Source organism: Malaclemys terrapin, chromosome 9 (genome assembly GCF_027887155.1).
Source record: "Malaclemys terrapin pileata isolate rMalTer1 chromosome 9, rMalTer1.hap1, whole genome shotgun sequence".
Lineage (NCBI taxonomy): Eukaryota > Metazoa > Chordata > Testudines > Emydidae > Malaclemys > Malaclemys terrapin.
In genome coordinates, this window is record NC_071513.1 from 78,507,217 (window position 1) to 78,637,868 (window position 130,652).

At 43.9% G+C, this 130,652-nt stretch overlaps 1 protein-coding gene across 2 annotated transcripts; it reads left to right on the top strand.

Moving 5' to 3' along the window:
- The first annotated feature begins 733 nt into the window (after nt 1-733).
- Nucleotides 734-116,199, top strand: RNF13 (ring finger protein 13). 2 transcript variants are annotated; one of them, XM_054039694.1, is made up of 10 exons: nt 734-842; nt 13,489-13,616; nt 14,735-14,815; nt 28,711-28,836; nt 73,689-73,776; nt 78,556-78,646; nt 82,093-82,198; nt 92,698-92,791; nt 111,662-111,742; nt 114,507-116,199. In XM_054039694.1, the coding sequence occupies exons 2-10, from the start codon at nt 13,503-13,505 to the stop codon at nt 114,869-114,871; spliced, it is 1,146 nt and encodes a 381-aa protein (XP_053895669.1). In that variant the 5' UTR covers nt 734-842; nt 13,489-13,502; the 3' UTR covers nt 114,872-116,199. The 2 variants fall into 2 exon arrangements, with proteins under 2 accessions (XP_053895669.1, XP_053895670.1); XM_054039695.1 differs by lacking the exon at nt 14,735-14,815.
- The last annotated feature ends 14,453 nt before the right edge of the window (nt 116,200-130,652 follow it).

The following is a 130,652-nucleotide window of genomic DNA, read 5'->3' on the forward strand; positions in this document are numbered from 1 at the left end:
ATGTAGAGATAGCTAGCACCGCTAATTCACTGAAAGGCAGCAGCAGCACCGATGGAAATTGGAGGAAACAAGAGAACCCACCCCAACCGAAACTGACCACATTAAACGAGCTCAGCCTAGCCTATGGCAACTCTTGTTACTGTTGTCCTTTTAAAGGGGGCACTTTCAAGGTTGGGAGGTCAAACCCTTGTGTCCCCCCCCAGCCATGCTGTGCTCTGCCAGCACTGGCAAGGACCCCGCTCTCTGAGCTATGTGCGTTGTGCGCAGCGTGCCAGGCATTTCCACTGGCCGCCCACTACCCAGCCATGGCCCTGGGAGCCCGGACCCCGCGCGCAGGCGGGCAGCCAGAGGAGAGGGCTGGGCAGACACGACGTGGGTCAGGGTCCCGCGCCACACTGTGACGTCACTGCCATCAGCCCAACGAAACAAACGGCCGTCCCAGCCGGGTGGACCTGTTAGTCCCTCCACCGCCCTCCGCCCCGCCAGCCGCTCTCTTCAGCCATTCTCCCTCCGCCAGCGCCTCCCCCCGCCCTGTCTCTCGCTGCCCTCCTCACCGGCCTCTGCCCGCCCCCCGTCCCCACCCTGAGCCCGCAGCTCCCGCCTCGCCTCGCCAGGCCCCAGCATCACGTGCAGGCGCGCTACGGGCGGCCCTACCGGGGCGGAGCAGCCGGTGAGTGACGAGCCGAGCGAGCAATTCCCTGCGCCCGGGCTGGCCTCTCCGCCTATGCAGGGGCCCGGGGCGGGGTTTCCGCCGCGCTCTGGCTCCGCTTCTCTCAGCTGACGGGACAAACCCATTTGTCATGGAGTCGCTGTAGGCTGGTCCCCCTGCCCTCGGCCCCCAGGTAAGAGCTGCCGTCGGTGCGGCGGGGTTGGGGGCGGGCTCCGCTCGGCCCCCCCCGGCCAGCTCAGCCTGGGTCGCTGCTGTCACGCTGCCCCCCCACTTGCCCCCGGGGCTTGTGGGGGGCTAATGGATCAGTTGCCCCCGGCGAGCCGAGCTGCACCGGGTTGGGGGGGGGCAGGACTGCGAGCTGGTTTTGCGCATCGAGGCCGAGCTAAGAGCTGGGTCTCCCCAGAAGCAGAGTCGCTGGCAGCCCCAACGCTGGAGCTGTTGCTAACTTTCACTTCAGCTGAGTCTGGCATTTCCCTTCCCTCCCCCAGCCTGCAGCGAGCTCAGGGTAAGCAGAAGAGAGAAGAACGAGTGAGAAGAATAAAATGCTGACAAAGCACCACCGATTACAGCTGCAGCCCGGGCTGGGGTTTCACTTCTGTATTTCTTGTCTGTGGTTTTCTCCAGAGCTGCCTGGCCGGGGATGCTGACCATATTTATGATGATGTGATTATCTGTGCTCTTCCTGGCGACATTTGTCAGCTGTGTAAGGGGGAGCAGGTACTGGCTGGAGAGTGCAGCCTAGTGCCACCAAAACTTAATAAAGAGATACAAAAAATGTATTGGGTTATATAGACTCTGTTATTTACTGTCTAGCGCAATCCATGCTTTGGTTGACAAAATCCTGAAATAGTGAAATTTCAGTGCTGTCTGCCATTCTTCAGAGCTATTCACGGGTAATGCCCCTGGTGCTTTTTAGTTTTCACTCCCTGCGCAGCAACTACCCTTCCTTGTCCAGCCCCAGAGGTAAGGCCATCCTGGGATGATGCAGATTCAGATCTCGTGTGGTCTGATGAGAAGCAATGCACTGAAATGCTGTGGGGAGTATCTACAGAATATTATTAACATTAAGCAGCTAAGGTGGATTTGTCCTCTAATCATGAAATTGTGAAACTAACAAACCTCCCCTGCACTACCTGGAGCTTTTTAAGAGCAATTAGAGTGTAAATGAAATGAGTGATCCAGATATTAATGTTTCTAAGTGTTTTCTTTGCTAATGATGAATAGCAGCAGAGTTTACCAAAATGCAAACTGAATTACAAAACTATAGGCAATGGGACAAATTCAAGCCTGGCATAAGGTTTCTTCAGTTGAATTACATCAGGCATGAATTTGGTCAGATATTTGCCAGTTCACTTGATGATTTCACATGATGTGTGTGCACGTAAGTATCTTTATCTTTTCTGCAGTGGCAATATGAGGTAATAGGGCAAGGACTATCATTTGGATGGGGACGACTTATTCTGTGTCCCACACTTTTAACAGATAGTCTCATGGACCAACCTCTCCTCTCCACAGACAATTATTCAGCACCATCTCCCCTCCCATTAGTGCCTGTGCAGACTTTCCCTCCTGTCTTCAACCACATAAGTTCCCTGTTGCACCTATAGCAATTGCTTACATGGAAAATTAATATTAGGAAGATATTTAATATTTTGTAATTATCTATAATGTAACTTAGTAGGTTTGAATAAGAAAACCAGATAGCTCTCAGCAAGCCACAGCTGTGGCTCTCTGTGGAGCAACAGTGGCTTATGGACACTGATTTATATGAATATTCCTTGACAACAGTAAAGGGTGATGGGTCAGAGGTTCCATTCACCGTAGTGGCAAGCTGTTCGCCTAATTTCACTTTGTTTTCTATCCTTGGTTATAGGGAGCACTGACAGAAACATCTGGAGTTAGTCTAACATTTTCCCCCTTGAGACCCAATTTTCAGTAGCTTTGTATCTTTGCCAAACTAACTGTTCAAATTTAAAAAAAAAAAAAAAAGTTGATACAAGATCTCTGCCTCAGACTGATTTTTTTTTTTAAGAAGGTTACAGCAAAAGTGCTTTAGCCATTTCTGAGAACAAACTTAGAGAAAAATAGGTTGTTTTGTCAATGCTAAATTTGTAGCACCATAAAAAGAAATGGTTGTATCTCCATGCAGTGGAGCAGGACTTGACATTTGACAGGGGGTTGCTTGGGGGCAGGGAGGTGCTTTTTACTCTTTATCAAAATATATCCTGAAGAAGAGCTCTGTGTAGCTCAAGAGCTTGTCTTGCTCACCAACAGAAGTAGGTCCAGTGAGAGAGATTCTCAAGTTTCTATGGGTAGGTCTACACTTACCCGGTAGTTCGACGGCGAGCGATCGAATTTCCGGGTTCAACTTAACGCGTCTTGTCTGGATGCGATAAGTCGAACCCGGAAGTGCTCGCCGTCGACAGCGGTACTCCAGCTAGATGAGAGGAGTACCGCGGAGTCGACGGGGGAGCCTGCCTGCCGCGTGTGGACCGAGGTAAGTTCGAACTAAGGTACTTCGAACTTCAGCTACGTTATTCACGTAGCTGAAGTTGCGTACCTTAGTTTGAATTAGGGGGTTAGTGTAGACCTGGCCTAAGTGCAGTCTGCATTGAGCATTCTCTAGCTCTAGGGAATTCCTACATGTCGACTGCACTAATCATATACTGTTGCTATCAGTTGCTCCTTTTTAAAGTAGTAGAGATCTGTGCTTTGAATCTAGAACCCTGCAGATGATCCCTATCGGGGTGAATATGGTTCCAACATGATGGAATCCATTTGCTTTTTTTAAAAAAAACCCCAAAAGACACCACTACCCCTTAAGAAATTACATAAAAAGAACCTCTAAGGAATAAAGTTTGAAGTCCAGGAAATTCCAGAATTAGCATTGCTTGTGTAACCTTAATTTGGTCCCTTTGTGTATATGTATTGTGATGCAGTCTTTTGTTACGTGATCATATACACCTCTACCCCTATATAAAGTGACCCGATATAACACGAATTCGGATATAACGCGGTAAAGCAGCGCTCCGGGGGGGGCGGGGCTGCGCACTCCGGGGGATCAAAGCAAGTTCGATATAACACGGTTTCACTTATAACGTGGTAAGATTTATTGGCTCCCGAGGACAGTGTTATTTTGGACTAGAGGTGTACTATGTGTTCTACAACTCCCCAGCCTCATTCAGTGAACAGGGATCGACAATAAATGAGGCACAGAATTTTGAGAATTGAAAAGCTGTTCTTTTGTGTTTGAGGCACTGCACTGGGACCCATGAGAACTGGGTTCTGTTCATTGCTCTGCCATAGATTTGCTACATGATGTTAGGTAAGACAATCGTAATGTGTATGCACAGTGGGGCTGAATTAAGGTTGTCTGTACAACCTTAATTCTAGTATTTCTTAACTTTGAGTGCTTGACTTTTCAACCTTAATGTTATTTTATCATTATTTGTAATAGAATATCTGCTGAACTAACTGAAGTAGACATAATGTTGCATGTTCACAAATTTCCCTCCCTTTTGAAGAGCTATTATTCTTCAGGTGAATAGTCATACCCCCTGCATTTTCTGTACTTCAAAATATAGCTGAGAAATTGTGATAAGAGAAACTAACTAGTAACAATTCTATGTATTTATGTAAAAATAAAAGTTCATGGATTACAAAACAGGGTTTTTTTTGTTTTGTTTTTGAGACGGATTCATGTGACTTCAGTTTCCCCTATTGCTCTGTCAGTCAGTAGTATTACAAAGCTTCATGGGTCTAATTGCTATGCCAGAGTCACAAAATTACTTGCTTATAAAATGTCAGTTCTTCCTTAACTCCCATTAGTAATATTGAATTAAACCAAATGTATCCAGAAAAGACTCACCTTTCAATATTCACTAAAATGCAGATGGAAATCTCAAAAAACATGATGGGAAAACGCCTGCTCCACCGAACATGCAACTTTTGAAGCTTATGCAGGCAAAACTCACAGTGATTTTGATGCATGACTGCAGGTTATATAATGTAAAAATATAAACAAAAATGCAATTCTACAGCTAGTTAGTTAAAATTAAAATAAATCAAGAAATGCAATGTTAAAGTTTCAAAAGCATCATTAACTAAGTCCCCTCGTACATGCTATATGTTGTATGGATTTACATTGTACAATCTTTTTAGCAGGCCTGATGTAATTTGAAAAGAGGCTTCCAATAAGGAGGAAGCTAGTCTAATGTTTAGAGGATAGAACTGTGAGTCAGGAGTTTTCTACTCTGCTCTGGTAGTGATTCCGCAGCATTCTTGTCTGTGACTCTTGGTCAAGTCATCAAGGTCCCAATTTTCAATCCTGGGTACCTACAATTAGGCACATAAATCCTTGTGTAGTCACTCGAACAAGACTACTTATTCAGAGGAGCTGAGTACCCACATCTCAGTGGAATGCCTCTTTAACAGAATTTTACAGATCAATAATACTTTTTACTATCTCACAGGCATGTTATGAGGTTTAACTCAGTTTTTACTAAGTGCTTTGAGATCCTCTGATGAAAATTATAAGTGCAAATTATTAACAGTAAAATGAGGCACTCAAGTAAAAAAAAAACCACTTGTCTGATTTTTTTTAACCTATTGTTGTTATAACACCCAACACTAGTGTAACTGAAAGAGTTTGTGGGGAAATTACACTATATTATACCATTTTATGTATAGCTAGTTTCACTGCTTCCCCTATATAGTCAGTAAGTTTTCCCTCTGCTGTTTGTGCAAGCAATTGTAAAACCAGAGATATTGCTAGAGAGTCAGAGGCAGGTGTGGAACCTGCAACTTTCTTTAACTCAAATTGGCTAGATATGTTGGTTGTGTCCAATTAGTTACCCCACAGGTAGGTTGTAAGGTTCAGATCATGGTTCATAAAACACCTCAAGCTCCTCTTATAGAAGATGTTGTAGAAACACAATGTATCATAAACCATATATATTAGTATCAGAGGGGTAGCTGTGTTAGTCTGAATCTGTAAAAAGCAACAGAGGGTCCTGTGGCACCTTTAAGACTAACAGAAGTATTGGGAGCATGAGCTTGGGAGCATAAGCAAGTAATTATTTGCATCTGAAGAAGGGAGGTTCTTACCCACGAAAGCTTATGCTCCCAATACTTCTGTTAGTCTTAAAGGTGCCACAGGACCCTCTGTTGCTTTTTACATATATATTAGCTTAACACACAACTATAAATGACAGTAAATACATGCTCAGTGTCACCTAGTAATGCTGCTGTTGGGATCTTAACTTTTGCAGTTCTTGATATGTTTATATTCAGGCTTAGAAGGATTTGATTTTTAACAGATAAATGTTAGGAAACATCGATTTCACTGTACTCAAACAGGAAAAAATATTTTCATTGATAATCAAAATGTACAGATAGCAAAGAAGGAAAAATGCTGCTTGAGAACTTAGTGTTTGATTTAAGAATATTTATTTTGTCAACATAACATGTTGAAATATACAATTTGTGGTTTCAACAGTTAAAGCTTTCACTTTTTGAATCCCAATGTTTGTCATTAAATAATTCTCACCCCCCTCTTCTCTGCCTCCCTAATTTAAACTGTGAAAATTTAAAATTAAAGTTTTAAAGTGCTTTAAAAATACATTGATATGTCAAAATTATAAAAAATTGAATTATGCCAACCTTATTTATATTTAACTCTACTTACTTATAATTCCATTAATGTAGTTTCTTCTTCATTTAATTTCCTTGTACTAAAAGGAAAGAATAAAAGATTATCTGTGCTTAATATTGGTATTGATGCAAACTGGGCTTTGAAGTTAATGTCATAATGAAGTAAGCAGGGGAGTTACGCTTTGGTTAGAGGCAATTTTCTTAAAACTGAGTACAAGTGGCAACAGGAACACATTTAAATTGTGATGGGTGAGCCTTCAGTAAAAGAGAGAGGTCTAGATCCTAGGCTTCAGCCAAGGACCTTTTATTGCAGCTCAGGGTAGAAGGTGCAAAGATGGCTTTAAATTGTGAGCTGAGCTGGACCCCTGATACAAATTAGATTAGTGTAAGGGCTGCTCTAATTTATGGTGGCTATCAACATCTTCTGGGGCTATTCCAGGAGCCAGAGATCATCTGGGGATTAGTGACATTCTGGCCACACCTTCTTCTGGTCATGTCCTTAAACGGGCCACTGGGAAAGGGTTGCTATGGGAGCAGCATCCTCCAGCTCCAGGTCTGTTTCATGCTGGAGGAATGGCAGAGTTTGCCCAATGCTCTTATGTGATCATTATCTGCCATCCCAAACTTGAAGGGATTTTTGTTTTTCATATTCAAGAATGATCTTGTGTTTGATCACATGGTCTTGTCTAATGAAAAACAAGCAAGCATGTGTCTTAAGTATTAAAATGTATTTTCACACTCTTTTGGTAATTTAGTCTGGGATAAAGTTTCTCCAGAAAGGAGTAATTCTTTACTTTTGACCACATATAAAACCAATTCACTGTTCAATCTAATTAATCTATTAGCTGCTGAAATTAAAAAAAATAAGTCTAGGGTCCAGTTGAGTGCAAGTAAACCACACTTGGTATCCTTAAAAACAATGAGGCGGTCTTGTGTGGCCCATTCATGTTCTCTTTAACTAACTGAGCACAGGAACAGGCCAATGAACTGATTTGTAAATCAAATGCTAGGGGTATGCATAGTTTATTGTCCTTTAAAGTTCCTCCTCCTTCTACTCCATAAAACTTTTAGAGTGACATTAAGGGGAGTAGTCGGTAAAAATATTGTTATTATGTAAGTACTCAAAAATAGTCTTCAGTTAAAGACTTTGATAAATTAAAATTAGATGTTATTTTTGTGGAACACACAGTGTTAATATGGAGCTATATCACATCACCCTTTCTGAAGCAGAACTCCCTCTGATTTCAGTGGGGAATTCTGTTTTAAAAATATCCTTAATACAAGGAGTCATGGAGAGAAAAGCTAAATTAAATAAAAATTTTCTTTCAAGTCTATCATGAATATTCCAGAAGGAAAGGGATTCTAGATTTACATTAGCAGAACAGACTGTGAACACTTCCTATTTTATTTGGGTCTTCCAGAAGACATTCCATAATTACTACCTCTGTTTTCAACTCTTCTTCCCCTACCACCTCTGTTCTCATTTTTGTATTTTCCTCTTTTCCTCAGTGTTTACTTTCCATTTAGTTTTGTTTGTTTGTTTTTATTTATCTTCTTATTCAGTGGGACTGACAGATGCACATATTCTGTGTTTAAATAAATCACATAAGGAAAAGGGTACATAAACTAATGTGTTATTGTTTTTTGTATACCCACAGCCCGTCCCTTATTCTGGGGGCAGACATGGGGCAGTGTCCCCCCCCCCCTCCCCCATCTAGAAGAGGGAGGAGAGTCAGACCAGGTTCCCCACTCATCCCTTGGATCCAACCTTTGGCCCATTCCTCATCTCACCCCTTGCAGGGAGAACAGACTTCTGTAGCTCAAGTGGTAGGCTATGCTGCAGTACTGAAGGTTCAGTGTTCAAACCCTGGTGATGATATATGATTGGGGAGTGTTACAGTTGCATATAGTGAAATTTGTTCTTCCTTTCAAAAATAAACAAACCTCAAATTACATTAAATGTTAAAAGTCAAGCATTCAGAAGTTAGGAAATGTTAGATTTATGGTTACCTGTCCACTTTTAATTTGCCCTCCTTATGTGTATGCATTATGGTAGTTTTTAATTACATACAGGTTCCCTCCCCCCCAAGATACTGCCTATTAAGTGCATAGGGAAACAGACTTAATGTTTCATGGGCAACATAAATTTAGCATTTCCTGACTTTACAACCTAAATAATTCTTTTTATGTATGCAGTTATTCAGTATTTGTATAACGATAGCAACTCGAGGTCCCAACTCACATTGGGACCACATAGTATTAGATACTGTACCAGCACTAGTAAGAAATTATGTTTGCCCTGAAGAGTTTACAGTCTAAACAGGTAAGTCAGACAGAGGCTGAGAGAAAGGAAAGTAACACAAAGTGACTAGAGAGATGTTTGGCAAATGTCATGTTAGTTTCATTTAAAAGAAAATAAATATTTAACCAGAACTGATCATACATACTATGCAAGTACATAAAATTTTCCATCTCTATTATTTACAGTCATTAAAGATCTGTTAAATGAGTTTATGAAAGCCATAAATCTCATAACAGGTTTGAAATAGGTGGGTTAGTTATTCATTTCAAAGCCCCATTGGATTTATTGGAGGGGGGGGAAAGCGTGATTACCTAAGTGAGACTATCTATGCAAGTAAGGATTATTATTCATGTGAGGCTGGCAGGCCCCTAGTTTGTATTCTGAACATTTCTGAGAAGAAATTCCTAAAAACGATTGCCTAGCAAAACAAAAAAGCCCCCCAAAACAATGAATCAGGAATTTTAAAAGGCAGTTCCTTTTTGAAAAATGATTCAGCAGAGAAGACTTGGTCCCTCTCGTTATTCAGAGATAAAGTTGTTGATTTTAGTGGTTTTACAGGTTTTTAACATTGTAGAATGAACACAACTATGGAAGAGGGAGCTGAGATCAATTCTTTCTTGCACATCAACAGAATTGTTTAGGAAGGGCCAGATTCATAGCTTGTGTAAATTGGTGTAGCTTCATTAAAGACCATGATCTATGCATGTTTACGCCAGCTGAGGATCTAGCTCAGTGTTACAAATAATAGGTCCAATCAGTTACACCTGTGCAAACCTGAAGACAATAGGGCTGCACAGGTTAGCACAGCAATATGAATAATTATGCCCTATTCCTTATTTGTATTATAGTGGCACCCTTGGGCTCAGTCATGCATCAAGGCACCATTGTACAAACACATAACAAAGACAGTACCTGCTCCAAAGAGCTTACAGTGTGTGAGGGCAAAGATTTCAGGAGTGATTAGAGGTTTTGGGTGCACAACTTGATACCTTAAGGAGATCAGATTTTTATAGGACAGGTGCCCAGCACATTCTAAAAATCAAGTTCATGTAAGGTGTCAAGTTGGGCACCCCCCAAAAAAATAAAAAAAAATCACTAGTCACTTTTAAAAATCCTACTGTGGACTTTAAGGTCTTTGTTACCTAAGGCATGCTTTGTGCTAAAATGTTGGTGCTGAGCAAAAGAAACATAATAGTGTCTTTTATCCATAGATCTCGAAGTGCTTTACAAAGGTGGGTATCGTTATCCCCATTTTACAAATGGCAAAAATGAGTCTCAGGTCACTTCACAAGTCAGTGTTTGAGTTGGGAAGAGAAGCAAGATTCCCTGACTTTCAGTCATGTGCTCTAGCCACTGGAATATGTGCCCTAATGGCTAGAGAACTGGACAATGACTCAGGAAACCTGGCTCTACTACTTGGGCAAGCCACTTTCTCTCCTGGTGCCTCAGTTTCCATATGTGTAAATTGGGGATAATATTGACCTCCTTTGTAAAGCACTTTAAAATCTACTGATGAAAAATGCTATATTGAAATGTAGGACTGGCAAAGATCCCAATAGGTCATCTAGTCCATCCCCTGTCCCCCCAAGTTGAGGCAGGATTAAGTATACCTAAAAAATCCCCAACACCTGTTTGCTAAATCTGTTCTTAAAAGCCTCCAATGGCAGGGATTCCACACACCAGTTATTTCTGTGCTGCCTAAATAAATCAACACTTTGGTATTCACTTCTGTCTGTAGACCAACAATAACTGGTACCTGCAAAAAATTAATTAAAAATGAATGTGTGGATTTTGAGTTGTTTGTAATTGCTTATAGTTTCGCTATTAGCTTAATATTGTGGCACTCAGCCCATTAATTCAAAGATTAGCAGCTGACAGTGAAATTTGTGAAGTATTGTATGAAATATTATGCAGTGGTTAAATGCTATAATGATGGGGCTACAGAAAACTATGGGCATATATACACACAAAAGTTGTACCTCTTTAATTATACAGGTATAGTTACAGCAGTACAACACCCTTTGCGTTGACACTGTTGCACCAGTACAAAGGTGCTTTACGCGATTATAGGTATTTCTATACATGAAGGGGAATAAGCTTCACTGATGGCACCTTCGTACCTATGTAACTGCATCCACACAAGGGCTTGTATCATAATTATTTCAGTTAAAAAAAAAAAGCCACACCTCCTAGCTAAAATAGTTATACTGGTACAAAATCTGTGTGTAGACCAGGCCTAAATAGGAATCATTAATTTATTTTACCTTCTCAATCAATATATTTAAAACCAGGTAATAGCTAGTGACCTTAGAAACCTAAAAGTCAACTCAGAAAGGTAGTAACATGAGACCACCTTTTAATATCTTTCTACAGACTGTTTAAATTAATATTGATTGACAAAAATGAGTGTCAGACATTTAATGTCTGAGACTTTAAAACTGATTCGGTGGATTTTTGAAGAAAAGTTCTTTCTGAAAAGGTTAAATCTTTTAAGTTGTTAAAGTATCTCATTTCTGTTTCAAAACAAATCACTGTTTTCAAAATATGACAGTTCTGAAATTCTCTATATTGATTGCTTTGTAAATTATATTTTAGCTGGAAAGTTAAAAACAAAAGCTGAATTGATTTCCTTTGGAATCACTTGACGGGAGTGTTTGATTTCCTTTTAAAATACAGTAACTCCTCACTTAAAGCCATCCTGGTTAACATTGTTTCGTTGCTGATCAGTTAGAGAACATGCTCATTTAGAGTTGCGCAATGCTCCCTTATAACTTTGTTTGGCAGCCACTTGCTTTATCCAGCACTTGCAGAAAGAGCAGCCCATTGGAGCCAGCTGGTGGGGGCTTGAAACCAGGGTGGGCCGGCAGCCCCCCTATCAGCTCCTCTAAGTTCCCTGTGCGGCAGCCCCCAGCAGGCTATCAATTGTCGGGCAGCTCAGCTGTCCCTGCCTCTACTGCCATGTGCTGCTTCTGCCCAGGGCCGGTTCCAGGCACCAGGCAACCAAGCACATGCTTGGGGCGGCACCTGGTAAAGGGCGGCCAATCTTGGGGTAGCGGGGGGCAGCGCGGAGCGGCGTGGCATTCGGCGGGGGGGGCGCTCTGGCGCGCAGCACTCGGCGGCGGGGGGGGGGGGGGGGCACTCCGGCGCTTTTTTTTGCTGCTTGGGGTAGCAAAGAAGTTAGAGCCGGCCCTGCTTCTGCCTTGGAGCTGCTCCCCGAAGCCTCCTGCTTTCTGTGCAAGGAGGAGGGGGAAAGAGGGGTGCTAATGTCAGGGTGTCCTCCCCCCAAACTCCTTTACCCCTTCTCCACAAAGCAGGGGGGACACACAACAGGGCTCAGGACTGAGGGAGCTTGCTGGCAGCAGCTGCTATCTCAACTTGCTGATCTACTTAAAAAGGCAGTGTACTTAGAGTGGGGTCAGCATATTTAAAGGGGCAATGCGCATCTCTCATACACAGGGTGTGTGTGTCTCTGTCTCTCTCTGCCATGTTGTCTCCCCTCCCTCCATTCCTGCTGCCTTATAGAGTGTGAGGCTACATTAACAATGTGTTACCCTGGAGGGCTCAGCTGAGTGCTAGTTCATCATTTAACGATAAGGCATTCCATGGGAAATATCCCTCCCTCTTCCACCCTCTGACTTCACCACCTCAACCAATCTTCATAATCATCATTGCTATGTATAGTATTCAATTGCTTGTTTAAAACTTATAGTGTGTGTGTGTGTGTGTGTGTGTGTGTGTATATATATATATATCAAAAATAGTCTTTTGTCTGGCAAAAAAAATTTCCCTGGAACCTACCCCCCCCTTTACATTAATTCTTATGGGGAAATTGGATTCACTTAACATAGTTTTGCTTAAAGTCGCATTTTTAGGAACAAAACTACAACGTTAAGCGAGGAGTTACTATAAGAATATGCATTATATGCATGTCCACTGCTTAATACCAACAGTAAGTTGCTTGGATAGCTTGCATATTGTCTGTGTAAAATATTTTCATTGTTCCTGTCAATTAAGAATAACCATAAAATCTGTTAAAATATTCCTTTGAAAGACAACACTTTAGCTAATCTAAATAGATGTTGGTTAGCAGGGCCGACTCTAGCTTTTTTGCTGCCCCAAGCAGCAAAAAAAAGCGCCGCCCCCCAGGCCCCCCGCCGAGTGCCGGGCCGCGCCACCCCCCCCAACTGAGCGCTGCGCCGCCCCCCCCGCCGAGTGCCGCTGCCCCCCCGCCGCGCGCCGGAGCCCACCCCGCGCCGAGCGCCGCCGGAACCCCCCGCCGAGCATCGAGCCCCGCGACGCCCCCCCCGCCGCCGGAGCCTGCCCCCGCCCCTGCCGGAGCCCACCCTGGCCCCCTGCCGAGTGCCGCCGGAACCCCCTCAGGCGCCGTGCCCGCGCCGCCCCCTCGCCAAGCCCCGCGCAACCAGAGCCCGCCCTCCCAGCGCCGCGCCGCCAGAGCGCCCCCCCGCCGCAGAATGCCGCGCTCCCCCCACCGCCCCTTACCAGGTGCCGCCCCAAGCATGTGCTTGGGTGCCTGGTGCCTAGAGCCGGCCCTGTTGGTTAGTTTGCTCTGATCAATAGGAGACTAACAGATATTTTTAGGTTTCAGAGTAGCAGCCGTGTTAGTCTGTATCCGCAAAAAGAACAGGAGTACTTGTGGCACCTTAGAGACTAACAAATTTATTTGATCATAAGCTTTCATGGGCTACATCCAAAGAAGTGGGCTGTAGCCAACGAAAACTTATGCTCAAATAAATTTGTTAGTCTCTAAGATGCCACAAGTACTCCTGTTCTTTTTGCAGATATTTTTAGGAAAGAATATCTGCTACATGCCATGATTATTTATTTTGTTTTGTTTTATTTACAGATATTTAATCTAAAATGCTGTTGTCAATAGGAATGTTAATGTTGTCTGCCACTCAGATCTACACCATCCTGACAGTTCAGCTGTTTGCTTTCCTAAACCTTTTGCCTGTGGAGGCAGACATTTTAGCGGTAAGTGTAATAAATGTTTTTACATGCAAATGAATGGGAATTTCTTTCAGATTTTCCTACTTATACATCATATCATGCGATACATTTTAAAACATTATCAGTGCAAAGTTAATAGTACCTATAGATTTTACCAATTACATCAAGACTTTTCAGAGAAGGTTAGGGTTAGAAGTTAGGTGCTGATATCTCTTTGAAATTCAGTGTGAGTAAGACACCTAACTCCCTTCGGATCTCCTGCCATAGATCTTTAAAAAGAACTCCCCACTGATTTAATTTAATGGTCAAAATAAGATAGCTAGCAGACCATAATACATTCTACAATCAAGAGCTTTTACAAGTTTGGGGTTTTATGCAGAAAACTGAAAATCTGCCAAGAGCTGTTTTTGTCGTGTTTATTAGAGACTTGTATGGTACCCACCCACTAGGGCTATAGAAAAAAAAAAGGTCACGGGGAACAGGAAAGTGTGGCTTATGCAGTTTTAGAGCCGTTATGCAATATTGCATATGTTGACTCTCAGCTTCCACAAAAAGAAAACATTTTAGAACGTAACTGTTTAAACTGAGTATCTTTACTCACTTCCCTGTGAACTAAAATCTTTGTAGGGTGTTAAGGATTCCCTCCCTGGAGACATTTTAAAAAGCTGGTTCATTTCAAAGTGAAGAAAATCCTCTCTTCGGAAGCATGTTCATGAGGCATAGCAAGATGTACCCTTTGCTCAAAGTGCACTTTGGCTGCAGCCAGCTTTTTGCAAATCTGGGTTAGCAGTAGTGCTTGAATTGAAGGGGAGGTTTTCCCAACATTTAGTGGAATTCATCTTTCTTTCTTGTTATTGTTGAATCATTCCAAATAAAGGAAGACTCTAGAGATCTTTTGAGTTTATTACATGGAATAAAGCTCTTCCACCTGACATCTACATCAGATTGGGTTGGGTAATATGTAGATGAAAGAACACCAGAAAACCCCTAGGGACTGGAAGCAGCAGTGTTTATGATTCATTAGTATAGTGTTAGGAGGCACTATGTATAGTACATTTTTGCCCTAAAGAATGTGAGGTTTTTCTTGTGTTTTCAATTTGATACATGTTACAGATCTGATTTTCTTTTATAATGATGTTTAGTATAACTTTGAAAATGGAACTCAAACATTTGATGATCTACCAGCAAGGTTTGGCTACAGACTGCCAACTGAAGGCTTGAAGGTAAGAAGCAGCATCTCTGAATACACAAAGTATAAGCTAAAACAAAATTGTTAGAATGTATTTTGTGTGCTATGTTGAAAATAACTTTGTCAACACTAGCTTAAAGATAGATTTATAATTTTCACAGATATACTTTAATAGTGGACTAAAAGAGGATGTATGAGGGGTTACTATCGTCAAGCACACCCCCTTCTGTCCATGCAGGAACACAGCCCTTGCCTCCCTGTTGGTGCTTGCAATAATTTATTCTGACCTAGATACTGAGAACAAGTCCTTTGGTGGGTTCAATTTATTAACTTTTCTAGAGTACAAAGGATCCTTCTTTTAGCCCCTCAAGTCCAACCTTTCATTTAGCTCTAGGGCGAATGACAACAAGCATCCCACGAGTTCTTCTTCGAGTGATTGCTCATGTGTATTCCACAGTAGGTGTGCGTGCTCGCCACGTGCACCGGTGCCAGAAGTTTTTCCCTTAGCAGTACCCGTAGTGGGGGAGCCCCGCTGTGACCCCTGGAGTGGCGCCTCTATATCACGCTGCGCGCTCCCCCCACCCTCAGTTCCTTCTTGCCGCCAGTGAAGGTAGTCGGAATTTGTGCTCCAGCTTGCTGCAGCGTTTTCCTTAGTAGTACGATCTTCGACCGTTACTAGTTTCTCCAGTTAGTAGCCTGGCTCGGGGCATGCCCCGAGCCCCAGGCTTCAAATCATGTGACTCCTGTCGCAATTCATGCCCAGAAGCGATCCACACTCCAAGTCTCTTCGCTGTCTGGGCGAGGTTCACATAAGTGAGCGGTGTAAAAATCTTTAAGTCCTTCAAGACCCGGACTAAACGCGAACATGAGATCCGACTCCGGGCTCTGCTTATGGAGTTGGCTCTGGCCCTGGCACTAGCGCGCCAACCCGACCTGGTGTCGGGCACCACGTCCTCGGTGCAGAGTGAAGCCCCATCCACCAGTCAACACCGCTCCCCTGCCAAGGAGCGAGGCAAGACCCAGCGGCGCCGAGACAAGGACAGGGGTGAGGCTGGACCTGAGTTGGGCAGCCCACGATCCCCCTGGGGACCGAGACCTCCAACTTGCGCGGAGCAGAGTAGTCCGGCCCTGTCAGCACGTGACTCCCAGACGATGAGGATTCCGTCGACGCCGGAGGCAGCTCAGGCAGCGCGCGACATCCTCGTCATGCCGAGTTGGGGCCCCGGTCCCGAGGAAAGCCGCCACTGGGCGCCCACCAGCCCTCACCGGCCAGGTCGGAGGTTAAGGTCCCTGCTCAATCTGCGGGGCCTTCCCGTAGCCGGCGTCAGGTCTTCACTCTGTTCTCGGGGTCGCCTGGGAGCGAGTCGCTGGAGTCTTCCTCAGCCCACAGGGGCTGCAGGCGCCGGGATAGAAAGTGTCGACACTCCTCGTCCAGCCACAGTGATAGCAGGTCTCGACGCCATTGGCACCGCTGATCATACCACAGCGCGTGCCATGCTCTGAGTGCATCCCGACCGGCACCGGCACCGACGCGTTGTAGCCGGAGTCGCCAACGGGAGTCCAGAGATAGCACCTCCGACGTTTACGTTTCATCGTCGTCGAGGTCTAAATCCTGGGGCTGGACCCGACATAGATGGGACCGATCGAGCCGCTCTACGGCACTGTGCGATCTTCGGTCACTTCAGTCTCGGCTCCCAGCCGTCCTTCCCCAGGCCGCTCCGTCCCTCAGGAACATGTAACCCTGGTTGGGCTTCAGCCGGCGCAGTGGCAAGGGGCCCCATGGCAAGGACAGTGGTGCCAGAGGGCACCGTGGCCCCAGGCGCCCGCACCACCAAGGCCCTGCTCTGTGGCTGGGGCATCCCAAGTGCCCTCGGTGTCTCCGCCTCAGCACCGAGAACAGTCCTCGGGCGTCGAACCACTGGCACTGGACCCTGACACGGAGTGCGACCTATCGGCACCGCCCGATGCCCTAGGGGCAGTACTGGTTGTCTCGTTGGCACCGGACGAGTCCATAGCGGCGCTGCCCCCTCCTTCTCAGGAGGATTTCAAAGCTCATCAGGAGCTTCTCCGGCATGTGGCCACCAAGCTCCAGGCGGAGGAGATGGAGGAACCGTCAGACAATTTGTTTAATGTCCTGTCCTCCTCGGCACCGGGCCGCGTGGCCCTACCGCTTCACCAAGGGGTTTCCAACATTTCAATCGCTCTATGGCAAACCCCGGCCTCTCTGCCGCCCATTTCTAAGAAGGCAGAGCAGAAGTACTTTATGCCAACAAAGGGGCATGAGTATCTGTACACTCACCCCGAACTCAATGGTGGTGGAGTCAGTCAACCACCGTGAAAGACATGGCCAGCCCGCACCCACCCCGAAGGACAAGGATACGAGGAGACTGGTTTCCAGCTCAGGGTGGCAAACTATCGAGCACTTCTGAGCAGGTATGACTAACTTGTGGGGGGTCTCTGCCAGAATTCGAGCTTTCCCTCCAAGAAAAGGACTGGAAGGAATTCAGGGCTCTAGTCGATGAGGGTGCGGCAGTGGCGAAAGCAGCTCTCCAGGCGACCTCGGATGCGGCTGACACAGTGGCACGTTCGATGGCCTCGGCTATCTCCATGCGACGGGCGTCGTGGCTTTCGCTGTCGGGGCTGTCCGTGGAATCCCAGTCCCTCATGCAAGGCTTGCCCTTCAACGGCAAGGCATTATTTGGGGACCACACGGATACGCGTCTGCACGGGATGAAAGACTCCCGCACCACTCTGCAGACTCTCGGCCTGTATGTCCCGCCAGCCCAGGACAAACTCAGGCCGCAGCCCTCGGCTCCCCCCCCGTAAGGGGCAGATACGAGCCCCCGCCTAAGAGGCCTGGGGACCAGAGGCGCAGGTCACAGCACCAGTCCCGTTCGGCCCTGCGCCCCACCCCTTGAAGGGCAAGAGGCAGGGGAAGAGGCGTTTTTGACTCTTTGCAGGTGGTCACCTGGCCTGTTGCCAGGGAAGCCCCCCAGTTAATAAAGTTGGGTTTTGGCAACCGTTTATCGGCCTTCAGAGTGCATTGGTCCTCTGTACCATCTCCGAGGGGTACAGGCTGCAGTTCGATGCAATCCCACCACATCATCCTCCGTCCCGGGATGTCCCTGGGGAACCGGAACACGCCCTCCTTTTAAATCAGGAGGTGACACGTCTTCTCGCCCTAGGCACGGTGGAGTGGGTACCTCGGGAATTCCAGGGCAAAGGGCATCTATCCAGCTCATCCTCGATTACCTCCTGTCCCTTAGGACCCAAGGGCTGGCGCCCTCCTCGGTCAGGGTGCACCTGATGGCCATTTCGGCTTTCCGCCCTCTGTGCAGGGCCTCTCTGTGTTTTCACACCACATGACCTCCCGGTTCCTGAAAGGGCTGGATCGGGCATTCCCTTACGCTAGATCCCCAATCCCGCTCTGGAACCTGAACCTTATTCTCTCCCGCCTCACAGGGCCTCCCTTCGAGCCTCTCACCACGTGTTCTTGGTCCCACTTATCGTGTAAAGTGGAATTCCTGGTGGCTATTACCTCAGCCCGCCGGGTCTCGGAGCTTAGGGCCCTGACCTCCGAATCCCCGTATACGGTCTTCCATAGGGATAAGGTCCAGCTCTACCCGCACCTAGCCTTTCTGCCGAAGGTAGTCTCGGCTTTTCACATGGATCAGGACATCTTCCTCCCTGTCCTCTGTCCTAAGCCCCATTCCTCCAATGAGGAATGATGCCTGCACATGCTAGATGTGCGTAGGGTGCTGGCTTTTTACTTAGACCGAACCAGGTCATTCCGTAAATCCCCTTAGCTTTTCATTGCTTCGGCCGACCGCATGAGTGGGTGACCGGTCTCCTCCCAGCGGATCTCCCGCTGGATCACCTCGTGCATACGCACTTGTTATGACCTGGCATGGGTTCCCCCGCCTCCTACAGTGAAGGCTCATTTGACAAGGGCTTAGGCCTCGTCCGCTGCCTACGTGGCTCATGTCCCTATTCAGGACATCTGCAGGGCTGCTACATGGTCCTCTGTCCATACCTTTTCATCGCATTATGGGATCGTCTCCCAAATGCGGGATGACGCCGGGTTTGTTAGGGCGGTGCTCCGCCCGGGTAACCCTTAAACTCCTACCCGCCTCCATCAGGTATAGCTTGGAGTCACCTACTGTGGAATACACATGAGCAATCACTTGAAGAAGAAAGGACAGTTTCCTGTTCCGTAACTGGCATTCTTCGAGATGTGTTGCTCAGGTGTATTCCACATCCCGCCCTCCTTCCCCTCTGTCGGAGTTGTCTGGCAGGAAGGAACTGAGGGTGGGGGGAGCGCGCAGCCCCCTTTATGGTGCGATATAGAGGTGCCACTCCAGGGGTCGCAGCAGGGCTCCCCCACTACGGGTACTGCTAAGGGAAAAACTTCCGTCACCGGTGCACGTGGCGAGCACACAAACCTACTGTGTAATACACCTGAGCAACACCTCTCGAAGAACGCCAGTTACAGAACAGGTAACTGTCCTTTCTCCAGCCCTCCTCCTGGGGCCTGTGTACTGTAAGCCAGGCAGGTTTACCTTCCTTGTATCCAGCCCACTTTCTGGATCCCAATAGGATCCAGCGGTTCCACAGCCATCCTCCTGGGCCTGTGTTCATTCAGAGCTTCTAGCTCTGCATTGGGAAAGCTTATTAGGCAGCCCTCATCTCTAGCCACTCCTTTCCCTGGGAGCCTGCTTTCTGTGGGAGCACACCCTTCAACTGAGCCCTGTTAGCCTTTTCAGGTCATTGCTCAGTAAACTGTCCCCCAGCCAAGTAGGCAGTTAATTGCTTACAGGTGGGTTTATTCTCCTTAGAGAAGCCCATCTTAGGTAGATTGGGCCATGACTCCCCTTAAAGGGGCCAGCCATCCCATGACAGGATGCATCTGTTAGTCTTGTTTATATAGGAAAAATATGGTGGTCTACCATATAGCAAAGTCCTACTGTTCACACTGGGTTTTTTTGGATATAGTATGGACCCCATCTTGCAAGGTATTGCGCTCAAATACTATCCTGGCCTATAGAAAATGTGGTTGTCAGAAAAAATAGCCTGAGTGGCTATATTGTACTAAGTTACTTAGTTTTTGTGATAAAGCTCTTCATGTTTATTTTAGTGATAAGTAAGTTTCTTGTATTCAAACATTCATTGCACTGGTCCCTGTCTGGGGTACATATTAAAGGATGTCTGCAACAGATGTGCACTGATTAAAGTGTACATTTAAACAGATCCTGGAGCTATGCAGACATGTTCAGTCCCCAGTCCAGCGCGGAAGAATTACTTCTCGTGTCTTACAGTACTCCTGCTAATACATCCCAGAATGATGTTTGTTTTTTGTTTTTGCAACAGCGATACACCGTTGACTCATATTTAGCTTGTGATCCACTCTGACCCCCAGATCCCTTTCTGCAGTACTCCTTCCTAGGCAGTCATTTCCCATTTTGTATGTGTGTAACTGATTGCAGAGAAAGGGGAAGTAATCTCACTGGAACTATTCAAAGTATGGGTCCTACTAATAAAGTCACTTAGTGTTGCAGATTATAGGGCAGAATACACTTGGTCCCTGGGCAGGCGTGCAACCAGAGTGGCGGCAAGAGGACACAATGAAGAAGGGAGGAGAGGGGAAGAAGAGGGTAAAGGAAAGCTCAGCATAGTACCTGGATACAATGAAAGTCTTGATGCTCAGAACTGCAGGAGGAAGCATCCATGGCAGTGTTAATACTACCTCAGAAGGGATTGGGACTATATCACCCCTTGTGCCCATCTCCGTTCTGCTTCTGCTGGGGGAGTGCATACTGTTCCTTCACAAGTCCACCAAAGGCACAATATAAAATAATCCTAAAAGCAAGAATAAGCATTCAACTTCTTTAACCTTAATTTAAAATCTGAGAGTGAATTATACAGAAAGCTGTAGTTCCTTATGTTTCAATGTTAGATTTAAAGCACACTGCTTATTCAGACCAGTGTGATGCAAGGGATGCTGTGGTGTGAATGATGATAACTCAGTAAAATATCCAGGACCATAGCCACTAAAAGCTTCATATACAAGTTTAAAAACTGATATGATTTTTAAGAAGCTAGTGTAAAAATATTAATTTAGGACTAATATTTTGAGATAATCCACTGCTCATGCAAATTTGAGCTGCAGCATCTGATATGAGTTATATCCTGTGAACAGCAGAGAGGAAACCCTACAAAAAGAGAATCATAGTAATCTGTTCTTGTGGGGGTGGGGAAGGGAAATCACTAATTTCCATACCGAGATGTGGCCCTCAGGCTAAAAAGTTTGCCCACCCCTGATCTAGAGGATAATTGAGCCATGAGCAATAGCACCACAGGGTATAAGAAACAAATCTTAGGGTCCATTCCTGCTCCCCCGATGTGAGTGACAAACATCCCATGGATTTAAATAAATACAGGATTGGGCCCTATGTTAGACAAACTTATCATAGGACTGGAAGGGACTTCGAGAGGTCATCTAGTCAAGTCCCCTGCACTCATGGCAGGACTGAGTATTATCTAGACCATCCCTGATAGGTGTTTATCTACCTGCTCTTAAAAATCTCCAATGATGGAGATTCCACAACCCCCCTAGGCAATTTATTCCAGTGCTTACCCACCCTGACAGGAAGTTTTTCCTAATGTCCAACCTAAACCTCCCTTGCTGCATTTTAAGCCCATTGCTTCTTGTTCTGTCCTCAGTGGTTAAGACAACAATTTTTCTCCCTTGTCCTTGTAACAACCTTTTATGTACTTGAAAACTGTTATCATGTTCCCTCTCAGTCTTCTCTTTTCCAGACTAAACAAACCCAATTTTTTCAATCTTCACTCATAGGTCATATTTTCTAGATCTTTAATCATTTTTGTTGCTCTTCTTTGGACTTTTTCCAATTTGTCCACATCTTTCCTGAAAAGTGGTGCCCAGAACTGGACAATACTTCAGATGAGGCCTAATCAGCATGAAGTAGAGCGGAAGAATTACTTCTCGTGTCTTACAACACTCCTGTTAATATATCCCAGAATGATGTTCACTTTTTTTGCAACAATGTTACACTGTTGACTCATATTTAGCTTGTGGTCCACTATGAGCCCCAGATCCCTTTCCACAGTACTCCCTCCTAGGCTGTCATTTCCCATTTTGTATGTGTGCAACTGATTGTTCCTTCTTAAGTGAGTACTTTGCATCTGTCCTTATTGAATTTCATCTTATTTACTTCAGACCATTTCTCCAGTTTTTCCAGATCATTTTGAATTATAATCCTATCTTCCAAAGCACTTGCAACCCCTCCCAGATTGGTATTGCCCGCAAACTTTATAAGTGTACTCTCTATGCCATTGTCTAAATCACTGATGAAGATATTGAACAGAACCGGACCCAGAACTGATCCCTGCGGGACCCCACTCTTTATGCCTTTCCAGCATGACTGTGAACCACTGATGATTACTCTCTGAGGACGATTTTCCAACCAGTTATGCACCCACCTGATAGTAGCTCTATCTAGGTTGCATTTTCCTAGTTTGTTTATGAGAAGGTCATGTGAGACAGTATCAAAAGCTTTACTAAAATCAAGATATACCATGTCTTCCGCTTCTCCCCCCATCCACAGAGCTTGTTACCCTGTCAAAGAAAGCTATCAGCCTGATTTGCACAATTTTTTCAGGACAAATCCTGACTGTTACTTATCACCTTATCTTCTAGATGTTTGCAAATTGATTGCTTAATTATTTACTCCATTATCTTTCTGGGTACAGGCTTGATTACATTAAGAAAAACCCCAACCTCCTAATTACTGTGGGGCAGAATATGGCTAATATGTACAGAGCTATACAGTGTGGGAAGGTGCTACTAGGCAGTGAGGAACTTCCTCCCCCACCACATGGATCTACTCTGCCACATCCCTACGCTGCATTGAAACTAAATATCACAGTTTAACCTATAGTCAGTGGGTGAAAAAAATGCAGTATGTGAGTGTGATATAGATTTTAGTACATCATCTGATACAATGTCTATGAAACTCACACTCCAAATTACTTAACATTGACTTGGATAGAAATGGCTTGAAAACTGGCAGAAATCTCAGAAACAAAGGGCACTAATAAAGGGTAACATGCCACATTGCTGGGAGGTACATAATGGGGTCCAGCAGGAATTAATGCTTGCCCCCATCTTATTTAATAAGTTAAAATGAAAGAGCAAGGTAATGAAATATATATGAGATACTAAATTGGGAAATGCTATAAATACTGGAGACGACAGAAATAATCCAAAGGGGCCTAGAGAGGTTACTAATGGGGACAGAAAATGAAATTAGCTTGGAATAATGCAACATAATACCTCTAGGGAAAATACATGAAATATCTATTTCAAATTAAGGGAGCAAGAATCGCCAGTGCAGGTTTGTGCTGTGTATTCAGGGGAACACAGAGGGTAATCCTTTTCTCAGAGGCTACAGTATGACCATATCTGCAATGTAGGCAAAACAGACAGAAGAGAAACAAAATGGATTCAAGAGGAAATGGGAAAAGGGTGATGGAGGAGGTGTGGATTTATGAATTAAAAGATTAGAGAGAGTCAAATAAGCATAGCATGTCTCATCAGCAACCTATCACCAGGCAGACAAACAGGTTATACTTTTAACGTCTGCATCACAATTAAACAGCCCCTTAACCCAAGCCCTGCAAGCCTGAGTCAGCAGATATGGGCCAGCCGCAGGTGTCTAATTGCAGTGTAGACATACCTTGTCAAGCCCCTGTACAGGAGTGGGAGGGAAGTCTCTGTAGCATGCACTGCAACGAAAATAGGAGGAGGTATGTAGTGGACAGGACAGGGAACCAATGGTTAGGAACAGGGAAGGAATTGTTTTTTCTCTCACCATCCCCGTGGAGCTCAGGGAGGAAATGTCATACAGTCAGACCATTTAAGCAAGGTCTTTGACCACGTCTGCACTACTGACCTCACAGCTGTACTGCTACAGCTGTGTCATTGTAAGGTCTCCAATGTAGCCACTCTTTGCTAGCAGGAGAGAGCTAGCCCCAATGAGCAGCATTAACTATGCCCGCAGGAGAGTTCACACCAGCACTTTCGTCATTGAAACTTTTGTCAGTGAGGAGGGTGGCTTTTTTCATACCCCAGGGCTGCCTCTAGGCACCAGCTGAGCAAGCAGGTGCTTGGGGTGGCCAAGGGGAAGGGGCGGTACGTCGGGCTCTTTGGCGGCAATTCGGCAGAGGGTCTGTCCCTCTCGGAGGGAAGGATCTGCCGCCGAATTGCTGCCGAAGAAGAAAGCGGCGCAGTGGAGCTGCCGCCGATCGCGATCGCAGCTTTTTAAAAAAAATTTCTATTATTTTTTTTCACCGCTTGGGGTGGCAAAAACCCTGGAGCCAGCCCTGCATATCCCTCACCAACAAATGTTTTACCAACAAAAGTGGTAGTACAGACAAAGCTTTAGATGCACCTGCCAGTTGCAAAAGCCATGTCTGCGTGGCTTCACTGGAGCCTTGATGCCAGGGAGTGGAAACATAAAACCAAAAACTGACATGGAGGCACAGGGCTTGACTTCTCATTGATCCCCTGGTATCAGTGCAAATTCCAAGGGATCTCTAGAGTGTGTGGGTGAACCATCTTCCTTGTGGGGAAACATCCCTGTCTCAACTGAACAACTGTAGAGAAATATTGCAAAAGGAACCTTGTATAAATTCACACACCCTGCCCCATGTTTTCTTGTAGGAGGGCTAGTCTTGTGACCAGGGCTAGTTTTGTTTAAGGTAAGATTATGTCTATATATAGCGCTTCAGTGTAGACAATCACTATAGCAATAGGAGGAGTTCTTCCATCGCTGTAGTTAATCTACCTCCCCAAGAGGTGGTAGCTAGGTCAATTGAAAAAATCTTCCATCAACCTACTGCTGTCTACACCGGGGTTAGGCTGGCATGGCTACATCTCTCAGTGATGTGGATTTTACATCCCTCTGAGATATAGATATTCTGATGTAAGTTTGGTATAAACCAGCCCTGAGACACAGAGAAATTAATTTGCCCAAGTCCATACAATGAGCCAGTGGCAGAGATGAAAAAGAAATAAGGATTCTTAACTCTTGACCCTTTAACCATTAGACACACTGCCTCTCTTGATCTACTTAAGTCCCAGTTGCAGATGAGTGATAGGTGTAAACTGTCCTGATCCTTAATTCCTGAAAGTAGTACTGAAACCCTTTCATTTTTCTGTTTATTAAAAATTGCTGTTATAGCTGCTGGTGTAGATTCAAAATGGTGGTAATTATTATTTGATGCTTATGATCAGGCTTTGTCAGTTGATCTACCGATTGTAAATATAATTATTTATCAGCTACTGAAATAGCTGGTGCCAAAGAGTACAACAAAAGTAGTAAATTCTTCTTTCACTTAGAATGATCCATTCATATGGAACCATCTCTGGCTGAGAGCCCTTGTATAACAGCTCCTTCATTAAACATTCTTCATGTTAGATGTTGGCATTTTCTTAATAAATGCCATCTGGTTTATTGAAACATACCCTTCAATTTCTATATTTGCATGTACTTAACTTGAGCAGCTATTTTTCTATAATGTAGCCTGGTATGACTTGCCTAAAGCTTCTCTCTAAAAGCAGATTAAAGATCCCGATTTATTACTCTAGTTAAAATAAAGTGAATATTTTATAAGCAATTACCTAATAAAAGTAACACATGCTGTATGTGTCAATACCTTTCCATCCATTGCAGTAAACTTGGGGGAACCTAACCTTGGTTCCTTGCACAATGATGCAGAATTTGTAGTGGATATTGCTCTTAATAGTTACAGAAAGTGTAATGTGTCCATCACCACAAACTCAGCAAAGACCCGATTGCTTAAAGGAACACTAATTTTAAAGTTCATATATTTTTCAAAACAAAGTATCTTATTTCTAATTAGGATTAAATCTAAAGAATTTTAAAAATCAAATTTACTTTTCATGCTTTTTATATTTCCTTTGGACAATGAAAAAGAATAAGTTTTGCTTTGGTTTATAGTCTGTTTTGCTTAGTGGAGCACCTACATTAAAACAATGCTGCAATATTTGGGTTGTAGTACTCTAAAACAGTGTTTCCCAAACCTGGGACACCACTTGTTTAGGGAGAGCCCCTGGCGGGCCGGGCCGGTTTGTTTAACTGCCACGTCCGCAGGTTCGGCCAATCGCGACTCCCACTGGCTGCGGTTCGCTGCTCCAGGCCAATGGGAGCTGCTGGAAACACTGCTCTAAAATAATGACATGTTAATGAATGTTGACTTAAAATGGAATTCCTGAAGAATTACTTTTGAAACCTACATTGTATTAAATGCGTTTGTTGTTTATTTAAATAAACAACAATCAGTAACAGTAGTTGTCGATGATTAGACAATTTCTTTGAAGAGTTACTATACTATACTTTTTAATTTTAGCCACAAACAATACAGTCCCTTTCTGGAGAGAGACAGAGTTCTGTGAAAATTGAGAGAAGTCTAAGGAATATGTATGAATGATGCTAATAACCTGTAAAAATACAACTTGACCGTTGTAAACTTTAATTTTCTGATCCACAACAGCACAGCTTCCTATAATTTGCATGTACATGAGAAAAAGAGTAAATGCTTTTATTCTTTTCCTGTTCCTCCTCTTCCCTTCCCCCTCTCTTAGGCCTTGTCCACACTACAAAGTTTTGTTGGCAAAAGATATGCCGCTTTAATTAAAACCACTGTTGCATGTCTACATTAGTTCCTTGTGTCGGCAGAGTGCATCCACAATAACAGCTCTTGAATCGACACAGAGAGCAGTGCACTGTGGTAGCTATCCCACTGTACAACTGGCCACAGGGTGCTTTGGGAAGGGTTTGCAATGCCTCATGGGGCAGGTACAGTGTCACAGCAGTCTCTGCTCCCTCCCCCTCTACCCCCAATCCCCACCACAGCAGTCTGCCTGTGGCTGTGTTCCTAAGTGCAGGGCTGAACAGGAGCATTCCACATTAATGATTTGCTCTTTGTTCCACAAATGGAGCAGCACACTCAGCTGTCAGATTCTTCCTGGAACTTTGAAAGGGGAGGGACATATGCCTGCAGTGCAGCGGAGGTCAAAACAGTGAGCAGAGCAGTCACTGCAGGCATTGAGGGATACTGGTCCTGTTGGGATCCAGGAAGTGTGCGGATGGAAGCCTGCCCACTGCTAAAGGACCTCCCCCCAGCCTAAGGGGAGGATCCCACAGGTCTGGGATTCCAAATAATTGCAGGGGACAACTAAGGAGATAACAGGAATGGGAGTGAGGTCACAGGGCTAAACAAAGGGAACCTGACGGGGACACGGAGCAGAGAACCCCAGACAGCGCCCACTGCTCCTCAAAGGTGTCAAGGGAGCCAGCGGACGCCACCCAGAGGAACTCTGCCCAGATGCGTGAATGGATTGAGGAGCAGAAATAGGCCCCAGAGTCGCAGGAAACCCCGTCAGCCAACCTCCTCTCCCTGGTTTTGTAGATGGCCATTTTGGCCAGGGCTAGGAAGTCAGTTATGTTGACAAAACAAATAGCAATGTCTACACTGATGCTTTTTTGGTTTAACTTTGCTGCAAAAAGCTTTATGCCTCTCATTGAGATTGTTGTTTTGCTGACAAAATAAAACTGAGGTTTGCCACCAAAAGTAGTTTTGTGGTGTGTACACCTCTCCTATTTTGTCAGCAAAAAGTAGCTTACTTCCCCCCTTAGAATCAGAAGGCCTGCAGCTATGGAAAGTTACAAAATGAAAATAAAGTAGAATCTTTTAATTTCCATATATTAACATTCAAGATCTCCACTATGCTAAAAAGGCTTTAGCATGGCTGACTGCCTGGTATTGCGGTACTATTGATTGCCTGGTGTTACGCTTCTTCTACCTTGTCCAACAGGTGAATAACATTTTATACTGCTTTAATGATCTTGTACTCTGTATATCATTATCTGGTGATGCATTATTAATGAAAACTAATTAAAAAAAATTGTCAGACTGGCTTGCCCAGTATGGTGTAGTCTTGACAAGTCATGGATTTAAAAAAAAAAAAACCAAAAAACCATCCACTCAGTACGTTCAAATTATTCATGTTTCAAACAATTCCAGGCACTTTCATTATGTCTTGCTAAGCTTTAGGCTTAAACTTCCTTGTTACCATTAGGAGACAGTCAACCTTTATATTTAGGATACAAGACTGCAAAAAGACAATTTTTAAAAAATATTGATTTTTGACAACTGCTATAAAAATTTATAGTGATAAATTATATCTTACAATAGGTTTTTTAAAATTTTGAACATATTCAAGCCTGCATGCCTAAAATTTTGCTGCCTTAATACAGATTTAGGCACCTAATAAGTGACCTGCTTCTTCAGAGTTACAAAGTACTTGCAACTCCTAGTGACATCAAGAGAAGCACTTCTGAAAATCAATCCTGAAGTGTTTCAAGTAGCATTTCTTCAATTTGCATCACTGCAAACCTTGTAAAAACCTTACACATGTAAATGCAAATCTAGTAAGTACTTTTACAAGTATAGAGATGTTGAAAATCATCTTGATAATGTTACTGTGCTATGTGCAGTGTTCCCTATACTGAACTATACATACACTAGAATTTCTGCAAATTCTGAAATGACATTAGTAGCTGTTTACAAGCAAACAGGAAAATTAAGGGAAATTCATGTATATATTCAGTTTGACATTGTGTTTTCTCTGTAACCCCAAGCAGCACTTTGGTATTAAAGATCCTATGTAAATAAATAAAATGTAATATAATGTAAAATTCACAGTGATACAAGGTTGAGCTCCAGGAATTTGCTTGGCTTTCTTTTGAAAGTATGATTTTTCCCTAGCACTTGCGTTATGTCACATAGAGCTAGAACTGATAGTATGCTGTGACTTTGTTTCAGGGCTTCCTAATAAATTCAAAACCAGAGAATGCATGTGAGCCTATAGCACCTCCACCACTGAAAGACAACTCCTCCAATGCTTTCATTGTGTTAATCAGAAGACTTGACTGCAACTTTGATGTTAAGGTAGGCCTCTTTCATTTTAAAGGTTTGTAAAATTTAAAGCTGCTGGTATTTCTGAATAATGGCCATAGTTAATGCCAAAAAGGACTCTCCCTGACACATGAAAGAGTCGCATAATCTAGAGGCAGCTACAGTAATCATAGATGTTGGGTAATTTGTGGCTTTTCACTTAAGATAACATGAAGTTTAATATTATATGCGCCATTTGTTCAGGAAGTAACATCTATCACCGGTAAGGATTGAGGAATCTAAAGTGAAAGGCTCTCCATTTCTGAGGTTAGAAAGTTAGAGACTAGAATTATTTGTTTTGGTGAATATCTAGCTTTAATATTTATTACTTTGATAGAGTGAAAATGGGCCCACTATATGGGGCAACAAGGACCTGCTAGCCTCTTGGGCCTTCTCTATCCTACCAAAAATAGTTCCTGTAATTTGCCACTGATTTTCATACGATAAAACAGGGTTCAGGCATTTTTACCACCATGTGGTTTGTTCAGAGCATGGTTATGTGATACAGTAGTTAAAACTCATGAACTCTGTCTACAGTATAGTTTCCACTGTTGCTAGTGCTGGCAATGGATTGTGGTCCTATATATACTAGTATAGAGGCAGGCTTTCTGTCTTGTAACCTGGCTCTGGTCCAGACTGAGACTTCCACAAGAACTTCACAGGTTTAATACAAAATCTTGCCCCCTTCTGTGTATATGTTGTAGTACAGAGGTAGGCAACCTATGGCACGTGTGCCGAAGGCGGCACACGAGCTGATTTTCAGTGGCACTCGCACTGCCTGGGTCCTAGCCACTGGTCCGGGGTGCTCTGCATTTTAATTTAATTTTAAATGAAGCTTCTTAAACATTTTAAAAACCTTATTTACTTTACATACAACAATAGTTTAGTTATATAATATAAAGTTATAGAAAGAGACCTTCTAAAAACATTAAAATGTATTACTGGCACGCGAAACCTTAAATTAGAGTGAATAAATGGAGACTCGGCACACCACTTCCGAAAGGTTGCCGACCTCTGTTGTAGTAGGAGCAGAAGGTAGATATAGCCACTTCCCTCTCGCCCCTATGCAGCTTCAGGACAAGATTACAAGAATATTATATTGGGGGAACAAGCTACTGCTTTTACTAGTATGTTACAACCTCAAGGGAACGTAATCTTTTAGCTGGGGGAAGTCAGGCCCCAGGTTCCTGGATGCATTCTGCACTATGCAGTACTAGCTGCTTGTGTGGTCTATTCCTTCTTGGAGCAGCAGTAAGGACACTCAAGAACATATTTTTCCCCATGGCCACTTTGAGTGATCCTGCCCTGAGCTGAAGAGAAGATTCTAGTGCTGAATATCACCAGATCCACCATGCCATTTGTCCTTACATCACTCCTAGGAGTTAGTGGAATTTAGCCCTTAATACCTTCATTCTTACATGCTGTAAGAATTGGTGAAAAGTTAAGCAAGTGGTTCAAGTTAAAGTTTGGTGTAAGACAAAGGGGCATCATGATGTTCTTAAATTGGACCTTAAGAATGGCAACAAGTTGGAGCATAGGCACCAACTCCTTGGGTTATCCAGGGCTGGAGCACCCATGGGGAAAAAATGGTGGGGGCCGGAGCACCCACCGGCATCCCCCCTATCAGCACCACCCCCTATCTCCAGAACCACCTGCCCACCACAATCAGCTGTTTTGTGGCATGCAGGAGGATGGGGGGGAGGGGAGAGAAGCAAGGATGCGGCGCGCTCGGGGGAGGGGGCGGAACAGGGTGGGAAGAGATGGGGCTGGGACAGGCGGGGTAGGGAGGTCCAGCACCCCCTAGCACAATGGAAGGTCAGCGCCTGTGAGTTGGAGGGTGTGATGTTGGGTGATCTGGAGTTAAGCTCCTTAGCTTATGCAGATGACAATGTATAAACACGTTTCAATTAATGATACTCTTCGCTACCTTGGTAAATTGGTGTAGTCAGCTTGGATTTACAACCACTTCATCTTCTTGGCATTTATTTTATCTTGAAAAAGGGACAATAGATAAAGTACTGAAATGCAGCAGTGGAGTCTCAGAACAAGTAAAATCTTATGTGTACCTAGCAAGCTTGATAAGTGCCGATAGTTCCAGCAAGGGTAAGGTTAAAAGGAGATGTGCTGATAAAAATAGTACATTTGGTACCAAAGTGAAAATTTATCAAACCAGTGTACTAACAGTATTACTCTGTGGTCTGGGAGCAGTTGCATTAAATGAAAACAGACATCAGAAGGCTGGAGGCAGTAGAGATGAGAGTTATTCGGAAGAAGGCAGGTGTAAAGTGGAATGATTTTAAGACAAATAAAGTTAGGAGAGTAGAATGTGAAGTCAGCGTACGGGATTAATTGCATTCAAAAAGATTACAATAGTGGGGACACTATAGAAGACAAAGAGATGATAGGATGCCAAAAGAGAGAATGTGAAAGCAACTGAGACAGTCAGATCTAGAGGCTGACTAGATAGTGAGATGTACACAGGAACATGACCTGGCTTCAGGGCCGGTTCAAGGAAGTTTCGCGCCCTAGGCGAAACTTCCACCTTGCGCCCCCTCCCCAGCCCTGCGGTAGCTCCCCGTGCCCCCTTCCACCCTGAGGTGCCCCCCCCCGCGGCAGCTTCCCCCCCGAAGCGCTCCCCCCCCGTGGCAGCTCCCCACCCCAGCTCACCTCTGCTTCGCCTCCTCCCCGAGCACGCCGCCCCCGCTCTAATTCTCTTCCCCTCCCAGGCTTGCGGCACCAAACAGCTGATTGGCGCCGCAAGCCTGGGAGGTGGGAGAAGTGGAGCAGCGATGGTTCGCTCGGGGAGGGGGCATAGCAGAGGTGAACTGGGATGGGGAGCCCTGCGGCAGCTCCCCCCCCACCCTGAAGCCCCCCCCCCCCCCCCGTGGCAGCTCCCCACCCCAGCTCACCTCTGCTCCGCCTCCTCCCCGAGCATGCTGCCCCCGCTCTAATTCTCCTCCCCTCCCAGGCTTGCAGCGCCAAACAACTGATTGGCGCTGCAAACCTGGGAGGCAGGAGAAGTGGAGCGGCAACCGCGTGCTCTGGGAGGGGGCATAGGAACGATGTAAAAAAAAATTGGGGGCACTGCTTTTTGGCGCCCCCAAATCTTGGTACCCTAGGCAACTGCCTAGTTTGCCTAAATGGTAGCACCGGCCCTGCCCGGTTGGGTTTAATGGAGGAATAAACCATGGCCAGGAATGAATGGTGATACTGTGCTGCTCTGTGTCTGAAAAGATGCTTTGTGATGAGAAGATTTTTATATCTTATTGGTGTAATAAAAGTAAAAATGTGCATGAAGACTATTACTAAATTTAGTTGAGCAAATTGTGTTCTGTGGTTACATGCATGCAGCTTCCATTGCAGTCAGTGGGACAGACCTTGGGCCTGCTGGAGTCCATGGGTATTTTGCTATTGTGTTCTACATGATAAGAATTTGGTCCAGTGAGTGTTTTTGCATGCATATATAGGGCAGAATTTGTACTTATAAGTACCATTGTACTTATGTCACTGGTAAAGTTGCTACCTAATCTTTAAGTATGTATTTAACAAAGAGAAGGTATTAATCTCAGGATAGTGAGATACTTTTCAACATTTGTATTGATTTCTTGCTTGTGGTTTCATTACCACTTGTTTTCACAAGCAGTAACTAACCTCATTTTAAAGGATTTCTATACTGGTGTTGAGATACTCTGTGATAACCCCTACAGTCAATAAGGGGGGCTTCATAGTTACTAAGAGGTTATCAGGGGATTTGAGGATATGGCAGCAACTAGAGATTAATAACTGAACATTTTGCCAGTTATTGTTGAAATCTGTAATTCTACAGCAACTGAGATGTAATTTTGGAATGAGTCAGTGAATTTACAGCCCTTTTTTTTTTTAAATGCTATTCTGTATTTGCAGACAGATGGTAGAAATTGTGTTACTTTTTCTCCATTTAATCCATGTCTTCCCCATCCCTCTTATTGTCTTACCACCAGGGGACACGGCAGCTGCTAAGAGTCATCTTGCTAGTTATAACTATAGCCTTTAGTGCAGGCATTCCCAGACTTTTTCATAGTGTGGACCATGTCTTAATAGAGAGATTTTTCTCATGGATCTCAAGCCATCCTTCTCTTCACCATTGTGCAGACCACCCACCTCCTCATTTGCTACTGCATGACATCTCTGTGCAATTCCAGCAATTTTGTAAATGGAAAAATATTAACTGTTGGTAAATGGGTCAATATTAAATGCATCAAGTGTTTTGTCCCTTTGAAAACACTTAATCAGACTCTTAATTTCATCTTCTTCCCATCTATTCTTTTCCTCTCGCCTCCTGCTCTTGGCTCTCTGCTGACTAGTCCTCCACTCCCCCCACATATACTTTTCTGCCACTTTGTTCCCCTTGCTCTCCTTGTCATATTGCCCAGCAACCTGGTCCTCTTTTGCCCACTGCTCCATACAGTGGTCACCCTTAAATTTGTCAATTATCTTTGACACCAAAATAACTTTACTCCAATATTTGCAGTATTCAGGATATTTGCTATAGTAAATATAGGGAAATGCATTGGAATATTGCCTCTGCCTACTTATTTTCAGCTGTTTCTTCAGGACTCCAAACTCTTCTTTGCAATCCCAAAGATGCAATGAGAGCCAACACAATTTTTAAATAGGTTACTTAATTTCACACAAAATGGAGCAAAAATTCTTTTTAGGGAAGAATGTTCATGCATGGCAATGCCCTAAGTAATGATTTAATTCTGTAGCCTCTCCACAATGAGCACACTTGCAGAGTTGGTTGCATATCACCAAACTGAGAAGCCTATACTCAAGCAAGAGTCCATATACTTCAGGATTTGGCAACTACATTGTGCCATCCTCCCCACCTGCCGAGTCCTTTGGAATGTTAAAGTGTTGTTAAGCTACAGCTGCCCAGCAGAAGTGGCATGGAACATTCTATCTGTGTAGGTAAACGTGAGCAGAATGGTAGGTAGCAGGGTAATCTTTGTTATGTCTGATTTAGAAAGGAGGATGGATGGATAGATGATTCCAAGGCCTAACAGGACCATTGTGATAGTCTTGTCTGACCCTCTGTATAACACAAGCTATACACAGGGGTAGGCAACCTATGGCACGCATGCCAAAGGTGGCACGGGAGCTGATTTTCAGTGGCACTCACACTGCCCAGGTCCTGGACACTGGTCTGCGGGGGCTCTGCATTTTAATTTAATTTTAAATGAAGCTTCTTAAACATTTTAAAAACCTTATTTACTTTACATACAACAATAGTTTAGTTATATATTATAGACTTATAGAAAGAGACCTTCTAAAAACATTAACATATATTACTGGCATGCGAAACCTTAAATTGGAGTGAATAAATGAAGACTCGGCACACCACTTCTGAAAGGATGCCGACCCCTGCTATAGAACTTCCCCCAAAAGAATTCCTAGAGTATATGTCTTTTAGAAAAATATTGAATCTTCATTTAAAAAATTGTCAGTGACGGAGACTCCAACACAACCCTTGGTAAATTGTTCCAATGGTTAGTTACTCTCACTGCTAAAAATTTACACCTTATTTCCAATCTAAATTTGTCTGGCTTCAACCTCCACTCACTGGATCGTGTTATACCTTTCTCTGCTAGATTGAAGAGCCCATTATTAAATATTTGTTCCTGTAGTGGGTTAGCAGGGGCTCCTCACCCTCCAGGCCCATGGGAGGCCACTCCGCCTCACTCTGCCTCTGTTTATTGCCTACTGTGGGGAATTAGTGGGGCAACAGTAGTCTACAGCTGGAGTCTATAGCATGGGCCTGTGGTCAGGGGCCAAGCGACAAACACAGTCAGGGAGGCCAGGCCCTTAGTCAGGATGGGGCACTGAGAGTCTTTAGCTCGGGCCTGTGTTCAGGGTCGAGCAGCAAGGGGTTCGGGCATCCTAGCTCCAGCAGATGGCCAATGAGCACTGGCTTCTCAGCCTAGAGATGGGGAGACGACCACTCCAGGGTTGGAGGGGCAGGGGGGACACAGGCCCACCCACTCCACTGCGTCCCAGCCCAGGGCCCTAACAGTGGCAGAGGGGTCTGCTACTGGGTCAGCAGGGATCCTGACCGCAACACGCTGACTGGATCTACGGCAACAACACAGCTGGATAGGGTTGGCTGTCCTGGCTGGGCCACTTCCTAACTTCCCCTTGGGTTGTACCTGGGTCTGTAGAAGGTTGTCCAGATCATCCAGGTAGAAGGCCTGTGGTAGTCCTGATAACTCCTCCAAAGTCAGGTTGGCATATGGCTCTGGCCAGTTCTCAGCTCCCCAGCGGCCTGCAGCAATCTCACAGCTCAGGAGCAAACAGGAGGCATCTGGCTCTTCTGGTGGCTGCAGCCCAACTGAACTCCCAGACCCACCTTTTATACTTCCTGTCCTGCCCATGACTTCCAGCAGGAGGGGTGAGCCTGGCCTGGCTCCACCCACCAGAGCTCAGTGAGGGGCTCCTCACCCTCTGGGTCCATGGGAGGCCACTTCACCTCACTACAGTTTCCCATAAAGATAGTTATAGACTGTAATCAAGTCATCTCTTAACCTTCTCTTTAAGGTAAATAGATAGTGATACTCAAGCATACAATAAGGCGTTTTCTAACCCTTTAATTATTCTTGTGGCTCTTGTATGAACCCCTTCCAATTTATCAACATCCTTCCTGAATTGTGGACATTAGAACTGGACACAGTATTCCAGCAGCAGTTGCATCGCTGCCAAATACAGAAGTAGGAGCTTCTCCACCTTTCCCACTACCTAGGGTTACCATATTTTGAGTGTCCAAAAAGAGGACACTCCATGGGGCCCTGGCCCCGCCCCCTGCCCCAACTCCACCCCTTCCCCAAAGTTCCCGCCCCAATTCCGCCCCCTCCCCTGCTTCCCGCGAACATTTGATTCGTGGGAAGCCTGAAGCAGGCAGCAGGTAAGCTGGAGGGGGGAGGAGGCGCGGCCCAGTCTGCCCCCCCCCCACCCCCAACCGAGCGGCTCCCTCCGGCCCTGGCCCCGGCGTCTCCAGCCTCGCTTGGCTTGGGCCCTGGGGTGCCGGCCCCGGGCCGAGCACCGCCGGCCCCTGGCCCAGCACCGCCGGCCCGGCCCGGCCCTGGCCCCGGCTCCCGGCCCAGCACCCCCGGCCCAGCGCCCCTGGCCCTGCATGTCCCTATTTTCCCGGACATGTTCGGCTTTTTGGGATTTCCCCCGGGACGGGGATTTGAGGCCCAAAAAGCCGGACATGTCCGGGAAAATCCGGACGTATGGTAACCCTACACTACCACTCACGCTTATTGCCAGAGACTAGTAGTTGGCATGCAGGGATGAGAAGGCCCAGATTTATTCTGTTAGGACCAAATCCTGTAGCTACAAAAGTCCGTGGCAAAACTTCCAGGAATTACAGTGGGAACAGAATCCGGCCCTTGAATAATAAACAAGGGAGACTGTTTTCTGCTTGTGCAGGAAAAAATCTGGGGTGTAGACCTAACACGAGAAGAGTTCAGAGTGGTTCTTTTGAGTGCTGGTGCAATGCACCAGTGGCAATCATGATGGAGAGGACTAAAGGGAAAAATGCATTAGTTATTTATATTGTAATAGTAAAAACTATCATCAAAGCATTAAAAGTGCAGCTGAACTAGTACACAAAGTCAGACAAATTCTCCTCTTGGATATAATAGGGCAGCCTGGCTCTTAACAGCTTCCTTACAGCAGCCCTCTTTCCTTTTCCATTCCCTATACAATCCCTGAGCTGCAACATAGCACCCTCTACCATCAGACTCCATTACTGCATTTCAGTGATTCACATAAAGTACTTTTCTGTTAAATGAAGTGATACCAAATTATTGTGTTTCTCCTGTTAGTGTGTCAAATCCCCACAAAGTGCTTAGTATCTGCAGAGAGCCCACAGATCTCATCAACTTCAGCTGTGGACTACACCTCTCAAAATTTAGCTTGTTAAGTTTACAAAAGGTAAAATTTGCAAAAATTTACTGTTGAAAACTCTAAGCTGTCTGCACTTCTTTTAAATAGATATTTGAAAATGAACATACATCAGTGTAGCATTCATGGAAATCAACTAATGTACTCAGTTTTGAAACTGTATGGTTTACAGTTAAAAATCAATGATTGCCGTATCATCTGCAGATAAATTTGACTTGTTCATTTTCAGGAGCTCATTAAGGCAAAGATTTTTCTCTTCATTTCTCCAAAACATCTTAATTGTACTGGTATGTGAAGCCCTATTATAGCAAAATCTGTTAGTGATTATTTTAAAATCTTTTGATATAAAAGATTTACTGTGGTTCTGTTATTATTCTTTTGCCTTCCACTATATTCCAGGACCATGAACATCATTATAGATAACAGTGATTGATGGCATGTGTTGTTTTCATAGATGCCACACTTTAAACTTTGCCTTTTACAGCACCTGTTCTGACCTGTAATTATGGCTGCAAAAGTGTAATTTGTGATATTATAAAAGTGATATACAATATTTAAACACAAGTGTACGTTCTCTATTCAGTACATCCTGGGCCTGTTTTGATGTTCACGTTTTAGACATGAATCAGAAGGAGACCGCTCTTCATTTAGGGAAAATGTGCTATCAAGGCAAAAGAATTGTTTGCCAGAAAGTTGCAGTGCCTTAGTGCTGTACTGAATTGAACTCTTTGCTTCTGTTGGTGAACGTTATTAATATTATGACAGATTGTACTCAGTCAATATGTTTTCTGCCTTCCACTCTCCTTTTCTTTTAAAGCCTCTTTCAAAATGGCAAGTCATAGATCAATGGAAATATCAAAGGTTGACACGGAAATTTTAAAGGAACAGTTATAGGAATGCTTTGAGATGGAATAATTTCATGTAACCTAATCTATTAAAATCTGCAACCAGTAGATAGGTGTCTCTCGTGCCTTGTTTTGGAACAGGTGGCATTTTGATCCTGACAGATAATCTTGTCTTAGTAAGGAAATCTTTAGACGCCACTGAATATCTTAAGTGGTAAAAAAAATAGTAGCATTCATTTGCAGTTCCACACCCCTGCGCTTACCTACTTCTGCTTTATTATTATTTTTTTTGTAAAGGTTGTCTGGTTTTCTTTCAAGAATCTTATAAACAATATATTGAAAAAGTTGTTCAGAGCTAGTCTCCTCAAGAGGTCAACAAAGGTTACAGTCAGAGGTTTTGTTCATTGACCTTTTCGGATTCCTTTTACATTTGGCTGCCCATGGAATGTTTGGATTCTTCAGTCTTTGCTATTTTTAACATTCTTTCCTTTTGCGAAGGTGTAGGTGGCCATCTTGTCTGAAGATTGCACTAGTAACCAGAATAAAGTCTGATTTACTAACTTCTGTAACCTGTCCTGTGCAATGACTTAAATTCCATGCTAATTTTTATTTGGTTTGAAACACCAGGGCTAATCTTGTATGGATCTACATTGGTATACATATAGACACAGTCCAGTCTACGGTTATATCTGTCTCACCACTGGCCATGAATTTTATTGTATATATTATTTCTGTTATGGTACTTGCACAGTTAGATTTATTTATTTTTTTTTACCCTGCTATCTGGTACAAGCTTATTACCTGGGGCCCTAAAGTTCCCAGTGTTCAGACTGGCCCTAATTCTCAGCTATTCCACACCGGTGCTTAACACAGGAACAGGGAGGCTGCAGAGGTGGTTTTGTTCTTTAAATCATCTCTGTGGTCCTCACATTCTGGAACTTCAATATCAATTAAAGCAACCGGAGTGCTTCTCTATCTTATATATAGGCCCTAGAATGCAGAGAATACTCAAAGTACAGTATTCCCACCCCCATCCTCTCCCTCCTTTTCCCTATCCCTAACATGCTTGAATCCCTGTTCTTCCAGTGAAGGAATGTTGTTGATATTCAGTGAAACATTGATCCTCCAAGCAGCAGGGAATACTAATTTCACTGTGATAACTTCCCTGTCAACCATCTTGTAAGACTTTGCAAAGCCTGCCTGTCTCACTGAGAAAGGGACAAGGCCCCAAACTGAGTGAGAAGGGAACAGCTAGGGAGAGCACAGGAGAATTTGAACTGAGAGGAGCTAGGCCCTGAGAGGACATAGGCTCTTAATATAACTGTTAATAACGTGCTAGACTGACAAACTAAAACCTCTATGGTGGTAGTAATGTTTTTTCCTGAAAAAGTAACTTTTTAAATTTTTGGTCTATTAACTATCTACTCAGAGTTAAAACCCAGTTTTCTTATGAAGGTGGAAGACTAGCAGCAGGTTAATTAGGGTGAGCACAGTCCAATTTATTGACGTTGTACAAAATGTACAACTAGCTGCTTTGCAGCCAAGTGGTGTACGTATTCATCTGGTGCAAGCAGGTCACAGCCCTCAGAGCCCACGTACAGCATCTTGAGTTCAGAGTTACTGAAGACACAGAATGGGACTGAACTATTTGTACAACATCACAGATCCTAGTGAACGCCCTTCTTGGCCACCCACTAGGACTGCTGTGAGGAGAATCCAAGCGTTTGTTTCTCTGGGTTCCCTGGAGTGTTTCATGCTCCTGGAGCCTGAATGGAGTTCAGCCACTGTCCCAAGCTTGGGGTCCCTAGCTCTGGCAACTCCCCTCCCAGAGTATTGGAACCCACTGTCCAACTGCCCCCTCCCACCCCCGGATGGGCACAGTGATGACCCTTCGGACACTCCAGTACTCAGATAAACCCCTTTCCCAGAATTCCATCCCAAAGGTGCGAAGCTTCTGATTTAGTTTAACTCGCTCAGGAGACACACACTTTGTTCAGCCTAAAAACTTTGTGCTGTTTATATCTAATCATGGAGAGGACATGAGAATTTAGATCACAAAACAAAAAAAACAATAAATGCAATGTCCATCACTAGCTCACTCTTCACTGAGGAGTCTTTGGGGGAGTGGGTCACCTGTGTTCTGGCAAGCAGGCAGGGTCCTCCCTCCCCTTGCCTAGTCTGCCCCTACAGCACATCCCTCATCTTAATCTGGTTCAAAACAGCTGTCCCAGTCTCTTCCCCCCCCACCCTTCCCCGTGAGTCCCTTTGTAAGTTCTTGCTTCTTTTGTTCTGCCCGTTAGGAGAAATGGGAAACTACCCATAAACAACAGGAGGGAAATCTCTTTTTTCTGGTAGAACAAAACTATTATCCCAGGGTGTTTTACTTTAAGTGCTGATCATTCACCATTGTCTAGGCCCTGGCAGAGGTATGATACAATCCTGCTAACTCATGGTGGATCCACATGAATATAAGGCTTTCCATGACAGTAATTTTATGACAATGGGTCATAAAATCCTCCAAAATTCAGAAGTGGTACACACAGAACCCACAGTTCATCACAGGCATAGCCTATAAAGATGTAGAGCTAGCCCACCTACAAATTGCTTCTCAGATGCTCCAGTTGAGAAAGCCAGTCTCGTGCTGGAATGGGTGCCTATGTGGAATGGAGAGAGACACCTTCTTAGGACCTTCCTTCTGACAGAGATAGTGAAAACTGATAATTCCTTGCAGACAGTGGCTCCAGAGGATGGAATTGCAATACAGAGACAGACAAGCTGTGATGAGTGGCGAATTGATGTTCATAAATGTAGACAATGGGTATGTGGTTACTGTGCAAACTACATGATGACTTGCCTGCCAGGTGCAAACGTGGCAGATATCACAAAAAAACTAAGCAGAACCTATGGTTGTTGTCTCTGTTGGTACAAATGGCATAGGGAAATGTAGGAGAGGTTCTGGAAGATAAAAATTCCAGGTAGAAACCTTAGATTCAGGACATCAGTGGTAGCTTTCTCTAAAATATTCAGCCAGGCAGTAGGAACTTCAGGATTTCAATGACTGGCTGAGAAGATGGTGCAAAAAGGCAGATAAACTTATTAGACTCTGGGGAATATTTTGGCAAAGTGGAGCCTATGGAGCGGGGCTGGGTTCCACCATAATCCAAATGAAACTGGACTGCTGGCTGATTAAATAAACCAGATTTTGGGGAGTATTTAAGTTAAGAGTGAGGGGAAAGCTGCTAGGAGCTGAGGAGCCTGTAAATGGGACACATATTAAAGATACTGATAATAAAACAGAATCAGTGTATCCAGTAAAGGGTAGGATGCAAATTACAGCTGAACTAGAACAGGAAGAGGAAGTTAAGAATATTCAAAATTCAAATTGGACATTTTATATTGATAGCAAGAATATCCAGTTTTAATTAATGATAAATTGTGTGAAAGGGATATTGAACCTCATGCTTCAGAGTTAAACCACTCAGAATGAGACCTAGTGGAAGGGTGGGGGTTGGAAGGGGAAGATTATTCCACAGCTGCCTGCTGTGAGGTTCTCTGAAGCACTGGATACTGGCCACTGTAGGAGAGTGGATACTGGACTATTTGGACCTCGGATGTGATCCAGTCTGGTAATTCCTATGTTGTTATGATTATGTACACACCAAATTTAAAAAAAATTATAAACTAAAATCTGCTCTGGGTAACAACATAAAAGCACACATCTGAGCAAGATTTTTAATGGCTAAAAATCCCTGTTTTTCATGTTCTACTTACTGCAAAAGTCTGAATAAATTTTCTTCAAAGATTTTTTTAAATTCATTTCTGGTTCAGAAATTTCAGCCTAAAACAGATTCTTTGGGAGAATCTCAAAGCTCACTGACATTAGGAGCCAAGAAAATGAACATGCCATTCCACCGATAATGCTTTGCTCTGCCTAAGCCATATTTAAAAAGCCCTTGTATCCTTCCAGTCTCATTTTATTTCCTTTTTTCAAGCTATCCCTTAGGCATGGGCCCTTCCCTGACTTGTTCTGCTATGCTTCCCATCTCTCTTTCAAGTCCTCCCTTAATCACACTTACTTTAAAAGGTCTATAAAACCTAGCCCTCCCTGACACATTTTTTTTAAAGTAGAAACTCCAGAACAACGAAGGCCCCCTCCAAAAAATAAATAATAATAATAATAAAAAAACATACAGATACATGCTAAAATTCACTGTTCATTCACTTTTGCTTTATATTGTATCCCTTCCCCCATCCTTTGTCTGTACATTGTAAATTTTTTATGGCAAGAATCTTGTTTGCTTACTTATCTGCAAAGTGCTTAACACATTTGTGCGACATGCATACCATTTCATTATTTGTATAATCTTTAATCTGAAATTATCTAAATTCAGTTTAAACAATTTATCCCAATTTTAAGGAGTCCAGAGTTGGGTGGGGTTTTTTTTTGTTTGTTTTTTTTGTTTAAAGAGAGTTATTTATAGGTTTGTTTTGATCTACCTTCATAGTTTTAAAGGAGTCTTTTCTTTAAGTGTACTCATAATTCAGATTCAGTTATATGGATTAAAAACGAAATATACATTCAAAAAAAAATGTGACAAATATGGGATTTTTCAGCCCCCTGCATCATGTAGGTCTCATCTTAGAATTTCACAGTTGTGTGCAATAATGGAAGAAAATTGCTGTTACTCATTTCCTTTTCTTAGTATGTGCATTGAAGAGAGTTTTTTAGCAACGGAAGTGACAAGATATTTTTCTCTCTAGAATTCAGAATCATGGCCTGTGAATCTCCCAAATGATTTGATGCCTATAGAAGCAAGGACTGCAAAAATGCAATTGCCAGTTTCCTTTAGGATAGATAATTGTTATGACAAACTGTACAATAAGGTTAACCTCTTGTAATGAACAGGCGTACTTGTGGCACCTTAGAGACTAACAAATTTATTAGAGCATTAGCTTTCGTGGGCTACTGCTCACTTCTTCGGATGCATCCGAGGGCTACTGCCCTCTTCTTCGGATGCATCCGAAGAAGTGGGCAGTAGCCCACAAAAGCTTATGCTCAAATAAATTTGTTTGTCTCTAAGGTGCCACAAGTACTCCTCGTTCTTTTTGCTGATACAGACTAACATGGCTACCACTCTGAAACTAGCCTTGTGCATTTTGCATGCTAACCAGCAGTGAAAGGAACAACCAGCTATCTTTGATACAGCACTTGAGCATGTAGAATGTCTACTGGAGTTGTGTGTAGGGTATTCAAACAGTACATGGAAACAGCTATTGATTGGGAAATAATTACTATCACTTGGGAGACCACTGAATGTAAGCACTGCATTCTCTGATGTTTGGTTGGAAGAAATACAGCTGTCAGTAGAATGAATGCATTCTGTCCCTTTGTACAATATAATTTCTTAACACACAATTTTGTGCATTTGGCTGGGCAGCTATGGCCAAAGAATATTGGCAGCTGTTTTGGGAGTATTTTCAGAATGATTTACAGTATTCAGTTTGTAAGTTGTATTTATTCTAGAGATGAATGAGTGCTAAAAATGGTATTCAAAACCTTAAGTTATGGATGGTGTGTTCTTGGAAGAGAAGCTTGCGCTCTGTTTTCAAAAGTGATGGGGTTAAAGAAATGTCTTACATGCCACCTGCATGATAAAAAGATTTGTTCTATGATCTTGGCAATATAAAAAAAGTTCAAACGTTAAGATTCTGATAATCACATTTTTTAATTTTATATCTATAACAAGGGAGCACAGACATAATAAATAACTGTACATATTCCTAGCTTTGTATTTTGGCTTTTCCCTTTCTCAGGGGGATGGCATTTTATAAATAAAGCATTATTCTTGAAAAGGATTTTGCAGTTTTCTGAAAATGGAACTTGTCCCCTTCAGCTTATCACTGCCCTAGTACCGGATCTTGAGCACCCTGAATAACAGAAGGTCAATGGGAGTTAGTTGGAAGAACTGAGTACCTTGAAGACACTCGATACTTTAAAAGGTTCAGGCTCTGAATGTTTTGACATATTGCTCAAAACTGGAGATGAGGCCAGATAAAGAGCAGCCTTTTTAGCCTGTCTTACCTAGTAGCTTTTCCTGCCAAGTATGGTATGGAATCCTGGGGCAGATCTACTGTGTCAGAAAGCAGTTGCAATATGCTTCTGTAGAAATTTCCATTGCTTTTGAGACGCAATTTATATTAAAATGTGCAACTGAAGCACTTTAAAATTATTTCACTGATTAGAGTGGGTTCACACTTGGGCAGTTGTAGATTTTTAGTGCATTTCCAATTAAAGTACCAGGAAAACTCTTGCATGTAAATTAAGCCTAGGTTTCTTGACATGGTGATATGGTCTTAATTGCCAGAGAGGATGTGTCCAGATTGACTCTTTGCTCTTATTTGTACTTGGAGGTATTTTCCCTTTTATTTGACATAAGATTCACACACTACAAAGAAAATTAACACATCATTGTACTTTCTCTTCGAAAACTTTTCACATTTGTTACCTAGTAGAACATGCACTGCTGTTTTCACCAAGGCCTGGGTGCCTTTTATAGGTGATTACCCCTTCCAAATGAAATGAAGCATCTGATAAGAGCAGAAGTGATTATTGTGACTGCTGTATATCCCCACGTCACAAGCATTATTCCTGGTCTACAGTGGGACTAAACATCCACAATACAAGTCATCTAAAGAAAAACGCATACAAAGTGTTGACATTTCTATGCTGCTTGCTGCCTTTTAGAACCTATCATTGAAATCAGTGTGGCAAGATTTCGGTTAATAATTGTTTGAGTGAGGAGTATAAAAAGCAAATGATTATTCAAGGTACAGATAGGCTTGTGTGTAAAGAGTGATTAACATATAGACTAATATATCCTCCATTTTATTTCTAGTCCATTTTGCTCTTTGTAGTACTGTTGTAGCTGTGTTGATCCCCTGATATTAGAGAGAAAGTGGGTGAGGTAATAGCTTTTACTGGACCAACTTCTGTTAGTGAGAGACAAGCTTTTATGTTTACAGAATGCTGCGTTAGCTCAGAAGCTTGTCTCTCACCAACAGAAGTTGGTCCAGTAAAAGCTGTTACCTTGCCCATCTTATCTTTTTGCTGGTCAGCCATTTTGCTCTTTCATTCCCAGTGTGTGCACACCTCACTGTAATGAACCCTCAAGAGGAATCAGCATGAATCAGGGCTTTCTAGGATTAATCATGTGCTCAACATCCTTCTTGAAAAAAGATGCAGGGTGGAAGCATTTTAATTAGGGTTACCATTCTCCCGGATTCCCCCGGACATGTCCGGCTTTTCTGAGTTAAAAATAGCGTCTGGGGAGAATTTGTAAATGTCTGGACTTCCCCCACACTTGCACTGGGCTCCAGCAGCCGGAGAGAGCCCCTCCTCCGCTTCCCCCTCCTCTCCCCTGCAGCTGAGATCACTCCCTCCCTCCCTGCATTCGCAGATTGTCGGACGTTTGGGCCTCCGGCAGTCTGGAGCTCCTCCCCCTGCCCAGCGCGCCACTCAGCAGCACTCTGCGAGGGCGGGAACCGAGCTATGCGCTCCGTGGGGGAGCGCGGCAGCGTGTTGGGCTGCGCGTGGAGCCCGACACGCTGTTCTGAGCGGCACAGTAAGGGGGTCAGGGGGTCGGAGAAGGGGCAGGGGGGCTCTGGAGGGGGCAGTCAAGAGACAGGGAGCAGGGTTGGATGGGTCAGGAGTTTGGGGGGGGCTGTCTGGGGGTTGGGGGTGTAAGGTTTTGGGCAATCAGGGGACAGGTAGGGGGTAGGATCCTAGGGGGGCAGTTAGGGTGGGGAGGGTCTCAGGAGGGGGCAGTCAGGGGACAAGGAGCAGGGAGGCTTAGGTAGGGGGTGGAGTCCTGGGGGGCAGTTAGGTAGGGTTACCATATGTCCGGTTTTTCCTGGACATGTCCAGCTTTTTGGTCCTCAAATCCCTGTCCGGGGGGAATTGCCAAAAAGCCGAACATGTCCGGGAAAATAGCTTTGCCGGCATCCCTGCCCCAGTCCCCTGCTTACCTTGCAGCTCCCGCAGGCTGCGAGCTGCAGGCGGATTCCCCCGCGCTCCCCCCAGACACCTCAGCTCTGTGTAGCTGAAGAGCCGAGCTGCCCGAGCACTACCGGCTTCACGGTTTGCCGGGCAGCCCCCAGACCTCCAGACCCTGCGCCCCCGGCCAGGCACTTCCCCAGTGCAGCTGGAGCCCGGGAGGGGAAGCGCCCGGCCGAGGGCGCAGGATCTGGAGGCTGCCCGGCAAATCGTGAAGCCGGTAGCACTCGGGCAGCTGTTTCGCAACTGGGAGGGAGGAGGGGGAATGCGGGGTGCTCAGGGGAGGGGGTGGAGTTGGGGCGGGGACTTTGGGAAAGGGGGCGGAGTTGGGGTGGGGAAGGGGAGGGGCCAGGGCCCTGTGGAGTGTCCTCTTTTTTAAATGAGGAAATATGGTAACCCTATTTTAATCCCCATTGTTGTAGTGCTTTCCCTTTCTTCTTTTACTTCCTGTTTTCCTCCTTTTGTCCTCCTGTTCGCTTCCTTCCCCACTGCATCTCTCTCTCCTGTCACCTACAACCAGGCCTCTCAGTCTGCCACACCCACTAATGCATTATCAGGCCATACCAAGGAGGTGAATGCAATGCTACCTACCATGAAGGTAGAAGTACTGCAGCACTTCCTTTTCCTGACTGTCTGGTGCTTCATCATAGCACACCAGCCCATCATGTATATTTCAGAAGTCAACAGCCCTTGCAGCCTCCCCACACAGTCTAATTGTTATATTTCTGATGCATTTTGATTTTTTTATAGTTTTGCACTAGCAAGTCTGTGAAACATTTCATAATTGCCAAACGCCTAACATATTAGTACCTCTTTCCCCTTGCCTTAATAAAGGTAGTTTATTTCATAAATTGTTTCCTCTGAGTAAAGAATGCCATCTTAATTTATTTTGTGCCTAGCAATATCCCTTTTGTTCGTGTATTTAACACTTGTTCAAATAGCCCTTGAACATCCATCTTCTGTCCTCTAAGAGTTTAATACCTCAGTAAATTCCCGTCTTTGTTTTCCAAAGAATGCCAGTTTACTGTAACAGTACACTCTGATCTTGATGCAGGTTGACATTTCAAGTTCCCTTATGGATTTCTGTCCAGTGTCCACCATACTGTGTCTTGCCCTGCTCACATGCATGTAATTCTCCTTTGTTTTAAGTCCCTAATACCTTCACTATCTGTCTTTTATAACTAGAGCCTTCCTGTTTGGGGCCTAATTCACTGGAATAATTGAGGGTGGTTTTCGATTACAGGATCAGACTGAAGGGGGAGTGTCACAAAAAAAGTGCATTGGTGTACGTGGGGGAGATTGTTTTGCAGTGTGCTGTATCTGTATTTATTCACATCTGTGGTTTCAAGGATAATACCTTCTTCCACTGTGACTTGGGAACTATGGGTAGTCACCTCTCCCACCAGGACATCACTACTTCTAAGAGCCCTAGTTTGGGCTCAGGTTTGCTGACAGTGAATTTTAGCAGATTCCAGTTGCTTTCCTTCATTATGACAAAAAACTCAATTAACTGATGTTTAGTTTTCATGCTACACATTTGTGCATTTCACACTTAGTTTTTTTTTAATGTGTCCTATCATTGAATAGGTAATGGAATCAATGGCTATGACAGTTACTATGACATTCTAGCCTCTCTATAGTTTAACCTAATATATATGTACCTGGTCAGATGGATTCAGGAAAGACATGGAGCAGTCTCAGGACCTTCACAGGAAAATCCTTTGTTGCTAAGCTACCATAAAGCAACTGTGAAAGAGTTGGAGGGAGTGCTAGGGCTGCTATCTGACTGCAAGTCTGCTGGGAATTCAGAACTATAACAGCTGACCAGATGCAGTCTAAAGAACACCAGGAAAGGCTGTTAGAGTACAAGGAGCTCTTGATCTGAAGTTGCAGAAATTCAGTTTCAGGGGTGGGAACAAATAGTAGGAATCTGAGTCTAAGGGTGATCTTTATCAGGATGTTGACCAGAGAAATCCTAGGCTAAATATGATCCATTTATGTATTGAAATGTTTGTGTATGTATTTGTCCCTCCTGTGGCAATAAACTGCCCTTGTTTGTGAACAATCCATTTTTAAAATTTAATTTTACACAAGCAAGATTTGCACACCTATGACAACACAAAAATAAAGTACTTATGCAAGTGATGCACTCACAGATAATGTTACATACATGCTAGCAAAAAGATATGGGTAAAACTCTCCACAGTTAACAAGTACCTATGTATTTATATGCCCCACCCATCACCAAAGTGTTTGAGCACCTCACATATATTTAATTTAGCCTCAGTATCACTGGGAAGAATGGAAAATATTACTATCAGCATTTTACAGCTGGGGAGAAAAACAGGCACAGATAGGATAAGTGCCTTACCTAAAGTCAGAGGCATGTTTGTGGCAGAGTCAGGAACTGAACCCAGCTCTAAGGGTATGTCTACACTACGGGATTAATCCGAATTTATATAATTCGAATTTTGGAAACAGATTGTATAAAGTCGAATGTATGCGGCCACACTAAGCACATTAATTCGGTGGTGTGCGTCCATGTAGCGGGGCTAGCGTTGATTTCTGGAGCACTGCACTGTGGGTAGCTATCCCATAGTTCCCGCAGTCTCCTCCACCCATTGGAATTCTGGGTTGAGATCCCAATGCCTGATGGGGCCAAAAACATTGTCGCGGGTGGTTCTGGGTATATCCTCCCCCCTCTCCAGTGAAGCAATGGCAGACAACCTTTTCGCGCCCTTTTCGTGGGTGAACAGTGCAGACGCCATACCACGGCAAGCATGGAGCCCGCTCAGCTCAAGGCAGCAGTCATGAACATCGTAAACACCTCGCGCGTTATCGTGCAGTTTATGCTGAACCAAAACCTGCAAAATCAGGCGGCGAGGAGTAGGCTACGGCAGCGCGGCGGCGAGAGTGATGAGGATATGGACATGGAATTCTATCAAACCGCGGGACCCGGTGCTTTGGAGATCATGCTGTTAATGGGGCAGGTTATAGCCGTGGAACGCCGATTCTGGGCCCGGGAAACAAGTACAGACTGGTGGGACTGCATAGTGTTGCAGGTGTGGGACGATTCCCAGTGGCTGCGAAACTTTCGCATGCGTAAAGGCACTTTCTTGGAACTTTGTGACTTGCTTTCCCCTGCCCTGAAGCGCCAGAATACCAAGATGAGAGCAGCCCTCACAGTTGAGAAGCGAGTGGCGTCAGTCGGGAATGAATTTGGAGTGGGCAAATCTACTGTGGGAGCTGCTGTGATGCAAGTAGCCAAAGCAATCACTGAGCACACCAGGAAGCGCTGTGCATCAGAGAAGCTTTGAAAACCAGTTTCATGACTGGCCAGGCTACAGTGTGAAATTTCTGTTTGTTTCTCCTTCATGAAAACCCGCCCCCTTTATTGACTCATTCTCTGTAAGGAACCCACCCTCCCCCTTCCCCCAGCTTGCTTTCAAAGGAAATAAAGTCACTATCGTTTAAAACTCATGTATTCTTTATTAATTGATTATAAACATAAGGAGAGAACCAACAAGGTAATCTGGGTGAGGTTTGTGGGGAGGATAGGAGGAAAGTAAAAGGCCACTGAAAAAATTCAATATAATGACAGCCTTTTGGTTGGGCTGTCCACTGGGGTGGAGTGGGAGGGTGCACGGAGCCTTCCCCCCCCGCGTTCTTACACGTCTGGGTGAGGAGGATATGGAACATGGTGAGGGGGGAGGGAGGTTATACAGCGGCTGCAGCGGCAGTCTGTTATCCTGCTGCTGTTCCTGAAGCTCCACCAGACTCCGGAGCATGTCCGTTGGATCACGCAGCAGCCCCAGCGTTGCAGCCTGCCACCTCTCATCTCGAGCGGCCCTCATGACCTCACGTTCACTGGCATCTTTCCTAAATTTAGATACCGTGTCCTTCCACTCATTCAAATGAGCTCTTTCATTGCGGTGCATTCCATTATTTCTGTGAACATCTCGTCTCGCGTCCTCTTTCTCCGCTGCCTTATCTGAGATAGCCTTCGGGACGGAGGAGGGAGGCTTGAAAAATTTGCAGCTGCTGGAGGGAGGGTTGAAAAAAAGGAGAGAAGTTTTTAAAATGATACATTTTACAGAACAATGCTTATACTCTTTCATGGTGAACAACACTATTCACATTACATAGCACATGTGATTTCAGTACAAGGTTGCATTTTCCATCTTAATACTGAGTGCCTGTGACTTTGGTGTTAGAGATCACAGACGCAGGTCCGGGCAACAGAATTCAGCTTGCATGCAGCCATGGTAAGCCATTGTCTTTCAGCTTCTGCGCCCTCCTTTCCCACATACCAAGCAAAGCCCGTTGACTGCTGCGGTTTTCCTGTTAACCTTCAGCAGCAGAAAACAAACTAACCCCCCCCCCATTCAATTCTCTGGGATGATAGCTTTATCCCTCCCCCCACCGCGTGGCTGGTATCAGGGAAGATCCCTGCAGAAACCAAACTACCCCCCCCCCGCCATGAATTATCTGGGATGATCGCTGTACCCCTCCCGCCACTGCGTGGCTGGTAACAGGGAAGATCCCTGCTAGCCAAATGCGAAAAGCTCAGGGCCAATTCCCCCCTCCCCCCACGCGCTTGGCTAACTGCAGGGAAGGATTTCTTTTCAGTCACAGGCAAACAGCCCAGTAGGAACAGCCACCTCTGTCCCCTTAATTAAATTCCCATATTTCAACCAGGTTACCATGAGCGATATCACTCTCCTGAGGATTACACAGCGAGATAAAGAACGGATGTTGCTTGAATGCCAGCAAACACCGGGACCATACACTGCCAGGCTTTGTAATGCAATGATACCAGATTACTTGCTGCAAGCATGGCGTGGTCAAGTGTCCTACCATGGAGGACGGAATAAGGCTGCACTGCCCAGAAACCTTGTGGCAAGGCTTTTGGAGTACCTCCAGGAGAGCTTCATGGAGATGTCCCTGGAGGATTTCCGCTCCAGCCCCAGACACGTTAACAGACTTTTCCAGTAGCTGTACTAGCCGCGAATGCATCCCAAGTTCTCAGGGCAAAGTAATCATTAAAAAACGCTTGCTTTTAAAACAAGTTTTAGATTTTAAAAGATAAACTCACCAGAGGTCCCTTCCATGGGGTCATGGTCTTGGATACTGGCTTGGGAGGGTTGGGAGGGTACTTCAGTCAGGCTGAGAAAAAGATCCTGGCTGTTGGGGAGAATGGAGTGCTGGGTGCTCTCCGCAAGCTCATCCTCCTCTTCCCCATCCGCAGAATCCTCAGGTGTAGCTGATGAGATTATCCCTGCCTCGGAATCCACGGTCAGAGGTGGGGTAGTGGTGGCGGCCCCCCCAGAACTGCATGCAGCTCGGCGTAGAAGCGGTATGTCCGCGGCTCTGACCCAGAGCGACCGTTTGCCTCCTTTGTTTTTTGATAGGCTTGTCTGAGCTCCTTGACTTTCACGCGGCACTGATCTGAGTCCCTATGGTGGCCTCTCTCCATCATGCCCTTGGAGATTTTTTCAAAAGTTTTGGCATTTCGTCTTTTTGAACGAAGTTCTGCCAGCACTGAATCCTCTCCCCATATAGCGATCAGATCCAGTACCTCCCGTACGGTCCATGCTGGTGCTCTTTTTCGATTATCGGCCTGCATGGTTACCTGTGCTGATGAGCTGAGCTATCTGTGGTCACCTGTGCTCTCCATGCTGGGCAAACAGGAAATGAAATTCAAATGTTCGCGGGGCTTTTCTTGTCTACCTAGCCAGTGCATCCGAGTTCAAATTGCTGTCCAGAGCGGTCACAATGGTGCAATGTGGGACAGCTCCCGGAGGCCAATACCATCGAATTGCGGCCACACTAACCCTAATTCGAAATGACAATATCGATTTTGGCGCTACTCCGCTCGTCGGGGTGGAGTACAGAAATCGATTTTAAGAGCCCTTTGTTTTGAAATAAATGGCTTTGTTGTGTGGACGGGTGCAGGGTTAATTCGATTTAACGCTGCTAAATCCGAATTAAAGTCATAGTGTAGACCAGGTCTAAGTCCCCACTCATGCCAAGACACAAAGGAAGAAGGACGGGCTTGTGGTTGTTTTGATTAACTTGGGCTTGCACCTTTTCCAGTAACTTCACATTCCAACAGAGTTGAAATCACTAAATTTCACCTGATTTTACATCAAAACCTCAACTTTCCCATAACTTTGTTGCTTAACCAGTTCACCCACAACTACTCTACTGCTTTGGCCCCTGTATTTTTGTAAAAAGTGCCATGGTATCTTTAACTACCACAAGCAGGCGGAAGGCAGATTTTGGTTTTATGTCATAAGAACATAAGTCCCATCTTAAAGGCATCATTTTCTAAATGAATAATGCGGTGCATTATATTGCCCTCAGCAAACAGAGAATTAAGCAAGATATCTTCATGCATACCCAAAACAGGGTTTGAAAAGTACAATGGAACTAATATATATATATATATGTGTGTGTATGCACTGACCTTCTGACCTTTTAGGAGTATGAACATGGAACAGATCCAGCTGTTTCCTCCTCCTCCTCTATTACGTGCAGTTTTGGCACTGACAATAGGTGAAAGGCAAGATGTGAAAAAATGATTTGGAGTAAATTGTACAGATTCAAGATTCTTTGAAATGTTAGCCTATTACTTATTCTAACATGTCAGCATGCTAATCAGATCAGTATCTTGTGTGGGAAAAGATTTGTCATTAGGTGATGCTGTGTATTGAAATCCCACATGTAATTACATTACTTGTTTCTCAAGCATGTGATGAGGGTCATCATTGATAACTGAAGTGTATTGTTGACAGCCTGCAAGGAACAGAGCTTATTGTTGGAAGAACCTTTTGTACAGCCAGACAAGCTTTGTTTTCTTTTGTGGTTGGAGAGCAAATGAGTGTAGGCAAGTTGCATTGGGTTAGAATGGAGATGAATAATAGTCTTATTACGGCGTTTGGGGGTGGGGGAGGGGAAATCTGCATTTTGAGTGACTAATCATTACTATGTAACTATAGTCACCCTTTCAATCATTCATCTTCTCTCCAAGCCCTTAGTTTTAAGGCAGGCTTACACGGTAGTGTATTTAAAGACAGCCCAGCTCTCCGTCTCCATCTAAAAATGTAAAATGTAAATACAGTGGTTTCAAAAATAAAGTGTTTGATTTTCAGCCTGGCCTCAACTGCTCCTCCATTTGTGCACCTGTGTTTTGTGGTCACAAATAAAGAGATGCACACTATTCGCCCTTACTGATTGCAGGTTCCAAAACAGAGGCCAGCGTTTGAAAGTATGATCCTTTATATATAGCTTCGGTTACTTAATCATAAGCAGTTACACTGAACTAAACAAAGAATTGTCAAGTTTAATATTAAAAGCTTTGCCTTCGTATGCACAAAAGCATGTAGAGTATCTTCCTATCTCCCTGCCCCGATGTGCAACACACATAAGCATGAAAGGGTTAGAGCTATTGGTAAATGTCAATAAATATTGATTTTACCATACATACAAACCAATGAAAAAATATTTCCATCGATAATATTTGAAGTTTACAGATAAGCAGAGAAACAAATGCTGCTTGAGCACTTAAAACAAACTGTTAACACCACATGTCAAAACATACAAAGTAAATACCCATAGTTTGATTTAACAATTATAAAACTTTGAATTTCAACATCAGTTGTCAATAATTGTCTGACTCCCTCTATTCTTGTCCCTCCCCTAACTTCCTGCAACTATGAACATTTAACTATAAAAATAAAGCTAAGCAAATCAATATTATAAAAAAAGATATTCTGCCAAAACTAAATACATTCAAACAAAGGCTCTGACCCTGCAACTTCTTGCATCCAAGCAGACTGCTGCAGCTACTTGGAGCCCTGTTGAAATCAGTCAGGGCCCATATGTAAGCTTACAGACAGTTTTGGGACTCTGCCAGTACCAAAATGCAGTGGGATGGGTAAGAGGCAAAACTTGCAATTGAATTTATTTTGTTTTAGAAAAGATCATGAAAAAAAGATAGATTGACACTTTTTTCCCAATAATTAAAGGGGAAATAGTTCAGATTTTAAAGTTCTGTAGGCATGTCTGTGTCCGTCCTCCACTGAGTAGCATGCTTGTAAAGAGTGGAACACGTATTCTACAGTATATAGAAATATACCGATTTGTAGGGTGGTTTACATGTTCTTAATAGGCATTCTCTTTGTATATGATAATATGTATTCACAGGCCTTGGTATTTAAGTGCATGATTCTGCCTTTTGAAGAGCTGTTTACTTGAAAGCATCAGCTAATTTCTTAATGCAGTCTGTGTAGAGAAACCAATACCAGATTCTGCCCTTTAATTTCACAGATTTCTCTGTGCAGATCCTGTTGGAAAGGTCAGCAGATCTGCATTTCTGCCAGACTGGTTGGCATTTAATCCACAGGCTCATAGATAGGTTGCTACTTACACATACTTGCCCTGCAGTGTTTTGTAATGAGGCATTGAAAGGTTTACCTACTCATATCACTGGTTATAATATGGACTAGCATATTTCCTAGGTATCACATTATCAGAAACTCATCCATGTTTGTTACAATTTTTCATAATGAGGAAAGTCCATCTCAAAGAGGTCTGTTTAAGGTACATTCCTTGTTTTCTAGTTCTGTATGTATAGTATATATGTAATTTAAACAAACAAAAACCTTACAACTCACAATACAGTGAAACTTTATTAATTTGCATTTGTCTAATCCATACAATTTATGATTCTCACAAAAAATCCTGGGTCCAATCTTGTGACATGATGATTTTCTCTTGTGAGGTGAGGTGTACATGTGACTTTCATAGGAGTTGCGGGCACCCGTCATGTCATATCATCTGGAAATTAGGGTCCAATGTTAAGTTACTAACCATTTTTCTGTCTGTGTTTCATTGTTTGCTCAACATTCTTATTGCTCTGCACCCAATACTTCTCATGCTGTAATGTGAAACTTAAGATATCCTATGAGTAGCTTAAAGGGGGCATGTGGTTAGTGTAGACACGTACACACAGACTTTGCAAGAGATTCTAAACCAGCATTCTCATGCTATGAAATAAAGAGCAAATACCCAGATCTGTACAAAAATAAACCCTACACACCTTTCTCTGCCTCATTTTCCTCACCACTCCAGAGCTGCTTTGAGCTGGGGCTCAGGGTTGTTGAGGGCTATCTAGGATCCTTCTGTTTGTGTTTCAGAACCATTCTCCTAGGTCACCTCCTGACTGTGGCCAGTCCATCCCCTTCTCTCCTGTCCAAACTCCCTGCATGTCTCAGTGTGAGCCTTTGTCCAGTGATTTCTTTTATAACCTCCTGCTTGATCACCTCTGTCTGTCATTTTGTGGGGACTATGAAAAGAAATCTCACAGGAACTAAGGACCATCACATACTTCACCACCTTCCACTCCTGATTTAACCATTGTAAATGCGATCAGAATCAAGTCCATAAATCCAGGTGTCATGTTACTAGATTAAACAAATTTTTTAAAAGTGTTTTTCCGTATTTGTAGCTAGTGTATCCATTTTGTATAGTTCTGTAGTGATAAGCATTGCCTGAACTCCCAACCATATTTACAGTGGTTCTAAAATTGGTTTTTAAAATACTTGGGATACTCAAAGTGACTACATATTTCACAATAGAGTGGTTTTATGGTCCAGTACAGATATCAGGGATGTTGAGAAGAAGTTTGAGCCTGTATCACTTTGAAGTGAGTGCCAGACTGTGATATTGGTACATTGTAGACCTTTCTACACCATGATTAATTCCACTGAGTAGTACTCCTGAAATCATGGTATAAGCCAGTGATTCTCAACCAGAGGTCTGGAGCCCCCAGGGAGTTGGGGGGGGGGTGATGGTATGCTATGAGCAGGTTTCAGGGAGTCCGCCAAGCCAGGCTGGCATTAGACTTGCTGGGGCTTAGAGCACAAAGCCCACTGGATGGGGCTAAAGCCCAGGGCCCTGAGCCCCACCATCCGGGGCTGAAGCCTGAGCAACCTAGCTTTGTGGAGGCCCCTGTGGCACAGGCCTGGCCAATTGCCCTGCTTGCTATCCCCTAATGCGGGCCCAGGCTTTTATATGCAGAAAAACAGTTCTTGTAGCATAAGTGGACCATGGAGTTTTTATAGCATGTTGGAGGGGCCTAAGAAAGAAAAAGGTTGAGAAGCCCTGGTATAAGCAACTATTCAGCCAGATTAAGTACATCGCAATCTGGCCATAGACAGATTCCATTATCTCAACTGGGTAATAACAAACCCATGGACTGGGACTTTTGAATGAAAGGGCAAGAATGAACAACAATGAATATTTTTGCAGGATTTTAAATCAGCCTTAGTCTGATCCATCCAGTTTAGATCAGTGCGTGGTGACAGATTCTGGCTATGCAACTGGAGTTGGGTGTTCTCTGTATAAGGAGCATGAGCCTTAGCTCTGTATTTCTATGCTTCTAGTCTGCCAGAAACACTATGGATAAGCCAGCAAACGGGTGAAGGTTAGCTGGGCCATAGCATTTAGAGGAGAGAACATTGATCCAATATGTACACTCCAAAAAAACTTTTATTAAACTGAAACTTTAGTTGAAACTGGAGTTTACATTTTTATTTCCAGAGTGCCTTCATTTTAAAACTCTAATGACTAGTAAGAGTGATTTGCATCTGTTCACAGAATCATAGAATCATAGAATATCAGGGTTGGAAGGAACCTCAGGAGATCATCTAGTCCAACCCCCTGCTCAAAGCAGGACCAATTCCCAACTAAATTATCCCAGCCAGGGCTTTGTCAAGCCTGACCTTAAAAACCTCTAAGGAAGGAGATTCCACCACCTCCCTAGGTAACCCATTCCAGTGCTTCACCACCCTCCTAGTGAAAAAGTTTTTCCTAATATCCAACCTAAACCTCCCCCACTGCAACTTGAGACCATTACTTCTTGTTCTGTCGTCTAGTACCACTAAGAACAGTCTAGATCCATCCTCTTTTGGAACCCCCTTTCAGGTAGTTGAAAACAGCTATCAAATCCCCCCTCATTCTTCTCTTCTGCAGACTAAACAATCCCAGTTCCCTTAGCCTCTCTTCATAAGTCATGTGTTCCAGCCCCCTAATCATTTTTGTTGCCCTCCGCTGGACTCTTTCCAATTTTTCCACATCCTTCTTGTAGCGTGGGCCCAAAACTGGACACAGTACTCCAGACGAGGCCTCACCAATGCCGAATAGAGGGAAATAATCACTTCCCTCGATCTGCTGTGAATGCCCCTACTTATACAGCCCAAAATGCTATGAGCCTTCTTGGCAACAAGGGCATACTGTTGACTCGTATCCAGCTTCTCATCCACTATAACCCCTAGGTCCCTTTCTGCAGAACTGCTGCCTAGCCATTCAGTCCCTAGTCTGTAGCAGTGCATGGGATTCTTCCGTCTTAAGTGCAGGTTTCTTTTGGCCCAATCCTCTAATTTGTCTAGGTCCCTCTGTATCATATCCATACCCTCCAGCGTATCTACCACTCCTCCCAGTTTAGTGTCATCTGCAAACTTGCTGAGAGCGCAGTCCACGCCATTCTCCAGATCATTAATGAAGATATTGAACAAAACTGGCTCCAGGACCGACCCTTGGTGCACTCCGCTTAAAGTCAAGGAATAACACATCCACTAGTTTCCCCTCATCCACAGAACCTTTGCCTAGAGAGCATTAACTTTAGTCTCATACATAAATATTATGCTACTTTTCCTGAAGTAGGCTCAGAACTATCAGCATGTCTAGGGGCATGATAGGACCATAATCCCAGTCTTTCAATTGAGTTCAGTGGATCAGACCCAGAAAGACTCCATTTACTTCAGTGGGCTTTGTATCAGGCCCTCTGGCTACAATATAGTATTCTTACAAATATATGTAAGAGCTGTTACAGCTAATGGGACTATTGATCTGATGTGTGGGGGAATACACACACATAGAATTGCCATCAACCTTGGTGACAGTTATACCTGTAAATCTACCATATATCAAGGGAAAATGAGACAGTTCTCTAAGCATAAAGGGTCCACAATAGTGGATCCTGTTACTGGATTAAAGCTTTAGGCAGCTTAGTCATCTTTAACAATGATAAATTACAGGATAATATAAGAGATATGCCAAGGGAACAGATTTCTTTTGATTAGAAGACTATTTTGTAAGCAAGTCCTGATGAGGTATTGTATTACAGAAACCGAATTATTTCCCCTTTCAACAGTCTACACAGATGGTTTTAATTGGGGACTTCATGGAGGAGGTGGACTCAATTTTGTTCATTTTGTCACATTTTTGTTGCGTTGTGGGGGCTGATTCTCTTTACATCAAGGTCCCTGTACATGACTCTGGCAAAAAGAGGCTATGATGTAAGTGAGAATCAGGTCCATTTTCTCAAACTCAGTTTTACACAAGAATAGAGACTTCGCATTTTGGACAGTTCCTTCATTAAATTAAATCAAATAGGAATAAATTTATGTCGAGTTTATTGCAAAATATATTATACATACTGAGTCAATGGCAGGATTTTTCATTGAAGTATAAATTCATTTGCTCCTGGCTAAAGTTAATATCCTTGAAACTTCTCATAATTTGCATTGACATTGATGTTGTAAAACAGACAAACATATTTTAGATTTCATACACAATAGATAGTTGAGTACTCAAAAATGTATCTCTAAAAGCTATAGTGGTGAGTTAACTCATGTGCATGCACAACTATCATATACATTCCCCCTTTGTGCATACTGCTGTATTGGTAAGTGGTTGTGAATTGTAAGCATGCCTGCCCTTTCTTACAATAGGGATTTTTGCATTGGTGTAATTATGCTGGTACAACTCCTCAATTTACACTGGGTCTACACTACCACTTTCAATGCTAAAACTTTAGTCGTTCAGGGGTGTGAAAAAACACCCCCCTGAGCAACAAAAGTTTTAGTGCTGAAAAGCACCGGTATAGACAGCAGTTTATTGCTAGGAGCCACGCTCCCGGCGATAAAGCAACCACCACTCATTCAGGGTGGGTTTTTTTTAAATTGCCAGGAGAGCTCTCCCCTGGCGATAAAGCGCGTCTACACTGCCCACGTCACATCGCTACCATGGCTGTAATGTGGGCAGTGTAGACATACCTGTAGATGTGATGCATTGGTGCAAAGTGAGTAGCACTGGTGCAATTTACCGCACATTGATGTAGCTACCCTGGTGCAAAAATCCCTAAAATACTAAAGGCCTAAATTTAAGGGATTCATAAACATATACACAGGAAGGGGATGGAAGATTGAAATGACAGTTTTTGACTCCCTCTGCACCTGTGTATTAGTCTCTGTATTTAGCCTCTCATATCCTGGACACCCCCCAGATATATTTTATTACTAGTAAGACAAGAAAGGAACAAACATGAATGATGAAGGAACTGAAGGGCTGCAGTGCTTCTCTAATCTGTGTATTTTATAATCTGCTAAAAAAATTGGCAGGCTTTCCCCTCTTAGAGGTTTAATAGCAGAGGCAGCCCTATGGTTTCATATGCACCTCTACCTCGATATAACACTGTCCTCGGGAGCCAAAAAATCTTACCGTGTTATAGGTGAAACCGCGTATATCGAAGTTGCTTTGATCCACCAGAGTGTGCAGCCGCGGCCCCCCCCCCCCCCCCCTTGAGCACTGCTTTACCACGTTATATCTGAATTCGTGTTATATCGGGTCGCGTTATATCGGGGTAGAGGTGTACTGGAAGTTGGGTATTATGAGTAAGTGAAAGTAAACTACAGTTGTCAAACTACGTAGTTCTTTTCCTTACTAATTCCCCCAATTCACTCATTTGCAATGGGTCTCCCAATCAGTGCAAATTAAAGAGGCTTTACTGGGCTTTAAAAGCTAGCAGTAATCATTCTAACCTAATTTTAAGGTGGACTGGGAGCCAGTAGAATAGCTGAGAAGAAGAGTAACATGTTTGTTGAAATCAGAAAAATTTAAATGCACCATTGAATTGAGTGAACTATTACTATGTGATAGGTGGTTTAAAGAGATAAATTCACTAACCTTTGCTAATGTGGCTGTGCTCTAATTTTATATACTCCAAAATACATACCAACTGTGACACTGTATGGAATCTGGGGGACACTTGAGGATATTATGAATATAAATACTGTAAAATTGTAATGAGTTATGCCAGATATAACATTTTTGCAGATACCTTACATGGCCTAATTTGCCAGATATGATAATCTAATTTATGTGTTTGTATCACCTTTGCATTATGGGTTATAGATATGTATATATGTCTGTTTCAAAACTTGTGCTATGCTTCTGGGTGACACCCCCAGACCGTTTGGCATCAGCACTGCCAAGCCTGCTTGATGGACCATCGAGAGCCATCAACTATACAATTGACCCACTGAGAGAAGGCAGATACACCTTATGACTCAGTTAGGCATGCAGGGACATGCCTATGGACAGAACTCTGAGGCTTTCAAGCCATGTGCTGGGCAGCTTGTGTTTGAAACAAAGGAAGCATAGACCGCATGGCAAGAGACTATAAAAGACAGTTGCATTTTCTCCATTTTGTCTTCAATCCTGCTTCTTACCTCTGGAGGAACTTTGCTACAAACTGAAGCTCTGCACAAAGGACTGAATGACCCATCCAAGCTGTGGATGTGTTCCAGGGGGACTTTCAAGCCAGCAAACTCACCAGTACTGCTAGGAACGTGATATATGGACTTTGAAGTCTTTGTATGTATGTATGTGACTGTTTTACCATCTCTCTTCTTGTTCTTTCCTTTTCCTTTATAATAAACCTTTAGTTTTAGACACTGAAGGATTGGCTGGCAGTGTGGTATTTTGGGTAAGAGCCAAACCTATACTGGCCTGGTGACGTGGCTGACCCTTTGGGGTCAGAAGAACATTTGTGTATATGTGAGCAGAGTTTAAAATAACTTCTCACTGTACTGGACTTAGGTGCTGATGGGAGCCAGAGAACTGGAATGCATAAAGGGGGCTGTGATTTCTTTTTTGCTTCTTGATAACTAGTGTGGGGGATCAGAAGCACAGTTTGTGACTGGTTGAGGAGAATAATTTCAGTGTTACCCACCAGCCTTGAGAGTATCTGCTCTCCTTTTGCAGCCTGCCCTGACCTTGACATTTCCAGTGAGGGCTGCCCTGGGCATCATGGGTCACACCAATATGTTGCTGGACTTGTTTCCTAGCCCTGCTAGGAATTTTTCTTGTAAAAACCTAACACAGCTTTTAGTGAGGGTTAATACAGTCAGTAATTATTATCAAATTAGAGAATTAAGTAAGAATTATATAAGTTCTGTCAAGATAAGTAGCCATGACTTCAGTGGGAAAGTGATCAAATTAAGGAGTAAGGGCCAGATTTGTGCTTCAGTTAGAGCAGTTAAGATCCATGGAACCACCACTGAGACCTTATTTCAAGTTTGCACAGCTGTAATTGCTGTTAGAATTTAGCCCCTTGTAGGAGAAATTCTGCTCAGTTTTATGCCCTGTGACATCAGTGGGATTTTTTACAGTATCAGAACACTCAGTTCATTTCCAGGAATTTCCTTCTGCTGGTGTGGGTTCAGCTTTCCTCCTTCTCAACTGAAAACATAACGCTCTCACAGATGCTATTTATCTGGTCTTCACAGTGAATCCTCAGTCAGATTGTAAAGTAATGCATATTACAGACCACTGTTTTGATCTGTGTTACTATCAGAGATACTTACGGATGCCAGCAAAGAACGGACTGTAATCCAGACAGAGTAGGATTTCAGAACCGGAGGCTCAGATTTGCATGTGAATTTGAAAACTAGAAGTGTTATCAGAGTTGAGGTGATGCTAAGCACCCTCAATTCCTATTGATTTAAGAGGGTTTGAGGGTGCTCAACCCTTCTCAAGAGCAGCCCATAACAACCTTATCTTTCCATGGTAAAAGCAGCTCCTTCCACCAAGTACCCAGTACTTCTAAGCCAGGGTTCTCAAACACACGGCCCGGGGGCCGCATGCGGCCCGCGGAGCTGTTCCCTGCAGCCCGCCAAGTTCCCCATGCCCCCCCCCCCCCCAGTTACTTCCAGTCACAGCCAAACTCCCCTCCCCCAGTTATTTGATGTGGCAGCTAAGCTCCCTGCTCCCCAATGTTTGGGGCCGGGTCTCTCCCCCGGCCCTGCCTGCTGCCCCCACGCACCTCCTCCGAGTGTCCCCCGGCCTCACCTCTGCACCCCCGCCTAGCCCCAAACTCCATCCCAGAGCCTGCACCCCCACCCCCTGCCCCAGCCCGGAACCTTCACTCAGCACCCAAACTCCATACCACAGTCTGCACCCCCACCCCCTGCCCCACCCAAACTCCCTCCCAGAGCCTTAGGCAGGTGGGAGTGGAGTTTTGGGGGGCAGCTTCTGAGCACCAGCAAAATTTCTACAAACCTGCCATCCCTGGAAGAGGCAGAGCAGGGGTGGAGTGGTGGTGCAGCCCAGTGCACTGGGGGGGGCTTTAACAGAAGTAAATCTAACTAAGTGCATGTTTTGTCCTTTGAGTGAGGTGCATTACTGAGTGTATATATTTTATTAAAACCGCTTGGAAATGACTTGTTGTAAGAGCAGCAGTGATCTGTATGCTGTGTATAATGCTTAGCACTTTCCAGAAAGGAGGGGGGAGGAGCACGCTCGGGGGAGTGGGAGAAGAGACGGGGCAGAGGCGGGACCTTATGGAAGGGGTGGAGTAGGGGTGGAGCCGGGGCCAGCGAGGGGGGGGTGTCAGTGATGCGGCCCTTGGGCCAATGCACTAGTCCTCATGTATCAGAGGGGTAGCCGTGTTAGTCTGAATCTGTAAAAAGCAACAGAGGGTCCTGTGGCACCTTTAAGACTAACAGAAGTATTGGAGCATAAGCTTTAGTGGGTGAATGCCCACTTCGTCAGACGCAAGTCCTCATGTGGCTCTTGTGGTCATTTGAGTTTGAGACCCCTGTTCTAAACACTTGCACCAAATAAGAGCACCACGTACTTGGTGAAAGTACTTGGAAGAAATGTAAGCCTTTGTCTTCCCATCACGCTGCAGCCGTGCAGTTTGTCAGCATCTCCGTGTATTAAGAAAGCTAAAAGGGCACCTAACAGAAGTGTTTAAATCTACTTTAACAGCTCTAACTTTGGCATATAGTGAGCCTGATTCAACAGCCATTGAAGTCAAGGGGAGTCTTTCCTTTGACTTGAGTACACTTGGATGAGGCCCAATATCAATATTTTGATGCGGTTCCCTGTCTAGGTCTTCTTTTCTGTGCAAGCAAGCAAGCACATTGGATAACTGCTTCATGCATATCCCACATCCTTCAGTCCTGAAACCCAATTTTCATTTAAATTTACAAAAAAGCAGGTATTTTAGAGATAAATTACACTGGTCTACATTTTTTGAGAAGTCGTCTGCTTCAGAGATAAAATGTGCTATTTATTATGTATTTTGACGTGCTGAATTAAAATATGACAATTAAAACAACTGATTGGCTACTGTTTCTGAGATATTTAAGTTTTTACATTTTATGTCTATGTATATTGTGTAGATAGTAGAGTTTTAATCATAAATTGTAAACCTAGGTCTTTTCATGTGTTTATGGTTGCTTTACATGAGAATATGTCACTTGTCCTGTTTATGTAACACTTTAAAAATCAGCAAAAGGGTTATATAAATAAAATTTATTATGAAACAAAAGGCAAAAAACTATTATGGACATAGTTTAGTCCTGTTCAGTGTCTACTCGGCGCTTCTTGGCTTGTCTCTTGTATTCATTAAATGGAGCATCTCTTGTCACTGTCCAGCAATAGTCTGCAAGCATTAATGGGCTCCATTTGCCCTGATAGCGTTTCTCCATTGTTGCAGTGTCCTGGTGAAATCGCTCGCCGTGCTCGTCGCTCACTGCTCCACAGTTCGGTGGAAAAAAATCTAGATGAGAGTGCAAAAAATGTATCTTTAGTGACATGTTGCAACCAAGGCTTTTGTATGCCTTTAGGAGGTTTTCCACTAACAACCTGTAGTTGTCTGCCTTGTTGTTTCCGAGAAAATGTAAGCCTTTCCATGCCGTCTTTTCCTTGCCACGCAGTGCATGGTCAAATGCATCATCTCAAAGAAGTTCACGAATCTGAGGACCAACAAAGACACCTTCCTTTATCTTAGCTTCACTTAACCTTGGAAATTTTCCACGGAGGTACTTGAAAGCTGCTTTTGTTTTGTCAATGGCCTTGACAAAGTTCTTCATCAGACCCAGCTTGATGTGTAAGGGTGGTAACAAAATCTTCCTTGATTCAACAAGTGGTGGATGCTGAACACTTTTCCTCCCAGGCTCCAATGACTGTCGGAGTGGCCAATCTTTCTTGATGTAGTGGGAATCTCTTGCATGACTATCCTATTCGCAGAGAAAACAGCAGTACTTTGGTCTGCAGACTGGATACACAAGCAAGAGAGCAACAATCTTCAAATCGCCACAAAGCTGCCAGTGATGTTGGTCATAGTTTATGCACCTCAAAAGTTGTTTCATGTTGTCATAGGTTTCCTTCATATGGACTGCATGACCAAGTGGAATTGATGGCAAAACATTGCCATTATGCAGTAAAACAGCTTTAAGACTCGTCTTCGATGAATCAATGAACAGTCTCCACTCATCTGGATCGTGAACGATGTTGAGGGCTGCCATTACACCATCGATGTTGTTGCAGGCTACAAGATCACCTTCCATGAAGAAAAATGGGACAAGATCCTTTTGACGGTCACGGAACATGGAAACCCTAACATCACCTGCCAGGAGATTCTACTGCTGTAGTCTGGAGCCCAACAGCTCTGTCTTACTCTTGGGTAGTTCCAAATCCCTGACAAGGTCATTCAGTTCACCTTGTGTTATGAGGTGTGGTTCAGAGGAGGAGGATGGGAGAAAATGTGGGTCCTGTGACATTGATGGTTCAGGACCAGAAGTTTCATCCTCTTCCTCTTCCTCGTCTGACTCAAGTGAGAATGATTCTGGTGCATCAGGAACCGGCCGTCCTTCTCCGTGGGGTACTGGGCATATAGCTGATGGAATGTTTGGATAATGCACACTTTTTCTTCTTTGACACACCTTTCCCAACTGGAAGCACCATGCAGAAGTAACAATTGCTGGTAGGATCTGTTGGCTCTCTCCAAATCATTGGCACTGCAAAAGGCATAGATTTCCTTTTCCTGTTCAACCACTGGCGAAGATTTGTTGCACAAGTGTTGCAGCATATGTGTGGGGCCCGCCTCTTGTCCTGATCTCCAATTTTGCAGCCAAAATAAAGGTGATAGGTTTTCTTAACCATAGTGGTTATACTGCGCTTTTGTGATGCACACAAAGTTCACACAAGTACGAGGCATCTCTGCTCACTTTAGCTAAACAGAAATGTGTCCCTTTGCAAAATCAAACACTGACAAATAAGAGAGCACGCACTGTATGATTTCTAGAGCTGATATAGGGCAATTTGTTCAGCAGAGTGATGTAAGCTTCGTTATGATTGCATCATCCATGACTTCTAGGAATAACATGATGCAACTCATATCATGTATGATGCAATACCAGCTTCAGATTGCATCATTCATTGTTTTGCCTAAAAAGCAAGTACTGTCCAACCCAGTCATAGATTTATTCATAGATCCAGTCAAAGATGTATTTTAGTCATTTAAACTGAGATCCCTTCCCTTTATAACTCACTTATCCTCCGCCATTCCCAAGTCAAGGGTCGTATATACTGACCCAATAGCATATCTTGAAAACTAGAGCCAATCAACAATTTTAAGCATCATTTTCGTTCTCAGTGACCCAGAATTAGTAAAGTTTGACTACATTTATTTCAGAAGCATTTTGGCTGTAGAGTAGGGTTACCATATTTAGTGCCTCCGAAAGGAGGACACTTTAAAGGGGCCCCAGCCCCGCCCCCAGCCCTGCCCCCGCGCCCGCCCCAACCCCGCCCCCTCCCCAAAGTCTCCGCCCCCTCCCCTGCTTCCCGCGAACATTTGAGTCGCGGGAAGCCTGAAGCAGGTAAGGGGGGGTGTGTGTGGGGGGGGAGGAGGCGCGGCCCACCCCCGGCACCGCAGGTCCCCAGCCCGTCCCCCGAGCCCCCGGCCCGGCACCGCCGGCCGAGCCCCCGGCCCGGCACCCGGCCCCCCGGAGCACCGCCGGCCGAGCCCCCGGCCCGGCACCCGAGCCCCCGGCCCAGCACCCGGCCCCCCCGAGCACCGCTGGCCGAGCCCCCGGCCCAGCACCCGGCCCGGCACCCGGCACCCGAGCCGCCGGCCGAGCCCCCCGGCCCGGCCCCAGGCCCCCCCGAGCACCGCCGGCCGAGCCCCCGGCCCGGCACTGCCGGCCAGGCCCCCCGAGCCCCCGGCCCGGCCCCGGGCCCCCCCCGAGCACCGCCGGCCGAGCCCCCGGCCCGGCACTGCCAGCCAGGCCCCCCGAGCCCCCGGCCTGGCCCCGGGCCCCCCCGAGCACCGCCGGCCGAGCCCCCGGCCCGGCCCGGCACCCGAGCCCCCGGCCCGGCCCCGGGCCCCCCCGAGCACCGCCGGCCGAGCCCCCGGCCCGGCCCCCCCGAGCACCGCCGGCCGAGCCCCCGGCCCGGCACCCGGCCCCCCCGAGCACCGCCGGCCGAGCCCCCGGCCCAGCACCCGGCCCGGCACCCGGCACCCAAGCCGCCAGCCGAGCCCCCCGGCCCGGCCCCGGGCCCCCCCGAGCACCGCCGGCCGAGCCCCCGGCCCGGCACTGCCGGCCAGGCCCCCCGAGCCCCCGGCCCGGCACCGGGCCCCCCCGAGCACCGCCGGCTGAGCCCCCGAGCCCCCGGCCCGGCACCCGAGCCGCCGACCGCATGTCCGATTTTCCCGGACATGTCCAGCTTTTTGGGATTTCCCCCCGGACGGGGATTTGGAGCCCAAAAAGCCGGACATGTCCGGGAAAATCCGGACGTATGGTAACCCTACTGTAGAGCAGTGTTATTAATGTTACAGGAAATTTCAATAGCTTGTAGGTATAATGATGCTATAAAATTTACTAGTAAATTCTTAGTTTTAACTGTCATTTTGCTCAGATTTGTTTGAGCTGATTTTTATTACTTTGACTGGTTTGAGAGGCCTTTCATCCACTACTTTTGTAATATCTTCTCTATGTTATCAGAAGCCAAGCTTCATCCTCTGGGGTTTGAAACAAGTTACCTCAATAGCACTCATATGAACTCTCCCCAAAATATCAACTGATCTTAACATCAATATATACACTTTGCACATTGAGGGTTTGTTACATACCTCAGAGACTAGTTTGGTTTCATACAAACTGTATTGTGTCTTTACATGGGCTTCACATACTGTCATTTCTTTGTCTTTGATATGTAAAGAATGCAGTTCTTTATATTGTATATAAAAGCATTCTTCAATAAAGTGGAAATAGGATTTTTAAGGCTTTGACTGGGAAGCTTTAGTATTGGTGTAACTTAGTTGGTTTGATCTGGTCATCTGTGGGGAAGATACAATGGGACATAATTAGGGTGACCAGATGTCCCAGTTTTATAGGGACAGTCCAGATATTCAGGGCTTTGTCTTATATAGGCACCTATAACCCCCCACTCCCATCTCAATTTTTACTCTTGCTATCTGGTCATCTTAGACATAATTAAACCAAAACTATGACAGCAGTCTGTATTTTTGTAATCTTGTGTATGCTATATAAGACAGAATGCTGGCATATGGAGAGTGGAAAAGAAATTTTTTGAAATGGAAACCAGGATCAATATTATATATCAGTAATTATATTAATATAGACGGAGTAGAGAAAAAGGCATAGAGTAATGTAGCATATGGGCTAAAACCAACATCTGATGGAGAAATAAAAAAAGCCTACATGACAGGGGAGAAAGATGTAGAAAAATAGCAGGATTAAGGGTCAGATCTCTCAGTTCTATAAAAAGCATAGCTTTTTTTAATAAGTGAATCTTATTTCAGTCCAAAGTCTGCTGTCCTCTGAGTAGGTTGAGTTTTTCTGCATCTTGTAAATATATGCAATGGATTGTTGTTCCATTGGAATGGGTAAGGGAGAGGGAATTAATAAATTGATTTAAAAGTATTGAGTTTCAAAATAGCTAAAACTTGGGAGGGAAATATAGAACATTTTTAGTTATAAGAGACTAATGCACCTAGGTAAACATTCACTTCTGGTTCAAAATAGAATGGACAGATGAGGTTGCATGTGACAAGTAAGAGCACACTTAGCCTACTATTTCCTTCCCTCTGTGGAGAAGCCTTCTAAATCCAGGAAGGAGTCTTGAAGATTTATTTTCATTTTCTTCTGCCTCATACTCTCATGGCCGTGCTTCATGATGAACATTATCGTTCTGGCCAAAGAAGGCAGAGTGTAATTCCTTATTCTGTTAGAAGTGACCCTGCTGAGCAATGCCATGTACTCCCTTCTGAGTGAGTTGGATCTGCTGGCCTGGAAAAATACAGGATACCTGGAGCAGAAACTGAACCCCAGTGTTTTTTGGGACAGCGTAGAACCAATCCTGACCTACATCACATCACATTTACAGATGCCTCCCTCCCATTACAGCCTATCCTAAACACATCCTTCCACTTACACTCATTTATGATAGCAAAACCCTGAAGCCAGCACCCATCCATATGAGCATTTCTGTGAAATGCACATAGCGAACCCATCCTTGGAGTTGGTGGGACATAAGAGTACCTCTAACACTAAATTGGCCAAAGTCTCAGGTACTAATCATAAAGGCGTTGCCACCACTACTCAGGTTGAATTAGTAGCTTACTCAGTTGATTTCAATAGGATTTCTTGTGGTGTAAGATACTGCTTAACTTCAGCAGAATTGGGCCATATATCGTTTAACCTTACCATACATTTGGGACCTAATCCTGATCCTACTAAGGTAAGTCGGAAAATCTGTTTTAACATTAGTGGGAGCAGAATGAGCTTTTGATGGATATGCAGAATAAAAGACTAAGTCATCAGAAATAGCATATGATTTTAAGTTCCAAACGCAATTTTCCTTGAAACGTTTGTCAAGACTATGTTCTAGTCCTGAAGCTATGCTCATTCATATTGCTCAGAAACTCTTAATCACACCTCTTCCAGATAGTATTCCTTGTTTTAGGTGTGGGTTGCTTTGCACGTTTTGTTATTCATTAATCTTCCTTCTCTTAGGGGAGTCCTTTCGTTTCCTCTTCAAACCATATGTTTGGTGGTAGTGCATTTTGTAAGTGTGCAGCCTTTCACGTATAGCTCTTATAAAGAGAATTAGATTATATTGGCATCTTGTATTCTTAAAAACAACAACTGTTACTTCGTTTAAACTGTAATAGAATTTTTTGACACATGTGGGTTGGTTTGTAAATATGGGAGAGCTTTCCTTTTTTGTACTCCCTATGCAGGGTATCCTGTATGTTAATCAAACTCCTGAATGTTTTGAGTTTTATGCTATCTGCTAAAGATTCTGTAAACACATGTACCTTTGATTTTAAAGGAATGCTGTGGGAGTACTACAGTTTGGGAACTCATGCTTAGGTTAAAATTGAAAGAATGTCTTAAAGTTTACTTTAGTGTTTGTGGCTTTGTTTAATTCTTGCACTTTTCCTGGCTTCAACAAAAAAAGTCTGGACAATTTCATTTTCACTTTACTACTTCACTGGGACAATAAGTTAGGAATAAAAATTTTAACTTGAACAGAACAAAGTAAGAAAACATTGAAAGGGCTGTTCTGATTTTATATCAGGTGACCACTAACTGTATTCATTCTTTGAGAGATTCAGGGTAAAATTTTTAAGTATGCTTAATTGACTCAGGAGCTAAGTTCTACCGAAAGTCAGTAGAATTTAGGACCCCAAGTGCCTTCAATACTTTTGAAAAGTTTAAACTTTTATTCTAAAAAAGAGGAATTTGCATTAAAATTGAAGTTTCAACCAACAGTTTGACAGTGTCTACAAAAATCATTCAAAGTGATAGTGGACCACTTTTTCCAGTACGGCATGTTAAATAAATGTATAAGTCTCACAATAAGAAATGTTTCTCCATGGATGAATAGTAACTGATAATTGTGTGCAGTGTTGTAGCAATGTTAGTACCAGGATATTAGAGAAGGTAGGTGAGGTAATATCTTTATTGGACCTACTTCTGTTGGTGAGGGAGACAAGCTTGAGCTTTCACAGAGCTCGCTCAAAAGCTGCTTTCAGCAACAGAGGTTGGTCCAATAAAAGGATACCTCTCCCACCTATCTGATCATTTTTATCAGAGAGACATGTGGATGAAAAGGATCTAGGGGTTATAGTGGACTAGAAGCTGGATATGAGTCAACAGTATGCCCTTGAAGAAGGCTAACGGCATTTTGGGCTGTATAAGTAGCACATGCAGATCGAGGGAAGAGATCATTTCCCTCTATTCGACATTGGTGAGGCCTCATCTGGAGTACTATGTCCAGTTTTGGGCCCCACACTACAAGAAGGATGTGGAAAAATTGGAAAGAGTCCAGCGGAGGGCAACAAAAATGATTAGGGGGCTGGAACACATGACTTATGAGGAGAGGCTGAGGGAACTGGGATTGTTTAGTCTGCAGAAGAGAAGAATGAGGGGGGATTTGATAGCTGTTTTCAACTACCTGAAAGGGGGTTCCAAAGAGGATGGATCTAGACTGTTCTCAGTGGTACCAGATGACGGAACAAGGAGTAATGGTCTCAAGTTGCAATGTGGAAGGTTTAGGTTGGATATTAGGAAAAACTATTTCACTAGGAGGGTGGTGAAGCACTGGAATGGGTTACCTAGGGAGGTGGTGGAATCTCCTTCCTTACAGGTTTTTAAGATCAGGCTTGACGAAGCTCTGGCTGGGATGATTTAGTTGGGGATTGGTCCTGCTTTGAGCAGGGGGTTGGACTAGATGACCTTCTGAGGTCCCTTCCAACCCTGATATTCTATGATTCTATGATCAAGATTGAGAACAAGTGCTACCATAGATAAAGTAAAGAATGCAAATAACTTGATGAACACTCCCTCTTTGGCTTTGACCTTTATGCCATTTTGGTGAGTGATGTTTTTGGCAAGTCTTTTTTCACTTCCTTTCCATCTCTTTATTTTGTCTTCACTTTGAAGTCATCTTTATCCACAAGGCCATCTGTCAAGGCTGTATCCCCACTTTGAACTTTAGGGTACAAATGTAGGGGCCTGCATGAAAACTTCTAAGCTTAACTACCAGCTTAGCTCTGGTCCCACTGCCACCATTCCCTCCCTGGGAAGCCTTGAGAAACCTTTCACCAGTTCCCTGGTGAATACAGATCCAACCCCCTTCCTCCTCCCCCCTCCCCCCCCCCCCCCCAAGATTTGAAAGTATCTTGTCCCCTTATTGGTTCTTTAGGTCAGATGCCTGCCAGGTTACCTGAGCTTCTTAACCCTTTACAGGGAAAAGGATTTTGGAGTCTCTGGCCAGGAGGGATTTTATAGTACTGTACACAGGACAGCTGTTACCCTTCCCTTTATAGTTATGACACCATCGCACAGCTGTACTATGAAGGTCTCAGTTTTCAGGCTTGGCCTGGAGACTCTGGTTTTTAGAAGTACTAATGTAAAAAAAACTGGAAAGCTAAGATCATTAACATATTCCACACCATGATTTCAGTCCCTTGGGATGTGAAATCTGGCTATATTTTTTCTAGTTTTGAGGATACAGGTCTTGACTCTAGACCAAATATGCTTCCTTCAAAAACACAGAAAGCTTTGAACAGCTCTATGCAGTATATAGCTGCTGCAGCAGCTATTAGTCTGCTGGAAAAGTCCCTGTCTTCAACATTAACTGGCCAGCATGTATTTTATAAGCATAAAGATTACCGGACAATGGGGTACGTAGGCTATATCCTTATGAAGAATGTAGCATCAAAGTACTTTTAGTAAGCCCATATTTAGTTAGGATGATGCATGGAACACACTGGAACCCATGCAATAAACAATGATAATGCAAGAGATCAAATTCACACCACAGAATTATCAAATTCTACCAAAGGAGAAGCTGCTCATCCCTAGTAGATTGCTGCTGTCATGACTGAATGAAGTTATTGCTTCACAATGGCAGCTTAGGGAGCAGTTATCACCACTCTGGCAACCCAAGGGAAACTACTGCTCCCTTGGTAGCCAAATAGGGGCTGCTTTTCATTGGGCAGGAAAACAGAAAGTGAAGGAAGGAAGAAAATAATTTTGGATCCAAGTACTATATGTATTATATTTAGGCTGTCAAGCGATTTAAAAGATTAAGTGTGTGGTTAAACAATAGAATACCATTTTAAATATTTTTGGATATTAAATACATTTTCAAATATATTAATTTCAATTACACCACAGAATACAAAGTGTATAGTGCTTACTTTATATTTATTTTGATTGAAAAATATTTTGTTTTTACAGTGCAAATGTTTGTAATTCACCTCATACAAGTACTATAGTGCAATCTATCATGAAAGTTGAACTTACAAATGTAGAATTATGTAAAAAAACTGCATTCAAAGATAAAACAATGTAACACTTTAAAGCCTACAAGTCCACTCAGTCCTACTTCTTATTCTGCCAATCACTATAACAAACAAGTTTGTTTACATTGACGGGAGATACTGCTGCCTGCTTCTTGTTTACAATGTCAGCTGGTGGCTAGATATTCACAAGAAAGTGGCAGAGACAGGCCAAGATTTTACTTTGGGCAGGAGACAACAGGTCTGGAGTAGGGAGGTAGATCTGAGGTATCAGCATAAAGATGGCAGTTTAATATGTGCTTGCAGATGACATTACCCAGAGATAAATGTACAACACTGTCACCTTGAATGGGGGATAAAGTAAAGGGCCTCTGATGCTTATCCAACCCAAGTGATCTGACAGTCTAAAATATTTTTATAAATATGGGCTCAGATCATTCAATTACAGCCAAGGAGTTCACTGTGCAATTCTACACAGGGGTGTAAAAACAGCCTTTGCAGTCTCTGGATGATCTTTTGGCATAGTTTAGGACAGTTTACAGACCCCAGGGGCCCTTTAGCAGCCACATATCAGTGAAGCATAGGATAGCCAGAGTAGCAGCCATGTTAGTCTGTATCCGCAAAAAGAACAGGAGTACTTGTGGCACCTTAGAGACTAACAAATTTATTTGAGCATAAGCTTTCGTGGGCTACAGCCCACTTCTTCGGATGCATAGAATGGAACATATATTAAGGAGATATATATACACATACAGAGAGCATGAAAAGGTGGGAGTTGTCTTACCAACTCTGAGAGGCCAAATAAGTAAGAGAAAAAAACTTTTGAAGTGATAATCAAGATAGCCCAGTACAGACAGTTTGATAAGAAGTGTGAGAATACTTACAAGGGGAGATAGATTCAATGTTTGTAATGGCTCAGCCATTTCCAGTCTATATGACTATACCCCTTACACTGGCAACAGGAAGGATGCAGGACTTGCTATGTCAGCTCTGTACAATGGAAGAATATCATGCACCATGGTGATCTAGTCATGTCTAGCTAAGCTGAATTCAAGGCCAGAATATGCCGCAATGCAGCTGCTTTGCATTGCACCTTAGGATCTGGTCCATATTCAATTCTGCACTACCGTGATAACACATTAGTGATATTGTGAACTGACAAGTTAGAGATCCAAGCATGATCTAAAGGCAAAGATTATGACTTACATGTAATGTTAAAGATAAATACTGATTAATCAAAATAAGTTACTCTCTTGATTTTCAGATATGACAAAGACTTTTTATCTTAAAGTTGAAGATTTTAGGACTAATTATGTAAACATGAAACCTGCCTGTACAGAACTGATTTTTATACCTTCTTAGAAAGAGTACAGTAGCATCCTATTTTAGGAATATGTGGTTGTTTGAAAGAATAATTCCTTATTTCTAAATGAAAGTGGAGTCATTTGCACTCCTAGAATGTTGTAAATCAGTATCTTGTTTTATTGTAGAAGATTGATATATTAATATAACAAGTACTGTATATGACTTACAGGTTTTAAATGCACAGAGAGCTGGATACAAGGCAGCTATAGTTCACAATGTTGATTCTGATGACCTAATTAGCATGGGATCCAACGACAGTAAGTACAGGTATCACTTCTCTACTATTTGAAAGTTATTTCACCCACTATAGTATATGGTATTAACTTCAATTTATTATAATCAGGAGTTCCCCCTTGTTTTAATGTATTTAAGATGTTAGAAGCTGCTGTGTGCACATATGTGCATGCTTTATATTATGTATATATATATGGTATTTGCACCATTATGGTGTTTGTGTTCTGTGCAAGCATTGTTCTGTCTATTCTCCTTGTTAAAATTTTGGTTCAGCTTTTCCATGGAAGTCAAGTGGTTAAAATTTATGAGCAAGAAGAATATGATTGGCCCAATAAACAGCTGGGATGATGTCAGTTCTCTTTTGTTATTACTGAAGTAGGAATACAGCAAAAAATAGTTACTGCTGCTCCATGGGATGAGGATCCAAAACATATTGTAATTTTTGGGTAGGGAGTCTTTTCATGCTCACTGTTCTGTGCACAGCTGTCTGTTCACCTAAATAACCCCCAAAGGATTACACATGTACATACAGTTTTTCACTAGAATAAATGAAGGTATTCCCAGAACATAGCATACAAGAGGTACAATTCTAGTGTTTGCTGTTTTGATATGATACGTTCATTAAGTAGTAAGTTGAGAACATATTTGCAAGGTGGCTGAAATGTCAGTTTCCTCTTGTGGTATGTATTTCAGTGTTTAATGAGAAAGTGTTCATGTGATTTACTGTTGAGGATTTAAAATGTTCTTTATCTTTACAGTAGCACACTGCCACATAATCCCACTGTTGCCAAGAAAAAATATTCAATTTCTACTATTGCATATTTCAGATAGATTCCAAATATTGGTTCTCTCTTTAGTGCTGTTAGTTTTCTGTGATATTTTGATCCTTTTCCTTCACTTTTCTTCAACTGATTGAGTACTGAACAGGAACATAACTGTGAACAAACACTATTTCCAGATAAAGAGACACCTTTCAGTGAACTGAGAAATTCACTTTCAACAGACAAAACACTATATTGTGGGAAAGCTGCATGAAGTGTTCTCAGTGAAATCCCCAAGCATGTGATTCTTGCTTGGTTTCAAGTTTAGCTATAAACTCAAAATGCAAGAGAGGTTTGCAAGAAACCTTTGAAACAGTTTCAAGTGACCACGGGCCATTATACATTTTTTGCATTGCACTCAGAAAAGTATGGTTTCACATAGTTTCTTTGGGAAACCTGAACACTTTGATGTCAACCAAATTTCACTGGAACTTTGGATTCATTCAACCTTGAAACTTAAAGTCACAGATGCAAACCCACATGAACTGAAACCAAGTAAGATGTTCCCCAGGAGTCCTGGGAAGCAAACCCAGACACTTCACACAGCTTTAGTTAACACATAAATGGAGCCTGTCTTGTTAGCTGCCCTACATTTTGCACCTCTCTTTTAATATGTACCTTTATATAGTTGCTTGGGCAGCAGCCTGTAGTTATAGTTATGGCACAGTTATGGCACTTCAGGCCTGAAGTGTCAAACTAAGGATCCAAAATTAGAGTCTGCTTTTGAAAATTTAGACCCTAATCCAGGGGTGGGCAAGCTACGGCCTGCAGGCCAGATGCGGCCCATCAGGGCTTTGGATCTTGCCAGCGGGATTGCCACTCCCATGGTGCTGTGGGCCCCACGCCGCTGCTGGAAGTGGCCGGCACCATGTCCCTGTGGCCCCTGGGGGAGGGAGGGCAGAGGGCTCCTTGCACTGCCCTCGCCTCCAGGCACCGTCCCCTGCAGCTCCCATTGGCCGGGAATGAGGAACCACAGCCAATGGGAGCGTCGGGGGAGGTACCTGCAGGGGAGGTACCTGCAGAGCCCTCTGCCCACACTCCCCCAGGGGCAGCAGGGACGTGGTGCTAGCAGCTTCCGGGAGTGGCATGGCGTGGGGCCAGGGCAGGCAGGGAGCCTGTCTTAGCCCCACTGCGCGCCACTGCCACTCCAGAGCTGCTCCAAGTAAGCGGCGCCGGGCCAAAGCCCGCACCCCGAACCCCTCTTGCACCCTGCACCCCAACCCCCTGCCCTGAGCCCTCTTATACACTCCACACCCCTCCTGTGCCCCAACCCCTGCCCTGAGCCCCCTGCCGCACCCTGCCTGCACCCCAACCCCCCTGCTGCATTCAGCACCCCCTCCTGCATCCTAACTCCCTGCCCTGAGCCCCCTGATGCACCCTTCCCACACCCCAACCCCCTGCCCTGAGCCCCCGCTGCACCCCTCCTGCACCCGAACCCCTGCTGCACCCCTCCTGCATCCCAACCCCCTTCCCTGAGCCCTCTTGTACACTCCACACTCCTCCTGCACCCCAACCCCTGCCCTGAGCCCGTTGCCGCACCCCTCCTGCACCCCAACCCTCCTGCTGCATTCTGCACCTCCTCCTGCCTCCTAACTTCCTGCCCTGAGCCCCCTCCTGCACCCCAAATCCCTTCCCTGAGCCCCCTCTTGTACTCCCTCCTGCACCCCAACCCCCTGCCCTGAGCCCCTTCCTGCACACCGCACCCCCTCCCACACAACAACCCCCTGCCACAGCCCTAAATTCATGGCCCTGCATGCAATTTCCCCACCCAGATGTGGCCCTTGGGCCAAAAAGTTTGTCCACCTCTGCCCTAACTTTTCTACACTTTTGTGTCTCCATCTGTCAAGTAGGGACTAGTACGTCCCTTTCTCACAGGGCCAAATTCACTATTGACTTAAACAGTTGCCACTCCGTTGAATTCAGTGGAATTGAACCCACTTGGTAAGTTGTTCCTCCTGTGTGTAAGACACATTGAGATGGACCATAGAGTAGCACAAAATGTATTGTATGGATTTCTTGAGTTAGTAGAGCTCTAAAAAGCTATTTCTATTTCAGATGCACCAGTGACACCTCAAAGGGTGCAAGAAAGTTATCTAGGGTTACCTTCCGTCCGGGTTTCCCCGGACATGTCCGGCTTTTTCAGCATTAAATGGCCGTCCGGGGGGGATTTCTAATCAAGTAGAAATGTCCGGGATTTCCCCCTTCCCCTTGTGCGGCGCGGCTGATTGGACGCCTGGCCTGATTGAAACCCGCTCGCAGCCACTAAGGCCTCTAGCAGCCAGAGTCCCTCCCCCTCCCCCGCTCCCTCCTTCCCCCTCAGAGCAGCGGGGGGCTGTGTTTAATTCCACGTGGAGCCTGCATTTCTTCCTCTGCCGGGTGAGCGGGGGGAGCAGGGCAGGCAGCGGGGGGGGGGTGTAGAGGCTGCAGGGGCAGGGGGGTGCAGAGGGCACAGAGGCTGCAGGGGCGGGGGGGTGCAGAGGCTGCAGGGCGAGTGGGGAGCAGGGGGCACAGAGGCTGCAGGGGCGGGGGGGTGCAGAGGCTGCAGGGCGAGAGGGGAGCAGGGGGCACAGAGGCTGCAGGGGCAGGGGGGTGCAGAGGCTGCAGGGTGAGGAGGAGCAGGGCAGGCAAGGGCATAGGGGCTGCGGGGCGAGTGGGGAGCAGGGAAGCACTTAGCAACCCCCAACCAAGATCAGAGCGGGAGGGAGGAGGAGGAATGCAGGGTGCTCAGAGGAGGGGGCAGAGTTGGGGCAGAGACTTTGGGGAAGGGGTTGGAATGGGGGCGGAGAAGGGTTGGGGCGGGGGCGGGGGCGGTGCCCCGTGGAATGTCCTCTTTTTTTTAAATGTTTGAATATGGTAACCTAAAGTTATCCAGTTAAAACCTGCCTGTGGAAACCTTATACTATAGTATTACTCAAGACCAATATTTATATATTTTCTGAAATAAGATGAAGCACTGTTGAAATGAACCAGTGTAAGTTAGTTGATCAGTGCTTCTCAAAGTCGGGCCGCTGCTTGTTCAGGGAAGGCCCCTGGCGGTCCGGGCCAGTTTGTTTACCTGCCGTGTCCGCAGGTTCGGCTGATCGCGGCTCCCACTGGCCGCGGTTCGCCGCTCCAGGCCAATGGTGGCTGCGGGAAGGGCGGCCAGCACATCCCTTGGCCCGCGCCGCTTTCCGCAGCCCTCAGACGGCCAGTGGGAGCCGCGATTCGCCGAACCAGCGGACGCGGCAGGTAAACAAACCGGCCCGGACCGCCAGGGGCTTTCCCTCAACAAGCGGTGGACTGGCTTTGAGAAGCACTGTAGTAGAGCATCTATATTTTTGTTTCCTCTCTTTCACTTGTTTTTCTTAATACTGAGAGTTCCTCACCTGAGGTCAAGAAAAATGTTGCAAGTTTTTGTGATTGCATTCTGTGATCGGGGGCAGGAGGGGCGGAAATGTTGCTTTCCTTCAATTGGATTTCTTGTGAGTAGTGAGGTTGGGCTTGCTCATTCCCTCCTTTCTACTTTTGGACTTTTTCCAGCCTAAAGTCATCTCCACTCCTTCATTTATAGGAAAATGTGGAACATATAGGACCAGATCCTCAGCTGGTATAAGTCAGTGTAGCTCCTTGAAGTCAATGAAGCTATGCCAATTTGTACCAGCTGCAGTCTGACTATAATTAGTGATGCTTTGGTTAAACTGTAATTTACCAAAGGATTTCTTGTTATCTTGAATATTTTTGAAGAATTATCAGTTGATGTTTGCACAGACAGCAACTCTAAGATACCACTACTAGTAGCACAGGATATCATTTTGTAGATGGACACTTTAGTTAACAGAATATGTTAATAGCATATTGTATACTAAATCTATCTTAGAAGAGGTCTCCACACACTGATTGTCTTTAAAGAGCCACAAAGACATCATGAGACAGTCTTAATTATTGCCCATAGAGCCTGAGTTATGTAAGTCAGTGCTAGTCTTTTGTTCTTTTTATGAACAGTTGAAGTTTTAAAGAAAATTGATATTCCGTCTGTCTTTATTGGTGAGACATCAGCTAATTCACTGAAAGATGAATTCACTTATGAAAAGGGGTAAGTAATTATTTACCTTTTTAAATATGTAACCTAATATGCAGTAACATCAGTCCTTGAACTGTTATCACCTCTGTTTAACCTTTACTGAAGATCAAGAATTTTTTTCTGGATGAAATCCTGGCCAAACTGAAGTCAATGGATGGCTTGCCATTGACTTCACTGGGGCCAGGATTTCACCCTCTATACTTTCAACATTGACTGTAAGATGCTTGATCCCTATGAGATTGTGTGTAAGTATTTTTAAATAAATAGATGCTCTGGCAGAGTGGTCAGTCTAAGAATCTGAAATTGCAAAAATAAAAAACAAAATCAGACTTTTCAGTAGCTCTTTACTTTAGGCCACAGTTATTATGACAGGCTGCAGCAAAAATGTATTTGCTCTTAAGTTTTTAAGTTCTCTTGAAGAATGCTTACTGAATACTATTTATTGAGCCTGTCAGCCTGAGCACTACTTTGGCAAGCTTCTTGAGACTCATAAGATATTTGTGGCCACTTTCACATTCTTAAAGGATATTGCACATTAGAAGTTACCTTAGGGGAAGCATCATCTAAGTTTCACATTCAGCATGTTTACTCAAAACAAAACTCATGTGTTTGTCAAACTTTAATGTATTTACTATAATTAAAAAATGGTGTAATCACTGATAAAGTTACACATTTATGATAAAAATGCTCACTTATTCATACTGATGGTAGGCTGGCTCCACTTCTCCCCCCCCAGGTCCCCATTTTTTCACCCCTTTTGGTCTATCAATTGAAAGACTTGCAGCTTATGGTCCATTGTTAACAGATGTTTTTAAAAACTTGGGCAAGGCCCATTTGTACTGATTTATTTAAGTTTTACTGTGTCTGTCTCAGGAACAGAATACCTGATTCAGTGTCCACTGAAGGCATTGGAAAGACTTCATTGACTTTAGTGGGCTTTGAATCAAACCATTGGTGCATTATATAATTTATATAATACAATAGCAATAAAATATTAGAAACCCCCCGCCATACCTTTTAGATCATATAGAGGTAAACAGATACCAACCCCAAACATCTTCCAATATTAGCCTAATATAAATCTTATACAACTAATTAAAATTCACCAGTCCAAGCCCAAAATCCCACACTTCACCATGATGATTGAAAATTTAAACAGTTACATGCCTATCCAGTAGTATTATTTGCTCTGAACAAGCAACATTTTTCAAGGCTGTCCTAAGAGAAATAGGCGTGAACTGAATTTTAGTCACTCAGTTGGATAGTTGCTACAAAAACACAAGTCTAAACAAAATTCTTCCTCCTGGTTTCACAGCAGCAGCATGTCCTGCTGGCATGAGAGACTCAACTTTGTAAGGACCTAAGCTCAGGACTCTGCTTGATAGACTGTGTGAGTGCAGGTGACATACGGGTTTGTAGAATGCTAACTACCCTAGTCTAGCTAAGCCCTTCTAGCTATTGTAGCTACATTAGTACTGAACTCGGAGGAAACAGTCTATTCTACTCTCCAGGATACAGGGAAAGGTGCCACAGACATAGGGGTGGTAGTGTCAGGGCAAATGGAATAGCAACATAAATTAAGATATTGGCTTTGCCAGTTCTTGGAGGCTGCAACTCACAAAAATAAAAATGAAGCGGCATGAAAGTAATTCTATATGTGAACTGTAGAGACTATGGAAATTACTCTGCAGTTGAGTCCTGTTACAGTCTGATTGAATGGCACATGAGCCATGCTGCTAACTGTTTCACATCAGATATTGTTTTATGGCTCTATGTTATTTCAAGGCATTCATAGGAAGGGAAACAAGTCACTGAATATTGATGGAATATATGAAATCATGCTGAAATATAGGTTCTCTCCTATACTTATGTATTTTTGCAGTTATACTACAGAAAGATTTTTGAATTAATGCAGCTGTAATGAACACATACAAAGCTTGCCTCTAAAATTTGAGCTAAGTTTGGCAAGTTTACTAAGGTTCGCAAACCTTTCCACAACACTAGGCAAGTTTTCAGTAGCTTGGAAGGCAGCATAGTCCAGTGACTGGTATATGAGAGTGAGTTATATGGTATCTGGTTTTTGTTGTACAACTTAGGTGAGTCACTTAAACATGATAAAACTTTGAAAAGGAACTCAAAATTGCACTTGGGGTTCTGTGTTTGTTATCCCTCCATTATTTCTGCATCAAGTATCCACATATGAAAAGATTTTCCCTACTTGCCATTTCTGAAAACTCAGCATAGGATATGACCGTCAGGCTGAGTTCTTTCCTGCTCATCACCAGTATCTGAAACTTTGTGAGACAAATTCTGCAATCAATTTTAGCTGTGCAGTCTCATTGTCTCCAGTAAGGTCACACAATTGTAAATGCCAGCAAAATATACCCTAGGATAGTAAACAGTTATACTGATGATTGTAAAGGATCCAACAAAGGGGAAACCAAAATACAAACAAAATATATATCTCCCCGCACCCACCCTCCTTTAAGACATTCACAGGAAAGGAGCAGCCTTCAAGTTCAGAAAATCCTTACCTTAAGGCCCAGAGTAAATTCCCCAGACCTGAAGAAAAGCTCTGTGTAAATTCAACAGCCAATAGAAGTTGGTTCAATAAAAGATACTACTGCCATCCACTTTGTCTAGTATCCTGGGCCTGACACAGTTACAAGACTGCATAGGTCTTCCAGTTATTCATGCAAATTAGCAAGGTTCTACTTTGTTAACTAACGAGGAAACAATGACCATTCAAAACTGACTAATTCTAAAACGGGTATACACAGTCTATTTTCAGCTGAACGTCTTTGTGGTGAATTGAATGCACATTAGGGGTAAAACCCTGGCTCCATTTAAATCAATGGCAAAATTCCAATTGACTTCATTGGGGCCAGGACTTCACCCTGATAAGTATACTGATTCTAATGATTACAGTTTTACCTATTTATTTCATTAGTATTACACTGACTGTGTGTTGACCTTTTAAAAAAAAGTGGCTGAATATTTTCATATTATAGATCAGGGGTCGGCAACCTTTCAGAAGTGGTGTGCCGAGTCTTCATTTATTCACTCTAATTTAAGGTTTCGTATGCCAGTAATACATTTTAACGTTTTTAGAAGGTCTCTTTCTATAAGTCTATAATATATAACTAAACTATTGTTGTATGTAAAGTAAATAAGGTTTTTAAAATGTTTAAGAAGCTTCATTTAAAATTAAATTAAAATGCAGAGCCCCCCGGATGGTGGCCAGGACCCGGGCAATGTGAGTGCCACTGAAAATCAGCTCGCGTGCCGCCTTTGGCACGCGTGCCATAGGTTGCCTACCCCTGTTATAGATACTCCTTTTATGTGCCCGAAGATGCTAATTTTTCTGTTGATGACTTTACCTTTTTGAATTTCTGTTGTAAGCTTCACTGTTTGTTGAAGTTTAATTCATTTTAAAATTGTTTTTCTTTCCCCCACAGTGGCCATATTGTGTTAATCCCAGAGTTCAGTCTTCCTTTGGAGTATTACTTAATTCCATTCCTAATTATAGTGGGAATCTGCCTTATACTCATTGTCATATTTATGGTAGGTGTTGCTCTTTAATCTTTTTCCTTCAACAAAACAATACAAAAAATTACAGGACTGTGGCCAATTGAAACGAGTATGGCCCTGTATACTTATTTAAAGAAACAAATAAACAAAGTTTCAGGTAGTATCCAAACAGATTGTACTCACCTTCAAAACTTGTGTCATTAAGTTCATGGTAAGAATTCGAAGCACCCTCTGTACCACAGTACTACTTTTCTTTATTTGTCAGTCATCAATCTGTTTTGTTTAAAGGGAATCAAAGCCATAGCAACTGCCCCACAAAAGGAATTTCTTTTCAATGCTAGCTCTCCTTAAAGGATTGTTCTGGCTCAGTGAATGATAGGAGCTGCAGCAGCCAGCAAGTATACTAAGTTTAGTGTCATCCAAGGACCCAGTTGCACAGGGAATATCACCACTGAATTCCTCCTGACTGGAGACCAATAATGTGCTGCAAATGTTTTAATAAGGAGCTTGTACAAAAATATTTCCCCTTAACCTTGTGATAGACCTTGTCTCCCAACGGTGTATATGCATTACAGATAGGACATTAGAGGGACTTAGGATGACCAGATGTTATTGGGACTGGCCTGATATTAGGGGCTTGTCTTATATATGCAACTACGCCCTCCGCCCCTGAAAAAAAATAATCCCGATTTCTCACACTTGCTATCTGGTCACCCCGGAGCAGGGATCGGCAACCTTTGGCACACGGCCCATCAGGGAAATCCACCTGTGGGCGAGGACGGTTTGTTTACCTACAGCGTCCACAGGTTCGGCCGATCGTAGCTCCCACTGGCCGCGGTTCGCCGTTCCAAGCCAGCGCCCCCATTGGCGTGGAATGGTGAATCGCGGCCAGTGGGAGCTGCGATCAGCCGAACCTGCGGATGCTGCAGGTAAACAAACTGTCCCGGCCCACCGGCAGATTTCCCTGACGGGCTGTGTGCCAAAAGTTTGCCGATCCCTGCCCTAGAGGGACTGGGGAGACAATGCATTTAAATAAAATACTTTCCTCCCTTTCTCTGATGTGCCTATCATTGTCGTATCTAACCAGAACAAACAACTCCAGTTGCCAAGCATACTAAGTGCCTCATGCTGGGAACATTTTTATTTTGATCCTGAAAAATATCCTGAGTTGATTAATAGTCTAGCAGAGTGTTCAACCTTGGGCTTGGGGTAAAGACCTTGTTAGAACAGCTGGAGAGGGTGAGGGGGGGATAGCCTTCCCTGTGAAAACTTTTGGAAAATACCTGACATCTGGTGCAACCTGGTACACTGCAAAAACAAAAGAATTGCTCTTCAGAAACATTCATGAGCCCCAGGGTTTGGCCATCTGTGGCAGGGATGATTTAGTAGTATAAAGAGAGGGAGGGTGAACTCCATTAGAAGCAGGGAAACCGTCTCAAGCTTCTTGTCAGTTTGGCTAAAAAATTTTAACAAGGGGCTGCTGAGAGCGCCTAAGGGTATGTCTACACTGCAGCTGGGAGCTCCTGAACAGACAGACTTGCACTTGTGGGGCTTGAGCTGGCATACATCAGTGTGGCCATTGCAGCTCAGACTGCTCTCAAGCCCCTGCACTCCCCCAGGCTTGAGACCTGAGCTGCAATCCAAGCCCTAATGTCCACCCTGCTATTTTTAGTGTGTTAGCAAGAGCCCCACTAACACAAGTCTGTCTATCCAGGCTGGGAGGATCGTTCCCCTCTGCAGTGTAGACATACCTCAAGTGTACCACTCAAGCACATCATTGCTCCTCCCAAAGAACTGGGATGGAAGCTACTTATGATTTGAATTTGAACTTTTTAATCCAGTTCTCAGCAGGAATCTTCACCCTGGTCTGCACTACAGAGTTAGGTAAATGCAAGGCATCTTATGTCAACCTAACTATGTAAGTGTCTGCACTAAAATTTCGCTCCTGATGATGTAACTTAACTCCACTTCCATGAGAGGGGTATAGTCAATGTAGTTAGGTTGACGCAGTGTGAGTGTAGACACTGCGTTGCTTACATTGACTGTTACCCCCTTTCAGAAGCTATGCCACAATGCCCACATTAACGGTTCAATCGGCGCAAGCGCTCCCGGTGAGGGTGTGCACTGCCGATTCAAGGAGGAAATTACTGCAGTGGCTATACACCAGTGTCAGTTAGGTTGGGAATTTTGTAGTGTAGACATGCCCTTCAACTGGGTGAGTAACTTAGAGACTTGCTCCCTAACTATTCTCTGATCAGAGTCTCTGGTCATTCATAATTCTCCTTTTCCATAAGAAGCAGCTTCCACATCAAATGCAGTATGGTGCATGTTTACAACTCTTTCAGTGATGACTCATGTTACATTGATGGTTATTTTAGTTATTTTGAATTATAAATTCAAATTAAATTATAATTTTAAAAGCGACTTTGGCATCATTAAAACGTCAGTGACATAAAAGATTAAACCCAGATACTTTTCCTCTTCCCAAATCCAAAGAAGAAAAAAATAACCAACCAGAGATTACCTCAAACCCAAACAATACCTTGTCTTACCCACAAACACCAGCCCTTATTATGTCCTTCTTCCCCAGGAGCATGGGTAAATAGTGCAGTGTGTCCTGAAGGTCATCAGATTCAGACACTTCAAGCCAAGGGGTTAATAAATTCCATGGATGATGGCCCTCATGGAGAATGCTCCATGAACAGCCTTTTCTCTTAAATTCTCAGTGCTCCAGCTACAACTCCAGCACTTCTGTTCACCTGCTCAGTGTGAAGCTGAAATTCAAAATAGCAACCAAGATGTTAGAGTGCATAAGGAATGAGATGGAGAACAATACAGAAACTATTGTTATACTATTATGTAAATCAGTGGTACTAGATTTACATATCATCTAGAATACTGTGTGTAATACTGGAGTACTTGTGGCAATACTGGTCACCCCATCTCAGAAAAGACAGATTAGAGGGCATGGAAAAACCCTCATATGAAGAAAGATTGTAAGGTAAATAATGCTAATCTTTTCAAAGGAGATGAATAAGTGGTTATGAGAAAAATATATAAAATAATGCATGGTCTCTAGAGAAGATAGATTATGAGCTTGATTTCAGTAGAATGAGAATTTCACCCCAGGTTTCCATCATGGATGCCTCATCAGTAGAGATTCTTTCTTTAAAGGTGCTTCTTCATGCCTTTTTGTAGACTTTTGCCACCAGTTTAGCTTCTCATACTCCATCTTGGTGTTAGAATAGCTCTAAAGCTTCCTTGTGAACTTCAGGGGAGTCTTCTTCAGAGCAAGAAATTAGCTTCTTTATAGACTGATTTATGTAGATCTGCAAGGAACAAGACTGATATAACAGAAACTAGATTGAACTCATCAAAAGGCCACATCTCCTTAGAATTGCAGCTATTACCCTGACAATAGAAAAGACAGGTTTCTGCATTACAAATGACATTAACCGCGTTACAGGAAATATATGTGGAATTTTGTTGGGATAGCAGCAGAATATCCAAGCAGAGGCCATCCATACAAGTTGAACAATTTGTCTTTTTTAGGTATGCCCTTTAAGCGTAGGACCTATAGATGTCAATGTAGAAAAGGCCAATGCTGTGAATTAGCACAGTTTTGTAACAATTGAATGGGATAGCAGCACTGTGGTGGTGCCTGACTCTTGCTGAAATGAAAGCCCTGATTTTGGGACCAAACAACTGTCTGTGCAAGCCTGAAGGGTTGGCGGGATTCATTTTGGGGAGCAAGCCACCCACTTGGTGAGGCACTGTGACTACATCCGGTGAGTCCCTTGCTCATATATTGGGAAAAAGCAGGGGAGAAAGGTAGGTCTGTAAACTCTTCCTTGATGTTAAAAGTCATGTAAATTTATGTGAACCAAATATAAACTACTTTCTTTGTCTGCAGATAGCCTGAAACAATGGCTCTTAGAGGTCTGGACTCCTCTGCTTCCATTAATCTCCTTATGATGTTAACTTTAATTTTTCATATGGAACTATAAATATAAAGAGAGGGATATAAATATTTCCAGGTGAACTGTGGGATGCTGACAGATGAATACTGGGTCAGATTGTGTGCTGAAGAATTGCAAGCCCTCATTTTGTTTACTTGTACTTAAATTGTAATTTTTTTTTGAGATTCTTTACAAAAAGGACATTTAAGACAAGAAGGTACCTATTACAAACAGTGCAAAGGGCAAGATTCACCATATATTCACTGAACATACAGCCATACAAGGGCAATTTAGTACAATTCTGTTTGACTTTAAATTTTATAAAGCACACTTCCACTAGGCAATTATTTTTTATCCATTGTGTAACTGCTTAAGCCAGATTTTTCTGTATAACATTTCGAATGAAGGGCAGGAATATCAGAACCATTCTGAGCCTCATAAATCAACAGTGTAAGATACAACTGCAGCCTGTTGGATAAATGTTTACAAGCAGAATTTTAAAATGTATAATGGTTAATTTTGTGTTTACACCAATTCATTTTGCTAAAAGTCTTTTAGATTGACTGTGAATGGTAAAAATGTAACAGTTGCCAGCACTTCAGCTTTATTCCACTTATAGAAGAAAACAAAACAAAAACAGAAAACTGTTTCTAAGGGCTAGCTACACTGGCAGTGCTTTAATGTGGCTTGTGTGGTCGCGGCACAGCCCACCTCCACGAGGGGGTGGCTCCCAGCGCTGGTGCACTGTCTACACTGGCGCTTTACAGCGCTGAAACTTGCTGCACTCAGGGGGATGTTTTTTCACGCCCCTGAGCAAGAAAGTTGCAGCGCTGTAAATTACCAGTGTAGACAAGCCCTAAGGTGAAAGGTAATCCTTTCATGATATAAATGTATTACATCAGGTCAGGCCATCCACAATTGAATTGACCAGGACATTTCTCCTTAGAATTGCACTTCTTCCATTTCCCTCAATTGTATCTTCCTAGAGCAAGGGAAAACAAAAAACCAACAGCAGCTGAGCTGACCCAAAAGGCCACTGCTACAGTACATTGTTCCCAGGGGACCAGTTTTCTAAACCAACATAATCTAAAGATACCAGGATAAATATTACAATGATAGAGCCATCACAGATTATTTAAAAAGTAACAGAGGGTCCTGTGGCACCTTTAAGACTAACAGAAGTATTGGCGCATAAGCTTTCGTGGGTGAATGCCCACTTCATCAGACGCAAGTAATGGAAATTTCCAGAGGCAGGTATAAATCAATATGGAGATAACGAGGTTAGTTCAATCAGGGAGGGTGAGGTGTTCTGCTAGCAGTTGAGGTGTGAACACCAAGGGAGGAGAAACTGCTTCTGTAGTTGGATAGCCATTCACAGTCTTTGTTTAATCCTGATCTGATGGTGTCAAATTTGCAAATGAACGGGAGCTCAGCAGTTTCTCTTTGGAGTCTGGTCCTGAAGTTTTTTTGCTGTAAGATGGCTACCTTTACATCTGCTATTGTGTGGCCAGGGAGGTTGAAGTGTTCTCCTACAGGTTTTTGTGTATTGCCATTCCTGATATCTGACTTGTGTCCATTTATCCTCTTGCGTAGTGACTGTCCAGTTTGGCCAGTGTACATGCAGAAGGGCATTGCTGGCACACGATGGCATATATAACATTGGTGGACGTGCAGGTGAATGAGCCGGTGATGTTGTAGCTCATCTGGTTAGGTCCTGTGATGGTGTTGCTGGTGTAGATATGTGGGCAGAGTTGGCATCGAGGTTTGTTGCCTGGATTGGTTCCTGAGTTAGAGTTGTTATGGTGCGGTGTGTGGTTGCTGGTGAGAATATGCTTAAGGTTGGCGGGTTGTCTGTGGGCGAGGACTGGCCTGCCTCCCAAAGTCTGTGAAAGTGAGAGATCATTGTCCAGGATGGGTTGTAGATCACTGATGATGCGTTGGAGAGGTTTAAGCTGAAGACTGTAGGTGATGGCCAATGGAGTTCTGTTGGTTTCTTTTTTGGGCTTGTCTTGTAGCAGGAGGCTTCTGGGTACATGTCTGGCTCTGTTGATTTGTTTCCTTATTTCCTTGTGTGGGTATCGTAGTTTTGAGAATGCTTGGTGAAGATCTTGTAGGTGTTGGTCTCTGTCTGAGGGGTTGGAGTAGATGCGGTTGTACCTCAGCGCTTGGCTGTAGACGATGGATCATGTGGTGTGTCCGGGGTGGAAGCTGGAGGCATGAAGGTAAGCGTAGCAGTCGGTGGGTTTTCGGTGTAGGGTGGTGTTAATGTGGCCACTGCTTATTTGTACTGTAGTGTCTAGGAAGTGGACCTCCAGTGTAGATTGGTCCACGCTGAGGTTGATGGTGGGGTGGAAGCTGTTGAAATTGTGGTGGAATTCTTCCAGGGTCTCCTTCCCATGGCTCCAGATGATGAAGATGTCATCAATGTCACCAACAGAACTCCACTGGCCATCAACTACAGTCCTCAGCTTAAACCTCTCCAATGCATCATCAGTGATCTACAACCCATCCTGGACAATGATCTCTCACTTTCACAGACTTTGGGAGGCAGGCCAGTCCTCGCCCACAGACAACCCGCCAACCTTAAGCATATTCTCACCAGCAACCACGCATTGCACCATAACAACTCTAACTCAGGAACCAATCCATGCAACAAACCTCGATGCCAACTCTGCCCACATATCTACACCAGCAACACCATCACAGGACCTAACCAGATCAGCTACAACATCACTGGCTCATTCATCTGCACGTCCACCAATGTTATATATGCCATCGTGTGCCAGCAATGCCCTTCTGCTATGTACATTGGCCAAACTGGACAGTCACTACGCAAGAGGATAAATGGACACAAGTCAGATATCAGGAATGGCAATACACAAAAACCTGTAGGAGAACACTTCAACCTCCCTAGCCACACAATAGCAGATGTAAAGGTAGCCATCTTACAGCAAAAAAACTTCAGGACCAGACTCCAAAGAGAAACTGCTGAGCTCAAGTTCATTTGCAAATTTGACACCATCAGATCAGGATTAAACAAAGACTGTGAATGGCTATCCAACTACAGAAGCAGTTTCTCCTCCCTTGGTGTTCACACCTCAACTGCTAGCAGAGCACCTCACCCTCCCTGATTGAAGTAACCTCGTTATCTCCATACTGATTTATACCTGCCTCTGGAAATTTCCATTACTTGTGTCTGATGAAGTGGGTATTCACCCACGAAAGCTTATGCTCCAATACTTCTGTTAGTCTTAAAGGTGCCACAGGACCCTCTGTTGCTTTTTACAGGTTCAGACTAACACAGCTACCCCTCTGATACAGATTATTTAAATACATTCATCTCCAGGGCATCTCCTACTCTGAATTGCAAGTAAAATACCACCTTGGATTTTTACACCTCAGTGCAGTGTGTGGCTATAAACTTGTCCTACACTGCTAACAAGTTGAGGGCAGAAATACATTTGACCTGTGTCCTGTTCCTTTTTCTCTGTAGTCATGAATGAGAGGTTACTCAGATATCCAATCAGACCTTCGCTTCAGCCACTGGACTGAACCCTAAACAGAAACCAGACATGCTCTCTCTAAAGATTTGTTGGAATTGGTCCTCCAACACTTCTTCCCATGACGCTCAGGTTTTAAATAGGAAATAAATAAGAGGCTGTCTAGCATCTAAATCCCAGATGATTAACTGCAGTTGTTATGCTTATAAGAAGCACACAGGATCTTTTTCAGGGGAAAAGGCAATAAGTCTCATTTATTGGAAAAACAACAATTAGCATATGCATTCAATCACACACACACAAAGTCCCGCCAGTCAATGTTATAGTTACCAGTCCAGAGTCCGGATCAATCTAGTGGTCAGCTAGGTTTATTGCAGGTAGGGAGAAGCTAGGTTCTGTCGGTCGCGCTATGATGCTCCAGGGAAATCTTGGCAGGATGAACCCAAAGTTTCATGGCAAGCACCCTGTTTATATAGTGATTTTCCTTCATTGGGACCAATGAGTTTTGCACCATCACGCTGTTGTTTAATGAGTGCTTGTTTTTTTAATTTTTTTTTTATTTATTTTGTTTTTTTATTAAGTTTTTTAGGGAGTTACCCCAGGCTGGTTTTAATTACACCTATTTTGTTCCCATTGATAGGTGCCTGTTTTATTTTTAAAGTTGTTAAAAGTAACATTTCAATAGGAGCATGTTGTAATCTCCTGGCACCCTTGTGTTTGTCCTTGATTCCTTCCTAAAATACCCGGTCTGGTAATGGCCTTCACACTTCTTTTTTAACACACACATTCCTCGTTCACACACAAAACAAAATTAATTTACACAAAACATTTCAACAAAAACATCAAATTGCAATGCAAAAAATCATTGCATTTTTTTACTTATTTTAAAATGCTCTACCTATATAACATAATGGTAACCCTGAAGTCTGTCACTGCCTTAAAATCAGCTTCAAATACAAATTCTGGCTAATGCATCTTTACCAGTGGCCCATTAGGCCATTCCTTTCTGCTATTCCAAAAAAAAAAAAAAAAATGGTTAGCAAAATATAATCAAATCATACACCTATACATTTAATACATGCTACATTATTATTCTTTATTTTTTATTTTAAATTATATAAAATACAAACATAGAATCCTACCACTAAACAATTCACACCTGGAAAAAAAATGCCTGGAAATTCAGTCTCCAAACAACAGGAACATCTAAATATGATATAAATGCAAAGCAAAAAATGGCAAGTTTGTTTTCCTCAGGGAGGAATTACATTGATATCAACATTTCAGTTAAACTGTCATCAGATAGCATGTTCATAACACACATTGTGTATTTAGTCTGTATTACTCATACCTACATTTATACTTACATTATATTAAACAAAAAAGAGATAAGGGGTAGTTTTATAAGAATAGCAGTGGTCAGTGTTGTCAGATGCTCCCGGTGTGGTGCTCTGCTCTGTTCATTGTTGATATCAATCGGCTGCGTTCGTGTGTTCCCTCTGTGTGCTGCCCTAGCTCTGCGCAGATAGCTGACACAGCAGATCCGAAGAGAACCCCCAGTGACCACAGACTCTAGTAAGGTATGAAGGCACGTCGGCCAGGTTTATTGTCAAATGAAGCACAGTAATAGTTCCCTCTAGACTTTACTCTAGAGGACGTACTACGACTATGTGCCCCCTGGCAATGGACTCAGCTCAGTCAGTGGCGGGACTTTCCACTGCCCCCTAGGCTGGACAAAGATATCCACTCAGGGATGCATTCTTATACACAGATACAAACAAGTTACACATCACTCCTGACGTATTGAGGTGCTACCTCTACGCAGCAAGGTACAACCCCTCTACGTAACAAGGTGCTGCCTCTCACCTTGTACATGTTGGTTTGAACAAAACAACTCTATTCATCATATTATTCTTTTGGCCCTGTCATTGGGATGGGTCAGCTTGTTCCTTGTTGTGTGTGGAATGTACAAGTATGCGAATGTTCTGATATCTGGTGTCCAGTACCTTTTAGGTATCAGCCCTTGCCAGCTTCTGTGAGCAGGGCCTGCCTCTGGCTCACAGCTTAACTTTGCTTTATGTTAGCAAAGTCTTGACCATTACTTTAGTTCAGGCCTCAGGCCTCATACTGGGCCTCTGATAAGGGTTTATGTTTCAGGGCCTCATCTTACTACAGTCAGAAAGTGAAAACAACTCCTTAAGTGATTATCAGATGGCAAGGAAAGTTAACGTTGTTTATGACACTAATATTCAACAGTGTTTATTGTACCATAAGGTAGCTAGCTGCACAGTCTCTTCTGCTTTGGCTGTATAATTGTTACAGTTATCAAAATGGTGAGCTCTGCCATCTTCCAAGTTGGATTGTTCAGTTTGTCTTTTAGCACCATTGTAGATAAGGCGGTCTCATCATTTCCTTTCTAAAATTGGCCATGAAAATAATCTCATCATACAAAGTCAGGACATAGTAACAGACTAAAAATATTTGTGGGACTGTAAGAAAAATAAGAAGGATTTATTCTGTGTGATCAAAGGGAGCAAGATAGAAGACAGCCTGAAGTTAGAAAAAGGGAAACTGAAGCTAGGTGCTACGAATAAATTCCTACTAAGCAGGGAATAATCTGCCTGTGGAGTTACACTGGTGTAGAACCACTGTAAATGAAAACAAAATCAAGCCAAATGAGCCATATACTGCCGTGACTACACCACCTTCAACCCCATTGACTTAAGCCAGGGTGCTGCTTCAGTGGGGCTGTACAGGGTACAGCAAGGAGTTTGCCATTATTTCCTATTAAATTATTTTCTGTATAAATGTTATATATATTCAGCTTTTAGTATCATGATCATCTAGAGATCTTACTGGTGTAAAATTATCCTGCTTCACTGCTGTTTGTGTGTATACCTCTTTGCCCTTGAGTCCAGCTGGGACAAATATGGCTGTATGTTACCCCAATCTTGGGGACAGTTCATCTTTGGCTAACTTAGAATGGTTGCTCACAAAACAAAACTGGCTATTTCATTGTTATATTGCTACCTTTTATGTTTCTATCATCTTATTTATGTCTGCTTCTTTCCAGATCACAAAATTTGTGCAAGATAGACATAGAGCAAGAAGGAATCGGCTTCGAAAAGATCAGCTTAAGAAGCTTCCGGTACATAAATTTAAGAAAGGCAAGTGGATCTTGATTGTCTAAATAATCCAACTCCATTGGTCTTAAATAAATACTAATACCAAATGGATTTTTTTTATAGCTTTGAAAACCAATTCTGAGACTACTTAAACTGGACAGTGCCATTTGAAATGAAAGCACATTCTAACAAAACAGACATCTTGGGCCTGATCCTACTCCCACTGAATTAGAGGGAGTTTTGACATTTGCTTCCATGGGAGCTGGAGCAGACCCTACATGTACAGTTGTGCTTTAGGAGTTTATTATGGTATTTTATACACCTCATACTCCTGGGGGAATTATGCACCACTGCGCACATGCAGAATTCATGTCCTTCGCAGATTTCTTTGCTTCTCTGCAGAAAATGACAGGGAAGCAAAGGGAAGCCACAAGAGTGGTCACACGCCCTGCCCCAGGAGCATGGGCGCATCGTGTTGGGTGATTGTAGCAGCTGCCAGAGAGGTAAATCTCTGCTGGGGGTGTGGCTGGGGTGCCCTGGCCTGTGGCTCCTACCCTGCGCCAAGCTCAGCTGCTAGTACCAGTTTGGCTGGGGAAGACAGAACTTCCTCTTCCCCTGCAAGGAATGGATGAAGCCGGATAAGATCCACCCCCAGATGCAGGAAGCGCCACACCCCCTCCTCCACTTCCTGCCCCATCACGTCTCAGCCACAGTGGGAGGGATCACTGTACGGGGAGCTGCTCCTCCCATCTGCCCAACCCCTGTATATCCAGACCCCCTCATACTTAGATGCCTCCACCAAGCCTCACCCTTGCACCAGAATCCCCTGCTAAGCCTCACCCCTGTATCCAGACCCCCCTACCAAGCCCATCCCCCTTTATCCAGACCATCTCCTGCTGTGCCCCACACTTGAACCCCCACCCTCCTACATCACCCCTGCACCCAGATCCCCACCCAGATGAGCCCCCCTGCACCCAGATCCCCACCCCACTGAGCCCCAACCAGCTGCACCCAGACCTGCACCCCACCAACCCCCACTCCCTCAGCACCCCACCAACCCCTACTTCCTCAGCACCCGGACCTCCCCATTGAGTCCCCCACACCCACAAACCACCCCACACCCGGATCTCCCCCACACTAATCCCCTCCACACGTGGATCTTGCCAACTGAGCCTGCTTGCCCCACACCTGGATTGGGGGCCAGGGCTGGGTGTGCTGTGAGAATTTGTCCCCTTGGTGCGCATGGAGGGGAGAGGCAGGGCCCTCGGGCGTTTCTGGGGCAGGCCCGGCTCTTGCGCTGTGTCAATCTGTGTTCCGGGGGCAGGGCTGCAGGGTAATCTCCCATCCCCTTGCAGCCTGTGGCCTGTGCTCCCTACTGCCATGCTGGAGCCTCCACATTTATTTATTGACAGATAAAAATATGCAGAATTTTTCAGAATTTTAAAACATTGTGCTCAGAATTTTTATTTTTTTGGCACAGAATTCCCTCAGGAGTAACTTTAAAGCCAGTGTTAAACTTAGGGTTATTTCTTATGTCCTAAATTTTAACTGTCAGCTCCTTCACACCCCAATGGTTCCCTTCCTGTTTTCTCTCACTGCATTGACAGCGACTACAAGACAATGTGATGTTTTATTTAGTCATGTGTCTGGAAACAGAAGTATTTAGGGCATGTAGGTTGCCCACTGTTTAGAGGCTCTGGATAAGGTGAACTGTGTTGTGGGTATAATTACCCACTTTTCTGCAGTGTGTGCTGCCTTCCCTCCAATGCTCCTAGAAAGCCAGGGGATGTGATCAGTTAAAAATTTAATTCCAAAATATTTATTTTGTATAGAGTTAATCACTAAAAGTTAGTCAAAATGACTAAATGCACACTGAGAAATTAAAAGGTCAATAATTTATTTTATTCAGTGCAGTAGAACAAGCCTTTGACAAGGTCCCTCACCAAAGGCTCTTAAGTAAAGTAGGCAGCCAGGAATAAGAGGAAGGTCCTCTAATGGATCAGTAACTGGTTAAAAGATAGGAAGCAAAGGGTAGGAATATAGGGCCAGTTTTCACAATGGAGAGAGGTGAATAGCTGGGTCCCTCACAGATCATACTGGGATCTGGAAAGGGGGGGGATGAACAGTGAGGTGCCAACAATACAAAATTACTCATCATAGTTAAGACCAAAGCTGACTGCGAAGAGTTACAAAGGGATCTCATGAAACTGGGAAACTGGGTGACAAAATGGCAGATGAAATTCAACATTGATAAGTGTGAAGTAATGCACACCGGGAAAACATAATCCCAACTATACATACAAAATTATGGGATCTTAATTAGCCATTACCACTCAAGAAAGAGATTGTGGAGTCATTATGGATAGCTCTCTGAAAACATCTGCTCAATGTGTGGCAGCATTCAAAAAGGCTAACAATGTTAGGAACCAGTAGGAGAGGGATAGATAATATAATACCACTATATAAACCCATAGTACATCCATCCCTTGAATACTGTGTATAGTGCGGGTAGCCCCATCTCAAAAAAGATGTATTAGAATTGGAAAAATGTGACAAATGTGCATCTAAAATGATTGGGGTATGGAACAGCTTCCATATGAGGAGAGATTAAAAATACTGGGACTGTTCAGATTGCATAAGAGATTAAGAGGAGATATGATAGAGGTCTAGAAAATCATGAATAGTATGGTGAAAGTGAAAAAGGAAGTGTTAAATTTACCCCTCTACATAACACACAAACAAGGGTTACCAATGAAATTAATAGGCAGATAATTTAAAAACAAACATAAGGAAGTACTTCACTGTGCATAGTCAGCCTGTGGAATTTGTTCCCAAGGGAAGTTGTGAGGGCCAAAAATATAACTAGGTTCAAAAAATAATTAGATAAGTTCATGGAGGATAGATCCAGCAATGACTATTAGCCAAGATGGTCAGGGATGCATCCGTATGCTCTGGGTGTCCCTAAGCCTTTGACTACCAGAAGCTGATTGGATGATGGGATGGATCATTCGATAAATTGCCCTGTTCACTCCTTCTGAAGCATATGGCACCAGCCTCTGTCAGAAAACAGGATACTGGGCTAGATGGACTATTGGTCTGATGCAGTATGGCTGTTCTTATTTTCTTAACAGCTGTCTCAAAATGTCCTGCATGTTTTGGTCTGCTTCCGAAGAAAAGGAGTATCTACTGCACACTTCACTTTTGGTCTTTTACACACACTATAATTTTGCCATGTAATAGTTCATTTGTACAAGCTAGGAGTAGGTACAAAGTAACAATTGAAGAGCATTTCATAAAAATAAATGGCTACTGCAAAGTTCATGTTAATGTGCAATGTATTTGGGTGTGCAAAAATATCACTTTAGGGATTGGTTTAGATTCAGGGACAGAGCCATATGCAGTTCTCCACTGCCTCTGATAACATTCCTGCATTATTAATGACATTGTAGGTACTACCTGCAAAGCAGCTGTTCAGTTTAAGAGTTTGTTCAGTGTCATATGCAAAGTTGGTCTCATAAAAAATTAATAAGCTTTTCACTTTACAGGGTTGACTGAACCTTGCTATAATATTCTATTTCTCTGGGGATAGAATTGGCTATAAAGGAGTGATCTCAAGCCAAAAGGCTAATGTTAATTTTGCTCCCTGTTAAGGATCCCTAATTAAAACCAGAAATATTAAGCATGTTGGGGTTTTTTTTTGTTTTTTTTTTTTGCATTTTCCATTGAAAACACAATTTAGTGTTCCTTCAAGCAAGTCAGTTCATGGGGTTTACTGTTAATTATTTATTGTATGTGTTTAGTGAGAGAGAAAGAGTAATGTCTCAGTACCATCCCAATTGTATACATAGCTCCTGTAGCCAGAGTATCTATTTGTAACAACCTACTCACTCATTTCGTGGTTTGCCTTGTTCTCCCTCCCCTTTCCTCTTGTTTAATTGTTTTAATTTAGACTGTAAGCTTTTTAAGAAAGGGATTGTCTTCCTAGAAAGCTCTCTTGGTAGCATCATGACAAGTCTAACTGGGGGAGGTCTGAAGATGATCTATACACAAACTCATTGATTTTACTTGTTCAGCTGGATGGTGACTGCTTCAGGTGACACCAGGATCGGGGGGGGGGGGGGGGGGAGAGAGAAGATAGGTCAGTGGTTTGAGCATTGGCCTGCTGAACCCAGGGTTGTGAGTTCAATCCTTGAGGGGGCCACTTAGGAATCTAGGGCAAAATCAGTACTTGGGAGGTCCTGCTAGTGAAGGAAGGGGGCTGGACTCTATGACCTTTCAAGGTCCCTTCCAGTTCTAGGAGATAGGATATCTCCATTAATTTTAATTTAATTCCACCTGTCTCTAAAAAAAGAGGTCACCTTTTCTTTGCTCTTACAAATGGCAACGATCTGCATTACATGCATAAATGCAGTTTTTCTGTGCAGATTTGAAGTTTGTAAAGTGTACAGATTTGAAGTGTTCCAATTTGGAGGTTGAATTATGCTCCTTTGAAGCCTTTCTGAATAAAGACTTTTTAGGGGAGAAAGAGGAAAGTCAAAACATAGTAGGAAACCTTAATTGTTTAGGGGGAGAAGATAAGGGAAAGAGGGACAAAAATACCCAAGATCCAATACAACTGGGGTTTCAGAGCAGTATAGAAAGAGTAAAACACACACAAGCAAAAGCAAATTTTTTTTTAAAAACCACAACTTTCCTCTGTGTTTAATATAGATTCACCACTTTTTTACAATCAATACATAATTTAAAGTATTTAATATTTTGAAAATACATCATTTGTAAAAACCAAGAGTTTTTTTCATGCATGTATCTGTGTGTGAATATTGCACACATTTGCAGCACACACTATCATAATGGTCCCTTCTGACCTTAAAGTCTATGAGTCATTCCCAGCCAGAAAACATGGCTGGCTAATTAGCTCACTTTTGTATTTAGGGGAGATAGTTAGTGACCTCTAAGTAGGGTAAGGAAGTGCAGGACCTTGACATTCTCTGATTAGCTTTTATCGTATCTATAGCAAATGTACTCAGACAGCAAGCTGTGAGGAGACTAAACCCTTTGTTCTATAAAAATATGAATCAAGCATCAGTGGATCATTTAAAATGTTTCTGTGGCAAAATGCCACTTGTGGCAAACTTATGGACCTCTTTATATAGCTCCCTTTCTTCCATACCAATCAGCATTATTAGATAAAATCTGAGATCAAACCTGCATCTTAGCCATCAGAGCAACTTTATTTTTAACCTTTTTGTTACGTCTGATATCGTATATAGAAAATTTGATCATTCAGTAATGAGAGTAGCAATACCTGAAGCAACTGGAACCAATCCTGTGCTCCACCCAGGATACTCTCCACATCCTGCATGATGTGACTTAGAATGACTAATTATCAGTGTTAATCAGAGTATTGTAGAATGCAAAACTTCTGTTTGAATATTTAGAATACAGTAAGTCTGAAATGGGCCATACTGAGCTATCTTATTAAAATTAGTAACAGGAATAGAATGGACTGTCAGCTTTCACAGCCTTCTGCTGTTAGCGGATAACATTTTTCAGCTAGAGGTCAGTAGCCTTCCATTGCTGCTCAGGCCTCAGGCTCTGCCCTCTCCCCTCTCATGTAATGCGATAGAAGTCAATGGAGTTAGACCAAAGAAGAATTTAGTCTGTTTATTTTTCTTTTCCCCCGCTACTGATTTAAAATTTACCAGCTCATACTAGAGTTGAATGTAAAACCTTTTGGATAGCACTATACCAAAGATGTATCTGGAAAAAAATATTTTTTAAAAATCCTAGAATGATATGGATTAATTAAGGACCTGGGTTCTCTCATCCCATAAATCCAGAGCTAATTTTAGTTTGTAGGACATTTTGGGGGGTGTTTTTTTTTTTTCTTTAAACTGATCCATTGTTGTAAGCTAGTTATTTATTTATTTTTTTAAAAGGCATAGTCTTTGTAAGAATAGCTGTGAAACAGATCCACATCTGTCTGTTTCTCACTTTGTGGAGCTAGTTCTTATTCGTAGATAGATCTTTATTTCCTGCATGAGAAACTGAAGCCTTTATGCTTGAAGGGGAAAATGCATCCCAGATGCAACTACACTATTGATCTAATGGAGCTTCACCAGCATTTAACTTGTCCTGTGGCATCTTATAGACTAACAGACGTATTGGAGCATAAGCTTTCGTGGGTGAATACCCACTTCGTCAGATGCATGTAGTGGAAATTTCCAGAGGCAGGAAACACAGCTACCCCTCTGATACTTGACAGCATTTAACTTGTGACTTAATCCCACCACACCATACTCCTTTTCCTCTGTAGCCATTTAGACTTAGGTTGAAAATTTTCTAAGCAAGTGGGTCTCAGCGTAGTCCTGGGCATCCCATGCCGAGTCTTCGTTAGCAAAATGTTCAGAACTACCAGTTCTTGATATTGAAGGTCCCATCAGAGTTGATTAAAAGCAATTCCCCTTTACTCTATCCCCCAACAAACAGAAGCTAGTGAATTAAGTACTCACCAGTAATAGCAACGATCACAAACAGCAGCACCAGAGAATCCAACACAGCTACATATTTTTTTATAGTAGTAATCCTCCCGAGACCTTCCATATGACTAATAGTGGCCCTACTGACATTGCTGACACTCCTCCTCACCAACCCTGTACTGTCTTTCTAAATTTAATTCATGTTGATGTAGATACATCATGAGAAGTCAGTGGGGTTACATCAGAGATTAATCTGGCCCACTTTCCTTTTGAGTTCCTGCTTGACCAAACTTAAAGGTCCTCATTTTGTCCTCAGATTAAGTCATTTGGACCCAAGTAATTAGGTCTATAGAGACTGAAGTTAATACTCCAGATTTTTCTCAATTACACTGGTGCAGTCTTGTTGGGTAAAATTTTGTTTAGTCATACCAATGCAGTCTTTGTTGATCCAAATTCTATTTTCAGTTATATGGATATAAAGATGGATCTCAATAGGGTTGTTCAGCTTTACATGAATGTTATTCTTCAGTGGAACTAGCACACAGATCTGACCCTTACCATCTAATTCTTATGAATATCACATTTTCAGTGTGGCATTGTTTTATAGCTCCTTGATGTGTGTGTATCTTGTAGTCTTCTTCTTTCTGTCTAATCCCAACTACTGACTTAGCAATAAATGAGGTGTGTGCTCAAGGGTAGATAGAGGCTGTAGTCTTAGCCCTGAGTATTGGGTGGTGCATAACTGTGTTGACCCAGGAACTCCAGGAAGAAATTGTGTCTCAGAAAAAGTACAATACTTCTCCAGGTTCCCCTCTTACACCAGGGAACAGAGAGTGTAGCATATTCCTTGTCCTGCTGGCTGATATATGGATCATGGGTCTGGCCTCTCTCCATTTGCTTGTGGGGGTGGTATTGAGCATGCAGCCCCTACTTTCCCTGCTGTACCCAGAGCCACAATCCAGGAAGATCCTAGGCTGCTGCACAGAGGGCTGGGGTCAGTCTTCTCCTTATGGCCCCATGCAACCACATAGGACCAGGGCACAATCTAGCCTTGACTATGCAGTACAGATATTTTGAATTCTTTTCTACTGACTTTCAGCAAAGAGGCAATACTTGGGCTATTGAAAGGAAGTTTTAAAGCAGATTTTCCATGTTGTTTACTATTCCTGGGGGCTTGTGAACAGCAGCCTTCATTTTTGTGTTAGTTGTAGATCTTGTTGTTTAGTTACAATGCAATGGGCTTTAGGGTATTTGAACTTTAAACCATTTGTACTTAACTCTCTCTGAAAATTATTGCTTAAATATACAAACAGCTGGAAAAAGTTATAAATATTTGATCAAGTTGCCTTTGTTGAAGTGATAGAGTGAGTACATGGCAGTTCACATCAATAATGTATTAAAGTGGGATTTGTTCTTAGAACTGTTAATTCTGATATTACATATGGGTAAAATTACCAGCAATTCAAGATCAGATCAATAGCTAGATGAGCCTCTGTTACACTGAGATGACATTGTATACTCAAAATTGGATTGTGTTTAATGAACACTAAAAGCTAGTTAAATCCTGGTGTTGAGCATTTGTAAAACTCAATCTTCTAATATCGCCTCCCTTCTCTGTCCTTCCCCATTATGTCCCTTTGTGATCCCTAGTCCTGATTTCTCTCTCTCAACCTCCCCCATAAACAACCCTACCCATAGTCTAATCCTCCTATCCTCAGACTCTTTATACTCTCCCCTCCCCCCCAAAACGTCTTAAATCTGCACACAACTGAATGGGACCATCTATCCTTAGCTGTCTGATCATTGGTTATTCTTAGCCTCACCCCCAGTCTCCAATCTGTGGTGTAACAGACTCCATTCTCACCCCTAACCAATACATTCAGACTTCCTTCCATTCTCATCATCCAATCAATATGCTCTTCCCTTAGTCTTTACCTACCCCCCCACTCCATGCACACAGATTCTCCATGTCCACACATTGTATCACTCCCATCTCCACATACAAGAGGGCAGAGAAGGCAATAAGTGACAATTTTGAGAGCAATAAGCCAGTTTGAGACTAAATAGGTGGGAAATAGTAATTCTTAGTAGAGGTAGCTGATGCATATAATGTTTGGTGTGTGCAAGAAAAAGCAATGCTTTCTCCCCTTAGTTTGGGTTTCTTCAAGCTACTTTAGCTGGTAAGCTTCAAAGCAACATTCCAATAATCTAGCTGAGTTGTTGATACTAAAATTTCAGGAAGGTCTTTGGTAAATCAGTGAGTTGCTATGAAGTTTTTGGTCCTCATATAATAATTTCTTAGAGATGACAAGACAAAGGAATAGCTCCCCCTTAAAGTTGCACACACACAAAAAAATAGGTCATAGTAAGACTTCAGCCCTATTATTCTACAAAGCTCCTTTAAATAAAGTGATCACTGTGATCATATGTCTAGACAGCATGGACCAAATTCATCCTCGATGTTACTATATTCAGAGAAGTTACACCGAAGACAAATTTAGCCCAATATTTGTTGTACATCAACTTGGCAATACAGGAATCAAATTAGGTTGATTGATGCTTCTGTTGAAGATAAAATTTTCCAAGGCACTAATGCAAAATCCATTAGCACCCATAACACATGAGGTGCACTTCTGTGTTATAACATCGGATAGCAGGCAAAAGATTACATGACAAAATAGGTCTCTGTGGAGGTAGGGTGCTCTACCATCTGTAAAAAGAACTTAATATAAAACACAAGATGTCACACAGATTTTCTATCTTGCGATGGGGCCTGATCCAAAATCTACTGAAGTCAATAGGAATCTTCTCATTGACTTCAGTAAAGTCATGATCCAAAGCCCACTATATAAATATTCATGACAGATAAACACACTGACAAAATATGTATCCCATCCTTTGTCTGAAGAGTTACAACAGTTACCTAGTAAGTAGGGTTAGCAACTGGAATGGAAGACACCTTCTATGGGGTGGCTTTTGTGCACTTTCCCATTAACATGGGATTCTCTGAGCCTATTCTCTGAGTGACCCCACATAACAAAGGTACGTGGTAGAAGAACTAAACCATAAGTAAGGATTCTCTAACCAAAGTAAGGATTCTCAATACAATGTGTGTGTCCTGATTTCTCATGTTGTAAAAATGTTATTCAAATAAGAATAGGCAAAATCTTGGGCACACAGAATCAGTGGGGCTTCATATCTTTTGCTGTTTAATTTGTACCAAAAATTAGCTATCAAATACATGACCAATTCAACTCCATCTACTATGCTGTTTGACCGTAATGAAATTTGAACAGTATGAAGAATAGAAAATGTGTGAATTGGGCTATATTGTAGCACAGAAAAGCTAGCAAGGAGATGCAATTTATATTAACATGGAATTTAAGGCAAAAATCAAATAGATTTCAAATCTTGCACAGCAAAGGAATAACGGTGTATTCAAATGATCATGCAGAAAACAAAATATTTTAATCTTGGGGAAAGTAGAACATGGGAAAATAAAGATGTGACTTGTCCTTGATGGGATCAAAGCACATGAACTATGTGGGGAGAAAAGAAAAGAATTAAGCCAAAATTTTCAAGTTTGGGTGCCTAATGTTAGGGTCTAAATCCACATTTAGATATCAGTGCCAAGATTTTCAGAGCTGTGGCTTGCTTACCACGTTTGAAAGTCAGGACTTTTATTTAAGTGTCTAAATATGGATTTAAGGACTAACTAGTGCTTAAATTTGAAAATTTTGACTCAATCTTCACATTTAAAAAATGTGATATATACTACACTGTAAGAGTATGGGTAATTTTACGCTAAGGTTGAGATCCTCAAAAGTAATTAGGTGCCTAGCCTAATGAGAATCAGGCACCTAAATACCTTTGAGGCTCTAGGCCTAAGTAACTATTTTCAGCTCAGTATTAGATGATGGGAGTGGACACCATATGGTCATATGTTGAAATCTAAGAACAAATCAAAACATCCTGTACATTATAGTTTTTCAAAAAATATTCGACTCCATTGTGCCTTATGACAGTTATAATTTTCCAAAATGAAGGGCTGCAAAAGAGGAAGTGATTAGTGACATGTCATTTACATTATTACATAGTAATAAATATAGGTCTGCTATTTAGTAGGAATTTATAAATTGATTTATTCCTTCAAATGGGATTATCACTGATCTAATTACTGTTCTTTATTAGCCCATCTGCCTGGCTGCACAATACTTTGCAGGTCTCATAGGGAGAAAAAAATAATAAAAAAAAATCTTGGCAATTTTATTTCTCCATCTTGCATTCTTAATAGGTACCAGAAATATTGCAGTTCTACGGATAGATGAATGAGGTAACTGTTTAATAAATATCAGAGGGGTAGCCGTGTTAGTCTGAATCTGTAAAAAACAACAGGGGGTCCTGTGGCACCTTTAAGACTAACAGAAGTATTGGGAGCATAAGCTTTCGTGGGTAAGAACCTCACTTCTTCAGATGCAAGACTGAAGAAGTGAGGTTCTTACCCATGAAAGCTTATGCTCCCAATACTTCTGTTAGTCTTAAAGGTGCCACAGGTCCCTTTGTTGCTGTTTAATAAATGTGTATTTATGTATCTCAATCAATTAAAAGATTATTGCGTGCTTATGAGGGGTTTTGCACACCACATTTAAGTAAAATATTTTATTCATAATTTCTAAAATCCCTTGTAGTCTTTTGCTGTTTCTAGTGGGTGGATGAGGAGAATGTCTGCAAAACATCTGGAAAATTAAATGGTATGAGTTGCCAAGGTGCTGTATGGTCTGGGACGTGGGATTTGGCCATCTGAGAAGAACACAACAGGACATGGTCCTACTAATTCATAGATGTCGTGAGATCCACAGGGGATCACACAAATCTCAAGGCACCTTTGAAAGGCTGGCATGTCCTGAGTACCTTCTCTTATTGTAACATGGCTCCCTTGCCTGTACCTGGATGGATCCCTTTCCCAGTGGGGTTTGAAAGCAAAACACAAGAATCCATATAAATAATGCAATTTGTCCAATAAAATCCCAACAAGTTTGTTGTGGGGGTAGTGATGTGAAGAGTAGCTCTCCTAGTATCAGGCGCCACAACCAAACACAGAAAAGCTCCAGAAGCACAGAACTCATGAGATTGGAGGGAGGGGCACTGAAAGCATATTGACCTAGCCTTGCCTCCCTATGACAGATTTCAGGCCAAAGGAGCAGATTTCCTTCTTCTTTAATCCCCTCCATGGGAAAAAATGGAGGGGGCATATGACTTGTGTTATGTATATCATCTTCTAGCTAAGATTTTAGACAGTTTCAAAGCTGCCTAAGGGTGTCCAATTTGGCAGCTGGGATTATGGGCTCAGATTCAGTCAGGATGGAAAAACCAGAGTTGTTTTACTAAGAAAATGGTAGAATTGAAGAAGTAGGAGAGACCAAACTTGCAGTGGAGGAGCTCATCTTGGCTGCAGGACTTCCAGAGATACTCAGTTGTGCAAGAGCGGGAGTTGAGGAAGTGGATGTTGGAGATGAGCCAAGGCTGGGGGGTGGACTGGGAGGGGGTGACCTTAAAGGGCATTTGAGAAATGTTTTTTGTTTCGGTTAGTCAACACTATCAGATATTGCTTGTCCTCTAAATTTTGCGGTTCTTGTACAATCCTCACTGATAAAGCTTAATTTTGATTATCCAGTCTAAAGGTGGGTATGATGGTTGAGCACTGGGCAGCTTTCTGAATGAGTACTGTATATTAAGGACTCCATTCACTTTCCAACAAACATACCAGTCAAATCAGTATTTTCAAGAACAATGTGCAACCATTTTTCAGAATTTCATTATTTTCAAGGAGCATCTTTTTGAGAAGAGGAAACCATCCAGTATTTTAATGCATTGTCTCTACTATCCATCACTGTCAGTTAATATCCCAGATATCAGTGTTGAACTTTGCAACCATTCTGTAATTAGAGAGGATCACTAAATACATTGTAACTGAGTAATAGGATCAAGAAATTAGATGACGGTTTCTAACCATCAGAGAAGTGAAGTTCTGGAACAGCCTTTCAAGGGGAGTAGTGAGACAAAACATCTAGACTGGTTTCAAGACTGAGCTTGATACATTTATGGAGGGGATGGTATGATGAGATTGCCTACAATGGCACATGGCCCATATGTGACTGCTAGTAGCAAATATCCCCAACAGGCAAAGATTGGACACTAGAGGAGGAAGGCTCTGAGTTACAACAGTACATTCTTTCCCAGGTGTCTGGCTGGTGTGTCTTGCCAACATTGTCAAGGTCTAACTGATCACCATATTTGGGGTTGGGGAGGAATTACACTTCCCCCCGAGGAATGACATGCATTCTCCAAGAGCAGCATACTCCAGAATTTTCTTGTAACACCACTTACGTTTTTAGGACTTACTGCTTGGAAAGCAGATGAGGCAGCAAAGAATTTTACTATAATATTGGTGTTCTACTAGCCTGAACACAGGGCCATGAACAAAGAAATCCTGAGTTCTAATCCCTGCTCTGTCACTAACTCACTGTGTGTGTGTGTGGGGGGGGGGGGGGGGGGGGGCAGGGATAGGGAGAAGAAAAACAAAAAAAACCACCACTCTCCCACTCCCCATTTCCCCATCTGTAAAGTAGGAATGATAATACTTATCTACTTCATAGTGCTGTTGTGGGGATTAAATAGTTAATGTTGGGGCAGTACTTTTAAAGCATGAAGCATGATATAAATATCACATAGTAGTAGTAGTAGTAGCAGCAGCGTGTACCTTAATTGCCCTGCCTGCTGCCAAAATGTGTAATGAATAGGTTATATAATTTGGTGTATTTAATAGATTTCTCCCTGAATTACTAGTGGTGACACAGAAACACACCGCAGACATTTGCAGCACACATTCTTTCTGCTGGTCTATTATATAATATTTCACTCACCTTAGTAACTTCCATCTCCTCACCCTTTTCCATCCCAACCCAATGGCTATTACTCCACTGATATTTAACAAACCAGTTTTTCCAATTTGCCTTGTTGTGCAAAGTGTTTTGGCTTGTGTTGGTTTGTTTTATTTGATAGTGTCTGACATAACGCAGAAGTCAAGCAATAGATAGATTTCCCCCCCCCCTCCCTACCCCTCAACTGTGAAATATAACAGAAGAACTTACTGCACTAGGGTCAATGTTAGATGGATATTGAATGATTTACATCATGAATCTCAACCCCACACATAGCAAAATTCAGTTTATCCACCAGAAAGCAATGTCTCCCCATCCGAATACAATGTGTGCTTTGGCTTCTCATCTTACACGCAATGCTTAATTCAGAAAGTATAAAAGCAATGAGTCTTTCTGCTGTTTTCCCTGTAGCTGGAAAATACATATAGCAGATACCAAACACACAACACCACCAGTGTAATCTACTGTTCATCAGTCAGTATAAAATTTGAGATGAGTAAAGTATAATCCATATTTTGATAAAGGGGTGTGGCTGATACTGCATTCCTTGGCATCACTATGAGCATGTGGGTTGCACAAGCATTCAGGTTGCAGGATCAGATCTTACGAGAGAGACAGGAGTACACATAAGTAGGGGGGGTTTCTCCCCAGAATACCGAAATATTGCCTAAATATTGGAGAGAGTCCCGTGAAGGACTTCACTAGGGTACAGCACAGCTTTAGTTGTGTGAATGAATGCTGTAGATGTGTATTTTCAGAAATACAGACAAGTGAACAGGGAGCATGGTTAAGTCAGGAGGCTAAGAGTCAAGAGTGTGGAGTTTTATTCCCAGCTTTGCCACTTATTCACCAGTGATCTCGTTCAAGTCCTGCCCATCTTTATCTCCCTCTGTAGGAGGAGTATTATGTTGTCTTATCCAGATGTTGAGAGTGTTTGCAAAGCACTTTGAGCTCCTTTCATAGATGCTGTTGAAGTGTAATACATTATCTATTTTCCTGAATTTATTTTATATTGAAAGCTCTAGGGTGGAGAATGCTCCTTATTATGTTTGTAAAGAACACTGTACATTTCCAGTCCCCCATTTGTTATTTTAATAACCTGAACAAGCATCTCTGAAATGATTATGTTTTCTTACTGCAAGGTGACTAAGATTTCAATATTGGGAAAATGGGAAATGTGTAAAAGCTTCTTGGTAAAAATCAGGTGAAACAGTAGACTGATTAATTAAAGTAGACCTATTGTTAATGAGGTGGCTCAGTTCTTAATTCATATTAGTTAAAATCCTAAAAAGAGTATGCAGTAATCCTAAATCATCAGGGCAGAAAAGAGGAATAATTAGACTATCCTTTTTCGGTAATGTGAAGTAGAAGCTAAGCCCTGAGTTGGAAGCTGAAACCAAGTTCATTTATGTGTAAATATGTGGATAGCATCAGATTGCTACCCTACTGTCCCAGGCTTTTCTTTTATGAATCAGCTGGAAGGTATTTAAATAGAAGTTCTGCTCTGTGTGTTACAAGACTGCACAGAGTAATTGGGAAAAGGTGTTATAGAAAACTAACCAACTAAGCAGATAAAAAAAAGTCGGAAATATACTAAGTGCTGCATTTTCTTTTTTAGAAAGACTAACAAAAGGTGCATTATTCCCAACAATGTGCATTGAGCAAAACAAACCGTAACAACCTGCAATTTAAAAAACCCAAATCTTAAAAAGCCACCTGACCAATTAAAAACACTTTTTTATATATTTAGTACCATTATAAATGCTGGAGGCAAAGCGGGGTTTCGGGGGGAGGCTTACAGCTCGCGACCCCCCCGTAATAACCTCGCGAGCCCCGAGGGGTCCTGACCCCCAGTTTGAGAACCCCTGATTTAGTCCTACTTCTTGTTCAGCCAATCACTAAGACAAACAAGTTTGTTTAAATTTACAAGAGATAATGCTGCCCACTTCTTATTTACAGTATCCCCAGAAAGTGACAATGGGTGTTCACATGGCACTTTTGTAGCCGGCGTTGCAAGATATTTACGTGCCAGATGCGCTAAACATTCGTATGCCCCTTCATGTTTCAGCCACCATTCCAGAGGACATACTTCCATGCTGAAGATTAGTTAAAAAAATGGTGTGTTAATTAAATTTGTGACTGAACTCCTTGGGGGAGAATGGTTTGTCTCCTGCTCTGTTTTACCCACATTCTGCCATACATTTCATGTTACAGTAACTCCTCACTTAAAGTCATCCTGGTTAACGTTGTTACGCTGCTGATCAATTAGGGAACATGCTCGTTTAAAGTTGCACAATGCTCCCTTATAATGTTGTTTGGCAGCCGCCTGCTTTGTCCGCTGCTTGCAGGAAGAGCAGCCCATTCCAGCTAGGAGGTGGGGGCTTGGAACCAGGGTGGACCGGCAGCCCCTCCTCCCCCGCCACCCCCCCCCCATCAGCTCCCTGTTCCTCTAAGTTCCCTGTGCGGCAGCCGCCCAGCAGGCTATTAATTGCCAGCAGTTCAACTGTGCCTCCCCTGATTGCCATGTGCTGCTCCTGCCCTCTGCCTTGGAGCTGCTCCCCGGAGCCTTCTGCTTGCTGTGCACAGGGGTGGGAGGGTAAAAGAGAAGAGGGGGCCTAATGTCAGGGTGTTCCCCTCCCTCTTGCTCCGCACTTACCCCATCTTCCATAGAGCAGGGGGGACACACGACAGGACTTAGGACGGAGGGAGCTTCCTGGCAGCAGCTGCCGTCTCAGCTTGCTGATCTACTTAAAAAGGCAGTGTACTTTGAGTGGGTTCAGCGTACTTAAAGGAGGAATGCGCATCTCTCTCACACACGGTGTGTGTCTCTGTCTGCCATGCTGTCTCCCCTCCCTCCATTCGTGCTGCCTTGTAGAGCGTGAGGCTACATTAACAACAATGAGTTAACCCTTGAAGGCTCGGCCAATTGCTAGTTCATCATTTAGCAGTAAGGTATTCCCTGGGAAATATCCCACCCTCTGACTTCACCACCTCAACCAAGCTTCACAATCATCATCGCTGTGTACCAGTATTAAATTGTTTGTTTAAAACTTATACTGGGTGTATATGTGAAAATTATATACATTATATATATATATAAAAATTATAGTCTTGTCTGGTGAAAAAAGTTTCCCTGGAACCTAACTCCCCCTAGCCCTATTTACATTAATTCTTATGGGGAAATTGGATTCGCTTAACATAGTTTCGCTTAAAGATGCATTTTTCAGGAACATAAGTACAACGTTAAGCGAGGAGTTACTGTATATCAGTCTCAGATGATGAACCAGTCTGTTGTTCATTTTAAGAACACTTTCACTGCAGATTTGACAAACCGCAAAGAAGGTACCAATGTGAGATTTCTAAAAATAGCTACAGCACTTGGCCCAAGGTTTAAGAATCTGAAGTATCTTCCAAAATCTGAGAGGGATGAGGCACGGAGCATGCTTTCAGATGTCTTTAAAGAGCAACGCTTCAGCACGGAAACTACAGAACTTGAACCACCAAAAAAGAAAATCAGCCTTCTGCTGGTGGCATCTGACTCAGATGACGAAAATGAACATGCATCAGTTCGCACTGCTTTGGATCGTTATCAAGCAGAACCCATGATCAGCATGGTCGCATGTGCCCTGGAATGGTGGTTGAAGCATGAAGGGACATAGGAATCTTTAGCATATCTGGCATGTAAATATCTTGCAATGCCGGCTACAACAGAGCCATGCGACCGCCTGTTCTTATTTACAGTGTCCCCAGAAAGTGAGAAGTGGATTTGTAGCTCTAAAGTTTTACACTGTTTTGTTTTTGAATGCAATTATTTTTTATATTTGTAAGTTCAACTTCCATGATAAAGAGATTGCATTACAGTACTTGTATGAAGCGAATTGAAAAATTCTTTTGTTTTTTACAGTGCAAATATTTGTAATAAAAATATAGAGTGAGCACGGTATACTTTGTTTCTGTTGTAATTGAAATCAGAACATTTTCAAATGTAGAAAACATCCAAAAATATTTAAACAGCACAATTATCACATGATTAATTTTTTTAATTGTGTGATTAATCACGGTTAATTTTTTTAAAATCGCTTGATAGCCCTAATTTCTAACCTAAAATACATTAGATTGAAATGCAGGAGACCTTTCAACCAAGACAGATTTTTGGTAGCTACACATAACATGTTTACATCCCCGCTTTATATAACACCTATCAGAAGCTACACTCCTGGTATATATGACTGGGCAAGCTTTTCTGAATGTTAGTTCTGGCCTCCCTGTCCCCTGAAGAATCTTCTTGCTGTATTTTACCTGAATATTTAGCCCATCACATAGTTTTAGTGTTTGTGTATTTCTTTAGTAATTGCAATTTATCAGGGGTTAGATTGTTAGCATACCTCATTACAGAATAACGAACAACTGAGGCAACAGTTTACTACATGTTTCAAGGATGTTACTAAATGCCCACACAGAATACCAGATTGAGAGATTAAAAATATTGTAAAAAGTAATGCTTTAAGTTGTTAGTCTGGTTGTGTGTGTTGTATAAAATGATAATAAAACTGTAGATTGTTTCCTTTATGTAACTAAGAAAATAATTAGTCAGTATAACTTCTGGATAAGTTTAGAAGGGATACACGTAGGTATATAGAAAAACAAACATAAGAATGTGAATCTAAATATTCATTGAGGCAAGAGAACACTAGTGTTAAAAGTCTTCAGCTTTGGCAGTTCAGCTTGTCTGCATCGTCCTCCCATCTGAGACGAGACCAGCGGGCATGACCACAGCCTATGGTGGGCCAAGGTCTGCAGGCATATACACAAGACACCCTATGATTCTCTGGACCAAAGCAGAGACCCCCCCTGTAGTAAGTCAAATTCTTAATAAAAACAGATGGTAAAAAGGAATAGGACAGTTGAAAATTGTTTATATGCTGGGCAACATACTGATAATGTAAATCTTGTTTGTGAGGTTTATATTATTTAGTGTTGTGTGTGTGTGTTTCTCTTATGACTAGATAAGTAATAGCTCCTTGTTCATTATTCTGATTTCCTCCAGTCCTCCTGCCTCTAAAAAAAGAGGAATTCTAGTTTCTGTCAAATTAAAATGGGGCATATGAAAATCAATATTCTTCTGCTTGTTCTTTAGCTACTATATTTTTAATTAACATACTCCACTGATAGTTGATGCCTCTATATTATAATGTAGACACATTTTAAATACATTGTTAATAAGAATATTAAAGAAAAGGCATTTCACACAAAGTTGAGGAAATATGGCAACCTTATCAACCTGCACTTGAGAGGAGAACAGATGAACATACAGTTCAAAGTAGTAGTATAATGAAAGGGACAATACAGCTTAAAAAAAATTGCTGTAGATGGGAAAAGATAACAGTTGACCTATGGACATTAAAGAAAGAACCTATCTGTATGTGTTTGAAGGTTATACAGCTTGTTATACAGCTTTTAATGTAGTATTGATTCACAATTTTCTGCTGCAGGAGATGAGTATGATGTATGTGCCATTTGTCTGGATGAATATGAGGATGGAGACAAGCTCAGAATCCTTCCTTGCTCTCATGGTAAGCAGCTGCATATTGGTTTTTAATACTTTAATTATAACAGTTATTTAAAGAAAATATTTGTGTCCAAAACAGCAATGAATTGATTTACTGATTGATTTATAAAAGGTAGCCTCTCTAATATGGCCCAGAGTCTATATACAAAATTGGATTAAAAACAGACAATTTTGGCTTCTAAACAGCAACAAGAGAAGGATAATCATATGAGAACACAGCTAATCACCCAACCAATGAGTCCACCTTCCTTCAGTCAGATGCCCAAGAGAAAATATGGGCCTGACATTGGTGCCCTGAAGCAGGGCCAGCTCTACCATTTTTGCCGCCCCAAGCAACAACAAAAAAAGCCGCCCAGACTGTGCCACCCCAAGAATGGAAGGAATGCCGCCACTTAGCATGTGCCGCCCCAGGCACATGCTTCCTCCGCTGGTGCCTGGAGCCGGCCCTGCCCTGAAGATCAGACTGTGTGTGTCAGTTCAGTGGAGAAGTGCACTCCAGAGTCAGACTCTACATACAGTGTATGTTGCAATCAGTTCCCAGACATTTAAATCTAAGGACTGTTTGCTCAGTTTATCTCTACTGCCACAGCAACCTAGAGAGAGAGAGAGAGTCTGTTGAGTAGCCTGGAAATAAACCCATTTGGACCTGGAAGCCAGTGCTCTGCTAGGAGAGCTGTAAGATGTAATAGATTCCCTGTGACTAATTCTGCCTAGCAGGGAGCCAGCCATGTTGTGCATCAGCTGCTGGTCTTGATTAGTCTTCCTCAAATGTCGCCACATTGCAGTAAGTGGATCCAGATCGAATAGAAAAGATTGCAAAGTCTAACCAGACACAGGTAAAAATTGGTATTCTTGGCTATCCATACCAGCTAGAAATTCAGGAGCAATCAGGGGCCCAGGACCTCCCCCAAATTGTTAACATCTTGGACAATGGTTGGACAAACCCCCTAACAAAAGGGTCAGGAGCCATCCCTACCATACCCTTATGATCCTTCCTTCAGTCCACTAGTCACATTGCCTCCATCTTGTCTGGACTGAGCCTTAGCCAGTTTGTTCTTAATGTCACACCTTCACCAGGCACTGCAAAAGAGTATCATCAGATCAGATGAAAATGAGACATCTGATGACAGTGCAGCCAAAACCATCTCACATAGTGGCCTCACATACCCATTCTGCTCAGTGAGAGACTAAATAGGGTTTTGTAGAATTCCATACAAAAGAACCTTGAGGGCAGACAGACAAATGCCTGGGACTTCTCAGAAAGAAAGAACAGAAATATGGCATCTACCCTAGCTAAGGGCCACAAAGTTAACCAAATCTCATAGTCAAAGGCTACTGACAGATCTAAAGGAATCATCATGAACACTTGTCCTAGGAAAACATGTTAATTACTACATGTTAAACATGACTTTATACATAGTATAGAAAGTGATGCACCATGTTTAAAAACATATTAGTTGGTCATGGTTAACCATAGGGTTCCTGACCAGCTAACACACCTGTCCTGCTAGGTTGTGTTGATCATCATGTTAGTTAAGACATTTTCATAAGATGCATTTTCTCAGTTTAGATAAGGCCATTGAGATCAGTACAGTTGCTGTGCCAAATCCAGCCCTAATACCAGACTAAGAGATCAAGGAGATTGGAAGACTCCAGTAGACACCAGTGAAAATTGCCTTGCCACAACCTTCTCAGGAAAAAAAGATTTCCAGCATCAAAAACTTTTTCAGCAAGGGTCTAATGATTGTTCACTTGATGGAAGCTGATACTCTCCCTGCCCATAGATTCCAAAAATGGTTATTATTTATATTACAGTAGTGTTCAGAGGCTCTTGTTAGGATCAGGACCCACTGTGCTAGGTGTTGTCCAAAGGTAAACATGACCAATATCCCAACTGGTTTACAGTAACCAACATTCTCTGAAGAGGTTCACTCACCACAAGTGGTGCCGCCTTGTAGTTCATCTGGGGATTAACTCTCAAGCAGTCAGATGTCCCCTCCTTTGCTTGCTCACCCTGTGGTCTCTATCTGGACTCAGTTGCTCCCTCCAGCCAGATTATTATAGTTCTCCCCTTCCAGGATATCAAAGTCCCACTGGACAAACTGCCTCAGGCAATCTTTTGATCCACTACTCAGTCTGTGCTGCTTTCCCAGTGGCTGGTAAGGGAACCTGGACCTACCCCGTATTCTGGGTTCCAGCCCACATACACGCTGGCCAGCAACCACAGTCTGCGTAAGCTCTGACCCTCTTACTATTTTTCTGGGCTCTTTTCTACCTTTCTTCCTTATCTCCTAGCCCACCTCTGCATCACCACTGGAGCTTCCTCTGCTCCCTGTGGCTACTTCACCCCTTCTAGAGTTCTTGCCAGAGTCTACAGTCCAAGGCAGGATCCCAGGGCCTACTCTCCCCCTATATCACCTCCACCTTGTACCATGCCGTGCCTCGCCTAGCCTCTAGGGAGGGATTGCAGAGCTCCTCCCAACAGCCCCTTCTTGCCTTTATATAAGCTCAGCCTGCCCCAGTGAGCTGGCCTTCATCATCAGTTAACCTTTAGTAGTCCCTGCCTCTCCTCCAGGTGCAGCCTATAAACTTAATTGGCCCATTTTTCCCCAATCAGGCATTGTGTGTGGTTGACACCCAAACACAAGATCTTTTAAAATCAGCATTATTTAACATAAAACTGTAACACAAAATTATAACATAACAAGAGTAACATCAGACTCTCACGTTTACCTAGCAAATGACGTACCTGTTTTGTTTCCTGACAGCATATCATTGCAAGTGTGTGGACCCATGGCTGACTAAAACCAAGAAAACATGCCCTGTGTGTAAGCAGAAAGTGGTCCCTTCTCAAGGGGATTCAGACTCTGAAACAGACAGCAGTCAAGAAGAGAACGAAGTCTCTGAAAACACCCCTTTGTTTAGACCATTAGCTTCAGCTAGCACTCAGTCATTTGGGGCTTTGTCAGAGTCTCATTCCCATCAAAACATGACTGAATCTTCAGAATATGAGGAAGACGACAATGAGGATATTGATAGTAGTGATGCAGAGGATGGAATGAATGAAGAGAGTGTAGTGGTTCAGCTACAGCCCAATGATGAAAGGGAGTACAGAGCGGCAAATACTGTTTGAGCTTCAAGGCTGCTAGTGATCAATCTTGTAAGAACAAAACTGTTCATAAAGCTATACTTTACATACACTTATATAGGGAATACATTCTATTTGGTGATCTCTTTGGTTACTTCAATAGATGCAGCTCTTTATGTAGTGTTCTATGTTTTAGTCATATTACAGACAGATTTTTTTGGTTGTTATTCATTCACATATTTATCTTTTCAAAATGAACAGTTTAACTGGACTTCACAATACTAATGAATAGTGCTGGGAGTCTCCATCAGTAGGGATATCACAGTAAACCAGAGACTCTACTTTAAATGTCAGCATCTTGTTGAAATGGGATATAGTCAAGAAAGTAGTTTTGTTTTTTTTTCCTGATTACAGCTTGTAGGTAAGATTGGCTTATATTGATAGTTATATTTATTAACCGTATGGTAAGCGCTACCCCTCCAACCCAATCAAAAATGTATATGGTTCCTGTGTCTCTGGGGTTTTCCCAAGGCTGCCACCACTACTGAAAGAAGGAGGTAGAACAGTTTAGTATTCTTTTAGCTAGCTGATCACAAAGCAGGGAAACTGCTACTTTAATCTTGACAGCAGTGATTCTGCTACTTTTCCAAGTAATCCTATTGAGCTTGCATGAGCAGTTTAAGGTTTTGAAGGAAATTTCAGAATCAGTTAGATTTAAAATAGCACACACAAAAAGATTCATAATGAACATCTTATTAATCGGCCCCATTTGCTGATAGCAGCCAGACTAATTTCCTATGACAATAATGCAGGGACTGGGAGTGACCAAAACAGCAAGGCAAGCAAAACTGTGTATAGAAATACTGAATTGTAGTAACTGTTCTGTTGATCCTCACATCATATACCTCTAAATAAGGAGCATTTTTGCTGCATTAGTCTGCTAAACTATGTACATAGATAAATTGTTTTTTCAAGTATTTGATTTGAAAATGAGTGGTTATAAATATTTAACAGAACTCTGTACTTACTAGTGTATCATGAAAACCTAAATTATATATAATATCATTATAACTATGTATAATCAAAATGCAAAGATTTTTTTATATGGCCTTGTATAAGGGGGATTTGAAAGAATGTTAATAAACATGTTTTCCACTTTAAGTATTAGCAGGAATTTATTAAACTGTCACATTGCATACATGCTGCCTTTTTATTTATAATATAATTAAGGCCAAAGACTGATGGTAAGTGTGACAGTGTACCCCATAAGGCTTTATGGGAAGGGGGTGCTTATAAATGTATGTATGACATAACTGGAATATGTTTTGTGCTACCTGTACCATGTAATATATCTCCGCAAAGGTTATGGTCTACTATATCTATTCATCCTATTTGTACATATATATCATTTTCTACTTGAGGTTAAGAATATGGGCTGTATGCTTGCTTGGTTTCTAAGTAAGCTTTGGGAGGCATTTGGTCAGCTTCTTTAGGAAGGAATTCGCCAGGTTAAGTACCTGATCCGGAAACACTTGGGGAACAATGCATCTTGGAATGCTCCAATCCACATAAGAAGTCTTCCTGGAGACATGCAAGATACCATGTGGACAATGGCTTCGGCCTGTAAAGACTGAGTCATGCAGGGACATGTGACTTGCCCAGGTGACTCCAGAACTCCATCTTGGAGCTGGACTTTGCATAGGAGGGAGGAGGGGGGATCTCCACCCACAAGAGAGAGTCTATTTAAACCCGTGGGAGACCCCTCCATTTGGTCTTCAGCTGGCTAAGGAAGGAGCTTCTCCACCCCCCAGGAGACTTGAAGGGAACTGGAACAAATGACAGTAACTACAGGGGGTGTGAGTGATTGCTGGACCCAGGCTAAAAGGAGATTAGCCTGTAAAAGGGAGCACTCTGGAACTGGTGAGGAACTTATCTGTATTCAGTTTGATTAGACAAAGATTTGCGCATTTTATTTTATTTTACTTGGTGACTTACTTTGTTCTGTCTGTTACTACTTGGAACCACTTAAATCCTATTTTCTGTATTTAATAAAATCACTTTTTATTTAGTAATTTACTCAGGGTATGTATTAATCCCTGGGGGAGCAAACAACTGTGCATATCTCTCTATCAGTGTTATAGAGGGCGAACAATTTATGAGTTTGCCCTGCATAAGCTTTATGCAGGGTAAAATGGATTTATTTGGGTTTAGACCCCATTGGGAGTTGGGTATCTGAGTGCTAAAGACAAGCACACTCCTGTGAGCTGTTTTCAGGTAAACTTGCAGCTTTGGGGCAAGTGATTCAGACCCTGGGTCTGTGTTGGAGCAGACGGGAATGTCTGGCCCAGCAAGACAGGGTGCTTGAGTCCTGAGCTGGCAGGGAAAACAGGAGCAGAGGTAGCCTTTGCACATCAGGTGGCAGCTCCCGAGGGGGTTTCTGTGATCCAAGCCGTCACAGTGGCGTAGTCGAGCAGGATCTGTGCACAGCTGATTGCTTTGAGATACTGGTAGTGATTTTAAGTGAGTTTTAAGTGTGGTGGCTGGAGAACAGACAAAGTGGTTACTGGTTTGTTATTTTCTTTTTACTTATTTCGGGCAAGGGAAGTAGGGACAGAAAAGGAAGCAAAATAAGATGGAAGATCAGAAGAAACTAAAAATGCAAAAGGTACAAATTGCCCAGAAAAGCTGAACGCTGGGCACTGTGAAAGTCTCTGTTAACTAAGAATCCCCTGAGCTGAGTGCATCTCAGTTTCAGTGAACTGCAGAGGGGTTGTGGCCCAGCACAAGAAAGCAGGAAAATGAGTACTAGTGATGCTGCTAATAGACTAAAGTTGGCCAAACTGGAAGCAAAAGAGAAAGAAAATGAACATAAGAGACGGCTGGATCTAAGACCATTAGAAATTAGTGTTGTGGAGGCAGAAAATGTAAGGGAAGAGGCTGCCCACAAGAGAGCTATGGAGGCGGAGGCAGCGAGGGAGCGAGCGAGGGCAGAGGCAGAGGCAGCTGCCCATGAGAGGGCTATGAAGGCCCAGAGGGAGGCCCAGAAACATGAACTGGCTGTTATGGAGTTGAGGAGACAAAACCCTCCCCCTGCTGGCTCCACTTCCCCAAAAATCCACAAATGGGAGCAACTATGTCCACAGTATGACGAGTCCAGCGATATCGCCAAATATTTCATCACCTTTGAGAGACTGTGCACCCTCCATGCCATCCCTGAAGATCAGAAGATGACCACATTGATAGCAAAATTGTCTGGCAGAGCTCTGGACATATTCAATAAGATGCCTATTGATGATGTTTCAAACTATGGTAAATTTAAGGAGCTGGTTTTTAAACAGTTTCAGGTTACACCTGAAACCTACAAGGTTAAATTCAGGAGCCTTAAGAGGGGATCTGGATTAAGTAATGTGGTTTATGCCAATGAAATGAGATTTGGTAGATAAATGGGTGCGGGGGAAAGGCATTACCAGCTTTGAAGGGATGTGTGATCTGGTTACTCAGGAACACTTCCTGAATATGTGCAGTGATGAGGTAAAGCAGTATTTGTGGGACAAAAAGGTAAATGCAGTGGATGAATTAGCTGGATATGCAGACTCTTATGAGCAAGCACAAGCTGCAGTCAAACACAAACCACTGGCAGAGGGGTAGAAGGTGGGGTTACCATATTTAAAAAATAAAAAAAGAGGACACTCCACGGGGCCCTGGCCCCGCCCCTTTCCCGCCCCAACTCCGCCCTAACTCCCCCCCCTCCCTCCCAGCCACACGAAAAGGGCTGCCCAAGTGCTAGCGGCTTCACGGTTTGCCGGGCAGCCTCCAGACCCTGTGCCCCCAGCCGGCGCTTCCCCAGCACAGCTGGAGCCCGGGAGGGGAAGCGCCCAGCGAGGGGCGCAGGGTCTGGAGGCTGCCCGGCAAACCGTGAAACCAGTAGCGCTCGGGCTTCGGGCAGCCCCCATGCCTCCGGACTCTGCGCCCCCGGCCGGGCACTTCCCCTCCCGGGCTCCGGCTGCTGTGCTCCTCCCCTGACTCTTCGGCTCTGTTTAAGAGCCAAGCTGCCCGAGCCAGCGCTACCGGCTTTGGGCAGCCTCCATACCCTGCGCCGCCGGAGCAGAGCAACTGGAGCCCGGGAGGGGAAGTGCCCGGCCGGCGGCTCGGGCCGGAGGCACGGGGGCTGCCCGAAGCCGGTAGCGCTGGCTCGGGCAGCTTGGCTCTTAAACAGAGCTGAAGAGTCAGGGGAGGATCAGAGCAGCTGGAGCCCAGGAGGGGAAGTGTCCGGCCGGGGGCGCAGAGTCTGGAGGCTGCCCAGCAAACCATGAAGCCAGTAGCGCTCGGGCTTCAGGCAGCCCCCATGCCTCTGTACCCTGCGCCGCCGGAGCAGAGCAACTGGAGCCGGGGAGGAGAAGTGCCCAGACGGCAGCTGGGGTCCGGAGGCAAGGGGGCTGCCCGAAGCCGGTAGCACTGGCTCGGGCAGCTTGGCTCTTAAACAGAGCCAAAGTCTGAGTCAGGGGAGGAGCAGAGCAGCCGCGGGAGGGGAAGTGCCCGTCCGGTATTTTTCCCGGACATGTTCGGCTTTTTGGCAATTCCCCCCGGACGAGGGTTTGATTGCCGAAAAGCCGGACATGTTCGGGAAAAACCAGACATATGGTAACCCTAGTATAAAGTTGGGAAAGCAGAATCACTGTTTTATCCCTGGGGGAAAAGGAGGCTGGGTGTTCACCTCCTCATTCCCCTGGTATTCGTCCCAAATTTCCTGTGCAAGCAGAGGAGCCCAAGAGGTGCTATCATTGTAAGTCCACTGAGCACCTGAGGAATAAGTGTCCCTTACTGAGTGAAGCTGCGGCTTCTCAGAGCCAGGCTGTGGCCTCTTTCCACACAGGATTTGTAAAGCTTGCTACCACACAACCAAGCAATGATAAATTGAATGGTCAAATGCTTCTTGGATTAAGGGACCTGGGGGCTGAGATTTCTGTGGTCAGGAGGGACCTGATCCAGGAAAAGGATTTGTTGCCAGGTAAAATGGCAGAATTAGAGCTGGTCGGGGGTTACAAAGTCCTTGCACCTTTAGCTAAAGTACACATGCAAACTCGGGATTTGCAGGCTGAGCTGACTGTTGCAACGGTGGCACACAATTTTGCACCGTTTCTACTAGGGAATGATTTCTTTAGTGTGGCAGAATCTGTCCCAGGGTTGGTTAGCAGTGAGAAGGAATCTTGTGCTAAAAGCCCCGGAGGTGGGGATGAAGTCACACGGACTGCTAGGGGAATAGGAGAGTGTCTCTTAGGGTACATCTACACTACAGGGGGGAGTTGATTTAAGATACGCAAATTCAGCTACGTGAATAGCGTAGCTGAATTCGGCGTATCGCAGCCGACTTACCCCGTTGTGAGGACGGCGGCAAAATCGACTTCTGCGGCTTTCTGTCGGCGGCGCTTACTACCACCTCTGCTGGTGGAGTAAGAGCGCCGATTCGGGGATCGATTGTCGCGTCCCAACGGGATGCGATAAATCGATCTCCGAGAGGTCGATTTCTACCCGCCGATTCAGGCGGGTAGTATAGACCTAGCCTTAGATTCTTCTGCAGCAGTAAAGGATGCAGCTTCGGGGGCAGGGCTGGTTATAGCCAGTTTCTATAGCCCCGGGGCTCAAGGGAAGTTCCAGAGGGAGGAGCTAGACGAAGCCAGCTCCTGTCCCGTAATCATCCCCCCGGGGGAGGGGGATGTACCACCTTGTAGCAAGGAGGCCACCACAGCTGCTGACTGCCAAGAAGTTGCAGTCAGCAGGGGGCCTGCCCTGCCCTGGGGTGCACAGAGGTGTGTGTCCCAAAGGTGGAAGTTGGGGTCCAGGGGACCGCTGCGGTGGGAGCAGACCCCAAGGACTCTGTAGCTGGGTGCCAGACCAACCCAAGTGAAAGGGGGGGATTTTGCTGGCCAGTGAGAGGTCTGTCGTAGCTGGTAGCTGTGAGTCCACAGCTGGGGCAGGATCACCTTCCCTTTTAGGGGGCACAAGAGTGTCGGACCCAGAAGGGAGCCCAAAGAGGGAAGCCCAGATGGAAGGTCTGGGGGGGCCAGAGAGTCCACCCACCTTTTGTAGGGAGGGGCTTTCCCAGGAGGAGGGTGAAAAGTCTGCATTCAAAATGCCAGCCCCCTCTCCTGTGGATCAGGTTTTAAGGGTAACCTGGGGGGGGTCAGGTCTCCTGGATGAGGGGGTCCATCCAGCTGCCCATTGGAAACAAAGTGGGGTGCCCAAAGGGGTCCAGAGCACCCCAGGGAAAGATGTTCTTGCTACACTTGCAAGAGATAAAACTCTCTCCAAGACTGGGGGGAGGGCGGGGGGAATCTCTGCATGGGAGGAACTTCACAAGGGAGTAGGATCCAGCCCAGAGAAACTCCAGAGGGAGGGGCCGAGGGCAAGCGTGGTTGTAGTACACCCTTTCCTGGCCAAAGACCCAAGCACATGCCCAAACTAGAAGTCTTCCCCAAAGAGGCAGAAGAATCTGCTTCAGAGTGTCTACCAGAGGGCACAGAGAACTGGGAAAATGCAATAGACGCTAAACAAGTCAAATTGAGTGAACGAAGCCTGTCCACCATAGATTTGCGGTTAACCTTGTGTCTTTTGCTAATTCACCTATGGGATAAAACAAAAGAATTCACACTAGTGGTAAACCCTTTAAAAATGTGGGACATACCTAATTTGTGGAAGAAGCTGTTATACATGCTGGGGATGGTGACAAGACAGCCCCACCAGCATGTTACTTTACAGCCCAGACCTGTAAAAAGCAGCAAAAGCATAACAGGCCCATGCTGCTGTGTACAAGGGGAAACTGAGGCACACCGCCTCATGGTATTGGTGGCTAAATGCCAAGATACCTCCACTTTAACAGATATTGCTGCCTGCATGCTGTTAGCAATACTACATCCCAACCTGTTTGCAAGCATCTGGGGACCAGAAACCCCAAAACGGGCTAGAACCCCTAGGAGTGACATCATATGGTTTCATGGTACTGAAAAGGAGTGTGTCCAAAGACAAACAGAGATTTTACAGGTACTGCCTCTGCCCTGGACAGTGTCCAAGTCTCTGGCAGTAAGTTCAGGGGGAGGGTGTGACAGTGTACCCCATAAAGCTTTATGGGGAGGGGGTGCTTATAAATGTATGTATGACATAACTGGAATATGTTTTGTGCTGCCTGTGCCATGTAATATATCTCCGCAAAGGTTATGGTCTACTATATCTATTCATCCTATTTGTACACATATATCATTTTCTACTTGAGGTTAAGAATATGGGCTGTATGCTTGCTTGGTTTCTAAGTAAGCTTTGGGAGGCATTTGGTCAGCTTCTTTAGGAAGGAATTCGCCAGGTTAAGTACCTGATCAGGAAACACTTGGGGAACAATGCATCTTGGAATGCTCCAATCCACATAAGAAGTCTTCCTGGAGACATGCAAGATACCATGTGGACAATGGCTTCGGCCTGTAAAGACTGAGTCGTGCAGGGACATGTGACTTGCCCAGGTGACTCCAGAACTCCATCTTGGAGCTGGACTTTGCATAGGAGGGAGGAGGGGGGGGTCTCCACCCACAAGAGAAAGTCTATTTAAACCCATGGGAGACCCCTCCATTTGGTCTTCAGCTGGCTAAGGAAGGAGCTTCTCCACCTCCCCAGGATACTTGAAGGGAACTGGAACAAATGACAGTAACTACAGGGGGTGTGAGTGATTGCTGGACCCAGGCTAAAAGGAGATTAGCCTGTAAAAGGGAGTACTCTGGAACTGGTGAGGAACTTATCTGTATTCAGTTTGATTAGAAATAGATTTGTGCATTTTATTTTATTTTACTTGGTGACTTACTTTGTTCTGTCTGTTACTACTTGGAACCACTTAAATCCTATTTTCTGTATTTAATAAAATCACTTTTTATTTAGTAATTTACTCAGAGTATGTATTAATACCTGGGGGAGCAAACAACTGTGCATATCTCTCTATCAGTGTTATAGAGGGTGAACAATTTGAGTTTGCCCTGCATAAGCTTTATGCAGGGTAAAACAGATTTATTTGGGTTTAGATCCCATTGGGAGTTGGGCATCTGAGTGCTAAAGACAAGCACACTTCTGTGAGCTGTTTTCAGGTAAACTTGGAGCTTTGGGGCAAGTGATTCAGACCCTAGGTCTGTGTTGGAGCAGACGGGAGTGTCTGGCCCAGCAAGACAGGGTGCTGAAGTCCTGAGCTGGCAGGGAAAACAGGAGCAGAGGTAGTCTTCGCACATCAGGTGGCAGCTCCCGAGGGGGTTTCTGTGATCCAACCTGTCACAGTAAGGTTATGTATTTAAAAAGAACCAGGAAATACAAATGTTAAGGTTCCCATAACATTAACTCACTTAACGTTGCACCAAAGGTATATCGCAGGATACAATAAACAGTATAGTAATCAACATTATGTGCACTGTAAGTGTGATAATGTTTCATGGAGAACTTAAACTTTTGTATCACTCCCTTGTTTAAATTTGTGATCTTAAAGCTGCACCAATGTAGATTTTTTTGCATGTAATTTGTGTAATCGTCAGGGGGGGGAAACATGGAGAAAAGAGAGCCTGTGCCATTAATCACCCCTACTACCAATGCTGGTGGCCCCTTAAAGCCAGCAGAGTCTATATCTGTGAATTGGTAACCAAATACCCAAAGCCGGGTTCAAGAGATTCCTGGTGAGGCCCCACTGTTTTCACAGCTCTAATGCACAGTGCAGTCACTCCTTCCTTGCCTACCACCTGGAAAAGGAAGTCCTTTATTTTGGACAGGTTCATTAGTAGTAAGGGAAGACTACTGCACACTACTGGAGGAAGTCAGACTTAACAGGCTGTGGGGGCATGGGAGTTGTTGTAAATGAACAACGATGTCTCTCAGTCCCTCACACCCCCAAGCATCCCTGGTGAGGGCAGGCAGAATGTAAGACTTATCCTGTATATCATCACCATACTTACACACCCAGACGCAGTTTTTAAGTGTAAATGTTATTTTCACTTTCAAAGTAAGCTGTGTAGTTATTCTTCAGTAAAGTCCAGGCATACACCTAGTGGGAAGACTGAAGTTCAGGAAAAATCTAATTTAAAATGAACTGTCTTTTTTTCCATGCACTAAACCAGGGGTCAGCAACGTTTGGCACGCGGCTCACCAGGGTAAGCACCCTGGCGGGCCAGGCCAGTTTTATTTACCTGCTGATGCAGCCAGCACATCCCTCGCCCACGCCGCCTCTCGCCGCCCCCGTTGGCCCGGGACGGCGAACCGCGGCCAGTGGGGGCCGCGATTGGCCGAACCTGCTGCGTCAGCAGGTAAATAAAACTCGCCTGGCCCAGCCCGCCAGGGTGCTTACCCTGACGAGCCGCGTGCCAAATGTTAGAACAGGAGTACTTGTGGCACCTTAGAGACTAACAAATTTATTAGAGCATAAGCTTTCGTGGACTACAGCCCACTTCTTCGGATGCATATAGAATGGAACATATAATGAGGAGATATATATACACACATACAGAGAGCATAAACAGGTGGGAGTTGTCTTACTAACTCTGAGAGGCCAATTAATTAAGAGAAAAAAAAACTTTTGAAGTGATAATCAAGCTAGCCGAGTACAGACAGTGTGATAAGAAGTGTGAGAGTACTTACAAGGGGAGATAGTCAACGTTTGTAATGGCTCAGCCATTCCCAGTCCTTATTCAAACCGGAGTTGATTGTGTCTAGTTTGCATATCAATTCTAGCTCTGCAGTCTCTCTTTGGAGTCTGTTTTTGAAGTTTTTCTGTTGTAATATAGCCACCCGCAGGTCTGTCACTGAATGACCAGACAGGTTAAAGTGTTCTCCCACTGGTTTTTGAGTATTTTGATTCCTGATGTCAGATTTGTGTCCATTAATTCTTTTGCGTAGAGACTGTCCGGTTTGGCCAATGTACATGGCAGAGGGGCATTGCTGGCACATGATGGCATAGATCACATTGGTAGATGTGCAGGTGAACGAGCCCCTGATGGTATGGCTGATGTGATTAGGTCCCAAATGTTGCCGACCCCTACACTAAACAAACCCTTGCTTCAAACAGCTGGCATGTAGTAGGCTGCCTGATTGGCTACACCACCTGATTGGTTGGAAGAGTCACCACACTGGCTCCTAAGCTCAGCAGCAGTTCAGTTGGCTGCTCGAAGGCACTTAACTACAGTTGTTATAGTGCCTGGTTGTTCCCAGCCCTGCTCCTGCCTTGCGTTACTCTAAGTTCTGAATTTTGGGTTTGACCCTTGACTCTGGCAGCCAACTCCAGTTGTAACCACTGGCCATGACCTACCAGAGTCTCAGCTAGACCAGGCTTATAGAACCTCCAAATGTGGGTAAAGGGATATTTTTGTATGGAAAGTAGTGAAATTTTGGCTTAAACTCATGTAAGGACCCATGTTAACTCCAGTGTAGATATACCCAGTCACTGATAGATCCTCCTCCCTTCAAAAGTAAGAGCGAGTGTCTTCAAAGTTTTGATTCACAATATATGTGAAGCTAAACAATTCTACCACTCTGTTTATGCTACCATGTACAGCTGGCTCCCATCTTTGATGACCATTTGTTAAAATTATGCCTATCAAATCCAAATCCAGCGCCAGTTGCCCTAAAAAAATAGAAGTTAATGTTTTAAGATCTAGCTGTATTTTGACTGCTTGTTTAAAAAAGCATGTCAGCCTTCATGAAGTCATACGTCATTCTTGAAGTTAATGTGGTGAAGTAAGTGTAAAGTTCATACATTTGAAAGCATTTGCAGCTATTTCAGCACAAGATAGTGTAGGCATACTCTGCAACTATCTCAAGATTAATAGAACTATTTGTGTAGCCCAAGTATAAACAGCTCTTTACAAAAGAGGGTCCCAAGCCTAGCGAGGGGTGCATTACGATGGCTCCTGAAATGGGAGAAAGCAAAAGGACAGGAGGGAATAGGTCCCATGAAATTTCCAGCCCCCCCAGGACTTACAGGTTAAGCTTGAGGACTCTTAGGATGTGTAATTTGGAGCCATAAGATCTTGCAGGAACAAGCGCAAGATTTGGAGCCATATGCTCAGAGCCACTTCTTGTTTGCCAGTTTCCAGCAGTCAATCCGCCCTCCCTCTGCCCGCCTGGATGGGGCTGCAGCAGGGCAGCCTCTGTGGGGTCTGACACTTCCTCCTCCAATTGCAGGTGGGCCACCAGCTGTGTGAGATGGCAGGACCATGCCCTGCTGTCTTTACCTTAAAGTGATTAACTTTTGTGGTTACCCATGTGGAACTGTTCAGGGGGCAGGTCCTGGGCCATGGTAAGGGCTGCCTCCTCTCCCCATGGGCCCTCTGGGGCTAGGGCAGTGGGGGGGCTAGGCATTACTAGGGAGGATAGGGATGAGCCCCATGGCCTGGGCAGAGCCCTGGTGGGGTATTCTGGCTGCCTCGGACTGTGGGCCATGACCATGAGTGGCTATTTGCTGCCCTGTGGGACTTGAATTGGTGGCTGCAGCAGCTGTTGGATGTGCGCTTGGCTGGCTTCACTCCAGCTGGACACTGCCCCAGGAGTGAGCCCAGTTTGCCCTCCTGGCTGCAGGGTGGAATTCACCTGGTGATTCTGCCTTTTTGTTCCAATCTAGTTGGTTCTTACCCTGGGCCCATCACTGCTCCAGCGGGACAGTGGTGGCTAGATTGATCATCCTGATCTGGGACTAACATGCCCTGCCTTGGTCCTTGCTCCTGGTACAGAGCCCCTTTCTGTGTGACCATTCCCCATACTCGAGGTCTCCCCTTAATCTCTTGTGGGGCCTTAGCCATACTTGCAGTGTAAATCTAACTAACATAGAAACTGGCACTGTTGAAAACCTCCAATCACTAGCAATAGCTGGAATGTCCAGGGTTGGTGCTGCTGGTGACTTGGTCCTTCTGAGCTGTGGCCAGCAAGACTGATATAATCAGACACTTAGTGAGGACTGTCCATTTCCACTCCAAATATAGACTTGAAGTCCTTTCCTACAGCAGTTTAATGGGATAAAGGTCTGCTTTAAACTGATGCACTTTAGTTAGAGGTTTACACACTTACGTAGTTACATTAGGGCAAATGTCCTTAAGGTAGTTAGGTCCTTAGACTGCGGACCATAGTGTGTTCATAACTGGCCACTTGTTCTCGTGAACTTGGGTGTTAGTTCCCATAATTCCCACAGTCCCTACAACACTTACAGCATCAAGGTTATAAAAGCTGCTCCCCTGCCCTGCCCCCACCCTCCCACAAACAAACAACAATAACAAAAAAGTGAGCCTGTTTCCTCTTTATCTCTGCTCTTCCCGGAGGAGGAGAGGAGTTTTTGTCCATGAGAATGCATCCTTTTAAATTCTAATTTATAAACTGCAGGAAGACAATCCTCTGCCATTAGAAGGCAAATGACTACTCCCACCACCCCTTGCTGAGCTCTCACCCCTCCTAATGGAAGCCAAGACAATGGTGTAGGAATAGATCATCTGGTGAAAGATCTAGAAAAGCCCTGTGACCCATGCATTGAGCAAACACTGGATGAGATGTGGAAAGGGTTATGTGAGGCTGTGCAGAACTGTTCTGGTTGTTAGCTTAATTTAGTGGGTGAAATGTCTCAGCAGAGACATTCCCATACTTTCCCCTCCAGTGTACCCTTGCTTACAGAGTTAAAGCAACTCTGCTTGTCAAGTAAGGTGCCACCTCTTTGCTAGACTCTGCCATGATGGGGATATGGATAAACAGGGTAGCCCCAATGTTCTGTCCCTCTGCTCATGCAACTGTGCCATGTCCCCAAAGCAGGATTCAGCCTTCAGTTTTGCATGGTGGCAGTCTGGTCTGTTAAATGGGAGAATCCAATGGCAGCTCTGCTGACCCCCATGGCCTAACTGGAGCTATAAGAAAAGGCCATAGTGTAGGTGGGAGTTTAATCCCCCTTCCCAGCCAATGCCTGGATTTAAAAATTGTATTAAAGCTAATGTTAAAAAAAAATTATATAACACATAGGTTGAGAAAAGAGTGTCTGTACATCTGGGTATAGTGCTTAGATTATCCACAAATACAAAGTTTGTTTTGAAAGTCATTAGATACATATAGTACATAATCAGCAATAACACAAATGTAGGTGAATGAATTTAAGAATACAGTTTAGATATTTAGCATCTGTGCATTCGGGTACATTACTCATGAAAAAAGTTAAACAGAGAGTTGGTGGCGGAAAGCAAAATATATCAATGAGTGAAGATTGTCTCTCTAATTGAGAATTTAGGATAGGTTGTCCATTTAGAGAAAAAAACAGTCCATCGGGAACATATTTGAGTTACTTTCCTGACTGCGCTTATTACACTGCCTTACAGTATGCCCTGCTCAAGCACCTCAGTCAGTGACAGTGCAGGATTCTTCCAGTCAGAGGGGTGTTTCATGGACCCACAGACTGACTACAGTGTGAATGCACTAGTCACATGCCGGAGAACCCAAACACTCATTCCCAGATTCCTGAATGGGGAAATGGCTCAACACCGGAATTTCTTCCATATCTCTCCCTGTGTGCCCTCAAGTGGGCATGGGGAGTGCAGATCAGGTGCTGAGCTGAGCAGAGCCACATCTGGGGTAGAGTCCTTCTTGCCCCAAATTGCCTGTGCTTGTGCAAGGTACATTGTGCTCTGGACAGAGGTTTGTCTGTCTCTGTCCTCCCTGACAGGAAATGGAATGCACTTAACTCCACTCTTGTTAGAATGATTTAAGCCAGGGGTCTCAAACATGCAGCCCATGGGCTGCGGCCCGCAGAGCTCTTCCCTGCGGCCCGCCAAGCTCCCCGTGCCCCCCCCCCGAGTTATTTTATGTGGCAGCTAAGCTCCCTGCTCACTGTTCCCCAATGTTTGAGGCTGGGTCTCTCCCCCGGCCCCGCCTGCCACCCCCATGCGTCTCCCCCGAGTGTCCCCTGGGCTCACTTACTGCCCCGGAGCCTGCAGCTCATGCTGACTCCACTCTGCTCTGCCGGCTTCCAGCATCACCTGCTGCCACAGGGTCCTAGTGCCCCCCTACACTATGGCCAGGGCAGGCTGCCCTTCCCCTTTCCTTCTGCCCTAGTTCTGAGCCTCTCCAATGCCCTAAACCCCTCATCCACAGCCCTCATCCCTCCTATCCCCAAACTCCATCCCAGAGCCTGCACCCCCCACCCCCTGCCCCAGCCTGGAGCCTGCACCTAGCACCCAAACTCCATCCCAAAGCCTACACCCCAGAGCCCCTCCCCCACCCAAACTCCCTTCCAGTGCCTTAGGCAGGTGGGGGTGGAGTTTGGGGGTGGGGGGAGGTTCTGGGCACCAAAATTTCTACAAACCTGCCACCCGTGGAAGAGGCAGAGCAGGGGTGGAGTGGTGGTGCAGCCCAGTGCAGTGGGTGGGCTTTAACAGAAGTAAATCTAACTAAGTGCGTGTTTTGTCCTTTGAGTGAGGTGGATTACTGTTGGTGGCGCTTAGCACTTTCCAGGAGGGAGGGGGGAGGAGCAGGGAGCCGCGCGCTCAGGGGAGGAGGTGGAGAAGAGACAGGGCAGGGGCGGGGCCTCATGGAAGAGGTAGAGTGGGGGTGGGGCCGGGGGCAGCGATGGGGGGTGCCAGTGATGCAGCTCTCGGGCCAATGCACTAGTCCTCATGTGGCCCTCATAGTCATTTGAGTTTGAGACCCCTGATTTAAGGGAAGGACACCAGGACTTATTCTGACTCATGTCTCACCCACTGCCCTGTAGAAGAGAGAGATTTCCATTCCTAGCCTGGGGCACAGCAGCTCTTCACAGAAAGGGGAAGGAGTGACTTCACCTGCATGGAATCCTTAATGTGAGGAAGGCCCTCTCTTCTGTCTAGAGATAATTAACACTACCCAACAGAAATCTGCATGCAATATTCATTTCACAGCCAAGAATGTGCCTGGGCTTAACATCAGCATAGCTAATGCTCTCTGGATTGCAAGTCAACAGATTCAGAGCACTAGCACGGGAGGCCAAGAGCCAGAACAGCTGTCACCAATCCTATGGAATCTTGGTTGCCAGAAACTGTATCAGCAGGCAAGGGAGCACTTACACTGCACACTTTTTTAGCTTACACAATGGTATTTGAGGAGTTTATGGGGGGAGTGAAGGGGTCTATCTATATCTATGTGGTGGTTTGTGGTCTTCCTATAGCTAAACAGTTACCCAGGGTGGCCTTTTACTGTAGGTCTGTGGATCATCCCTTTTAGGGATTCATGGTCTGCAGAAAGGGGGAGGGTTGGGCCTGGGCTGCTGGGACACAGAGCAGTATCAGGAAGCCAGTGATCTTGCAGGTTCTAAGGCACTTAACTGAGGTTCTTCCTCAGGCCTACCCTTCAGGGGATGAGGCTGTACTTTTCAAGGAAAGTCTCTGTGTTAGTTTTCTTCAGGGGTCATCTGGGTCAGTGAGTTGTTTCCTTCAAGAACAGGAGACTCTTTGGGGTGGGCTCTCGAATTACAGGATGTGTAGTGGGATGGTGACTTTCTAGGGCTCAGGTCCACAGCTCAAAAACTGGTTGAATTGGGGTGAGGCTGTTTCTCTGCACTGCTTTGTCGGGTATCTGTGTCCTTACACTTGCTGCAGGCATATGTGGGTCAGAGGTCACCTGGGGACAGTCCCCTGTTCCTGCAAGAAGGACCATTCCTTCCAACCAAATTCCAATTGCGGGAGTGTTTAGGAAGGGGCTGTCATTCTTGGGCTTGACACCAGGAAATGATTGATCCCACTGGTTATGTATAAGGGCCACAACTGTGGACTATCCATTTGGGTTTGGATGCATCAGAGATCCAGGTTATAGGGCACAGGTG

Coding starts and splice junctions, on each gene's coding strand:
- RNF13 (XM_054039694.1), top strand. CDS start 13,503: ATGCTGTTGTCAATAGGAATGTTAATGTTGTCTGCCACTCAGATCTAC. Junction 13,617..14,734: donor TGGAGGCAGACATTTTAGCG/GTAAGTGTAATA, acceptor AATGATGTTTAG/TATAACTTTGAAAATGGAAC. Junction 73,777..78,555: donor TAGCATGGGATCCAACGACA/GTAAGTACAGGT, acceptor TTTTATGAACAG/TTGAAGTTTTAAAGAAAATT.